This window comes from Thunnus thynnus, chromosome 7, assembly GCF_963924715.1.
Source record: "Thunnus thynnus chromosome 7, fThuThy2.1, whole genome shotgun sequence".
NCBI lineage: Eukaryota > Metazoa > Chordata > Actinopteri > Scombriformes > Scombridae > Thunnus > Thunnus thynnus.
Genome location: NC_089523.1, coordinates 28,686,020 through 28,799,569, shown reverse-complemented (window position 1 = coordinate 28,799,569; position 113,550 = coordinate 28,686,020). Strand labels below are relative to the sequence as shown.

The following is a 113,550-nucleotide window of genomic DNA, read 5'->3' as shown; positions in this document are numbered from 1 at the left end:
TACACCACTTAATATTATCTAATACTGTTTCCTTACAGTATCTGCATTGTACATATTGTTATCTTAAAGTAAATAAATCAAATACATGCATATAAAATATGTCCTTCTGCACATTTGTGGAGGAACAGGTCAGTCAAAAAAACCAGCATGGGACAAATAATCAAACAGAAAATATCTCAAGCTGACAAGCATCTGTAAACGGATTTAAATGTATGTTACATATGCAAACTAATGCTGACTGCAACAATAGTCTCACTAGCTTAAACACACGCACACATGCACAGACATTTGCCTGTAGAAACCTGAGCCTAAACCTAATTCTAACCCTAAAACCAAGTCTTATTTTTAAAAAATCCCTTGAGAAAGTGAGGGCCAGACAAAATGTTCTCATTTTCCAAATATGTCCTCACACTCAAGGTCTAAAACTGGTCCTCAAATAGGTAGAACAAGTAAAGCATTCACAGACACACAGACACACACACACACACACAGAGACAGTGAGAGCAAACAGCAGCTTGCATGTAAATGAGGACACATAATCCAGTGCTCCTTAAAATAATCTGTTTATTCTGTATTGAAACACAGGGTTCAGTCATAGGACACTCAGTCAGGTGGAAAGTAGTGATCTCCATTCAGCTCCATAACATCCAACCGCCTCTGTGCTGACCACAGAGGCAAACGCACACTTCAGAGTCCTCAGCAAACAAAGTACTGCTCTGCCTCTGACACAGCGAGTCATAACATTAAATACAAGATGGAGAGTTCGTGGGTTTGTGTGTGTGTGTGTGTGTGTGTGTGTGTAAAGGACGTACTGTTCTGAAAGAGGCATAGTGAGACAGAACTGTCTGAGATCAATGCATCACACATGACTTTCTTGATTGAGAAAAATAACTGATATGCTGGACTCCTAAAAATAGCTATCATAAAAACCTAACTAGCAAAAACAAAAGCTAATTTTCTCTTCTGACTGCAAACCCGGGCGTTTACTTCGACGTGACCAATCCTCTTCATCGGTGTGGATTTCACAACAGGACACATGACACGTTCATGTCCGACAAAGTAGCATGGATTGTTTAAATTCTTCAAAGCCCTAAAGAAAAATAAATATATGTATCTATGATTTATGTAAAATATGTATTTTCATCAAAAGGCCTCTAAGCAGCAGCCTAGTCATTACTCAGTTATACAGATGACGCGTCGGCCAAAATGTATACATTAAATACATTCATTACTTATTTTAATGCACTGACAAAAACTTATTGTGCATAAAGTGTCATAAAACAGACTGTTGGCCTGAAATACAGACGGGCTAAAACGGTCGTCTTCAGAGGATTTGACCTGCATATAAACAATAAATAAATAACCTTGGCATCCTCCTATATTGTATGTGTGTGTACATCATCACTATCTTATATGGCACAGAGACACCAGTGGAGATAGGGGACCACATACATCCAGGGACGCATCGTAAGACTTCAGAGTGCAAACTGGGTTTGTCTATACAGCTGATTCACACCAGTATGTGTCACGTACGCAGATGATACTGTTTTTTTATTTTCTTGGCAAGTTAGTTTTCCACAAGAGAGTTCCCTTACATGATCTCTTAGGTTGAAGACACGTTTCTGAGTCTTGAAAGAGGAAGAAAAGGAGCGAGAGGGGGCCCGAAAAATGTTCACTGCTCCCTCAAGGACCTTGAAGATGCGACTGTGAGTTGCTCTCTTTCAAAACTGTCTCATTGAAACACCAGAAATCATACATGAAATATCAGATGGCAGCAGCCACATACAAAAAAAAAAAAATTCCAACCTTACTAACAATGTAAATAAAACATATTCACTCTAATCTCAAATAAAAGTTTTAAAACAAAGAACTATCTGATAGCCAAAGCAGTGACGTTGCTATAGGCACTATAACACAGTGTCTACACAGCCTGCGTAGCGAAAGCAGCACATTAGCAGAGCAGCAGCAGCAGCTGCTTCAGTCCTCTGTCTGTATCTACACAGGATGCGTTCAGGCACAGAATTAAGTGTAGGTCACCCGAGTTTTGGCAGCTATCAGAAACCCCACACACGATCATTGTAGCATTAGACGGACGACAGAAAAACACGGCTGAAACTCTTTCTATGTAGACAAGCTGTAATGTTACAACAGTAGCGACTGTAAGAGCCCGTTGTGTGTAGACACAATTGATATGCAAGGCAATCTATGTATAATTTACACAAAAAAAAGGCCATGTAGTGTATTCATAGTGGAATAAAAAGGCCCCTGGCTTCTTGTGTCTGTTTATGCCTCTGTGATATTATTACTCTGCTTTTCTCAAATCTGATCTGTCAACATTCTGCTGCAGGTGGAACTTGAGTGCAGTCAAAGTGTGCATAGCTTCAACAGAGGAGAGAAATGTGCAGACAAAAGGCAAAACTAAGACGTAGACATGTTCGATTTTTCTAAATTTCTAATCTCTCCTCTCTCTCTCTCTCTCTCTGAATTTCACTCCCCTTCTCTCTCCTCTCTTTCTCCCTCAGACGCACGTTCACAATGCGGGACGTTATCCGAGCTGATCCTCATACTGCTTCCTGAAGCAGTCTCCGGCAGGGAAGAAGTCCCAGCATCGTTCCTGGTACATCTTCCACACGTATGACTCCTGAAAGACACACAAGCAAAAAATGTCACAACATGAGACAGAATTGGAAATAACGGATGATTTTAAGACATTGTATTATTTACTGACCTGTCCTGTGTGTTCTGTTTCATCTTTATTGATGAGATACATCAGGAAGAACCTGAAAGATAAAAGGGGAAATACAAAGAACAAGGTTATCCACTCATTAAAAACTATTATTTCTAAAAAAAATCAAGGATTTCAAGGCCGTCTGGAAGCTTGGAAGTAAAGATAATTAATCTAAAAATAAAAAAGAAACACATTTAAAGCAGTGCAATTGTCACATCTGCACTCTGAAAGGTAACTCACATGTAGTTGGCTAAGTTATGTTCTTCTAAGGTGTGCGTCTCGAAGCCATGCGGCGTCGTGTCAAAGTAGTCGCTTCCTATTCCACAGATGAAACACTTCGTCTGGAGGGGAGAAAGGACAGTTTAGATTAAACACGTCCCCGTTTTGTAACTGAAGGAGAATTGAAGGTGGATTAAATAAAGTGACCAATTAAATCCCAGTGAGACTCATTATCTTACCTCCATGTCCTCTCTAACCTGCTCCTGCTGGTCTCTCAGCTCTCCAAAGGCATCAATGATCAGACCTGACAGAGAGACAGAAAGACTTCTCGCTAAAGACACAGTCGAGAGGGTTTTCTTTTTGACAAACCTTCCCAGCAGGTCTAAGTCAGGACTCCTTATTGTCACATCATGACAGAAAGGCAGGAAAACTGGATAACATCTTGTCTCTATCAGATCTTGATGATCAACTTCAAGCTGTGTATAAAAGGTCAATGAGCAACTTTCAAATTATTCTGATGGTTTCTGTTTTGTAGAAAAATGAGACAATCCTCGGTATCTTCAGTGTCCCTGGGTCAGATCCGAGGGGGATGGAAGTACCAGTGTGCATTGTTGTCAGCCACAGCGTCTGATTGGATACTACCACTAAGGCACTGTATGGATAGTGACTATCAAATAAATGTATTAATTGTTTTAGTGTGAATATAACAGCATTTAAACTTTCTCTTCCAAACTCTTCTTCTATTTCTGTCACAAATAGATTGAATTCCAATACCGTACTTTAAATTATGAGCAGTTTGCTCAGTTCTGACTTGTATTTACATCCATTTTTACACAATGCGAGAGCAGCATGATGGTTGGAAGCACTGGAAACAAACTGGAGACAGGACTGTTCATACCCTGAATGATAGCCAACAGGATGACAATGACGAAGAAGAAGAAGGTGATGTCAAAGACCACTCGGTAGAGCTCGTATTCGTCTCCAGCCGGGTCCTCAATTTCATCTCCTATACCACCACCAGCACGCACGCCGACATACATGTGGAACAGGTAACACTGTAGGGGGGAGTAAGGGTGTAAGAGGTCAGCTTAGCAACCCCAAAGAAAAGTTGACCTCTTCTAAATCATGCTTCATAATTGCACTAATCTGTCCTATAACTCACAGTCATCATGTCGTCGCACTTCATGTCCGGTTCATCTTCATCCTCACTCTTGTTGTAAAATTTGCGGAAGAAGTTGAAGGCCACCACAGTGTAGAGGTACACCACCACAGCCAGCAAACCCACTGTCATCACCAGCTGCAAAGAAAAGACAGATGTGTCATTTAGTACGAGGAAAGAGAGAAAGCCTCGTGATGCGTCATTACAGTGGAAATGTGCAGACCTGTTTGCCATTGTGAGTGACGGAGGACAGAATGGTGCGCAGGGTTTTGACACCCATGGCGATGTCCAGAAGATGGCAAGCAAAGAAGAAGTTGTTGTAGTGTCCGAGCAGAGACATTAACAGGTACCAACACAGGTAGAGGAAAGTCTAAAAGGTGAAAGAAAAGATGTCAGTAACACCATACTCAAGATTTTCTCATTATACATTATACTATGAACTGTTTCCTTAACTCACATTGTCAGTGAACACAACACCAAACTTCCAGATCTGGTACTTGATGTCAATAGATGTAATCCTGCAGAGAGAAAGACATGTTTGGTCTGTGTTGTTTTCTACTATAAACCTGTTGAAGAACTTGTTTATGTAAATATAGCACAGTACATACCAGGCGAACATTGAGGTGTCAGGTTCAGGCTTCTTTTCATGCATCATGGCACTGACGTCTAGAGAAGCCAAGTCCATACCGAGCAACTCTGCAATCCTCTCTCTGCCGTAGATGTCACCGTATTTATCCAGCACCTAGATCACACACTCACTGTCATTTATCTGCAAGGTACAGTATATCTCTAAAAAACACAGTTTGAACCAAAGCTGTTGGATAAAAACTCACCTTTCTTTTCACAAACTTGTCCCAGTAATTGTTGGGGAAAGTGCTGCATGTAAAGAGAAACATCATAAAATGTTCAGAGACAGTTAATTTCTAATTCTGTATATTAGAGGTCTGCAGTTCAAGCCTAATGTCAGGCATATTTTCAAAGGAATACTGCTGGTTCGGGTCAGGTTCTGATGGTATATTAGTAGAGCCCGACTGATGTATTGGTCAGCTGATCAGATATATCGGTATCGACATACATGTTGTCCAATATGTGCCAATATATATAATTTTTTTTTAAGTTATATAGGCAGCTTTTTACATGTATTTGATATTTTTCTTAATTTAAGTTTAATATATATGTACTTGTTTTTTTTGTTGTGTTTTGCTGTGTTTTTTATTTATAGTTATTTTATAATTATTAAATGCCCAGTGAAGTTTACTGCTTCAGTGCACTGATGTCATTTTATACAATAAAGTTCACTGTGAAACTGTAAAATATCATGCCACCATTACATATCTTTGTCAAGTGTTTGATAACCACAATTGAGGGACTATTGCAAAAAACATGTATTTATGTATATATCCTGTATATACAAGATTATCCGCTGATATATAGATAATATAATATCAGCATCGGCCCCAATAATCCAGTATCAGTCGTGCCCTATATATTATTGCTATTAAATATCAAATATTACCATCAAGCATTACTTTCAATGTTAAAACTTAATATAATGAATACTGAGGACTTTGTTCTTGTGTCAGTTTAACACAAACGCCATTCTGACAGATCATAACTTGCCAGATAGAAATAGTTATTCTCTTGGCTGCGTTAGATGATTATTCAATGAGAGTATTAAGATGTAAATATATATTGAAGAACTTTCAAGAGTCACCAATTTGTCAGGTTTTGTGAATTTAGCAAGTGTGTGACAATTTGGAGAAAGTTTGTGAAATTGCTCAGGCATGTCTTACGGAGTGTTGAGCACCAGTCTGTCCCACTGGCCCTTGATGTCATCGTCCTCGGGCTGCTCAGTGACGTAGAGACCATCAAACTCCAGCTTTCTGGCCAGCTCCTTCTCTCTCTTGAAGATAACCAGAGGGACCTGGGGGAGAAACACAAGACAACTGTATGAAACTTACGAGTAGACAAAGAAAACATCGGTGCAAAGAGGAGTAAACATCACGCACCTTGAGACAGTTGTAGCCGATGATGCAGAGGAAGGAGATTATGGTGTGGACGATACTTAAAAAGGCTAAAGCAGGTTCCATGTAGCCTGTGCTCTCCTCCAAGAAGTAATACAGGGGACCTTCATCATCTTCATCTTCTCCTCCCTCATCTAATCCAGAACCTTCCTCCTCAGCACCAGAGCCTTCAAACAAGCCAGAGCCCTCAAATAGACCAGAACCCTCAAAGTCCTCCTCACCTGGAGGACTGTCAGACACCTGGAGAGGTCAGACAGAAGATGAGTCCCGGAAGACTTGCTGAGTCTTGGGAGTACATTTTATATCTGCGGCATGACATCAAATTCTTTCTACTTTAAATAAGTTGTATCCGGGATCAGGTCAGAGGTTATAGTAGTTAGTTAAAAAAAGCACAGACCTTGTAGAAGAGCAGGATGAAATTGAGAGCGAAGGCGATGAACAGAGCCAAGAATCTCAGGTTGTAGAAGTTACGAGAAAGGTAGTTCTGGGAGGGAATAAAGACGTGAGTGAGACTTGAGTATAGTCTCAGCAAAGCACAAAAGCAACATTTTACTGCATAAATATTTGAACGTGGATATATGCAACAACATGATAGTGGTTGCCAAATATTTACCAGGCAAGCATACTGGGATAAGGCTGTCATGAAAAATTCTATCCCAAGAAAACAATGTGTCGACTCCCTAAATACCAAACAACTAACCAGTCCAAAACAATCAAAATCTCTCACAAACTGAATGAACCTATCAGGCTCCATGTCTAGCATCTACATTCCTTAAAATACAGTACAAATATGTTGAAGCACAAGTCAAACTGTGCTAAGCTAACCAAGAGTGGCTCACCATGAATTTAACCCTCTGAATCTCCAGCTCATTCCACAGCTCGAAGCCCTCCTCGACAGGTTTCTTATCCTTCTTTGACTTGGCCTTCACCGTCTTCTCCTCTTCCTCCTCAGGCTCTTCCTCCTTTACCTCAGGTTCAGGCTCTGCCTTCTCTGCCTTCTCTGCCTTCTCACCATTCTCAGTGCTGGAGAGGACATGAAGAGTGAAATGTACACTGAAAAAAAAAACCTTTTTGGGACTGAAAGAATGTCACTGTTTTAATATTTAATAAACTTGGATGACACAGCTATGTGATAATGTGAACAGACACATTTACATTGCACAGTGAATTACATCTATTTTTAATTCATAATAACTTACACATTATATCAAGCTGAGAGTGATTCAATTAGCATGAGCGCATATTATCTTTAGCAGAAGCTGCTCAGTTTAAAGTTAATCCCGACAAGCAGACCACTTACTCTGCTTTTTCAGTCTCTTGAGCAGCCTCTTCTTCAGGTTCAGCCTTTTCTCCTTCTTCTCCTTCTTGTCCTCCCTCTGCGGTAGTCAACTGTTTTAATGGTAGTTGGCAGTTAATTAACTGATTAATGGGGAAGAGTACAGGTTACACGACAGTAAATCAGAGAAAAACGCCTCACCAATTTTCTCTTCAGCAGCGGCGTGCCCTCCGGAGTCGGAGGCTCTTCTGGTGTCGTCTCACCAAAGTCGCCGAGTCCTCCAGGAGTATTGAAACCAGGCAGGCGTCCACCTTCCCTATCCTCACCATCCTCCTCTTCTTCCTCTCCTACCACTGCATCTAAGAGATCTGCCACTCCGTCTGTATCTTGGACCTCTCTAGCCCCTGGGTCAGGTGGTAGGTCCCCGTGAACTTCGTCCTGCGTTGGATCTGGCATACTGGCAAGGATCTCAGTCACTGTCATCTTCTTGGCGCCCTCCACTAAGCCTCCACCAAACAGCACCTTCCATATGAGTGTGAAGAAGCCCTTACATACACTATAGACAAACATCAAGATACCCATCAGAATAGTGTAGAAGAACGTAACCAGGCCGATCACCAACTCCTTCACCGTCATTTTTCTTAGTTTGCGGTACCGACGCCGCAGGTTACGGAAGGTGAACATGTTGAAGAAGTTAATCACACTTGTCAGGAAGTCTGCAAAGGCTGAGGTTGACTCTGCAGGTCCACCTTCTCCATTGCCATCCTCTCCGTCTCCGGAGTCGCCTTCATCTCCTCCGCCCTCCTCTTCTTCATCATCATCTTCCTCTTCTGCACCCTCTCCTTCGGGCTCAGAGATAGATGCAGCAATGTTCATCTCAAAGATGGTGTCCTCGCAGAAGTTCACAAAGAGCTCCATTTTCTCACTTTCACCGCCCTCATTGACCACGTCGAAGATGAACTGTCGTTTGGACTCTCTGACTTGCGGCATCTCCCACTGGTTGCGGTTCGCCTCACTGATTTCAAAGTAAATGCGCTCGATCTTCCTGCTGTATCCCATGATCTCGATGCGGCCGAGGAAAGGGCGGAAGTAGTTGAGCACGCTCTCCGCCTGCTCCAGGAAGTTCTGAAGGCGAGCGTCGTGGGGTACGTGCTCTGACAGGTTTGTGAGCAGGACAGCAATATTAAACCCGATGTCTTTGGCTGGTTCCTGGAAACGATCAGCAAATTCCTCGAAATTGATCATCTCGTTCTCATCGGCCTCTGAGCAAGAGAGGAGGAACTGGATTTCTGAAGGAGAGTACTGCTTCTGGCTGTCCATGGCCTTGGAGAAGTCCTTCTTGGAGATTAGCCCACGGGGATCAGTCACATAGTCGCGGAAAGCGTCAGATGCCACTATGTCCTTGAGCTTGAGGAACATGTCGAAGAATTTAAGGATCATCTCCACGTTGCTGGAGGACTCCACCAGCATGTCAACCATCTGCTTGGCAATGGTACCATTTACGACATTGCCTAAGAGCGACACAAAGGTGAGAGGAGATGAGGAAAATATAGAACATTTGATGGTATGCGACAGAAAGGAGAGGTCATCACTAGACTGGGAAGGACTTACCCTCAAGTAGGGACAAAAGCATCACTACCATGTCCTTCTGAAGATCCAACAGTTCCTTTAACAGTCCAATTTGACTGGAGTCCTGCAAACAAAGCCAAAACACACGGCAAAAAAAACAAACAAACAGTGGAGAAAACAATGTTCTTAACATGAGCAGTGACTGAAAATTCTCATTTTAATGATATATCACAGTTTGATCTGAGAGGATATGTGCTCCTTTCTGGTAGGATTCAGCTGTTAAAAAGTTAATTGCACAACTACACACATTATGAGAGATAAAATGGTGAGAGACGCTACCTCAGAGTGTGCTCTACTCCAAAAATGATCCTGGGTTTGCATTTTTAAATAAAGAATATGCATTTTTAACATCACAAATAATACACTCAGTGTGGCGGAAAGCCAGACAAACACTGGAAACACAGGCAGGTATAAGAAGAGGGACAAAAAGCCCTCTGCCAGACATCACTGCCTTTCCCCTTTATCTGAAAAAGTGGCGGATGCATGAGAGCAAAGAAGACATACGCAAATCTGCAGACGCTGATCTTAGCAATCCTGAAGACCTGCACCAGATGATAACAACAGCCACTAATCATTTAGACAGTGGTCTACAGTAGTTGTCAGGCTGGTGGAGATCTGGAGGAAAAGGATGTCAGGATGGGCAAGCATCAACTGCCAACTGGTACCTTTTCATACCACAGAAACAACTAAATACACAAAACAACAAAACACGCGAAGCAAGACGTTTAGATGCTTTAGGGAACATAAATGAAATAAATCTCATAAATTAGGAGGCAATCAATAGTGTTTCACGTGAAAGCCTTTTCAGAATCTGAAGCAAAGAGCAAAGTCTAGAAACTAAACTAATTGAAATCTGTAATACACACTTTTGTCTTTGCAGCAGACTACTAATATATTTGGTGTGGAATAAAAATGGCATCAAAGTTTCTATTTAGTTTTTAACCTTTACGAATGGAATAAGATCTTCCAAAATACAGCTAAACTGTCAGAAATTATCTATGCAATTTAGTCCTTAATGTAGATTCAGTACTGATTTTCCTAATGAGCGTTTATTCTTACAGTCTCTGAATCGACAGTCAGTGTCTATTCTAGTTATAATCCGTCTCCGTAGTCAGGGACAATGTCTGATGGCTAAAAAAAAACAACCCCAAACTATAATACTGGTAAATGCAAAAGAAAAACATGGCTTGTGGTAGAGAAAACACACCAAGAAGGAAATGTAAATGATGGAGGTGTTAAGCTGCGTAATAAAGAATGTGATGAAGCATGAGATATTCAAAGAAGCATGAAGAGCCTGTAAATGAGATGGCATTGGCGGAGAGACACAGATTCTTACGCCATTTCGTTGTCCAGGATCAGGGTGCATCTAACAAGGGTTACACATGAAAATAAAAATGTTATCCATCAACATTTTTACTACATTTTTGTATTTGTCTAAGCCTGCATGTTATTTTATGTTATTATTTAATTAATATTATGTTAATATTTTAATCCACAGGCCGACATCTCATTTATGTAAAAATCTTTTTTTTGGAACTTTTTAAATTTCAGTGTTAATTGATCCGCACAGATCAGCTTCCTTGTCCAATACAAAAACATGAGATATGACAGATAGATCACATCCCTACACTTGTAAAAGCAAAACTTACGTGAGCACAAAGTTTCTGAAAGTCTAAAAATGACCACAACTCCTCTGCAAGTACTTATGCAAAGGCTGTTTTTTTTTTTTCTTTAAACAAAACCTAACATTGGAAAGATACTCAAGATATAAAAACACAAAAATGCATTTTAAACAGTAGCATCAGTAGACAATCAACACTGTCACACAATTAGACTGAGTAGGAAACACTGCAGCTCCTTGTTAGGTCAAAAAGGTTAAAGACTGCAGACACAAACTATCAAAAGCAAACACACATTTGTCCAAAGCACAACCAAACCAACACTAAACTCTGGTCAGTATTAAATAAATAATTTCTTAAATTAGGGGAGGTGGATTAACAGTATCAGAAAATGTAAAGTGAGAGAGAATTTAAGTAAAAGAGAGAAAGAGAAACGTTTTTTTTCCTCAAATTGCCTCTGCCATCTTCACTTGAATTTATGTTGTCGACAATCTGAATCAGGTGAACGGATCGGTTTATTTAGGACACGGTGACGGTGATCAGAGGAGGAGTGTAATTCAACAGCAGAATGGTGAATGGATACAACTAGCCAAAAAAAATAAACAACAACTCTAAAATCAAATGAGACTGTGTCAAACCAATTACATCAATTAACACAGCTAATACATGTTGTAATTGATATACAAGATTAGTAGGAACTAACTAATGTTTAATAACAGCTTGTTGTGTAAATCTCTTTGAATGTATAAATGTATGAATATCAATAAAATACTGTATAATTGTATTAACAAATCATTAATAGAATAGCTTCAGAGTAGAAAATACACTGCGTGTAAATGTGAATTACAGAGGAATATAACCCGAGGACATCCTGTAAAATTTCTGTTTTTATTAATTTATAATATTTATAACATGCTATCATCAACTCTATTTAACATAAAATGGTTCAGTAAAGAGGCAGAAACAATCTGACGCAGAAAAGAGGAGGGGAAAGCCAGTTAAAATTAAAAACCAGTTCATTAAACGAAAGAATAATCAAATAAATACATACTTTACTCTGGAGGAACCATGAGAGAGACAGTTCACAAAATTAGTATTCTCAAAATAGACGAGTGATTTAAAAAACTATATAAATTCTTTTTAATTGTTTTTTTTTCATGGTCAACTGTAATACGACAAATACTAAAACATTATTGGATGATTCAAAGTGTTGAATTTTCACGTTTCTGGGAAATAAATACTCAATATGGCTAGAAAAGGGTTAAAAAATGTGATGTAATCATTAGGATGTATCTTACCTGAGCAAGTTTCATCATCATGTGAGCAAAGACGTGCAGGAAACCCACCACAGCGTCCCACAACCTACTGTGGGCCAGAGACTGCTGGTTACCAGTACAGGGACCCTGATAGACACAGAGACAGAAAGTGGAAAATGTGGAAAATCCAACATAAAATATTATAATATTCCAGTGCTTTTATCATGTTAGGAGATATATTTTAACATTTTCCTATGTTTCAAAGGAAATATAATCAAAATCTGTCTATATACTGGACCATATATCAAAAAGGGAGGAAGGCTTCACTGTTCAGCCACAGCAGTTTAAAATTGAGCATTATTTTGTTTCATTTCATTGGCTTTAGTGTCTTGTTTTGGTTTGTTTGATGTTTTTTTTTAGCTTGATTGGGTTATGATTTAGAGAAGGTATATCTTAACATATGCTGTATATGAAGAAATGCATTTATTCTGTTATTTAGGAAGAAAAAACTTGGAATTCCTGTATTTTAATTGCGTTTTTCCAATCTTTAATGGCCGATTCCCTTGTAAAAGTGTTCCTTTGTCACTGCTAACTAAGACATACACAGAGTCGGTGTCTCCTGGAAATCCTGTCTTGTATCAGCTCTTGTGATGTCCGATCAATAATCCTACATGATTTCTTCTGTTGATCATTCATACAGCGGCTTTCTTACCTGGATGTACTCAGTCAAGCTGTTGAACACCTGCTTGGCCACAGTCATTGCTTTGGAGAAATTCCTCTTACCAGGATCATCAATGATGTCTTTTCCTGAGTAGTACCAGTAGAAGTCGCTGATGGACTCCTGCATACAGGAAGGAGGAGGAAGAACAAGGGATTGTTGTATATTTATATCACAGTATTATAATGTATGTTTTATTCTACTTTATGTAATGTGAAAGTACACATTTAGTTTGGCATAAAAGATAAACAAAAGACTCATCCAGACATGGCAAAAATCCATGAAATGTACAGAAAGACATGGCTGTTTTGCCTGATATTTTAGTTTTAAGACTATTTTCATTGTGACTGATTTGGACGTTTTTCACAGTGATAAATGTTTTAATGACAATCAACCACACAAAGTGGGATTTAGTAATATCTATACATTGCAAGGTTTCCCAAAAGAGTCTTAAAGAGCAACTTATCACAATTGGATGTTAAATGACCCTTTAGTAAGACTTTCAATGAGAGAAAGATCTAAGTATCAGTGTATTATAAAGACCTGTAGTCGAAGCAGGTAGTCCACAGTGCAGATGATGATATTGATGGTAGTGGTGCTGCCTGTTTGAGTCCTCAGGTAGTTCTGGAAATCTGAAAATGGACAACAAAAACAAAATCCACTTTAAAATGACATTTCCAACTATTGAAATACTATAAATTCTTAAGTAGTCAAATAATAACTGGGGTTAATAACTCTCAGTAAGAAAGGAAATAGCAGAAATATCCCAACATGTCGAAGTTTACCTTTAACAATCCAGGTAGAGGGTAATTTATCAGGCGCATGTGTAGTACAGTACAACCACAACACTTTTAACTGGAACAGCTTAAAATTAGTGAAGAAACAGAGGTTTGTCGTCTCTGACAGTGCATCATAAGGAAGCCAGCGATCACCTCTCCATGCTGGAACGTCACTTTAAGCCAAGAAACGGGTCTGTTCTTCACTGACTCACCGTTATTATGGCCCTCACAAAGGAGTTGCAGGAAGCGGAAGAGGTCACATGTAAACTCATCGTCAGCCATCACTTTCTCATCTGGACGGAGGAAAATGAAATCCAAATTAATCTGTGCACGAGAAAGTTTCAACAGTCCCAGTACAGAGTGTATATGTGAAGTCTGTAATTTTGCTGTGTTATTCTATTAGAATACACAGAAGACACCAGCGATTAGATGTGTTAAAAGGAAAATACCAGTGTGTGTACTTTTTTTAAGCTCAATTCTTTATTTGACATTTAATTTTTCCTTCATCACTCAAAGTATCCTCTTAAAGTCATGTAAGATATCAATCATATTGCCTTGCAGAAGAAGTACATAGTAAAAAAAAAAACACATTTCTATCAAATAATTCTACTTTACTGTCCTTATAGATGGCACTTTTCTTAGGTTCTCAACACAAAACAATACACTGGCAACAATTTCCATCTTAACAAGTCATTTGATCTATTTTGATCTCTTAAATTCAGATTTTTGGACAACAAGCAAAATAATTCTGCCTATTAGGCAAGATTATTTCACCAATAATAAACAAGATTTGTTAAGACAGATGGTTTATGTGGATTTTATAGTATTCAGATTAGACTTTTGGATTAATTTTGGATTACAGCTTTTTAGAATCAGCACAGAGAGACAGATGCAGCACATTTTTATGTGGGTAGTTCAGTATTTTCCTTCATTAGCAAGATAACTAAAGCACAGAGTGCACAGAGTGCACAGAGTGATGTGTGTGTGTGATGACATTGAGGCCGTGTTTAGTGCACTTGTGCTGTATGTTTGCATGTTTGTATGAGCGTCTGAGCAAAAATGGTAAAAATGTCAGTACCATCACCTCACACCACTCCCCTGCTTTCATTAGAATCATTAGAATATGTTAGTAAAAAACCACAAAGACCTCTGAGTCCCCGTCCATTTGTCAGCAGGAAAAGGAGGCTGAAGCTTCCATACTGACTCCACTTTTGGCTTTTCTTTCCTCCTGTTCCCTCCCACAAACTGTACCTTTGTCTACAGTAGCTTCTGTAGCTACATAACAGGCTACAGAAAACATCTATTCAACAAAACTCAAACAGACAGCATATCAAACACTGGTCACATCACATTGAAATGGACATGGAATACACAGAGAAATGAGGACAGAGCACCAGAGAATAACAGATATACTGTACACACACACACACACACACACATATAAATATATATATATATATATACAGGCTCACAACACTCATGAGTCGTGACACAAATGTTGACAGTGAACACAGAAATACAGATAACTTCAAGGCACACTGTCATGCAGGACAGATCTACTGAACTCTGCAAACTCTAGTAAGCTATGAGTATGGGACAAATATCAGTACACACTGACTCCAGTCACAATCAGAAGTTGTGAGTTAATCACAGTTTTGACTTAAATATTTGCACTTCATTACATTTTAAACCCCATCCATTACAAACTACACATTTTATAGCTCTCTATTAGCATGCTATCAGAAACTGGCTATTTGAAAAATTGCGTCTTTGTCAAAAATGCACAAGCATGCTCAGATTTAACTATGACGGTACATAAACAAACAAAACAAAACTGCGGCGGTGATGTCGGGTTTCACGTTTTTTTTTTCCACAACAACAAACATTTACAAAGTGCCAGGGGAGGAGTCTGTAATTATAGTAAGCGAGTAATGTCACTTACTATAACAGATACTGAAATATATATACAGTATCTGTAAGTAAAGGGCTGGAATCACATACAACAAGTAATGAATACATACAGTATTAAATCATTACAGGATACATAATTCAGCAGTAGTTAGTGCTTAAACTTTTTTGTGATTTTATTACTCCTGCATTATTCTGTCTGTTACAGCATTACAGTATTTTTTGAAAGGCTAATAGAGATCTAGACTTTTCTTCTTAACATTTTATATTAACACTTAATTTTTCAGTCTATCCCTCTGTTTCCTGTATGAACCACCCTTTGCCACTCATTAAACTCAGATGACCACCTGCTCAGACTGTTGGTAGCTGTGTGTAATTGTCCTGAGAGGACAAAGGATTGGTGGAGAGAGAACTAACTGTCTTGCCAAACATTATGCAGGATCAACAACAAGCCTTTTGGTTGTTGCACTTGTAATTGCACTTAATGCACCCTGTTACTTAGAATATTGTCTTGTTGAATAATTCCTAAAACAATGAGGTCACAATTAAATGTTGTGACCTGATACGCTGTGATGATAAAACGGGGAAAATAAAAAATGATGTGAAGTCAGTGGGCATTTTAGGGAACGCGAGGATTTATATGCAATGGTTTTACGCAGATGGTCAAGCCGTGTGGGTCTATTACCACATGATGGACGGACCAACTAATAATAAATGATGGGATTAAAAGGGAGATACAGGGTTTAGAGAGCCCCTGTTGCTGCTGCAATTCATTTCAGAGTTTCTAGGACATCAGGTCAGTGCAGTTCTCCATGATCTACTTGAGAGAACTAAGTGGGAGAGGAAAGAATGAGGTTACTGCCTTTCCTTCCCATCAGGGACAATTCCCAGTGGCCTGCCTGATTCGTCTGCTGATTGGCCCGGGTTGTCAAAATACAAAATTATTGAGGTAAATTAAAGCAAAAACAACACGGGACAGCCACATTCATTCAGATCTGTAGGCATGCAGTCCCCCCTCCCTTTGGTTCAGTGAACGTAGCCTCCTACATCAACAACAACATCGCCTGGAAACGTTCCAGTCTGTTCGCAAAATAAAGTAATGCAGGGTTTTCCCTACCATTATAACACTTAGGTACAGTGTTTTTTATAGCACCTAAACAGACAAAAACTACGTTGAGAGTTCTCTACCACGTTTTGGTGTCATTTATGATTGCGCTACCTTCTCTGTCCTCTCCTCTGCTCTCTGTGTTTGACTGAGGGCGGGGCTCACACAAAGACACACAGAGCAGCACAGAGTGGACAGCAGAGAGGCCGGTGGAAACAGTGAACCAGGTGAAATGAAGATAACGTTTTACTCAAGTTAATGACAACTACATTAAGCGCAATAAAACGTTTGCAAGTAAAAAGTCAAGAAGTAATTTATCAAACTATCTGCAAGCGATATTTTCAACTGCTTTGACGGCAGTGGCCCATGCACCGCCGGTATGTTTTACACAACTACAGCGCGCTGGTTAAGCTAACAGCTAATTGTTACGAACAAGCTAAAAGCTGTCTGTATGTAGCCTAACTGTTTAGCTTAGTTTGTAAGGTAGCATTATATTAAAATTTGGCAAATTCTTGTAAACGTATATAAAATATACGTTTATAAATATATATATATTATATATATATATATATATTATATATATATATATTTTATAAATATTGTAATAATAGTCAAAAATGATGATAGTTTTTAGTCAAATAACATCAAATTTTCTTTTTTTTCTGCCTGTTCTCACTGTCTTGCTGACTCAACTATTATTCTGCTTAATATGATGAAATAAGAGCACCTTTGTGATGCGGTTTGAAGATTTGGCTGTGTAAAAGTAGCCTACATATGTGGAAGATAAATAATAATAATAATGCAGATTTATGTCTCGGTCTAGATTCATTTGTGTTTGGGTCCGGAGTCTGCCTATTGAGTACCCCTGGTCTATGAGGTGGTCTAGGTAGGTGTGAGATTCCCGGCCTGAATTTTTGTCCCAGTCCGGCCCAGTGCTTCCCATTGATGAGTCATAAGACTGACAGTGTCGGAGTTACAGTAGATCTGTGATAAAACACTCAAGGATGAAAGTGTAACTTTACAATCACTTCAAAAGGGAAAAAGGCGGAGATACAATGCATAAGTACAGCTGTAGTATCATGTGCATCATTGTGAGGTTTCCATTACAATGTAACAGTGAGCAAGTAATTGTAAAGCTATATTTCACTGGGTCCTTGAGTGCGAAATGAAATGCACATTAAGTTCACAGCAAGGAAAAGACTAGTCAGGTGAAGAGCTAAAAGAGACAGAGAGGACAGGAAGGAAGGAAGAAAAAAAAGGGAAAATATATGAGAGCAAAGATTCATTTACCACGTTCTAGCTTCTTATCTGAGAAATGTGAGAGCAGCAAATTGACAGGTGGGAAAGACATGGGCATGAGGGGTAAAGGGGTTGAAATGGGCAAAGTGAACGTAATGTGGGAGAGAGAAAGACAAAGAGAGACGCAGTGAGTCCAGAAATCTCATGGCTTGTCAGCGGGTGAACAGTTTCATACATGAACGGTCAAAATGCTATGATCGACACTCTAACACACTTACATGAAAATATACCTGCAACTAGACATCCATAAACAGGCACACTCAGACAAACACAAATGCACACAACAATAGACTATACAATAGACACACTAGAACTACAAATATGTCACATTATATCACAAACCAATGCAAAATGAGAACAACAATGTGGCAGTGCATGTTTGTGCGTGTGTGTTTGTGTAGCAGTCTGTAGGACACTATGTTAAGATATAAGACGCAGTAGACGATACTCACTAGTGCCTTCCTCTGAAACCATCCCAAGTCCCTCAGCCTTGTTCTGCCTCTCAAAAGCATTCAGGTCCAAAACGCTGTCAACATCAAATACTCAGTAAGTTTAACAAGTTAGCCAGTTAGCCTAGAGTACATGTGTCTTACAAACGTCAACAATCAAGAATAAGAAAAGTTGACAACAAAAAACGTCACATGAATTTTTTACAAACCTGCAGGTCTGCATCAGAGACTGCACGCTAAGGAAGAATCCCACATCCTTTTTATCCTTCAGATAGTCCAGCATTCTCTGCACACAGACAAAAAGATCGATAAAACATTTTCTTAGCAACAGCAATGAAGATGTTAAGATTGTAGTTAAAACTGTTGGTAGACAGCAACATATAATTGTCTAAAATCTATGACAAACTCCTACAGGCTCTATTTACCTGCTGTACATCACTGTTGCCTCCATTGAGGATGGAGATTCCCAGTTTGAGTGTGGAAGAAACCATGGCTCCAGGTTCGCCTGAAACATGACAATTTTTGACCCAATAAAAAGTCAACTTAGAGATAGAAAAGCTCTGCCGACGCATTATTTCAGATATAATTGATCTTGTTTTCAATTCAATTCACTTTAATGACCAAATAGCTAAACTGGTGGAATTTGGTTCCTGTACAGTGTGTAACAGCACAGTCCCATCAACATCATCACAAAACTCACAGAACTTAAGGAAACTGTGCATTGTGTTGCTCTGTGCTGGCATTTTAAAAACTGAACTGCCTTACAACATTACAGCATTTATTTACGTTGCATTCACTCACTGAGTCATTTGCCTTGGTCATCATTTGTTAGATTTTCTGTGTGTCGTTTAATATCTTAAACTCCACTGATCTGATTTTGATAAAACCTGAGAAAGTGGTGTTTCTCATTTCTGCATCTTAATATTCAGTGTTACATTGACTGAACTGTGGGGGGAAATGACATATTTGTCACAGATTAGCAATGATGAGTAACTTACATAGCAGATGGCTAAGGCTATGATAGCTAAAAGGTAAATTATTTAAGTCAGTATAATATCCTCACAAGTGACAAAAACATGTGTATGTGTGTGCATATGTGTGAGTAGGTGGCTTTAGGGAGGGTATAGCAGCTACCTTTACAGGCACTGATCATCTGCAGTACCATCTCTGCAGCCCCACGGTCGTGTAGACGGGACTGCTGGTACAGAAGCCTCTGTTTCTCCATCTCCTTTTCCTGTGGAGCAGAGCAGGAGGGACACAGCTGTAACCCTGCCAACACTGACTGCACTGCCCCCCGCACTCACTCGCACACAAACACACTTTGTATCCACATCCTTGTAATGTAATTCTAACCTAATTAAGACTATTAGACTAATTTCTCTTGTTAATTTTAATCTTTTTTTTCTCAGATGTAACCTGAAAAGTAATCTTGTAGCTCATGAAAGACATTTCTAATATAGCTCAAGCTATGAACAAAAACATGATTATTCATCAAGAAACAGCTTCAACTACTAAAAACACAATTTCTAATTTTTAAACTTTAATTTCTACTCAAATTAAATAAACAATATTTAGTTTGTAAACACTTATGACAGAGCTAGTTAGCTCTACCTGGATTTTATGCTAAGCTAGGTTAACCAGAACCTCTTGTTAAATTAGTCGGACAGAGATGAAGCTAATAAAAATCTTTTCGTCTGTGACTGTCACCAAGATGGCAAACAAGTATATTTCTGAAATTAACCAAATTTTTAAAATATATTTTCTTGATGGTAGAAATACTGTAAGATTTCAGGTCAGAAGCTGGCTGCAGCACTAGCCTTTTATTCACAGAAAAGCCAAATCAAAGCCACATAAAAGTCTTAAACACGCACATACACACACACACACACACACACACACATACATATTCTCTTCCATTGTACACAGTGTGTATTAGTGACGGAGGTCGTTATTCCAGCTCGTCATCTTCCAGAGGCAGCAAACATTCGATGGCAGCAAACATTTACCTCCCAGAGCATAACACACGCTTCACACACTCTTACGAGGAAGCAACAGCAGTTGTCTGAGTAACACTGACAGCATGCCATTCCTGCTACCAACAGCACAACCAAGTGTCTTCTATCTTACAGTTTCAACTATTTCAACCAAATAAAATTATATTATTAATGTTTAATTGCATGCATTTGCAAATCTAAGCTATTTGTTAATGTTACACATATAATATAGAAAATATATCATTTAGACCTGCTGTCCAAAGTTTAGAAATCATTAAATAAAGTATATTATATACACTGTTCATGCAACACTTTATGTTTACTTTATGCTGCTACATAATACAGTACATACTAAAGTACATTGCTCCCTTTGTAGAAAATGACACAGTATAGCTGCTGTAAACCATCCTGTTGACAAAAGAGGTTAGACTTGACCCACCCACTGCACACCATGCATACAGCCCCACCCAAAACACCCAGACCTGTATCTACCCCTCCCTCCACCCCCCCTCCCATAAGCCTGACCATGTATTAAAAAATATGGAGAGATTTTTTTCTAGGTTTTGCTCTTCTTTCGAGCCAAACTATGTGTCTGTTATACTTTGTGACGGGTGAAAAGAGACCGTATGTGATAGTGAGCGTGCGTGTCTGAACGTGTGTGTGCGAGTGTTTTCAGTGTGTGTGTTTTGGGTTTTTGCGACAGTGTATGTACGGCTGACTGTGCAGGCTTTTACTGTAGTCCTTAGTGAGCACAGAGAGGGAGACTTTGTCCAATTCAAAGTAAAGACAAACAAAATCAAACAAAAAAAAAAAAGGGGATTACTCGGGAGTTGTTAGATCTCAAACTACAGTTATCAAGTGAATCACTTTTGGGTGAACACCAGTCCAATTAGCAGGTGAGTACGGGAAGGTGTGAGTCAGGGAAAAGGTGGTGCGAGTCCAGGAGAGACTGACCACAGACACGCAAGACCAGGACAAGCAAACCGGTTCTACTGTTAGCAAACCTGTTGCAGGACTTGGCTTAATAATTGTTATCGCAGCTTCCAAAAGTAGCTGCTCAGTAAAGTCTTGGATGGCAACATCACATTTCTGATATCAGGTGCTAAAAAAGAAGTAAATAATGATGTTCAAATGACTGTGGGTGAGAGTCAACATTGAACTCATTAAAGAGACCCTTACAGTTATCTAAGGAATTTGCAGTGTAAATGGGTGTAATGCGACCTTCCAGGAAAAGCCATAAATCTCTATGACTACAACATCACAGTGTCCAAACCTGGCTTTGAGCAAATCAGTGAGATATCCATTAAGTTATTAGTCATATTAAAGGGTTGATTTACTAGGATTTATTAAGGATTTGTTTTTAGGTGCCGATGAGCATGTATTTCTTATATAAATAACAGTTAAGTGCTACTACTAAAAACTGCCCGTTTGACTGTTAGAATCTCTTTACTTTCCTTAACTAATAACAATAATCTGGCAAAAAAGCCCACAAAATCTGGCTTTCAAATACACAAAAAAGAATTTTATTTTTTAAACCTTTAGGAATCTCCCGTATTGCTTTTTTTTAATTGACATTTTTTTTGTCTTATATTTGCATTTCGAGCTCAGCAGCACAGATTTTACACTAGTTTTTGTGCTTCCTTGTTTTGATGCAGGTGGCAGTGCATTTAGATGTGTTTAACTGCAGCTTTACTCATTTACATAAGCAATCAGTAGATATATTGAACCATGCTTGGATGTGATTTGCGGCAGACTTAAATCAACCCCTAAAAACTTTTGGTGCACGTCAGGCTTGGAAACTGTGATTCTGAAATTAATCAGCTAGCAAAGGCTCAGTGGTTCGTTTCGAACTGGGTTTTTTCGTTTTGTTGTCTTTAGCTGCACCATCTCTCTGCACTCAAGTGCATGCAAGGAACGGAAGTAAAACAATTGAGTCCGCAACACTGATCTGACTGCTGGGCAGAGGCCAGCAAAGGCATGCACAGGTCAGTCCACCATAGCAGGAAATAGGCAAGTGGTGTGAGTGAAACGTGAGAAAAGACAGGAAGAGAAAAAAAAAATACGAATAGTGTAACAGGGGTCAGGTGTGGGGGGGGTGTGCCGAGTGTGATGACGAAGTGTGGTCACTTGTGGGGAGTTGCTTCTCCGCTGACTCCCCTGTCTCCCTTCCCCTGGTCCCCCCATACCATCTCTGTCTGTCGCACCTCAAAGGATGGCTCCTCCCCCTCCTGTTCTCCCCCTTCGTCCTCCTCACCAATGTGGCAGCTCTGGAGAGAGATGAAGGCAAATCAGCAACTGAGTACAAGGTCACATCAGATTAAGCAGAAGTAATTAACAAAATGAGCAATAAATATGAATAACAAATTGTGATGGCCTGTTAGTAGCTGATACAGCTTAGTAGTTAAAGCCTCAGACTTACAACATATACTTTTACCAGTACTACCTGTGCCGTGACACAAATCCACACTTTGTACATTTTGTTGATGAGGTGCCATTTTCACACGATCATCATGCACAAAGAGTATTTCACATTAAGGCAAGTAAACCACACTTAGTTTAGGGTTAAAGTAAATGAAGCTTTAGTTACAGTTCAGGTTAGGTAACTGAAACTATTTGTTAAAGTTAAGTTCAGATTTTGGTTAAATGACAAAAAGGGTTAAAGTTAAGATTTGGGTAGAAAATTACATTGGAAATCAACCCGAGCAGTTGGTGTTAAAGGCAAATGCACTTCATACAACCGTAGCCAACCCCCAAATTAACACCATACTTTCTGCTGTGCAATTATCCAGATAATATTCCAGGCAATACTGTGTTAAGAAAATACATTTCATTTTTTTCATATCATTTTCCATGTGCAGAGGATGATATGTTGTCATGACACAAAATTTTATGAGATGATGCTGCTGACGAGTGACTCTCTGGACATCGTACCTTTGCCATAATATCAGCATATGACATATAGAGATGGTCAACATCTAGCTTGCTGTAATGAGACAAAAAAAACAAAACAAGAATCAATTGCATCTCAGTGAGAAACAGAACTCAAAAAGGTGAGCTGAAGAAGAGGTTAAGACGCTCTTACGTCTTTTCTGTGAGAGCTGTGCGGCTGAAATGAAGAATCAGCTGATGAAGGGGGTCAGGCTTTGTCTCGGTCTCCTCTTCCTCTTCCTCCTCTTCCTCCATGGCTTTCTAATTATTTGCGAGAACACAAATCGTGACAATAACAAACACATACACAGCCGTACATCTCGGATTTAAGTGGAGGATAACTTACCGATAAGTCGTCAATCATCTTGTCCTCAAATGAGTAACCTTCGGTCTCTAACCAGTTGCGCTTGTATGCATCCAAGAACATGTTGGTTGCCCTGTGCCTGTGAGAGGAGGTCATTGAGACTTTATTTAGGAGGGTTTTAATAGTTCATAGAAAGGTTTTTGAGGTCTTTATAGATTGGTTTGTTATTAAGTATAAAGAGAATAATTACGTGGGGATGTTGTACAGGGGCGTCATCCTGAAGCAGGCGACCACAGCCCTGCGACGCTGTTTGGACAGAAGCTTGTGCCACACCATTTTCTTTGACTTGAAGGGATGCTCCGTCTGAAGCAAGAAAAACTTTTAATGAACAAATCCTTCCTGGGTATATTTCCCTGTTTTATATGCAACAGCCGCCTTTGCAGGGATACAGCTTCCTGTTGCTGCCTATGCAGGAGAAAATCTATAATGTAATCTACAACGTGGCAGCCCTAATTTGTGATTTTTGTCGATAAAATATGTGTACTTTGCCTAATGCAGCTGTGCAGCTTTCCTCAGGGCTGCTGCTGCTGCAAAAGAAGACTGATTTCTTTTCAATTATTCATACTTTGCTAAACCGTCAGATTCAACCCAATGATTTTAGAGTTACATGCCTACTTTTCTTAAAATTAGGCTGTGACTGGCCACCAAATAATATCTGCACCTTGTATGAAGTCATATGTGTTTGCTTGAGCTTGTGCTACTCACCACCTCAATGTGGTAAAGGACAGCGGACACCTCTTGTACTCTTTTCACCACCTTCTCAGGGTCCTCGGCATCTTCAGCCTTTCCAGACATCTCCTTATAAAGAGACATCTGCCACCGCATAGCCGGGTCCTCCACCTGAAACAAAGGGTCAAATATTTATAATAGATGTAAAGATATTTACAAGGGAATAGGCATATTTATTTTCTTCTTTAATATGTAAAAACAATTAAAAAGGTTCACTCACTTTGCCTTGCAGATGCAGATTGTTGTGCAAGAACTCCCTCACCTCTTCGTCTGTGTCTTTCTACAAGGGGAGAAGCCAAGACTCAGAGGACATTCATCATTTATTTAATCATTCAAGACAATCACAAATATCCTAAAGTTTAGTAAAGAGCAAAATACTGACATGTATTTCTGCCTCTATACAAATTCTTAAGTATGTTGGGACAGAATACAGTCAATGAGTTGGCTTCAAACACATCACAGTACCAGTGAGTATCTGATCTTGGCAAGATTGATGAGCTCCTGGTCTGCAGGAGAGCACATATTGAGGCCAATGGGGAGCATCTTCTTTAAAGCTGCTACGATAAGGGAGGTCTGCACAGAGTAGCGATCCCCCCGCCGCTTCTTCTTGGTACGCTCCTGCTCTGAGCCTCCAGACTAAAGAAGAGAAAGAGACATTAAGGCTGATCCATCACTGTCCGGCTTACAACCCCCGTACACACAACACACCAAAAAAAAATATTTTTCCGAAAATATTTTTGTGACATGAAAGGCTCTTGAGAATATCCGACAAAGTGATGAAGTAAAACTACGCCTTCGACCAAATGAAACAGGACAACAGAACCAACTGCCGAGAAATATCCTCCGCAATATCAACATGCTGAAAAACTGAATCGACAAGAAAATAATTATTCATCAGCTGAAATCAGACAGACCGACAACTACAGTTTCTTGTAAACAACAGGCTCCTGGTGAGGTTTCAGGTGCTTCGTTGCTGCATCAGCTACAGTCGTTACACACAATGCAGCCTCACTGTTAGTAGTGCCCGACAGAGGAAATCCTGTCCACCGGACAGCACACAGAACAGCACAAGACTCTGGGGTCAGCTCCATCGCCCTGGAGCTCTTCTCACACGCTCCTGTCCAGAGGCTACCGATGCTCATTACTGACTGTTGTCTGGCCCCACAGCGCCCTCCCTGCCCTTAAACGGCATGGTGTGTATGTGGGTCAAAAGTGCTCTTTGGGCAGAGAGAGGCATTGTAATGATCAGGTAACAGGCGCTCACTACAGTAATGCTCATCTGATCGCCAAGGAGAGGAGGTTTTCTCGTTTGTCCTACAGCAACCATGAAAAACATGAAACAGTGATTCAATGATTTAATATTTTAATGGTGTCAATGAATTAGACATGGAGGGACTAGTCCAGTTAGTATATATGATGAGAGCTACCTGGTGTTGTCAAGCTAGCTCCAGTTCCCCCCCTGACAAACCCAGCTAGCTATGCTACTGATAGGGCAAGTGAATCAATGGTGATAGCATAAGGATGGTATGGCTTTTTGGTGTGAACAGGTAGTGAACAAAAAGCCAATAATGTATACAATACTGAAAGGAGAAGAGTCCCCCAGCGCAGGAATTTTTATTACAGAAGCTGAAAGAAATCCAAGCGACAACAACAAATTTTAAAACATCACAAAATGGCACAGTAACACAGGCCCCACAACTGTACGCCACAGGGGGAAAAAATCTGAAGGCAAACTGTTTATCAATCAAACAAAAACAGGGGTGATGGCGCTCGGCCGCAGAAGTGCACACTTCAAATTAGATACACGACTGCTAAACCGAGCACCATAAAACCTCTCAGGCTACTAAAATCTACGGCAAAGAGCTTTCATCAAGCCACTCCGGACCCCTACCCACACATAAACAAACACACACACACACACACACACACACACCACTAACACACTCATACTCACACGCAATATTACTCAATCATACATATGTCCCACTCACAGAAAACATTTCAACTGAATCTACATTACACAGTGTATCATTTCACCCATTATCATAACATTGCTATCACTAAATGACTGGTGAGTTATTATCTAATGGTATCTATGTGTTTACAACTCTTTTTTTTGTGTGTATGCATGTGTGTGAACATCAGGGTCTGTGTGTAAGAAGTGTGGTAGTCCATGGCAGAGCTTGATGAAATGCCTTCCCAAACTCAGGTTGCCATGCGATCAGCACAGCGCTCGTGCACAAACACAGTCTAACCTCTCCATCTCCGGCCTAGTGGCCCAGCGTCCAACCCCCGACACAGGATATAAGGAGAAAACACAGTTAGCGACACTTCCTACTTCTGCACTACAAACTGCCTCTTACAACGTCCTGGAAATGGATAAGAAGTCATGTAATAGCCTGTAATATTCTTACATTACTAGAATCTGGTTATTATCTATAGAATAATCATTTATTATAAACTGATTATTATGTATAAAATAATCATTTACCTGACCTTCATATCCACAATATCTTAAAGGAAAGAAAGGAAATAACAGCTGATAATAGATCTAAATTGTTCCTTGCTTAAAATGGGAGTTGTTAGTGCATTATGAATTATTAGAGTTTAGTTCCTTGATGTGTTACAGCTCAAGATATGAAGTGATTGGACGTCTTAATAAATGACAGGCTTTGTTTTGTTCAGCGACTTGTCCGCTCGTCCGCTCTCACCTTGCTCATCTTGCTCTTACTGTCAGCAGTGAGGAAGGACATGTTGTTGATTTCATTCATCACCACAAAGTTCTGCTCCTCTCTCTTAAAGTTCTGCCAGAAATAACACAAACACAAAAAAAGGTGTTGCAGGACAAAATAGAAAAAAATCAGAAAAGACCACAAAACAGAAAGCAGAAGAGATGAGGAAGACAGGTGACTCACGTGGGATTTGGACCAGAAAATAAACACTTCTCCCACCATCCTGAAGAGTTCCTCAGCATCTGGGTCTGGACAGGTCAACCATCTTGCCCTGCAGACAAACACAGCAATGACAAAAATGGATTAACTCCACTGCTTAAATAAAGGTCTGTGAGTCCTAGCCAAGAGCTGATAAAAGACCTTATTTCATTACAACTAACCAAACTGGGTTATTTTTTTGCAAATGTCAGACACTTTCTCTGCATCATTCGGTTTTGCAGACAACATAGTCAAGTGGCATAATAGCGTCCTTAGATGCTGAAAAGGCTTTTAGCGGATGGCAGTTGGATTAACCTTTCAGCTAATTAATACATTTGCACCACCAGCTGCAGTACAAACACTTTAATAAACTTCCATCTTCCACTTTCATAAATGCATATGCTAGTGTTGCATTGGGCAGGTTCCATTATCACATATTTTATTTGCTCTTGCTATTAAACATTTGTAAGAAATAATTTGATTGCATCCAGAATGACCACTCTCTGCTTTGGTAGATTTTTCTGGATTTTTATTTTTCTGGCTATAAAGTTAATTTAAAGAAATATAAAGCTTTGCCACCTATAAAAATAAACATTGACCGGGTTTCTTTCTGACTAGTAAAGGTTTTGCTTTAGAATCCACATCAAATACAGCTATAGTCTGTGCATCATAATGTTCTTAAAGAAGAATGTAAATAGTAATACTAACGATATACAGTATTAATGCAACAGCAATAACGTGTCCTCCATATTATTAATAAAGTCATCAGTACATTCAGCTACCTGTTATTGTCCACGTAGCGGATGAGCAAGGGGTAGAGAGCGTACAGGTCCCGACACAGCACGGCGAACTCATCTCGGATGGTCCCGTTTTCGCTGTCCACCTCCGTCTTGCCCTCCATGCGCAGATGATCCTCCTCGGCCACCACCTTCCCTGAGCGTTTCTTTAGCTTTTCCATGGTGGGGATGAAGTGGGATTTAAGCATCTCCGGTTTAGCCCTGCTGACAATGGGCTGGGCAAACACTGGACAAGCGGGTACAAAAGGAATCAAGGATCATCAGCAGTAGTAAGAATGTACGTATTTTTCTCCAAATATGAGATGCACAAAATGTGAAAATGAAGTTGTCTAGACTCTATAATACATTTACTGCTGCTTGCATGAAAGGTAAATATCACTATAAAAGCATATTTTAGTAGTTTGCAAACACAAGATCTATCTAAACAACATTTATGATTCACAAATCAATTTAATACAGGATTATGGACACACTTTTCTTGCAAAAAAAAAAAAAAAAGTACCAGTTTAACTATGAAAACTGAAGAGCCCTCCCACTGATACTTTGCAGTTGCCAAACGATTCACCAGGTAACCACGGCTGGCGCAATCAGAAGATGTCACCTGGAAGCCTTTTGACTTATTGAGATTTATTAAGCTCACTGACCTGCCAATCTCTTCATCCAGGAGGCTTCATCTATACCCAGGTTGTTCACCACAATCTTCATGATGCTACCCAAGAGCTGGTTGAGTTGCTCGGAGGTGACAGCGGTGCAGAGCTGGCCCTCCAGGTCTGGGAAATTCTCCAGGCCCCGCTCCCACCAGCGAGGGAGGTAGTTACACAGCATGGGCAGGGTAATCTCAATCACATGGGGCATTTCTGTGTAGCGGGCCCCGGACTCAGCCAGATCATGGATCTCCTTCATCAGGATATCCAGCTCTGGGATGTCAGGGCACAGCTCCTCCACTTGGTTGGGAAGACCCAGAACTGAGGGAGGAAAGAGCAGAGAGGTCCAAATAAAAGATAAAGAAACAATTATTTATCAGCTCTTTCTTATAATTTGCAAAATAAAATGTGAGGGTGATGTGCTGGGATGGGGAAGAAAATGCTAAAACCCACTGGATCTCTCTCTGGGAGTCTTGGTGGTGTAAACAGAGAATGTGTTGAACTCATTCAGCGCTGGCTCAAGGAAAGCCACCGGCATCGCAGCTGCTAAGTGGGCCAAACACTCGCCGAGAGCTGGTCGCTGTCTGGACAGGTGAAAAATACCACAGAGTCATAATATTAGATTGTATACGTTGACCATTTTTCCTGTTGATGGTTTTTTGTTAAGTTTTTCCTCTGAATCAGAGGTCTTTAGCGATTTTGGGCTAAATCAATGAAATTTACAATTAAATCCCATGTAAATCTTTCATCTTAAATCTTTCCTTGAGTGCTTTTACAGCAGACCTCATCATTAAATCATGGTTTTTTTTTGCATACCAACTTGACTGAATAAACAAATAAACCAACAATCAACAGCAAAAACTACACTATTCTCTTTCAAATTAATTCCTTAGATCAACAGAGGTCTCTACTCACTTCTCTACATGTGGAGTCTTCACAGTGCCCAAAGAGTAGATGCTGCACATTGTACGATAGCAGGATATTTGCAAGTCGTCCACTGAGGATGCAGGGAAGAGAGGAAAAGCGTTAGTTTTGTGTCAGTCCTTTCCATCACCGAGTCAAGAGCCATAAAATTGTTAAGCGTTAATTCACTCACACATGACGTCATCTCCAAACTGGTGCTGAGCGATGTGGTCAAACAGTGAAGTGAGGACTGGCAGCAGGGCTGTGGTGGTGTAGTTGATGTTTTGGGCCACACCCTTTACCTATAGGACACACACGACATACAAATATCAGCTTACGAGAGGAACGAACAAGAGTGTAAAAACAGCCCGGCGTGGTGCTTTGTCTGACCTGGTTTCGACTGGACACTTTGCCCAGTTTCAGATTCTCAACCATCTTCTCAATGTCATCGGCAGCACTCTCAAAGAACTGACGCAGGCCAGCCTTCACGATCTCAGGCCCTGATTTCATGACAGTCCTTGAAAAGAAGGACACAAGAAATAGTCATAAAAAAAACATATATAATCTCAGTCAGTTTGTTTCTATTTTCTTTCTGTGTGCTGAGGGTGCAATGTGATAGATTGTGAGTTACCTGGCATCCAGCGATCTTGACAAGATGTGCAGACAGTTTACCACTGCACCTGAATCCGTTCCTACAAACGGCACATCAAAGATGCGTTGTCAGAGTGTATTAATCCACTATTTGCAAGAGCTTTTTAGTAGAGCGTGTTAGAAAACATTCACCAAAACCAGAATTACATTAAAACCCTTCATTTTTATCCCCATCACAGATACAATATATTCATAACTAAGAAAATGCAAACAGTTAATTATGAAACAGTCCTTTAAAATGTAACATAATTGATACCATGTGCTATATTCTCTGTGAATATACTGACTTCTTAACTGCAGTACCTCCATTTTGTAGTTTGACTTGGGTACATTTCAAGTGGCAGATCAGTTAAAGTGTTTAACTATCATGGCCACATGCTACTGGTGAGCCAAGCTGAGGGAAACAAGATCAGTGGGAAGCATTTGCTAGTGTCTAATGACCACTGGTAACATAAGAGTGACTGACTGTTAAAGACACATGGTGGTGAAGGGGGAGGACAATGAGGATAAAGCATATACTGCCTCATATAAGCCAGGATGAGAACACATCACGGAGCTGCATTATACTCGGGTTGTTGAAACCTGCTACCACAACAGACAATCATGCTCAAATCACTCTCAGTTCGTGAGTGCCAGTCTGAGTCTGAGGCCTTAAAAGCAGAAAAGACAACTCTGAAAAAACACCAGGCTGCAGAAAAACATCAAAGCCAAGCAGAAGATGAGTTAAAGAGAGAGAAGCATTAGAGGAGGAGATCCAGACGAGTGAGCGTGGGAGGTTGATTAGTATGTAAAAGAAAAAAAATATGACGGAGGAAGAAGTGGAAAAAGATCTGGAGAAATAAAAACAAATAAGACAGGAAGACAGATACAGAGGGACAGATATGGTGACAGGGCATAATGCCACCATGCAGATTCCTTACCAAAAAGAGATACTCTGTGCCTCACCAAAGCAGCCAACTTACAGAAGATACTGAGGTAGGAGGAGAAAATAGGAAAAGGAAGGGAGAAGGAGGGAGGACGATGAGGGGAAATAGGGCAGAAAAGATGTTTGAAGTGACACAGAAAGCAAAAAGGGAGGTCAAGGAAATAAAGGATATTGCACAACAGGAGAGAAATAGAGAGACACGAAAGAAGGAGATGACATACACTATCATAGAAAAGCACTGTACCAAAGGAAAAGCAAATGGTAAAGAGTTCAAGTAATTCAGAGAATAAACCAGTCTTTTTTAAATAGAACCTTTTTGTAAGATTTTACTGAACCTACCTGGCAATCATTTCCTTCTCCTTATTGGAGGAATGCCCTCCACTACCCAAGACTTTAGCAGGAGTGGAGAGGAAGTAGAGGCAGTGATTCTTGAAGTACTGATTGATCAGCGGCAAGAGAATCTGTAAAAAAACAACAAAAGATTATATAAATATTATTTGCAGAAATTTTGCACAGTTGATCTGTCTCCAAACCATCAGTTTTGGCAAGAATTGTCTATGTTGAAGTAAGTTTCAGCAAGAGCCCAACCCCTACCTCCTCTACATGTGACCCTTGACCTCCTTGTATTAGCAGAAAAACAACAAGAGAACTCACTAAAGCATGGAATAGCTCACCTTGGCAAAGAATTTGATCTCTTGTTCATGCGGTGATTTCTCCACTCTACCGCTGCTAACCACAGCCTCTGTTAAAAAAAACAAAATTAAAAAAAAAAATGTTGGCCTTTAATCAAAAGGGAAATGTTGAAACTAGAAAAGACCACACTATAAAAGTTCTACGTCCATGGGAAGCCTTTGTCTTTGTCTCTCAAACTACAGTACCAAGATGAGCGATGAACTCCTGGGCGATGTCCATCCATTTGAGAAGCTTCTGGAGGAAGCCGTAGGCAAAACGCTTCTCAATGGAGGAAATGTCCTGCTCCATGTCCTTTAGACCCCTGCGCATGGAGAAAAGAGTGAGTAAAAAGGAAAGAAATAGAGAAATTGAGCACACACACCCAAAAGTTCCTATGTATACCAGTGCAAGTGATGAAAAACTGTTGTTTGACAGAGTATGGACAGAGCTGGCTAGTGGAAACACTAACTAATCCTAAGCTGCAATGGTGAGAATGTCCTGCCTACCTCGTCACAGCATATCCATTCAGTTGGAGGAACTTGAGCAGGTCCTGGGCCTTTTCTCTGTCCCTGGCCTTCTCCTTAGCCGTCAGGGTGTCATAAGGCACGAGCAAAGGATGGGTACCACCGCCTAAAAGGAGCACAAGAAGAAGATTTTTGGAATCAAAAGGGCTACGAACCAGCTATGTGTAATGGTGTGTAATAGAAATCCGTTTTACCTTTGGCCTGTAGCTCCATCTTCTTCTTCCTGCCCCAGGTGTTGTGATAGTTTTCAGCCAGCTGCTCAGCCATAGACTGCATGGAGATAGTGAGTGAATTAATCTGTAAAGCTCCTGGCAAATGTCCAACCAAAATATGAGACCTATTAGTGCTATGGAAAAAAAAACACATACCTGCAGCTCTCTAGACAGGGCCATTGCTGTGATGTCTATTGGCTGAGGGTTGTAGCCTTGACTGGGATCATAAGTGGCCTGAAGACAGAAAAAAAACATTATATAGAGCAGTGTCTCTCCATGGGAGGTTTCGGGACCTCTGGAGGATTCAAAGAGGTTCCCAAAAAAAGGAGATTGCTTTAAGTTCAACATAAGTTCACCCATTAATTTAAGCCCAAGTGGAAAATGTATAGGAATGCTGATATTAATAGGTCAACAAGTATGTACAGTGCTTTTAACAGGTAGGTCTCACCCTCTTTTTTATTCCCAGAATATAGAAGTCAAGATAAAGGAACCATAAATGAAAAATAAAAGAGTCACTCTAGAGCTCCAGATCATCATCATTGCTTTTGTGTGAGATGCCACACAGCAAGCATAAAAAAATCCTCCAGAATACTGATTGTTTCTTCAGTCGTCTGACTCGTACCTGAGCAGTTTGGGAGATTTTTCTTGTGGCAGCCTTCTTCTCGACTTCTATCTCCCCATCCCTGGCTTTCTCCACGGTCCACTCCCATGCCAGCATGGCTTTGATGGATTCTTTAATGGGCCAGCGGTAGATCTCCTTGTCCTGAGAAAGAGAGATAAGAGGGCTAAGAAAATTAACAAGGAACCTGTAAATGACATATTTAGAATCTGTGAAGATCTCAAAATTAGAAATGAAAAGTTCATGGTTCAGGATTACTAGTTTAGCCTATGTGCATATTATCAGGAAGACAGAAAGTGACGAACCTTTTCAGAAAACGTTTTGTATGGCCGGAGCATTGGGTGCGTCTTAGCGTTGTCGTCTAACGCCTCTCCGTAGGTCCAGTTGTTCTGAATCTGAAAATTGATTTAACCATTGAGACAGTCATTAAAACTTTAAAAAGTGTTTCAAATGAACAAACACAGACTTGATTTATAACTGGTGATTTTAACTTTTTACAACTGACCTTTTCAAAGGCCCATTTGTCATGAGTGTGCTCTGCATACTTGTTGATGAAGCCATCAAGCCTCTCAGGGATTATTGTGCTGTGAAAAGAAATAACTCACATTTAATACTGCGCAGGTTATGAACTAAACTTAACTTTGAAACGCCTTTATTAGCTGGTAATAACTTTGAATTTATGTATTGAAAATTTAGTGTGGTTCTCTGTCCTCTGTACAGCTCCTACATTTTTAAAATTGGAAATTAGATACTGAAGTACATTCATGACAGCTTTTAAAAAAACAAGTTAAAATATCTAATTACAAGTACTCATTATGGACACACTGGTCATTATGCATTAACACACATATAACACCAAATCAAGAGTTCAAATTAAATGTTTGTATTAATGATTTGCTGTTGTATGTTTAAAGTAACGTTGTGCATTAAAAACATTATGTGTTTTAACTGTATTGTTGCGTATTTACAGTATTTCTGTAAGCCACTGTGAACTATTTTTGTTAAATCTATTTTTTCCTCCCAGTGCTCACTTGGTGGTCTCCACTGGTTTGGGATCAAAGTTGCCTTCAGCATCCACAGAGGCCTTCTTCTCAGTGTGAGAGGAGTAGCTGGCATCCACATAGTCAGGAGGGATGGCTCCTGCTATAGCACAGAGGCAGGGCATGGTGATCTTGAAGAGCTCTGCATCAAATTTCTAAAGTAAAACCCAGGAAACCCAAGTTAATAATGACATAAGCTTAAACCCTGTGTAACTGTACAGTAGAAACACTGTAGGAAGACAAAAAGAGGTTCATCTCTCACCTTGTGTGCCAAAGATTCAAAGATTCCCCAAAAGAGTTTACGAGAAAGATGCAGCTCCTCCTCTGAGGTCACCCCGAAGTTAGCCCATCCGTTAGGCAAGCAGTAATACTTCCAGCAGCGCTCGTAGTGATTGGTCAACAGCTGAAACAATCAAATCATGGAGGGAGGTCATTGGCGGGCATAACAACTGTTAAATGCACAAAACCACTGTAATGTAATCTGTGTTGGTAATGCATACTCTCCACCCATGACACAGTCTACTCAATCTGTGTTTATAATGACTTTAGCTATAAAATAAAATAAGACCAAACAAATACAATGAAATTAAACAGCAGCCAAACCTTGAGAGGCATCTTTGCATATTCATTGAGGATGGGCACATCGAATACCAGCCTTCTGAGCAGATGCTGTAGCATGGAGGGTCGAAGGTACCTGTGAATATCATCAAAATGTTTCATGAGGAATGTAACTCTTTAAAATAGGCAAGGATATTGTTTCTTTCACATTTTTTCTAAATTGAGAGATTCGGATTAGTACTGACTTGCAGAGCGACATGAGGCACTCCTCAATGACGTCCCGCTGAGCCTTGGTAAGGGCTCGGCCACGGGACAGACGGTAGATGGTGTGGAGCATGGAGTCGATCATGATGGCCCGATGGTCCGTCCCAGCAAACAAGGGGGCGCACTTGGTGAGCAGCGGCAGAACAGCTGAACACAAGTAGCGGTTCAGTGCCAAAGCCATTTCAGTCGTACTGAATGCCACCTATAACCAGAGAGGAAGACAGAAAAACCAATGATTGCACATAAACATACAGATTTCTAGAGTTGACAGAAGGGAAATGAGTCTTGTCCTACTCACAGTGTCCAGAGAGGCTGAAGCCCTCATGTCTGGCAGGAAGCCGACCTCCAGAACATGCAGCAGGAAGTCTTGGTTATCAATACCATACACTCTATCAAGGAACAGCACCATGGAGGCCTTGTGATCTGGCACAAAACTGGCAGACATCTTGGGCTCAATAATCTGACCATCTGTGGTTTAGAGAGAAGTCGTCATACATGAAGGAGGATGCCAAAATATGCCAAAATGTTATACATTTACACAGTACACTCAGATTCAAATTTTGTATCTAACCTTTGCCATAGGCAGGGATCTGCACAGGCAAGCTGATGACTCCCACCAGGTCCTCTATGGGCACCAGAGACCTCAGGATGGCCCTGATTCTTAGAGCTTCACCCTTGCCTGCTTGGATCAGCTATAGATAGGAACATTTAGGAATTACTATACGTGACTAACCACAGCTCATCAAATACCAACTGGTCCACTGTGCCTGGAGGTCTGAGAGAAATCAGTGTTGTGAAAAGCCTTCCTACTCACATGCATCTCAGGGGCGCAGCGGCCCAGCAGATCGATGAGCGCTGAGTAGAAAGACATGATGGCATTTCCCAGATGCACACGGTTCTCCTCCTGCTGTTCCTCACCACCAAACCTGCCAGTCAAGAAAATGAGCAGCGAATATATCTATTGTATCTATTCAATTAATTTTATTTGGGGATCTTTAAGATACAACAAAATATGAGGGATAAAGTAAGAATACTCATTTCTAACATCATCTTATGATCATGTAAAAAAATTCTAAGCACAGCTGCGATCTTTCAAAAACTACATCAATATATATATCGCAGGAATGTGGATGATGATGATGTTTTGAAAAGTCGTAGCTGTGCTTAACTAAGATTTTGGGAGTATTAATGTGCTGTCCAGACATCTTTTTCTATAACTGCTTTATGCCAACAAACCTGGTACATATTGGGATGTGCAAACACTACAATGCAGCATAGTTTTAGAACAATACACAACACAGTCCATTAATTGTCGAAGTTGTTATGTAGAGTCAAACAGTGCACTATCATATCTATTGTGCCCTCACTTACATGAAGCGTCTGTCTTTTTTGACAGTGGGTCCATCCCTCGCTGGATCCTCTGAGATCTTGATGGCCTCCTCCATAGCAGCCAGCAGACCGTTGCCACCCTCTCCTCTCAGGGCCGGGCCGAAACACTCGGGACGACGGATGAGCAGACGCACCACAACGTTGGCGTTCTCCTCCACGCTCTCTCCTGTGTGCAGCAGGTGTGCTAACGTTAGCGACAGTTACACGCAACTCAAAACCACAAATGTAATGATAGTGATATGAAGTTGCTGACCATTAACAAAGACTGCAAAGCGGAGGAAATCCAAGTATCTCTCTCCTCCACAGGGGTTCCAGCCGATGTCAGGGTAGCCCTTAGACAGGAGCATTGGACACATCTGCAGCCCGCAGCCCGCCAAGTATGTCACCACCTACATCATCATGCATGTGGGAGAGACACCAAGAGAGCTAAGCTATAAGTTAACAAGTCCACTGTAACATTTCTTGTATTTTTCTTTCTTGTCTTTCGTATTTAATTTCTCAAACCATGTCCAAGTCCTGCTCCTGCAGAGCCAAGGCCAGCTCGTTGTTGTCAATGCAGGAGGCAGCAGCCACATCCAGAGGGGTGGACCCACGCATGCCTGCAAATGGGAAAATGGCACACACAGTGAGTCTCTATTTGTTAATTTTTCTAGGTTTTTACCAATTTTTGATGAAAAAAAGAAATCAAAAGGTATAGATGGTTTTAAACAAATTGTATCTAGGTTTTTCTTGCATCCCAGGCATCAAAATGAGTTTTATTTTCTGCTGTGAGAGGAAACATTTCACACAACAGTGAACAGGATCTTCTCACTGCTCAGTTTAGAATAAGATCTTCACGTCTTCAGATATTCAATATAAATCCATTTTTTAAAATAAAGATGTACAGTACAGCAAACAGTGTGATAGGTGACCGACACTGACCCAAGCCGATGCCGCTGTTCTGTAGCAGGTAGGTCAGATGGTCAAACATGGAGCGCTGGTTCTGTCTGCTGATACGACAGAAGTAACACAGGAAACGGCAGCAGTTGGTCACCATTTGGGGGAATCGAATCTCCTGGAGAGAAAAAGTAACGTGCTGTTACATTATATCTACTGTAGATTATGGCGATAAAGTCCAAAGAGCATCTAAATTACACTGGTTAGAATGAATAAGATAAAGATAAAATAAACTAGACAAAGTGACAAACATCACAGTTACCTTTGAGTCTCCTCCTCCACCCAGTACATTGACCATCACCTCCATGACAGTCTCATGCATACCAAGAGCTCTCATCAAATTGGGGTGTTGGTAGAACACTTTGTTGTTCATGATATTCCTGGAAAAATTAAAAAATACCAAAGTCCAAATCAGATTTTACTTTAACTTTTGAAACATTCTACTGTGTATTGGTAAATGGCTTTAGTAATTTGTACAGGTTAAGTTCTGCTAACACACTGACACTTTAGGGCAGAAAGCCACAGAGTCAAATCTAAAAAAACACATTCATTTTTCAACTTTATCTCTACTACAGATATCATCACTCCCACACTGACCCGATGCTCTGGATCATGAGCCGCTCCTCCTCCGGGCCCATCTGGACGATGAGAAGTGAGCGGATCTGTCCCAAACACTCCAGTAGGTCCATGGTGTCCTGATAAGACACTGCGTTGATGGCGTAAGCTTTGGGCAGCGCTCGGGTCAGCTCGCCGAGTCCGTCGTACTGCCGGTGGAGCAGGCTGAACATCAGACGCACCAGCTCAGGGTTCTGGATGAACGACTCCTGGGCCCAGTGAATCATGGTGTGGGAGATCAGCTCCTGAAGAGTGCCTTGGCGAAGTGGACACAGAGAGGTACAGTATGTTTGTTGTGTAATATCTCTGATTGTGTTAGACTGCTGTGCACTGAGTGGCGTATTTTGATACTTTTGGTCTGGAACTGATGTTCTGTACAATCATTAAATACCTTTTAATTTTAGCATAACCGTTTTCCATTTTCGAAATAACTCATAATTGGTTTCCCCATGAGTTTTACTTGTCAACAGCATTTTGACACCACTAAAATTCCAGTCAAAACCAAAGTAATTAAACTCATTTTCACATGAAATGTAAGCACCTGCCATTATTTTCGACCCTATATAAAATAAATAAAAGTTAACTTTATGAAACAAATGTTATTTATGAAAAATGTCGATCCAGTCATTCAAATATAAGTATTTTGGCTGTTAATCTTACTGGGTTTTGGGTCCTCCTCGACCTCTGGCTCCTCCTTTTCCTTCTTCGCGCGTATGTTCTTTACTTTGTCTACCAGACTGAGGAGTCTGCCCCTCAGTGAGGTGTCCACCTCCTCCTCCTCTGCCTCCTCCTCAATATGTATGCCTGTGCGTAAAATGGGAATTCAGCATTAAGAGCGTAAAATACTTAACATAAAAAGGCATGCACACCTGCAGAGTAAAATATACAAAGGATCTTTTAAGAAGTCTGTACCGCAATGAAGTAAGAGGTCATTGTGGAACTCTCCCAGAGTGTCCCGCACATCCTCAGGCACTGGACATTCCTCATCCTCTGGAAAGTGCTTGAAATTTGTCAGCATAAGAACCTTGAAGAAGAACACAGTAAGACAATCCCATCAGCGTTTGTTGTTTGTTGTTTTCCATGAGGCGTTTTTATAAATCTCTTGGGGTTTCTTCGGATCTTTCACAAAAAAAAGAATGCTTATATTTGTTCTTGTCTTCTCTATGACATGTTTGACATTTGGCGCCTGATGCACATTTCTTGATACTACTCATAACAATTAAAAAACCAACCCCTACTCCAGTGAATGCTCACTCAAAAATCATTGTGAGAATGACTCAATCCAAAATACATCCAAATGTTTAGTACAGTGTCTGTGATCTTAAATAGCCAGACTTCCACCTCCTCAAGCTCATGGACTGTAGACACTGGGCCATTGTTATCCTTCAAACCAATAAAATGACAAAATGAAGAACTTGTTTGTATCCAACTAAAAAACATCTGTCTCCAAAGGTGTGCATTTTTAGACTCAAAGCCAACCAAAAGCTATTGAAGGATTTCAAAAGGTGTTATTATCCCAATTATTTGACAAAATGTTTTCCAGACCTTTGTGGACATAATGCTACAGAGTTATGAATGAGTGACACTACACAGCTAAGCCAGTCACTTTCATCAAGAAATTAGCTGTCAAAATATAACTTCAAGGAGGAATATTCTCCAAATATTTAAAACCCCATAACTTGTATTTGGTGAGTCTTAGGAAGGTTTCTGTAAAAGAAAAACCAGTACCTGGTCCAGTGGCGGTGAGCGGAACTCGCGAGTCTTGCGTGCAGTCTCAGCAGCCGACATGGTGAAGGCTCTCATTAACTGGTTGTAACGAACTCGTTGGTTTTTCTGAATACCGTGGACAAACTGGTCTGAATAGGCCACAATCGCTTCCACTCTGTGTCGCAGCTCACAGTCGCAGAAGTACTGAAGAAGTGTGCACATCTGAGAGAGGAAGATAAGAGAGGAACAAGAGTTTGAGTTTGTGTAATTTGCAAAAATATAAAATAACATGTATTTGAATATTTCACAGCTGTCTACATGTGGATGGCAGACAGTGTTTCAATATCAGAATGACCTGCAGTTTGACAGACTCTGGCAGCTTCATCTGGAGTAATCCCTCCTCCAGACCCGCCTCTTCTTCTTTCAATTCTGCCTCGATGGCCTCTGCCTCCTTCTCCTCCTCCGCCTTTTCTCCATCCACTTTTCCTCCTTTGGCTTCTCCCTCCTTCTCCTCCTTCTCCTCCTCCTTCTCCTCCTCTTCTCCTTCCTCCTTAGGCTCAGCCTCTTCCTCCTCCTCCTCAGGCTCTCCTTCCTCTAGATCTTTCAGTTCCTCCTCATCCTCGTCACCAACCCCTTCGTCCTCGAGCTCCTCAGCTGTTTCCTCCGTTTCCTCTTCCTTTACTTCTGCTTTTTCCCCTTCAGGAGCTGCAACCTCCTCAGGTTTCTCTGCCTCCTCCTCCTCATCATCATCCTTTCCACTGAAAACATTGGGATCAATCATCTTGAGGATGTGCTTAGTGTCGTCATCATTGAAGATGCCCATAATGAGGAGCGTACTGATGAGCTTCAGGATTGGGACAAAGTGGAACTCCACGCTGCCACCTACTGGATCCCGCATAGCCTGGCTACCATCCAGCACAGCCTCTGTTAACATGCTAATCGCCTTGGTCTTCAGCTCCTGTGGGGGAAAGATAGAAAATAAGCAAAAGGCAACTGAAATTTCATTACATGTTTGCACCAATGCAACCTGCCTCTTACCTGCAGAGGGAAGACAGGACTAAGGGTGTACAGATCAGGGTCCGTGCCGACAAAATTGATAGCTGAGAAATGCAGTTTGGGTCGTAAGCAGGTGGTGAGACCCACACCGGGGAGAGAGTGGGCCTTCTTTGCATCAGGATAGAGATGGATGCTGAGAGTCTCGTCAGTCATGGGGACAATAAACTCCCTGTTGGTGCCCAGGCGTGCCCGCTTGGCAGACTCTAGGTGGATGCTGATGAGCAGGTCGTAGTAGCCGCTGCGGAGAGGTCCGGGCAAGTAGGTGTTCTCGATGGCGTAGAAAAGCTGGGATTCATCCACGTGGCTGCACAGGGCGTGAGCCACTCGGTTGTTGCCGAGTGCACACACAGCGCAGTAGAGCATGAGGGTGTGGAAGTGGAACTTCATGAGATCCTGGCGCTCCGATAGCTCCAGGATGTCAATACACCTGAGGAACAAACACATACTCAAATATCAATACTGATGAGGTAACCATATCATAATCATAAAGTAAAAAAAATACATAATACAAAGTGAACACATACATATATATGATCTCCCCTTAATCACACTTTCATATTTTAAACATGCATTATGTTGTAGTTCCACATTTGGCAAATAAATTGCTCATTTTGATTCTTGTTCTTTTGTTTGTGAGACTGATTCAAACATCAGACAGAAAAAATTAAAAGCAGAGCCAAAATATCAGAACTTCCACTCCTGAAACCTGTCGGGCACCGTTACTGTCTCTGACCTGTTCTCCTCCGGGATGTGCAGGGCCATCATGATGAGAGGTTCAGTGCACTCTACCATCCAGCCCAGCCTCTCGCTCACTCTGCCCACCTCCGGGTCGAGGAAGTGATTAGGCATACGACTCCAGATAACTGGTGTCAGCATCTGGACATCCAGCCTGGGAGGGCATTGGGGGACTGCGTTATTACGCTCGCTGCGGAACATAGCTGCCGAGATGGGCATGATGTTCTGATAAGAGAGATGAAGACAAGAGTAGAGGAGGTTTAGACAATCACAGAAAGAAAAAAAGGAAGTAGACAAGGAGGTTCCAACCCATGTTCAATCCATGCACATATTCACATAAGATTTAAGTCACAGTTACATTGAAACAGACAGCAAAACCCACAGAAACAATCATAATGCGATTATGTTACAACCAAAGAGGCTGCTGCGCTATTAACCTTATGAACAGTACTGATGTCTGTTTTGTCCTGATTTCGCTGGAGGGAATGTTATGTCATCCATACACTGATGTCAGAGATGCAGCTCTCAGTTGAGTAAAGCAGGGTCAGGTCATCAGGATCAACAGCTACTTAGAGCTGGTTGTCATCTGCATATCAGTGAAAATCAGTACTGGGCTTACAAATGATGAACCCTGGTGGTAAACATAGGTGGTAACTGAAAAGCAGTGGACCCAGGACATAACCCTATCAATTGAACAATTATTGAGAATAACAATCAAAAGTTGTTTCAATTTCTGTTGTTTTGTTGTACACTGCAAGAGTGTCTACGTGAATTTACGGTCTGGTTTTGCTCCACTTATGTTCTTTTCTGGGTGGTGTAAGAAGCTGAGTAAGAAGAGAAAAAAATGACTTTCAGACAAAAACATACACTGCAATATCTGAGCAAAGTAATTTCTGACCTTAAGTTTGCCCAGCTCCAGCTGCAACATGTTCTGACTGGAGGGCTGAACGAAGACAGCAGGGAACAGCTTGGTGTTGGGCTCCACCTGAAACAAAACACTTGTGGTTTTACTTCTCCACAGCGTCTCATAGCTCCTCCAGACTAAATGAAAGTTGAGTCTGAGAAACACAAACATGAATACACATGCAACCTACACAGTTTAGACTCTCCTTACCTGGTAGAAGGTGTTAATCTCCTTTCCATTGGCTGTAAAAGTCATTAGACCTGTTGCCAGGTCGACCAGGCAGCCAATCACCATGTCCTCCTGGCTGAAGCGGGTCTGCTGAGTGCTGACCAGGTCACCTCCCCACACCATGTAACAGTTACTGTGCTTCATACTGCAAGGAAACAGCAAACGCACTCCTATGTTAAAAACTAATCTCAGTTTAACACATTTTTCTGTTTTTTTAGTTTTTGCTCATTAAGCTAGCTTTGTGCCATCACAGATTTATTTTCCTATAGGTGTGGTGAGCATATAAATGTAGAAAAGAAGGGGACCAAGTATTAAACCTTGGGGGACACCACCAGAAATAAAAGACAGAATCAAGTTCCTTATTTCTTCACTACCACTGTTACTTAGTTTGATAGTCAGGAGTAGGCAGCTTTAAGAGACAGATTAGGGACAAAGTACAGTTTAAAACACTGACATTCTATTAAAAATGTAATGTAAGTAAGAATTTTTCTCCTCTTCTTCAAAAACTGAGATGCCACTGAAGCTCAGTTATCCATATCTAGATATTTATCATTAGAACAATGTGTCTTTGTCATTTCTCTCTCTCTTTGTCCATACATCCACCAGTGTGTCAATAAAATGGCCAACCTAAAACACACTACTTACAATTTAAATCAATATATAATAAATACATTGACATTTAGAACAATTTGGCATGACTTAAGTACCACTTATACATGTAGGAAAGACTAACCTGTCGTGTACGTTGCCTCTGTCATCTCCCACAGTAACAGTGACACTGCGCACTTTGGAGAGGTCAAAGTTTGGATCATACTGGTGGTAGTCTGGGGTGACCCAGCCGACCCACACAAAGGAGGGCTCCTGCCCAGCAAAGATCCTCACGGAATAGTAATACTGGAAATAGAGAAAGAAAATAAGATAGAAAATAACACTAATACAAGGAAGAAGACAACTATGAGCAGTAATATTGGATTATCTATAGATATTATATTAACTTAAGTAATATGATGCAAACCAATGTAAATCATTCCAGTCTGATCCATGGATAATGTTAAACTTACAGTGGTGGTATTTAGGATGATCTCAGGGTCATCTCTGTCATCCGGGACCACATCTTCCACCAAACGTGGCACCGTTGGAGGGGCAGGAGGAGGGGCAAGAGGTGTCATGGCAGCCTTCCTGGCCTTGGAGAAGAATCTGTGTGCATAGAGGATAACCTATTTTTGCATTTTTGCATTATTCTATTTAAAAAACTAAACACTTGCAACTCTTTCGCAATTCCACTGGCTATAAATCACTGATATGTAAATGTTGGAGAACTGAGCTGAACAGAAACCATTTAATTCTGTCAATCAAATGCCATGTAACACACACATATTTACAAAACCAAAGGAAAGGAAAACAAAAGAACAAAATAGGAAATGTGTGTTGTTGAGATGAGTCTAGCTGTTGCTGGAGGGAAGACTCATGCAATGCTGTTCAGGAGACAGGTTTGAATTGTCAATCATAACTGTCAGAAAATTGAGAAACTCTGCAGGGTCTCAATCACTGAGGATGGGTGCTTTTCTTTGACTCATGTTTTGATTTATTCTGAGAAGATGGATGTAGTCTGCTCCTGTAACACCAATGACATAACCTGCCAAACTTACCCTCTTTTCTTTCCCTTTTCTGACATAGTGTCCTTCTCATTTTCCAGAGAGACCTCCTTAGGTACCGATGACTCCTTCTTTTCCTCGTCCTGCTCCTTACGGCTGGCAGACTTCTTAAGAACCTCAAACTCTGAGTCGGGCTCCACCACCATCACCTCCTCCTCGGGTATGGTGAGGACACCGGTGAGTGGCGTGGTGCCTGCCGGGACCTTGAAAATCTCATGGAACTGGACTGGCATGCTGAGTCTGAGGAACATCATATCTGTATTGGCGTTCTGTGACCCAAAGGTCTTATGGGTCAGCTTCAGACAGGGGGCGCTGTCCACCGTCCCATCCACACGGGACACCTGGGAGAGAGCAGATTTAAAGATAAATAAATTATCTCGTTTTCTAGCTAGCTTCATTAAACATTAGAAGTGTCACTGAATAGTTACCTCAACGTGATGGTGATCAGCGGGTACAGGCACAAACTGGGGCAAACTTTTACTGAACCACATGGTAATGTCTCGCTTCATATTGATGGCAAAGGGTTCAAATCCTTCCTGCAGGCCGCAGATAGCAAAGTAGCGCAGACTGCTGACATTTTGACCAAGATTAATCCTTCCAATCTGAGACAGGCCCAGGGCACACACTGGGATAAAACCTGAGGGATAAAACACAGTAAATTAATTAGTAAAAAATATTTTCTAATTTCTGTTCAGGAGCAGTTGTCCTGCTTTTTTATATAGATTGTTAAGTAAGGGTATATGCCAAACAGGATTTTTGTCCAGAGATACCTCTTTTTTGTTATTTCTACCAATTCTGATCAAATAAGATAAAAGGAACATGTAACTCTTACCTTCCCCAATTTCAATGTCTTTGAAAGCCATCTCCGAGCCTGAGTCGCTGATCAACATTTCTCCATTGAGTGTGAACATGATGTTCATCTCAGTCAGGTCAATCATACAACCAACTACATCACCAGACTGCCACTGGCGACCAAAAGGATCATTGCCAATATGCCATCTTTGAGCCTGAAAAGGGTTATACATGAATAAATTATCTGTAAAGTACAATTTCAAATTTCCATTCAAAAAATAAAAATAAAGACATCAATGTCAAGCTGTAGGACATTCTAGGAATCTTTTCTGACTTTCAGAATAAATGTTGACTTTTTCCTAGTTATCTAAAAAACAAACTAAAGCATGATATCACTGAAATTTGGTTTATTTTCAAGCCCTTCGTGCAATTTAAGAGATTTTGCCTTTCAAAGTGTCCTCAAAAACTGTTTTTTTAGTTTTAAAAGTAAAGAAAAGAGCAGATTTACTGGATTGTATTCCCATCTCATCTGTTCATATTAAAAAACAAGTTTTGAAAAAACTTGCCTATTTAAAAACTTGCCAGTTTATTGCCTATTTAAACCTTTATAAGCACTTGATTTGCCTCCCAACTTTACTGAATTGGTCTTGGAGGCACTCTGATTCAACTAAGGTGACCCTGAAAATGTGGACTGACCTTATTGCCATTAAAGACGTAGGCTAGTTCATCTGCTCCCAGTTCGGTATCAGAGCGGACATTAGGACGGGCCCAGCCCACTCTCATCTCCCCCGTGGTCACCGCCTCAAACTCAAAGTACCACTTTCCTTGGGTGACAGCGTATGACTTCTCTGCCCTGAAGATTCGTACCTTGTCACCACGGATGTTCTCAAGGCCATGGCCAGCTGCAGGTTGATAGGGGAAAGATGACAGATAAGATTAAGGAAGATGAAGGTCAAATTTTGAAATGACATGATGATGATTCTGCATTCCTTTGATGCATACTGAGAAGATAATATTGACCAATGTAAGGTACGCAGACTTACTGCTCTCCTGATCTGGAGGCTCAATGTTGTAGCCATAGCCAATGAGGGTGCGGACAGCGTTGTTAACACTGTCTCGGTTGGTTTTCTTAGTTCTCTCGTCCAGCAAGTTGTAAGGTACCAGACGAGGGTTTCGCTTATTCAAGATGTCCTGAGAGGGGTGACAGAATACAGCTTGATACAATATTCAAAGGAAAAATATCCAAAAGGTAACAGTTTGTAAAGCTTATTTACAAAGAAAAAACTTAACCTCAGTTGAATTATACCTGCATAAATGGACATAGAATATCCATGTGTCTCCTGTCTAAATAATCCCACAAAGTTAAATGTGTAAAATTTTGTTAAATTTGTGTCTGAATCACCAGTAGTTTGGACCAATCAGCGTCCTATGAGGATTCTCTCATGATCTTGTGAATCCAGCTGCCTCGCAAGGTAAGACGATGATAGACAGACGGTTCATCCAATTATCTGTCAAGCATTTTTTGAAAGTGCCTTCCCTTTTCCAAACAGTTTCCAAGGACGACATCTCAGATGATTCTGTCTAACAAACCGTCTGGTGCATCAGGGTAGAGGAGTAAAGGTTACCTGCACAATACTGTAGGTCCATCCTTGCCGTACCCGGTCCCTTGCCCAAACGTTATGCCCATTTTCTGCCAGTTTTTCCACAAGCTGGTTCTGGTTGGGTGTCAGTCTGACATGGTTGAGGTCAAGGGGGGCAGGCTTGTATCCATTGGTCATCACATAGCTAGAGAAGAGACAAATCCATATTCAGATATATATAAGAGAGAATGTAGAAAGTTAGTTTATACTTCCAAATAAATATTTGTCACCATACGTCTTGGGCAGCTTGATCTTCTTGAGATTCTCTTCCGCTTTCTCATCACCCATACCAACGTGGCAACCCAGCGCCAGGAGAGTCCTGCAGGATGACAAGGAGGCAGGCATCATCAGCAGTATCCATGACATAAAATTCCTCCTCTGACCCTCACATCTCTTAAACTGAAACCTCTTCAGGACCTCAATCGCAAACTCACTTGAGAGTCTCTCCAGACATCTGCAGGTTATAGTTCCTCTCTGGTTCAGGGAGACTCTGGAAGTCCACCAAGCAGGGATGAAGTTTTTTGTTGTCATCTCTGAACTGTGGAGGATGATGATTGTAGGTTAAACATTAGCAAAAAATAAAAATCACAAAAACTATCTTTTTGTTCAGAAAAACATTACTTAATACTTTGTTTGTTTTAATGGACACTATGTTCCAGTTACACTACATGCACGATATTCACTGGATTTCCATGGTCAAGGTTAATTTTAGCCTATAAAGAGGCATAAGTTTAGAGGTGTTAAGCTCCAACTACAGCCCTCCATTTTCACTTGAGATATTTGATATAACTGACATTAATCAATGATAAATTTTGGTGAAATTTAAAGTTGAAATACATGACTCACTGCTCAGGTCACCATTACTTCACTATATCCTTATAGTTGTTTGCCGACATCCAGTGAGACTCAATGTAATTTATTGGAACTTTAAGGAATAGTTGATTTTTTTTTTTTTTTTTGAGAAACAATAACACTGAGTTAAATACTGGGCTCCTATATTATATAATGAATTTCAATCAGTGATTTATTTTTTTGTAAAGTGAATACATAGCGATTTGAAATATTGCTCTCACATTACTCTGGAGATCCAAATCATATAAATCTGAGGCAGTGAAATCAATATTCCTACACATTTGCTTCTGTACTGCAGTGTTAAGTCCATACTCACAGTCCCATAGGTCCAGCCCTGCTCAATACGGGTGACAGCCCACAGCTCGTGAATATTCTCCGCCAGCTTCTCTCGAATACGCTCCAAGTGTGGTGGCAACACAATCTATACAGAAAGCAAACAAAAAAATAATATAGCACATCATTTTTTTGACATAACCAAAGCCTGCTTTTAGGTTCTTTGGCTTTTTCAGAGGGTTTTACCTGAACAGTGTCTACGGGGCAGGGGGTGAACGAGGTGTGGGTGAGGGACATGGTGGGACCCAGCAGGTTGCGCACACCGTCAAAGTCATGCTTGTACTCCTTGATGGGTTCAATGCGCATCCTCTCTCTAGGCAGTAGAGCCTCATAGCATGGGGCATAGCCAGGTGGGGGCATGAACTTGAAGTCTCCATGACGACCACCGAGGAGGAACCGAGCTCTGAGGTGACAGAAACAATCAATCTTTTACCTATTTTACAAATATATCCTTAAATACTGCAAAAGACCTGTATGTCTACAGTAGCTTGATTTTTATAAGGCTCATAACAAAATTTTATTTAATTTCTGCACCAATTCTCTTTGTGTTTCCGTCTCTGCCTGCATCAATAAATTCATTATTGGCCGCATCACTGTGAGGGACCATTACGACCATTACAAGGTTTACTGGGGAGGTTTGGGGAGATTGAGAGATAATCTAAAGGATTTGAAGGAATTTAAATTTTGTTTGAAAAATAGTTTGGGAATTAATTTGCTGTTCCTTATGTGTATTCCAACAACGATAGGGCGCAAATAAATCAGCCTCTATGTCTGCATCATTGCATTGAATTATTATTTGCTACATTAATTTGCAGTTTTACCAGTTAAATAGAGAAATTAAGGTGAATCAATAAAATTAATCAGCAGAAAATGAGGGAAAAATTGTGTGAATAAACTTTATTTTTATTTTGAACTTACTTGACTCCAGCAGAGAAACTGATCACAGGGAAAAAGAGGCCGTCCACATTGAAGTTCTCAAACATGCCCTGAACCGGGTGACCATTAATACGGAAGGAGATACTGGGCACGCTCAGATCGAGACAACAGCTGACAACATCATCAGCAGCCAGAGTGTGTGCGTTGGGTGAAGCCACCTGGCGCGGTACGGTACCTGGAGGACGAAGCACGGAGTGAAGAAGTCATAAAAACAGAACATACAGTATCATAGAAATAAATAAGTTAGGGGGAATCATCTTACCTGACCACAAGTGCAGTCCATCAAAGCCGTAGGAGTAGAGATCGTCTCCCACACCGTTGCCTCCCCAGCCTTCTCCTCCTCCAGGGTAGGGGCTGTAGCCCTCGGTCATAGCCCAGCCCACACGCAGGTGAGAAGACTGCGCTGTTACAAAGGGTTCCACATAGTCTACCATCATCTCATAGTACCACTTCTTATACTGCGTGGACCCTTCACATGTACCCAGGAAGATGTTGGGCCTTACACTGAGCACAGAAGAAAAAAGAAATCAAGACTAACTTTCACAGACAACAGCTATTCGTCACAGTGACTAATGACTTCCAAAAACATATGTTCCAGATATTACTACAAGACAACAACCTTGAAATCTAACAGTTTGTACCTTTTTTAGTGTCAAAAAAACTTAGCAGCAACTGTTCAAGTACCTGGTCGCATAATTTACAATGTTGGTCTGTAGCAAGAGGTCACGACCCGGAAGCAGGTTTTCAGTGATGAGGTTCTGATTGGACCTCACAGCGACACCATTACACACACAAAGAGAGCGCAAGACATCCAAGACCTAAAGGAAGGACGGAGACAGAAGAACAACACTTTCACCTCAATGTTTCAATGTGGCCAAGCAGACAATTCAAGTCATCGACTGGCTACAACTGCAACTGGAGCTCCAAAATATTCATGTACAAAGAAGTAGACAACCCTACCACCTGAAGCCAAATTTTAATTAGCTGCTGGCTAACATTACATCCCCACCCTCTCTCTGGCTAAGATAAAAACAAACAAACCTTGTGGTTCCTTCCATGCTTGTCGAGGAGAGAGATGATGGATTTGATGTGATTCTCCTGGATGATGTTTAGAACCTCAGGACTTTCAATTAGCACACAGTACAGCACCTCAAGAATACCTAAATGTATAGAGAAGAGGAATATAATGAATTCTTAGCATGTTTTAAAATAGTTACTGCATTCATACAAGAAAGTAAGTAATTGTATATATATATAAAAAATCAGAATATTGTTCAAAATAAATAAAATGATGTAAAAAACAACTGCATAAAATCAAAACAGTCTACAGACAATCAGAAATTTGTGCCTGAATATATAGAGTAGACAGAGCCGATCCTTAAAGCAATTAGATATTTCTAAAGATCAACTCTAATTCATGGTGAATAGTGAATGTATTAGTGAATAAGTGAGGCACATCTGATACCTGAGGAGGCCTCCAGACGGTCCAGCTTGCTGACCAGCCAGTCCAGGTTGTCACAGAACAAAGCGCAATTTGAGCGATTCCCTCTGATCAAAGAAGCTTTTCAGTGGAGACACACAAAGAGAGAGAAATAATGTTACTTTATTCAATACAGACAGCATTTAATTTGTGTTTTAATTAGTTGATAGTGATTATTCTACCCAGCAGTTCATAAAGGAGGTTGACAATCTCCTTCCAGGACTCTGCAGCTTCCTCCCCAGCAAATTCAGAGAAGTGGGCAGCAGTGTTGTACACATTCAGGCGGTCGATGCACTCCAGCACAATGGTGATCATTCCCTGAGAAAGAAAACAGAAACAAGGAGGACCAGAAGGGTCATTATTATGTTGTTTTTGGGTTTTTTCTTTGTTAGTATTGGTGGCAGTGTTATGGTTTGGTTTTGTTACAAATTATTGTTGTTATTATTAGTGTGACACAGCTCTCACACTACTGTTATCTTTGCTCTTTATTTTTTTTATTTTGGTGTTTTTTGGCATTTATCTCCTTCTGCAGCGTTTGTCTTAGAAACATTTGAAAGTCAAAACGTGCGTCTTCTTCAGGAGATGTATGCTAATACTTTTCTTTTTTCTAACAAATTCCAGTGATTTTATATAATGTTTTAAAATATTAAAAATGTATAATGACAGTCTATGGGAGGAATGATCCACCTCAGTTTAAAAGTTGACAATCTCAACAACTACAAGCACTAAAGTATTTATACTTTACGGACAGGTGTCCAATGTGGAAATGCTTAACATATTAAAACATGGGACCAATAGCACCACCATGTGGTCAGTTATTACATGTTTTACGTTTTGGCTAATAACTCAGGAATCATGAAAAACTATTTGCAGAGTGTGTTCGTTGGCTGATGCCGATTCGACTGATACAGGCCACGCCCATTTACACCTGGAAAAACATTTACGCCATTTTCGATTTTTTGGTGAAGACATTTTTTGCCTCTGTTGGCACATATTTCATCTAATCTTCACCAAACTAGCTACAATATTTAGATGACCCCAAATAAACTTATGAATTTGTTTGTGGGTATCACTTACAGTTTGTCTGTAATTGGTTACCAAAATTTTGAAGGCGTGACCTCATGCACTTAACGGGTCATAACTCCTCAAAAATAATAAATTCAAATTCAACCAAATTTGGGAATGTTGTACATACAGCCACTGCACAAGTGTGTAACATTTCATACAATTCAACACACAGGGGGCCCTACTGTAATATTATGATATTTCTACAATTGTGCTGTCTTTAATAAAATACTTGTTAAAAAAAGTTCGGATGAGAATGTGCACGACATTTTGAAGCATGGCACCAACAGCCCCACCTTGTGGCCATTAGCGAAACACCACCATACTACAGTACTTATTTACTGCCATATCTCTTAAATGTAATATTCCATGGCAACCAAATTCAGCAAAGTTGTACAGATGCGAATGCTGAATAAGTTTGTAGCATTTGATACAATTTAACCTGCAGGTGGCGCTACAAGATTTTAAAAAAATCTCTGCAGCACCCAAATGAACAAAAGTGCAGCTCAGCTTCCAATTCTGCCAGTTTTACATTTCAGCTTCTTGGTTTTTTCAGCAGTGCAGTTTTCAGCTTTTTCAAGCAAAATTCATTTCAGATTTCTGCATTTTCAGCAACGCTTTGGGATTTATTTCAGCTGTCAGCATTCACACGCATTTTCCGCAGGAAATGCATTTCTAGTTAGATAATATTTCTCTGCGATCTAAGTTCAATGCAGCATTCACCCTAAAGGAAGTTTGAGCTTTAATTCAGGCAATTGCTAATGAAAAATCACCTGACCATGATGGGTTTCCCATTGAGTTTTATAAAAGTTTTTGGCCTGTAATATGTCCAACCTTAATGCCAGTACTTAATGATATTTTGACAGGCACAATACCAGATTCATGGAAGCTGGCCTGTCTGAGGGTCGCTTTGCCATCACTCAGAAATGCCTGCATTTCCATGGCTGGGGCATTCGCAAGCACCCGTTGCCTTCAAGGGCAATCACACTTTTGTCCTCCTCGCTTTATCTACTTCTTCTTATTCCACATTTCGTACATTTTTCTGGACCTTTTCAACTGCTGCTAGAAAAACCATTAAAATGTCAAACTGTGCAGCTCATTTAGTAGATGTGTGCTATTACTTTTCTGTTTTGTAGCATATTCCAGCGATTTCATATTAATTTTTAAACATCAAAATTCATAATAGCAGTCTATGGGAGGAATGATCCAACCAAGTTGGAACTTTTGTCACTTTGAAACTCAAGTCGGACATCCCTTATCCTACAGACCCCATTCAAACTTCAAAACATTCACAAAACTTTGAATTTCCAGTTGTGTTGTGTATTCTGTGTTGTGATATCTTTTGTATTTTTGTCAATTAAGTAATTTTTATGCAATTGAAAGTCTTAATATGAAAATCTGATCTTGCCTACTGTTTGCTTTGTCACATGTTGGCTCATTGCAAAGCATTGCTGTCTTACAAACATGAGGTCGTTTATTTGATCCCACCTGCAGGCAACGTTAGTCTCAGTAGAACTGCAATACTATTCTGCTTCCAGCAATGCAACACAATCAAATTAAGATTTCAGCCATCATACTCAATTTCTTCTGAAATTGCACTTTCTAGTTAGTATTAATACCTCACATTGTGGCGACAACCACATATTAATACAAACACATTACGTGGTCTCACCTTTTATCTGGGAACAAAAAGTTGATCCCCACAAGGTTAACCTTTTTTTTTAATTGTTAAGACTTGGAACTTAAAGACTTGGAACTTAAAGTTTTTACAGTTATAGGTTAAAGTTTAGGTAAATGTCACATTTACATGTAGGTTAGGGTAAGCTGTGGTTATGGTTATGGCAAACCTCCAGAGACTAAATGTAAGTTACCATGTCTTCACAAATGATAAAAATAAGTATATGTGTATAAAAAGATGAAGATACCCCGTGCACAGCAGTGTCTCTCTCCTGGGTACCGGCTGATGCAGGGCAAATTACAGAAAGTCAAAAAATAATCCAGCCCACACCGAGATACTAGAATAGACACTGTCGAGCAAATCTGATGAAGCAACGAAATGCATAGTTCGCTCCTTTTGTTTTTTAATGTAATCCACCAATAAAATAGTGTCTATCCTAGTATCCTGGTGTGCGATGGAATACTTTTTCGACTTTAAGTATATGTGTATGTTTTGTATGTGTGTGACGTTACAGTAATTAAAAAAAGAAATGAGTTAACAAAAGTGCTGGAAGGTATAAAAGTCCTCAATGCTGTCAAAGCACAAGTTTCCCTTTGCATAACATATTTATTTTAGTTATAGGAACTTAATAGAAATGGTGAGTCTGAAGGTGTGTGATGTTGTGCAGGCAGCATGCAGATCACCTCCTCTTGGAAGAGGTTCTGCCGGTTGCGGAGGGAGCGGAGCTTGGTCTGCTTCTCCTCGTGCTCCAGTTCCTCCTCGGGAGGACGAAAGTAGAAGATGAGATCCTGAAGAGAGAGGATCACTCCCTCCAGAGGAAGTGACACAGGACCTGGTGACTTGCTCTTCCCACTCAGAGAGTCCAAACCCCTGAAACAACACAAAAAAAATCAATTCCATAAACAAATTAGAATGCATATTGAAAATGACAGGCTTTCTAGCTCTAGCTAAAGAGGTTTTTCTACTCATCCCCCCTCAGTTGTTTTTATACTTTTGAGTATTTATATACTTACTTGATGAACTGCCTGAAGAGGCCCATAGTGCTGTAAATCATACGAGCAGCCTGAGACTCTTCAGTCTGGGAGCGCGACACGGTTAGAGCGTCATCCATATGACCCTCCTGATGCAGAATGACCTGGAGACATGGACAACAATATTATTGCAGATTACATTCCCCAGTTCTCTCTGTCCTTCTCCCACAAGGCCTGTTTCTGATGGCTGTATCATGTAATAGCTTTACAAGTACATTTATCTTTATTTAGCCATTTCTACTTTTGCCATATCCAATTTCCAAAGCATCAGATGTTATCTTGAGTAAGAATATCCACTCACACTAATACAAATTCATTTCCAGATTCAGAGAAATGCTCCACTCCAGCAGCGGAGGACGGTCACCACTTCAACACCCTGCTCTTTTTACTCCCGGACAGCATACTCCGCGCTCAGAGACAGAGCTGAGCAGCCATTTGTTTACTGACAGTTTATTCATATTAAATGTGTGCCGCGTATCCAAGCACGCCCTGTGAAAATACTTTTCTCTGACTCTCTGTACAGCTCTGATCTCATGCCATGCAATCACAGAGCCCTGAAGCCCTGCCCCACTGCTGCAAGGCTGAGCGGCTCGCTGTTTGCTTGTTTATTCAAAGTTTATTAATATTCAGTGAGCATGTCCAAATTGCACCAAATTCGACTATGTACATCCTTTGGTCCCCAGCAATACAGCTGCCAAGTGTTAAGTAGATTGGATGAACAGTTTTCGAGATATGCAAAAGACATACATACAGACAGACAGACAGACAGAGAGCCTTTGCTTTATAGTTAGATTATTTTGATCCCCAGAGAAGATCCTTACCTTCCTCTTCATCATTCCCAGACGAGCAGCTTTGGCATCTAGTGCGGCATATGTGAGCCACAGGCCTGTGGACACATGCTGGACGAAGCACATGGACTCTCCATACTTTATCTCTGGAATGCCCATCCCCTCAACGTCACGCTTATGAGCCACATCCACCTTCTCCTGCTCGGGAGAACCAGGAGGAAAGAAGAAGTGGGAGAAGATAACAAAGAGGTGAATGAGAGAAGAAATCATAGCATAATAAAAGATAGACATAAACCAAAGGACAGAGTCTAAAGAAACTCAAAATGTTGATTTCTGGGGTCTACTGGCTCAGACAAATACCGCATAACATCCATGGCTTGATTCTGTGGGCCTTTGTTGCATGTCTTACTGTCTCTACTCCTGTTCCTGTCTCTCTGCTCTGTCAAAAAGTCAAAAATGATGGAAAATAATCTTGAAAAAAAGTTTGTTAAATTAATTCTGACCTTTGACACGCGGAAGCAGAAAGCAGACAGTTTGGTGTTGGCCCTCTCTGGGTCAACCACCAACAGACCCTTCTCCTCATCCAGACACAGGTACCGGCCTGTGGTGATGTGGCGAATGCGGAAAGACTGCCCCCACTTAAGGTGGCTACCGCTCCAACTGCAGGACGAAAGAAAAAACATATTTTAATGGCGGAAATATTCTTGTCATCACACAGGATTTCTACACCTTAGATTTATCACTATTTACTATGACTGAAGGGGACAATCACCTGATTCTCAGCGGCTCTAGCCTCCACAGGGATCGAGCCTGACTGCAAACAGCACCGCCTTCATAGTGAGCCATCCTGTAAGAGAGTCAAGGCAGACACACATATGGTCATATGGTATCAGGATAAGAGGGCATTATGCTCAAAATAGCTCCGTTTCCTTTTCTTTTTACCTGCGCTTTTCCTCTCCTTCCTCTGGTGTAGAGATGGCCAGACACTCGTCCATATGGCCGTGGAACAGCCTGAGAACGTGACCTCCTGTCAGAAACCCTGAGAAGAGGAACACACGCTACAGTAAGTGTGCATGCTGTGTGGACATGTGTGTAAATTTGAGTCTGTGCGTAAATTTCTATTTATGTATATGTTAAGGGTACACCTCCTGATTTCTGATAGCACCAAATATCACCCCTCAAACTATTTTCTAAAATAAAACTTAAACGTGTAGATCATTTACATATATCAATGTGTACATGTGTGTGTGTATGAACTGTTTGCTGAATGGTCTCTCTAAAGCAAGTTTTGTACCCTCAGCTAGTTCACATCCTGAACTAATTGGGTTCATATTCCACAGAGTCTGCATGAAGGAGGCATCCACCATCAGATCTCCACTGGCATATGACAGGTGCTGAGGACGAAGGATAAGAAAAAGAGGGGAAAAGGGGGAGTTTAGCACAGCATATACATAAATCCTCCATCATGTAACATTAAAGTGGATGGAGTTTGAGGGATCTTACCAGGTATCTCTCAGAGGACACGCTGACAAGGATGAGGTCATCACCCACCCTGACCTTTTCACCTTCTGACCTTTGCTTAGAGGCTGGATGAATGGTCCACCAACATGCCTCACCTGCAAGTAGAAGAATAACAAACAACTACCTAAATGTCTTTAAACTATTTGGATAACACAAAAGCAGAGCAGCAAATTTCCCCATGCAATTAAATTTAGTACAATTTGTAACTTAGAATTAACTTACATCTGTTATGTTCACTTGAAGTATCATTAAGAAAAACACAAAACCAGTTCACTTACAACATCCCGCTTCCTCAGAGTAATATAATAACAGTGTTTATATTTATCAGCTAAACTGCAAAGTGACAGTAAATAAATTGCAATAGATAGAATAAATATGCACTGCTGACTCCAGTAATGACAATAGCTTGTGAAGACAAACTGCGAAAGTTAAAAACCATACACTCACAAAAAAAAAAAAATGAAACAATACCACTAAAGAAAAATGAGTTCCAGATGAAGTTCAGATAAATGCAGGCTTAGGAAAGAGTGCTCTGTCGTATTGTGAAAAATGATTTCCAAGTTTGGTTTTACCAGTGGAATCTTCTTGTAAGCCCACGTCGAAGGCCAGCTTGTCTGTGAGTGACCGAGATGTCGTCAAACAGCTCAGGTACTAGGGAGAAGGTTTTGATTCAGGACATGACCAGAACTTTGCCAAAGTGCGGGTTAAAAAAAAGAAGACTTTAAAACTGGAATTAAACCAACTCTGTGAAGCGATTTGATATGAAATAGCCAGTCTTACCATGCTTGAGTGGTTGTGTCTCAGAAGGATGGCATGACCGTACAGTAAGGTACGATGGCCTCCACCTTGGGACGACTGGAAGGAAAGAAGATAAAGAGAAATATTCAACAATTCAGCCTCGAACAACTGACAATAAACTTCAAATAAACCTTGATCAGACAGGGAGGAAAACAAGGCTATATTTTAGCAAGGCCAGAGCTCAGAAGAACACATTATTTAGAGTTCAAATAACTGTGTAATGAATGGATCACAACATACAATTATCAACTTCCGCTGATACTATTTTGTTTGTTGAGACGGTACTTTATAAATGTGTGTTATATGTGGCTTGTTAAGGCTGCATATGATGTGAGAGCACAGGTTGTTCACTGCCTCCTTTGGGGAGCAATAAAACTGTGGTTGTACGCTATTCTCATTTTTATCTTAGTAAGAGATCAAATAAAGATTAGAATGACATGATGAATATATCATTTAGGCAGTGAAGTGAAGGTAAACAATTGTGGCAATTTACAAGCTGTCTGTGTTTTGAAGGTTTAGCATTGTATTAAAACACATTCCTGCAAAGAATAAAGAATTACAATACAGCAGAAGTCATTTGTGCACAAACATTATTATTATTACCCAATAATGATTAACAGTCCCACAACACTGAACAATGACTTTTCCCCAAAACACACAAAACATTTTGGGACTGATAACAACAAGAACCACATAAAATACAAATAACAAAGCAGTGTAGAGGTACCGCTCAAACTAAGACAATATTATGCGATGAATCATAATCTTTAGAAAGGATATTACAATGATGTGACTGACAGAGTTTGACATAATGCAAAACAAACTTCCAATCCAGTCACCACGAATAACAATCGTCCACAAAGGCAAACACGACATTAAACCATCCTAACTTCTCTCAACATTCAGCGAGGATGACAACAAAAAAGCGCAATTACTGCAGCAGTGAAAGGTAGATAAGCTAACAACTATTTATCCCAACCAACAGGAATATAACGCTAAGCCTTTATATAGGGTTAAGCACCCATAATCCACTGGGATGAGTAAGGGGTACGTATGTTAAGTGGTAGCACCACACCATTAACCCTGGTCCACATTAGCGCTAAACTCAGTTAGGACAGGTGGTGTTGGTGTGTGTGTTTTCCCAAGTGTGTGTATGTGTGTTTGTGTACATTAAGAGGGAGATGGGCCTGTCCAGAGCTCTGGGGGTGTCCCGTTTCTTTATCTACCGCTGACAGAGGTGGGGGCGACTCTCCGCTGGGCTGCATGCCATGCTATTCTCATCCTCCCGCTCACCATTAGAAAGGCCTTCCTCATCCACATCTACCGGCTCCTGCGAGGCCAGAATCTTCCCAAACTAGCCATGATAATGCAACTAATAAAATGCTGCAAATATAGAGCCGCTCTTCAAGCTGGAGCTAAAGTTATATTTGCCTCAGCGTGATAGGAATTCTTTCATCTGTCTCTCAAACAAAGCTGAAATATGATACTGGGGTTTCCTGTCCATATTCTATTCTATGCTACTGTACATCTTACCCCTGATCACGTTTTGATGGCTATAGCTGTTGCCTATGACTAAGACTCATGGGAGGATATTTCTTGGTTTTTACAACAATTGTCTGTTAGACTGGTACACAAAGTTAGCTCAGACTATGGACAAAAACTGCATTACTGTGTTTCAGCTGTTCAAGCATCCGCTATTGAAAGATATGTTGAGAACTGAAAGCTAGTGGAACAGAAGTTAGCTTAGAAGTGAGTTCAGCTTTCCACATCCTGGGAATGTATTGTCACTGATCACCAAAACACTACCTTATTGATCTGTTACTGTAGACTAATTATTAACTACTTATATTTCATCAAATTGTGGTATATCGATACTACTGGGTGCATCCACTTTCTCTTGCTTCAAATATGTTTTCAGTTTGTGGTTTCCCACATTTCCCAGAATGCCTTTTGACCACCCCAGAAGAAAGGCATCAAATATTTGCTCTCAACTATTAATGGCAACAGTTATAATAATAATTTAATAAATTATAACATAATAAGAGCAACAGGGTTTCTTAGAAAAGTGAGAGTTACACTGAAAACAACAACAACAATTAGTCTTGTGCCTGCATTATACTCAGGTTATTTGAGGGTGCTGTTGGTAAATTAGTGAGTTGATTATTATCTTAAACCTCTGACATGGATTTCTCACTTGATGATTGCTAGATGCAAAATTTTTAGCCTGTAAAAGCTTTCTTGTTGATTCAGAGGAACTAACATCTAAATCTAGGTTTCTTTACATGCTCTGTATAAAAAAAGGGAACAGAAATTAGCTTGACATGATCAAGAACTAACAAAAAACAATGTGCTGAAACATAAGGAACAACATCAAGCAACATAAGGTAATGAGGTAAAGTGCTGGTGATATTTCTGCATGAAATGCAAATGATTGATGCATTGTGACACCTTGTTAGATATGGTAATGTAAGTAACAGATACATGTGTAACTATTCGAGAAAAGTGCATGTATGAACTGCACATTACAGCCTTTACACCAGCTTTCATACTGCATGTTCAGACAATTTTAGTCAAATTAATCTAATGTTTCAATAAAGCTTCATTTCATTTGATCTTACCACTAACTATCAGCTCGTAGATGATGAGCAGCTCAGCATATCTGAGATATCAGACTTGTTTACTCGGTCCCATAAGTTACTGTGGCTAAAAATTAGTGACAAGCGTATAAAGTAATCGCCACCTCGGGGTGAGAGCTAAACGGATATGGATCGAGATGTGAGAATGATACAGCACAATTTCATTCAATAGGACATCCAGTGGGAAACAGGACAGGAACGCGGACAGTTGCCACGTTAGTTGGGACACACGTTACAGGAAATAAGACATGTTAACAGACATACCCATTTGTCCAAATCGACTGCCTGCTAGGCAGAGAGCAAGAAGGGGAGGGGAGGGGGTGTCAGATAACAAGTTAAAATAAAATCATAATAAAAATAAATGTAAAGAATAAGTCCATCGATGGTGCTCACATAGACTGGAGGATCATAATGTACAGTATGGTGAACTTCAAAGCCAAACAGCCATATTTACATGAATGTTTAAATTTGTGAATCATATGTAAAAAAAAAAAAAAAAGTCCCACCAAAGAAAAAAACAGAAAAACACATGACAACCACATGAAACCTGAAATAAAATCCAAATACATTAAGAGATATTTTACGACATGGTCTAACACTAGACTGGTGATTAATATTTTTGGTGCTGTGACTGGTTAACATCAATACTGTTCAATCATAAACACAGGCGCATATTTTTAACTATAATCAGTTGAGACACACATTAAACCTTTATTTATCATCTGTAAGGCAAAATCTTCAATTATATCTACAAATGTAATTACGTTATATGTAATAAAGAGGGGATAGTTCATTACTGCATTGCAAATATGAGTAAGCAGTGTCTGATAGAAGAAAAATTATCTTCAAGGAACACTGTGACATTTTCGGAGATAAGCTTGGTTGCCCTATTGCGCACAGTCAGATAAGAAGATCAAAAGCAAATGTATCCCTGTGCCCAAAACAGAGAAAGGTCCAGGAACTGTTTAGCATAAACTGGATGCAGAAGAAAACAACAAGCCTTTGAAACAATATATCTTCAAATAACTCCAAAACTGTCTTATTTACATGTTATATCTTTTCAGGCTGCAAGCTAGTCAAAGGGTTTTTTGCTCCACATCTGCCAACCTAACAATGAGGACAGTATTTCTGCAATGCAGCTGTTGTTGTCAGTCATAGCTTCAAAGTGTAAGCTAGGTGTGTTAAATGTTATTTAACACAAGATACAGCATGTAGAAAAAGGACAGTTTTTGGAATTGTTGGAAGGCAAACAGTTTCTCCATGTTTCCAGTTTTTGTGCTAAGCTAGGCTAAACACCTCTGTAACATACTGGACACAGATTAACTTGCTGTTAATTTTCTTATGTAACTCTGAATAAGACACCAAACATCTGTTGCAGTGTTCATTTCAGTAAAAAGTATTGAGGAATTGTGAACAATACGAAAATGTAAGTCAAATCTGTCTACATGTGACAGGGGATGGTAGTGGTAGATTACATTGTAAAGACAAAAGAACAGATATATTTCTAATCAGTCAAAAAGGAAAGAGGAAATCGCTCCGCCAAAGTCTGTGTCTACACTATTCGCCGTTCACATTCCACTGAAGCACCTACGCAATCTTTCACTTCCTCTCTAAAAAAAAACATTAAGTCTGCATTCACAGTACACATATTTCTCTCTCTATGACCCATTTCTTTATGTCTGTTTCTGACTCCTACCTCGGTCATCTCCACTGTGTTGGCCAGCATCTCCTGCAGAGCGCGGACCGACAGGGACTGCTCCAGAATAAAGGTGCATATGGCCAAGTCCGGGGGCACATTCTGCAAACACACATACACAGGACTGTAGTAGAGATAGACAGCTAGGTAGACAGATAACTTTATTAATCCCCAGTGGGCAAAAAAAGTAGTTTGCATGCCCATGCATGGGTCAAAAGTCATGTTGATTAAAATAAGGTTACAGAGGAAGGTTATCAGCATCTTACCTGGGCATTGGACGTGGTTTCGAGGAAGCAAAGACGGTTCCCGAAGCCCTCACAGGACAGACAAAGCTTAATCTGCTGCTCTTTCAGGATGGAGGCAGTGCACTGCAGAACGACCTGGTCATCCTATACACCCAATACAAAAAACAAGCAGTTAGGGACACATTTATTCACTGCCCATTCACTTTTTGGGACATGTTGCTTTATGCTCCTGCTACTAATTTGAGTTTTCAACCACACACTTATTTCTCTTACATCAATTTTTTTCCTGCTGCTTGTCCCTGCTCTGCCTGCATTTTCACATTTTTAGTACACATTGTTTTTATATGTTTAAAAGCACTTCTTGAACAAAACTGGGTTGACATGACATTTGGTGTCGGCATTATTGTCTACAATACTGACCTTTTATTGACTATATGTTTCGTAAGGAGTGCAGAAGAAGGAAAACTTGCCTACAGCACATTTTAAAAAAGGAACTTACTGTACAGTACACTATAACTAAAAATATGGTATTGATGTGCAACCAGGAGACTATCTGACCTAAAGAACAATAAGTAAAAAAAGTGATTTTGTATGTTTTATCCCTCTTACTGCAAATCATTAATATTTCCATTGTTGCTGGCTGTTTTGCAAATCATGCAGTTTTAGCTGTTGTAGATATTTGAATCAAACAGCAGCAGCATTACAGCAATAACATATAAACAATTTGTGGTTAAGGAGGAAAAACTGTCAAAAAAAAACAAATGGCCAGTTGAGAATGCATCAAACAGTTCCTCTCAGTAAGGGGCGGCACAATACATAAACACAACTTAATTTCACAAGCAGAATCCTAACAGACAGTAATTTGTTGCTCCTCGTCAATGCCAGGACCCTCCGGAGAGTGGTGTAAATACAGCGATAAACACCCCCACCCCTGTGAAACCCACACCTGACACTTGGCATTCTCAGCTGTTCCTTCCACTCCGTCATTATGCAAGTAGATCCATCACTTCAAGGACCAGCGTGTAGGATTTAATGGCATCTAGCGGTGAGGCTGCAGACTGCAACCAACTGAATAATCCTCCCCCTCCTTTTCCAAGCATGTAGGAAAATCTACGATTGCTGTTAAAAATGCGAAAGCCCCTCTCTCTTTGATTTGTTCATTCTGGGCTACTGTAGAAAACATGGCAGCCTCTGTGGAAGAGGGCCCACTCTCTATGTAGATATAAAGGGATCATTTTAAGCTAACAAAAACGCAACAATTCTTATTTTCATCGGATTGTACACGAATTAAAACATACCAAGTCTTTGCGCTAGATATCACAAAATCTTACACACTGGTCCTTTAACCTGACTAATATTTCTCTCTCTCTCATTTCTGGACAGATTCCTGACTTCTCTCTCCTCTCATCTAACAACTAATGAATCATGTCTTCATGTTCTTGACCCACTAGCTGTCTTTCCCTCGCACCGCCGATGTGTCATGACTTAGTGTTTTGGATAATAGGCATGCACTTTAAAGCGAGGCCGGGGGGCAGCACACAGCAGTTTGCATGTCTGTGTTTATGGCACAGAGTAGGAGAATGGAAAGTGATGCCTATCAGTGACCTCATAACACATCCTCCTCTCTTATACCCAGAGGCCTCTAGTGTTTCTTTGGCTGAAGACTGTCCCCTCTTCCTTTGGCTGGGCTATCATTTATCTCCCCTCAGCCTAGAAATGTCTCCTCTGTCCTGTCCTCGCGTTCCCTGCTTTGCACTCCGGAAAGTGGAGCAACGTGCCCTCTCTCCTTCACTGCAGACGTGAGCAACACCACTCGATACACAACTCAAGCGTTACTAAAACTGTACATGGAACATACAAACATGCCTTTTAGCAAAATTAGTCAAGTTCTCAATAATGTTCCCAACTCTTTCACACAACAACACTCACACCCCTTCAAAGCTGAGGTTCAGAGCGATAACTATTCTACATGCACTACAATGACATGAATCTTTGTTTTTCAGGACTGAATATAGATTAACACACTTCTGAAACCAGACTTCACCGCAGAGAAGTCACACGGTCACAGCTGAACTGGGCTGAGCAGGAGTAACATTGACTGAACTGGCCATGTTTTGAGGACAGTGCATACAGACTCAGACTGCAGTCCCCATTAAGGTTACGGGACTGAGCCTGCGGGTGTCTAAAAGCAGACTGAAGTAACCAAGTGACTCATTGCTCCGGGACAAGATGTGTGATCAGATGACCACTGTAGACGATCTATGCTCCAAACGTTATACAGCAGTCCTACCCTGTGGCTTCCATCTATTTTACAGCCATAGTCTCACATGGCAGAGTCGTTACTCTGCTTCGATCACTCTGCAGTCAACATCAAAAAGGCAGAGAGGACCTACAGGAAGACTGTGAGAGCTCAAGGCTTCAGGTCTCAAAGTTGCAGAGAATATTTTATCTTATATCTGTAAAGCACTTTATAAACATATTCTTGAAATACTATATAAATAAGGACTACTATTATTTTAGAAATATATATCATTTGGATTTTGATGAACTGCAGAACATATAGCAAATTTACATGGTAAGTAACTATGGAAACTTTTATGGGAAGCCATGACTATAGTGAAATTGGATATTTTATGTCTCTAATTATTGCACAAGTAAGGAGGACCCACTTTTTTCATCCTACAAATTCACTTAGCCTGACAGGTATGATATTAAGCACGTGACAGAATCAGGACAGAAAAGCTCTGGTTACCTGCCAAACTGGCTGACTGATGGTGCAGACCATTGACTGTACATAAATATGGACGACGTGTCTCCACTTCCTACCACTGTGAAAAAGTGAAGCCGAAATATCTCCTTTCCAGGAGCTGCCATCTTGTTTGTGTGACATCATTCGGAGCCATAGTCTACGCTGTAGACACGCCCCCTCAAAAATCCCGCAGCCTGATGGAGGTTTAAGAGTGGCTGTCACAGCTGTCAATCATGACGTCACACCCCCCTTTTATATCGTCAAATAACTAATTAAAAACAAGCTTATCAGAAAAATGAGCACTTGCAAAAACATCAGTGTGATAAGAACTACCTAAAATGAAAAAAAAACATCTTTGGGAAAAATTTATTTGACGTGTACTTTGGCTCACGTCCCATCCATCAACATGGAGGGAGCGGGATTTATGACCTATACTGCAGCCAGCCACCAGGGGGCGATCGAGATGTTTTGGCTTCACTTTTGACGAGCTGTCATGACGTCGATATTTATATAGAGTCAACAGTGCAGACAAACATATAAGCCTCACCACATTTACCAGCACTGGTGTTATGTTACACTGTCACAGTTTCATTTAGCAGACGCTTTTATCCAAAGCAACGTACATCTGAAAGTTAATATAACACAAGCCAGGAGAGAACAACACAGGTAAGTGACATAAAGCTAAGTTCAAGTCCGATAGGATGTAGATGCCAACAGGCGGTGCACAGAGGCAATGCATAGAAGTGGAATTTCTTCTTCTTCTTTTTTTCAGTCCATCCGGTGCAGAGGTGTTTGCAAAAGTTGTTGATGGTCATCAATCATGACACCCAAGCTTCGGGCAGACTTTGTGGGCATGAGTTGGGTCGATTCTAGTTGAATTGGCTAGGATGACACAGAGCTAAGTCTTAGAGAGGTTAAGCTGAAGGTGGCATTCTTTCATTTACGCCAAGATATCGGCAAGGCATGACGAGATCTGTGCCAGGACTGCGAGGTCTTCCAGTGGGAATGAAAGGAAGAGCTGGGTATCGTCAGCATAGCAATGGCATGAGAAACCATGGGAGTGGATGATGATGATGGTGATGATGTTGATGTTATTCCACCCTGAAGAGTACTCTGTCAAGTACATCAGCAGCTATAGAGCTTTGTCCTTCCAAGAGTCACACTGTGAGAATCACTTCCAACTTGACCACGTGAAAAGCTGACTTGGAGACCACACAAACCCTCCGGCTTAACTCACCGTTTTATTAATAGAGGAAGGCGTTCAGGATTTGAAGGATGCATCTGACACCTTATTGTAAACCAACCTCAACTCCTGATTATTTGTTAATCTCACATGACCATATTCAACGGAGCCAAGACATATACTGAGTGAAAGTCAGAATGTGCTTGTTATCACCAATCTGACCCATTGAACTTGTACTTTGCAACGAGCGAATATTTGTTCATATAACACATTCAATGCCCCATCAACAGGGTAGGTGTAGAGTTACAGCCAAACCACGTTTGGACTTGGCGGCTGAAGAATCTGGACTATGTGGAAGTTCGGGGTCAGAAGGAGAGGTAGAGACAATTGGATGTAAACTGACAGACAGTTACACAAACACACTAGTGTGCGCAAATAGAGGTGTGTAATGCGGCATAGATTTACAACCAGAGGCACAGACAGTGCCTGAAAGCAGACACCTTTGTATATTCTCTAGGGCCGTCTGATAGTGCGCTTGCAGACAGAGGGTAGCCAGGGTTCCCCAGACAAGCAGGCATGCTGCCCACCCTAAACAGGAAGCAAAACAGATGCAAAATGGTGAGATCCTATATCCACTCCCTCAGATCCTCCCGTGCTCTCCTAAAATTATCTGTAGGATAGGCAAGGAGGTGTTAATCTACATCTGTGAACACAGCTTATACAGTTCTTGCTGAGGGCAGAGAGTGTTTTGAATTGTTTGGCTTAATGTGTGTACAGTGACACTTCTGATTATGAGGGATCTTCAAGTTCATGTGGGACAACAGAGCCTTGAATATACAGTAAGTCTACCAGAGACCAGTTTATTTGGTGTTTTGTGGGACATTTTTACACTGTCTCAGCTAATTCTGCTATGATGGGAAATGAACACCAGCATCCAGCCAAGTGCTGATATATGTTTAAGTATATATTTTTGGAAGGATTGTCTTCTCCATTAGCCAGTAATCATTGTGTTTGTTGTCTGTTCAAAGCCAAAATTACATTCAAAACTGAGAAACTGGGGCTTATTATCCTTTCGCCACTCTGGCACAGTGTTCAAAAAGTTAATTTCCTGGCTTAACTTTCAACAGTATATTGGTATAATAAACAAACTTTTAAAATGCTGTTTCATGATGTTTTAACAGTTTGACTAAGACTTTTAATCTGTATTTCAATTCATGCTTTTTAAACATTTTCAACTCAGTCTTGATTTACTGTTTAAGCCTTTCATACCTCACACTAAACCTCCAGTTTGACAAAGTGCCACATCCGTGCCCTCTAAAAACTGTCCTGTAATCAAATCATTCTTATCAAATATATTCATTCTCTCATTCTACTTCTGCCCGATGTCCTGATAAAAGTGTGCTGATTCAGACCCTCCCAAGACATCGATTATATTCCTGCAGACATAAAAAGAGTGAGGGATAGCACATTGTATACGGTATGTGGGTGGAGGAGAGAACAGTTCAATAAGGCAGAGGGGAGACTGGTGATGGAATACAGGCAGTGGGGGTTTCCCTTTGAAAACTGGGAGAGACCATGCGGGTGCACTATCAGCATCCTCCGTCACAGACTGCAGTCTAAAGGCCCTTGTAGCACTCTAACTCTCCTAAATTATGCACTCTCACTCGTGTTTTCTTCTCTACTTGCCAACATACTGTATCTTTAAGAAGAAGAAAAAATCTACCAAACGACCTTCCACTTTTCTCTTATTTTTATTCAAATCACTTCTGTCTTGTAAGATCAGCCTCAAAGAAGATTGTAAGGGCACATTTTAAATAAATGAATGCATGTGCAAATATAAAGGTCTTCACACAGTACACACCAGTCCCTCACACCATCTATTACCTGTCACCTCTAAAACAGCCGAACCATCCCCTTAACTCAGTTCCATCTTTCCTTGCAGGTAACTACTGCTGCCGTTTCAGGAGACTTTTACATTTTGCTGTCTTCTCAGGCATTATAAGGTGCAAGGAGAGATTGTTTAGAGAGACCGCAGACTTGCTCTCTGCTTTATTTGTGTTTTCTTTTGTGGAAATTGTTACTGTGCAGCCACAACCAGTAATCCATCCAAGCCAGCACTGAGGTTTCTGTGGTGAATATATATTTTTGGAAGTAGTTACAGACAGCCTCTCTCTCTCTCTCTTTCTCTCTCTCTTTCTCCTACTGCTCTTCTTAACAATGTGTGTATTTCCAAACCTCTGTCAATTAGTCATATAATATTATGATGGTAGTATTTCCCATATTCCATACATTAAATAATAAGCAATTTGTAATTTACCTTTTTATCTTGTTATTTTACTGGAGTTAAGGGCCCACAGTGTGATAACCCTACAGCCCATTAAATCTACTCAAACCTTAGAAAAATGAAAAATGTTGCCAACTATCACATACTGAGAAACACATTTTCAGTACAGAAAAGGAGAAGCTTCTTGCCTTCTGCTTTGGCATCACAGCACCACAGACTGAATTAATTCTAATTAGTCAAAATCAGTTCTCTCCGAACACCGTGAAAATGCATTTTTAAGTTTCTATCTTATTATTATTAAGTGTTTATCAAATATTTATCCTGTTTCCACCTTCAGGCTGCTGATTTTTGTAGCTGCAATGCCAGAATGGGACAACAAAACAATTATTATTTTATCTATTAGTATATAAAAGATTAAACACGGGCTGTACGCTCATGAAAACAATCATGAGATGATATTGATGCATTAATGCAGGAGTCGTTTCAGCCCCGTGAGTGTGTCTGAGTGTGACTCTCCTCTGAGTTAATTCAGTATAGATGACTGAGTTTTACACATAACTTATAAAGTACAAAAGTTATAAGTGGCTCGAGACGGAAAAGTTATTGTGCTGTGCTGAATCACTGCTGATAAATCTTTCAACCGCACACAGACGAGAACAGCAGCGTTGAGGACATTTAAAGCTTGGTCGTTTTCACATTCTTCTTCTGCTGCTGTCTCTCTCTCTCTCTCTCTCTTTCTTTCTCTTCATCGTGGTCACTCCCTGTCTGTCACTCCACACTATTAATTTCTATCCGTTCTCCTCGTCCGTAGCCACTCTCTGTACTTTTATTATTTCATTGCTTTCCTCTTTTATCTACCCCTTCTCTCCATTACCTCTACCACTCAGCTCTGGGCCTTTCCCCTTCCACTCCTCCTCTATTTTAGGTGGCTGCACCTGTCACTATCACATTCCCTCCTTCTGCTGACCAGCAGATACTTCGAGGTCTCACTTGAGAGAGAGAGAGAGAGACAGCCAACGGCAACTCTCTTGCACATAGGAACAGTACTGAGCTCAAGAAAACTAGCTGATAGGTCCGACTACTGATGAGCAATAAGCAAAAGTAAAATCAACCAATCACTGCACAAATTAGATTACCAAAGTAGAAAATTAAACGACAGCTCATCACTTAGACTGCTTCCAGTATATTTATGTATGTATCACAGCAGAATACAGATGTTTAGATAACACACTGCAGTAGATTTAAACCATTAGGGATCTGGAAGATATTTGGGAGTTACTGTGTGCATGTTAGTGTTTATGAGTGGCATCCTTAACATTTTAATTTCTTTATCTCTCTCTCTCTCTCTCTCTGTTTCTCGTTCTGTCTTTCAGCAGCCACCATCAGCGGCGATTCAATTATTTAATAGACTCTGAGGCAGAAGTTCATGCTCATATAATCTGTTTTAGCTAGAAGGTATGATGATTCAGTTATTCAAATATCCGAATATAACCATTCTGCTCTCTCTTAAAGCTAAGTGGTTTATTCATATCAGTCTTCTCAAAGGCCACAGATGGGAAACATCCAAACAATCCTGGTATTGTAGGTTAATAAGAAATATATCTACTGGACTTGGCTTTAGAGTTTAGATGATTGTGTCGCCATATTTCATGATCTCCTGGCATCATCAACGAGACAGCTAAGATACCAGATACTGCAGGCTATGTTCAAACTGTGATCATTCACAAGTTGGATCCTAACAAACACTTAAGTTGGATTTTAGTGACACGTTGTGATCTGACAGCCTACAAACACTGGCGTCATTCCCCTCCAGCTCAGTTAAACATCCAACAAACTACCAAACATCAAACATTAAACAGCCTCCGCCATTTAGAAAGACGATAAGTCTGGCAGACAGCAGCGATTCAGAGGAAAACACTGTTATAAATAAATTATTTTAGCTGGCTAGAATCCATGGTGCATTCCTCCAGAAAAGTCTATTTGCCTTAAGAGTAAGCAAAGTACTTTCCTGACCAGCAGGCCTGTATAAAACAGATGTGTGATCCAAAAATTGAACACAGGAGAGAGGCACACAGAGAGATTTATTGCGCAAGAGAAGCAACATCCCCCGGTGCAAATGAAAATACAGCCAAATAGCCTGGAATATGAAATATTCCAATAAACAGCACACTGGCCCGGATACAGAAAACACTTCCAGACTACTCAAGAAAATCACAAAACCTCACATTCAGACCTACAGACATTTTAAAGGATGCATCCTCACATCCTCAAACCTCCTCTTGAAGTTACTCTCCATAGTTTCATCACAGCCTTCTCTCAGATTTCTTTACTTTCCACGACCTTATTCCTACAGCTCTGAAAAACACTATTTCCCCAGAAAAGTGCCTCAAGCCAAACTGCACTGTGCTGCAATGTGGATCCAGAAAAGTCTAATATTTATCTTATCATCTCCAACATTTTCCTCTCAGACAAAACTCCAGCTGCACACACATTCTGGAGGATTTTAGGATCTTGGAACAAAGTGTTGTCAGTGACAGACATGACAAAGTAAATATTGGGGGTCTGGACTTGTTTAGCTATAAAACATTTTATGCTGTACAAGCTTTGTGCTTTGCATGTTTAAGACTTCTTACTACAAATTACATCTACTTTACATCATTGCAAACCATTTTGCTAACTAGAAAGTTGAATGTAGCCTCCGTGCACACACACACACACACACACACACACACACACACACACACAGCGGTTTGCATAACAGTTGTGTAACTTTGCAAAACATATCTTCTGCAGGATCCCTCTCTCTCTCTCTCTCTTTTCGTTTCTGTCTTGTGCGTGGAAGAGCAGACCAGACCAGACCACCTGTTCATTGTGTAAACTAGCGTGACCAAAGCAAGCAGACTAACTAACAGGTGCTGTATGTATGTGTGTGTGTGTGTGTGTGTGTTGTTGTCCCACTGTGGACGTGTTCATCTCCTGGGCTCAGCACTTCTAAAGCCCAGCTTCGCTCGCACCCTCCCCGCCTCCCTTTACCCCCCTCCCCGTCCCTCATCTGCCACCGTCCTAAAATCTGCTGCTACTGTGGCACAGCTTGACACTGTGAGACAGGATGAAGAAGACAGCTGGGATGAGAAATGGGCAAATGAATAGAAATGCAACCAAATAAAATCATAATTTTGGGTTCTCTCATTTCAAATTGAAAGAAATGGAAATTAGCGACCGGAGCAATCCAGACGTGATAGAATTACACTCCAGAGGGGAAACAGAAATGTTGTGTTAAAGAACTCAAGTGAGTGAGGAGTGAGGTTAATCTGTCAGGACAGTGATGTAGAGGGCGATGTTTGTCCGAGCTGCCTTCTGAACTATGTTGTCTGTGTTTTTTCTTTTGTTGTTGTTGTTGTTGATGAAGACAGGTTTGAATTTGAGCCAGTACTGAATTAATCATCGAATCAAAATCCTTTTGAATCCCTTATCAAAACTATTTAGGTCTAATTTCAAGCAATTTTAAGTGATTAAAGTAATAAATACATAAAGACAAACACTAAAAGAATTTAAACTCAAGTTTTGTCAGAGAGATTACACATCTGTAATACAGAAAAAGTGACTAACAAAATGTTTCCTCTGTGCTAATTAAACAAAGGGAGGTGAGATAATAGACCTTAACAAATGTGTGTGCTGCCTAAAAACATATGACACCCAACAATCCACATTTACCCAGTAAGCATCATGTGCAGGTCCAAAAACATCCAGATGCCTGCATAAAATATGTAAACTTAAAGATAAAATGAGACAAATTTCAACTGCATTTCAAATACTTTATTTCAACGTGTAGCAGGACCTGTTTGACATTGAACTATAGTTGTTTAAAAGCTGTTAAAGCATAAGTAACCTTGACATTATCTGTTTATAACCTGGACATGTAGTCACCTTCTGACAAAAGTAACTATGGAGTGTGCAGGCCTGCATGGACAGCAAAACACCCCAAACTGACTGTTACAACAATAAACAAGATCTCACACACCCACATCTACACATACACATACACCACGTCTCCCAAAGGATGCTGGCAAGTAGGACACTCACTCCTCTGGTTTCTCCCTCCAGAGTGTGCGCGCCTATAGTGGCACACTATAAAAAGAAACTGCTGTAAGAGACTGGAACTCGAATACCCCTTCAAACCCACTCGCCTTTTTGTGATTCACAACGCAAATGTGACATTGTGAAACAGTGACACAGCTTTTACTGTCATCGGTAGAGAAACGGCACCGTTATACCTTGACGTATTCATATGTGTTTATAGCGTAGTGAGACATTTCGGCTGTCTAACTGTTGTTGCAGGCTTTTCTAAAAAAAGTAAAAGAAAGACTTCTGGCTATTACAAGCCCATCTATGACAGCGCTATGTGGGGGCTGAAGTGCTTGCAGAGAGGCGAGGATGGTGAATACTAGATACCTGCAGGTCGACAGGGGGGCATTCACTTCATTTGAGTGGAGAGAGAATTTAACCTGCTACAGTACAGCAGGTGACACGACGAAGCCCACCAGCGAGTGTAGACTATACAACTATTCAAGCCACACCGCTCTCACTCAGCATCGTACAGTATGACTCACAGGCCTGCGCCGTATTATAATAACACAATACAACCCAGAATAGAATAGAGCAGCACTGCTGAGTAATCTGTGTGTGTATTTTTTTTTTATTTTTTTTTTTGCGGTGTGAAAATTGGGGGATGTGTTGAAGATGCCAAATATGCATCAGAATCTCCTGTGTTCCCCATCTGTCACACCCAACAGGATTTAGCATTAAAGGATCTAATCTCCTCTTCCTCTCCTCTGTTACATTCAAATGAATGCCCATAGGAAAAAAAAAACACACACACAGTAAATACAGTAACACTGCACTGCTTTACTCCCAAATTCATACACCCACAGCTTTCCTTCTTATTTGGAGGAGGATTCCCAGTAGAGGTGAAAAAGAAGCAGAGTGATAGAGAAAAGTGACAGGATTTAAAATTCAGCTCCTTCCTCAAATATTCAACAATAGGTTCACCAGACTGCAGGAACACCATATGCTCTCATGTTGATAGGGGTGGAGAGCAGCATGAATAACCTGCTGTAGTGCTTATATACATGTGCTCCATTATCACACTAAAGATCCTGGTGATGGACTTTTTTCAATATTTTTAAAAACTGACTGCACAGTGTGTCTTATTATTCATTGCTCAGCTCATAAGTGTGACAAGTTCAGCCTTGTAAAATCATGATACAAGAGAGCAAATAATGATCAGCTGAAGATGAAGTGAAGGGCATTATGAAAGGAATCATGCAGTTATATTACAACATCATAAAAGGTTGTTAATGTCACTCCAAAAGAATTTAAGATGGCATCACTAGTCAATTCCTGTAAAGCCGGTTTATTTTAGTCTTATTTTTTGGTCTTACACCATGCAAAGGCTTTCATTTCATTTACAAAAGCTTTAGTTTTCCATAAACACAACTTTAGTAAGCTCAGAGCCAACGCAGATGATGTCAACTAAACACTTATGCATACGGTTGGGCAATATATCGATATTATATCGCTATCATGATATGGGACTAGATGTAAGTGTTGTCTTCTCCTGGTTTTAAAGGAGTAAAGTGATGTAATTTTCTGAACTCACCAGACTGTTCTGGCTTTTATCTACTTAGTCATTATATCCACATTACTCATGATTATTCATCAAAAATCTCATTTTCACAATATCGATATCAAGGTCAAAAACGTTGTAATATTTGATTTTGTCCATATTGCCCAGCCCTACTTATGCACACAGACAAGCTGCTTCTCAGAGTTTGCTAATGTAGTACAACAATAAAAAGTGTATGAGCGACACTTGAACGCCAGATCAGAAGCACATTTTAGATTATGTGCTTTTTTTTGTGTAAATTAATCTTCTTTAAACATCATTCTTCATTCCTAATTGCTCAGGGATTTGACTGTCAATAACTGGTAAACTAGCAGTATCTCTGAGCTGCCAAAGGCTACATTTTGGGAAAACAAACGACTTTTTGGAACACAGTTTTGGACATGACAGAATTTAGATTTTTGAGATTTTATATTTGTTAATTTTGTTAGGGCTGAACTTTAAAATGGAGCTATTATTAAACCAAATTGGGCTCACAACTAACACACATTTTCATCCTAAACAAAACACATCGGTGTGATAAAATTAGCACTTCTTTAAACTCAAAGGGCTGAATTTCATTCTGATTTCATGAAATTGTTGATATTATTTATAGAAAACAATTTCTGAAGAGCCGAGGTTGACCTCCAGCTGAAAAGTGAGCCTTGACACACGGGGCTATGAACCGTCATGACAGGTTATGTAACTGTAAAAAAAAGACCATATCAGGTTAATATATGACAACAGTCTGCTGCTCCAGGTGGGGTAAGAACTCCTCTGTGCTCCCACTTCCCACTCATCACACCTCCTCCAATACAACCCAAGGTAAAACCCCAGCAGAGAAAAACAGCTGACTCACACAACGCCTCCCATCACCGGCCTCTAATTAAAAGACCCAAGATAACACAGACCATTTGGTGGATGCTTTAATCTAAAGAGCAATACAGCACCGAGAAACACATTTTTATCCCTGTACGCCCGGTGGGGAGCGAACCTCTGACCCCTACAGCGTCAGTGTCACAGATAAACCCATTGAAGTACACAAGACATTAATAATTCACATATAGCTGCATTGTTTTCTCTTTTGAAGTATCGGCGTTTAATAGTTTCATCCTCTCGAATTAAACGGCAAACCCTCCGAAGGCATTCGAAGTGCCCGGCCGATGAATCTCGCAATTAATTTGCCAGTTTCTAAACAGAAGAAATGTTCATGGTTTAGTAATAGAAGCAACAGCTGTGTTGCTCTGCAATGCCGTCTTGTGGATATTGTGAGCTGACTTCACAAGCTTGAGAGGAATCCTGTCCATTAATATAATTTGCTGGTGGTCTTGCTGCAGGCCGTTGCTGGGCTCTTTTGTACTTGAACTATTATTATTACACAGCTAATTAAATTAGAAGTACCAGTTAGGTAAACATGGCAGCAACAGTAAAAGGTCTCACATGATTGTTAATAGAAATAGAGGCTGGCAATGATTCAGTAATTATCGTTTATTGGCTTTCCGTGGAATCATGTTGCGTTATTTTTTTAACATTTTTGTCATAATTGATATCCTATTAATGTGCTTATTGATATCTGAAACTTATTCTATTCATTTCATCTCTAGATGGAAACACTGACTTTTGCAGTAACTGGAATTAATCCTCCAGGTGAGTAATAAACAAATAATCAAGGGTTTCTCAACCTTTTCTAGCCCCTGATCCCATTTCTCAGCCCACTTGATTGATCGATTAGTTGATAAGTACAGAAAATGAAACTATTTTCACAGTCGATCAATCATTGAAGTCGAGCAAGGAAGCCAAACGTGTTGCTTTCAGCTTCTCAGATAGGAGGATTGTCTTATTTTCCTTGTCTTACATCATAGAAATTCAAACATGTTTTGGACTGTTGCCGGGACAAAACAGCGACATTTGATACCGTCGCCATGAGCTCTAGAAATGTTTCCACTGGCGTTCACACGCATTTTCAGACCAAACATCTAATTGAGAAAATAATGTGCAGATTAATAAATAATGGAAATAATTGTTGGTTGCTATTCAGATACATAGAAACATCACCAAATGGAATAAATAGCCAAGATATTCAGACCAACTTAATACAGTATTTTTGTCAGACGCTACATCCATCTCTGTATCTCCGTCTCTTTAGCTTTGGAAACACCAACTCAGCTGTTTTGGGTCTTTTTTGGGGGGGTCTTCCCCCACCGAGACCGTTGACTGTGAAGAAGATACCTCCACACTGTGACTGTGTGTTAACTTCTCCGTAAAGAAGACGTGCAGCCTTTGGCCAGCTGTCCCCTGCAGGCTCTGGGTAGCTTGTTGCACTGCCTCCTCACCCCACACTGACAGGCTCTACTTTCCTCAGATAAAAATAGATAACGATGCTAACAGATGCACCAGCCCCTGTCTATCTATCTGCGCTCGCACACATATGCACACATACACTGTTACCCACCTATTCTTAAACCCAGAACATTCTGGAAGTCGTATAAAAAGAGATTAGGTGAGACAATGAGCGGCGCATTCTGAAAAGATCAAAATATGATCATGTAATGTAGGTTAACAACCGGAGATTCCTGCGCTCACAAGAGATTAAAGAAATCAATTACCAAGTTTAAAGAGAGCAACTATTAAGCGGGTCATGGCACATTCGGGGCGGCGCAAAAATAGTCAACTATATACAGAAGCGAGGCTTGGCTCTGAGATCTGCAACTACAGATTTGTCTTAAATATCCAGCGCCAGAAAAGCAAACGTGTTGAAGTGAAGAAACAGTGAAACCGAGTCGACACTCGAGCAATGAACTTGATGCTGAAACATCAGGAGTGGATTTCAGGCCAAGAGCTTAATCACCTAGGACATACTGTGTTTCTTTCCAGTTAAAAAAAAAATATATTATAATCCTTTCTCGCTGTTCTCATCACTCCTTATCTCAAAACTCCTCTCCAGCAGTCAGTGCAGGTTAGCCTTTCCCGAAAAGGAAAGTAAGCAGGACTCACCGTCCGCAGGAACTGAATCTCCTCCTCTCCCTCTCCCCCTTCTGCCATCCTTCGCCGAGGGTTATTCGCAGCTCCTCGGGAGAAAAGAGAAAATCCTTTAGTTTTCTCTCTTCAGGATACGGATTTTTGTTTTTATCTCCTTTGCCTTGTCCTTCCCTCTCTGCCGTCTCCCCGTTGCACCTCTCTTCTTCCTTCTATGTTGCTGTACCCCCTCTCTCTCTCTCTCTCTCTCTCCTCTCTCTCTCTCTCCTCTCTCTCTCTCTCTCAGTGTCTCTCGCTCTCAGTGCTAGTGTGTGTGGGTGTGCTGGAGGACAGCATGAGTCCTGTGGCTCTCACGGTGTTGTGAGAGAGAGTGACGGGAGGTGAGACTCTCCCCGGCTGCATCCCCCCCCCCTCCACCCCCCCCCCACCCGACCGCAGAAGGGGAAGGGGAGGGAGGGATGTTGGATGAGTGAGGGAGGAGCAGGCACCTTGTTATACATTTACAACGCTCCCATCCCACCGTGCCACCATGTTTGTAGAAGTGGGCCACTCCTTCACACAGGCTGCTGTCCCCCACCCCCCCTCCTTCCACCACACACACACACACACACACACACACACACACACACACACACACACACACACACACACACACACCTCCCTCCCCTCCTTCCACATGTCTGAGGCTATAAAAGGAATGGGGGGTGAGGACTCAGTAGCCTTTAGGGAGTGAGCAGGAGCAGATGCACACACACAAACACACACCTTAACTCTTCAAAGTGAATAAGTCAACTGCACTGAACAAAAAACCTGCTTCTGAATCAGGTGTATCATCCGCTCTGCATCTAAAGGGAGCTATTTGGAAAATCCAGATGTCTGTATCAATCAGTTGTATCAGTTTATGTTATGATATGTATTAACAGATGTACAGCATGTGAGAAAGGAAGAATGTGTGGGTGCGGTTTGATCTAATTTGACTGATCCTGTCAAAAACTATCATCAGATTCAGGTTCCGCTACGATTAAACTCTGATTGGTCAGTGTATGGAAATACTTGACTTCACCTTTTTCCAACACAACACCACTTTAAACACGTTGTAAACCAGTGAGGCAAAGCATGAATGCAGGAATCTTGAAACTTTGGCAAACAGGAACGTGTTGAACATGCAGGACTCCATCAAAAGCTTCTTAAGAAAATTGAGTTGACAGGGCCTTTAATAGATGTTTCATTCAGTAACATGTCAGAAAATAATCCCAAATATCCACCTCAGGTTTCCAGAGCCAAAAGTTATGTTTTGAGATTGTTTATGTTGTCTGAGCAGCACTTTTAAAACCTACTGGGATTCACATATGATACAGAGAAAAGCTGCAAAACTTGACATTTAAAAGCAGGAACCAGCGAATGTTCTGGATTTTTACTTGATATAGAATTTAAAAGATAAATCTTTTAAAATGTGTTGTTGTGTAAATGAATAATAACTAATAACAGGAATAGTTTACAATGATCATTTCATCGTTTTTCAGCGATCTAGATCCTATAACCACAAAAACATGCAGTTGTAAATGAAATAATTCATGTTCTTCCTTAATCAATCTAATAATATTGGAGAAACTTAAAATCTGTTGGATCAAAGCAGACCGCAAAATACTGCTTGGCACATTCAGTGATGTGGATACTATTTATGCTTTCTTACGGTCCGATCAATAACATGATTAGAGGCTTTGCACAGACATTATGTCAGGCTTTTAATTAGCTCATTGCACTTTCACACTTTCCCGTAATATTTCAGATTTTATGCTTCATTTTATGCGTGTTCAAAAGGTCTGAGGTGCACTAAGAACAGTAATTAATATGTTTTAACATCACCATCAATTAAGTGTGGCATGTATCCCTATTAAAAAACCCCAGACATTTCTGTGCAGCCTCTGTAGTGGCAAAAACAAAAAATCTGTGTAGTGATTTAAGGGACGAACCTCTCCTGTGTCTTGCTGACTGGGCGTGAATCCAAAAGGGCCATCAGCTTCACCAAAAGGAAATTATCCATGTGATTATTTTTATGTTACAATGGCAGCAGCATCAATCTTTCCTTCCTTTTCATTCTTTCTCTCTTTTTGGGACTAATTAACAGAAAATTGATTTTTTTTTTTTTTTTTGATAAATGAGTGATTTAATGATTAATGATTAAGCATGAGGATTTGCGGTTTTTCTCTGTTTTGGTTGTATATGAAATGTATTTGTGTACTGGACTGTTGGTTGGCTGTAACAAGCTATATGAAGACGTCTCCTTTGGCTCTGGGGTATTGTGATGTTTTAGCATTTTCCCTCATTTTAGAGATTAATTGCAGCCTCGGTTGTAAACATCCATTTTAATTTAACAGAATACTGAGTGGTGTCCATTCAGCTTCCCTGACAACCTCCTTACAACTTGAATAAAATCCCTTTAAGTCTTCTTTTAGCTCTCAAGAGATATTTTACTAAAAATGTCCAACACATTATGGATACACAATGTACCAGAAAATATTTTTGCAAGACTCCTAACTCGCCTAATCACAGGCCTAAAATGTTATCACCTCATAATTATCATTAACAGCTCTTGCAGACTGATGCATTCCTGAAGGAAACGTTGGATCTGCATGAGTGTCAGTGGCACACCCCTCCTGGACATAGCAGAGATGCACCAGACAGAAAAGCTGGAAGTCCAAGCGGAAAAAAAGCGCATCATACACACACTCACGGTGAGACAGTGTGACACATACACATATCCTTACCTCCTCAGTCTCCATCTGGCATCCCTCAGCATGCTCTTCTTCTCGCCCATCTCCCACTGCAGCAGCAGCTGGCGGCGGAATAAGATGTTTTGGGACGCTGCTCTCCGGGATATAACTCCTCCGTCCAGCGAATAAAACGGAGGAGAGGTAGAGGAGGAGGAGGAGGTGGTGGTGGTGGTGGTGGTGGATGATGAGGAGGTGATACGCCACTGAAGCAGAAATAATATGAATTCTGGGAGTATGAGTCCTGATTCAGAAGTGACCTGCTGTTGCTGTTTTTTTTTCTTCTTCTTTTTTTTTTTTTTGCCAAATCATGAATCCGCCTCTGCTTATATGCAGTTGCGGCGCCGAGCCTGAAGGTGGCGACATTGTACAGAGATTTGGACTCAAATAGACTCATCAAGAGTCTGCAACAGCTTTTGAAACGCTCACTGAAGAATCCCAAATAACAAAGGTAAGCCTGGATTGAAGCTGGAATGCTGTTTAATCTGCTGATTCCTTCAAACATACTTAAAATAAAAGGAGGAAAAAATAAAAAAAATAAGCTCCAGAAGACGATTGTAACTTAAAGGGCCAGTATGTAAGATTTAGGGGGATTTACTGGCAGACATATTGGCAGAAATGGAATATAAGTTAATATTCATAAGTAGGTTTTAATTAGCGTATTATCACCTGAAAATGAGAATAATTGCATTTTCGTTACCTTAGAATGCGCCCTTTATGTCTACGTAGGGAGCGAGGCCACCGCCACGGAGCCTGCCATCTTGCACAGCTATGTTGCTACAGTAGCCCACAAGGGACAAATACTGGCTCTAGGGAGGGCCTTCCGTGTTTTTCGCGAGTTTCGCGGCCACCGTAGGTTCTCCTGCAAACATGGAAGGGGAGGGGAAGGGGAGTGTCTGTTGCAATCTACAACCCCACAGCTAGATGCCACTAAATCCTACGCACTGGTCGCTAATGTTAGTTACATTAGCGTTACTTTGCTGACAACACAAGTTATCAAACAAACTTGTCACGTAAAAAAATAATTCATATTTCTTATAAACATATGAGTAAGTTTATCACACTTTAAACTCCCCCGTTCAGTCTTAATTTAACACAAAACCTGTAAGATAAGCTATGAATTACCGCTTGTATTCATTTCGTTACTGTTATTGTAACTAAAGTGACGTCAATACAGACAATTTGAATCACTTCAATCCTTAACCAGAAATTAGAAAATATTTAAAACAAAAATGAAATTAACACACTTGACACATATTAGTCACAAAACTAAGCACGTATAGGGGGGTGTCATTAAGACCACAGTGGCGATGCAGCAGCTGTAGTGTTGAATAATAATTTTCTTTTTTTTAAAAAAAAAGGCGGCTGGCTGTTCTATTTTTTTAGTGTGCGTCCTCAGATTTACCAGCAGAGTTGACTGCAATTCTTCCTGTTTTGAAGAGCTATTGCTTAAGATTACAGTAAGATTACAACATTGCCAGGAAATAGCATTAAATACTTTTTGTCCTCTGTGACATCTCCATGTACCCTCTTCAATGAGCCACTTTCTAATGCAAATCAAAATGCATTTTTAGGTGTTTTGGACTTGGCATGCAAGGACTGCAGGAGCCCTGCTCTGTGTGTCTTTCCCTGCTATTGAATGCCATATCGCCCACTCTCTCTGCCAGCCAGTCAGCTTCCTGCAGCAAAGAAGCCACCTCTGCAGACTTCGGGCACATTAATGTCCTCTGTTTGGTCGCCTCTTCCTCTTGGTGTGTTCAAACAGGGATGCCTTTGAGTCTCTCTGTCCAGCTGCACAGCTACATTCACAAGCACAAACACTACCTCCCTGTGTAATCACTTGCCACCCTGAGAAATGACAGAGGGAGTAAAAAAAAAAAAAAAAGAAAAAAAAGAAAAGAAAAGGAAGAAATCAGGATGATAGACTTGATTTGGGGGACCCTGGAGACCCTGGACCAACAAATCTAGACGGGAGACACGAGTCAGGATTTAACAATGTTATCAGACAGCTGATGAATTCTTTTCGGGAACTGATTCTTTTGCCAAGTTCAGGCGATGTCCCTGAAAACTGCATGAAGATTTGACGTTAGGTGTGGCCTATTTTTTTTTCTCTATGTTGATGTTCTGAAAACCCACATGTCGCTTCCTGGAGTACTGATGGTGCTCAGATGATTGCTCATCACTATCTCCAACTCTCCTCCTCCTTCCTCTATTGGTACTGTGTTCATTATTCTGTCTGTCTCTCTCTCTCTCTCTCTCTCTCTCTCTCTCTCTCTCTCTCTCTCTCTTTCACTGTCTCTATCCTCACCCCTCCCCCTTGGTGCGTGCACACACACACACACACACATACACACAGAAACTAATGTGAGTTCCCCTATCTGTCAGACCCAGTTCCTCCATTTAAGATGCTGACTTGTTTATGTCGAAGGGGCAAGTGAATGACTTTTGTTAGGCTTGCATTGTACTTTGAAGCGTCTGTTGCGGATTTTTTCTCTTTTTAACATGCCTGCTTTATAGCAGGTGGAGGGGCATGAAGTCTGTTTTGTTGCTGATTTGTGGTTGATAGACATCTTCAAATAGCAGAGAGAGAGAGAGGGAGAGAGAGAGAGAGAGGCAGGTTGACACGCAGAGCGGTTAGATAAGCAGCGTTTAGGCGTTAAGTCTAGGAGTTTAGTCTAGTCGATGACTAGTAAGTGGGTAGCCCTCACCCCCAGCAGCTCTCTGTCCTGTGCCCGCTCTTGCTGTCCTGGGTGCAGACACACATAGAGGACACACAGAGGAGGAGAAGGAGGAGGAGGAGGAGGAGCAGGGTCAACCATGGAGCTGTAGAGACACGCTCAGATGCCCGTGGGAACACCAGTGGAGGAGGAGAGCCGCCGCGGAGAAGAGCTCTGCAATGAACAAGACCAAGAGGTAATTAAAAAAAAAAGAAAAAAGAAGAGGGTGCATCAAAACTGAGAGTCTGCTGCTGCTCAGACACACTTGCAGTTCAGTTTCTCAGCAAGTGTAGGTCTAAGTATGTGTCAGCAGCAGGCGTTCGGCTGCAGAGAGATGTGTGAACCTTGAGGTTATATCTGAAATGCAGTGTGGTTTGTGTGAAAGCTCTTGACGAAGAGGAATGAGGGCATTTAGTTTTATTTTCCGCTCAGCGCGTGTGTGTGTGTGTCTGTGTATGTGTGCGTTTTCTGCTGTTTATTTAAATCAAGGCACTGCGCATTGGAGACAGAGAGTATGTGTGTTAAAGGACAGGTAGAAGACGAACACACACCAGTCACACACTCGCACACGGTCACAGCTAATGTGTTTGACCTGCATATCAGCGAAGAATATCAACTTCTCAAATTATTTGTGTGTACTGCACACAAGCAAGCCCTGACATTCAACAGTTGTGCGTGCCTGTTGAGTTCTGCCTGCTCACCTTTCCATGGATATCTGTTCCGCTTTTGCATTCTGTCCAGTTAATCTCTATTTACATGTCAGTTCATTGATATATTTTTTTTTGCATTAGATCTTAGATACTGTTTTAGAAACAAGCCTTAGTAACCTTCATTGGTACTGTTTTACTGCTGTAGTTGTGACCACAGCTCTTATCAGATTGCCTGGAATGAAAGAGTTATGTTGAATGTTATAAGTCAGAGATGACGTGTGATTAAGCCACCTGAGTTTAAGGTGGGCTGAGGTGGATGAAGTGGTCTCGTTACTGTACATCCCCTTCAGTGGGTAGAATTAAGATATGAGTTGAGGAAAAGGTTTTGTTAAAAATAAATACAAGGAAATAATAAACACACTTTGTCAAAATGAAACTTAAACATCTTCGTGGAGCAAAAGAAAATGAAATGTATCTATCATCAGTCAGAAACAAAAAAAAGAAGAGGTATGTGTTCAGGTATAGTTTCATTATCTTTTGATTTATGGCTGCATTTCAAACAGTTTATACATCTTCTTCCTTACAAAACAGATGAAGAGGTTTGCTGCAATTTCTCTAAACTACAATGGTTGGTACAGTGGCTTCATGTCGGACCAAACGGATGAATGGCTCATTGCAGTAGATGCATCCCCCTTGATGCAGCGGGGAACAAGAACGCAGGTTGTGAGAGGGAAGAGAGCGAGAGAAAAAGAGCAGCACACAAACAAGGCCTTCAAAGGGCCCTGGCTTCAATTAATCAATTAAGGAAAGAAAGAGAGGAATTTGCATATCCCCCCGCCAGTGTGAGAGCGAGAGAGGGAGAAGAGGGAGGTTGGAGAGGGGGTTGGAGGTGGGGGGGGGGGGGGGGGGGGGGGACTGGATCTGTAGCCAGGAGTCTTGACATGGATGGGAAAGCGAGTGAGAGGGGGATTTCCAAAGAGTAAAAAAAAAAAGGAGAAGCTGTTTCCTGAATGGCTTGAATAGAGCAAGGATGAAGAAAGAGGAAAAAAGTGGGTGAAGCAGACGGAGGTGTGGAAGAACTTCCTAAAACGAAATCAGTGATATGATAGACTCAGGGCCAAGTTCATTAATATTTAAAAATCTGACTGCTTATTAGGGCTTTTTGCTCACTGTCGTGTACATGAGGGTTTACTTTTTCACCATCATGTTTTAGCAGTCGTGTGTTGTCATGTATCCGCTGTTTAATATAGAGGAATACGTTTACCCGAGTTGTGTATATGACTCTTAGGAAAAGTTGAATGCAAATGCCCCAACAGTGTCCGATTGTGTTCGGATTTGCATGAAAGTCCACCACACTCTGATTCTATTTACCAACAGCGCTCAGGTCTCTTCAGCTTGCCAGGCTCATTATACAGTTAAAAAAAAAAAAAAAAAAAGAGATCATTGGCTGCTGTGCTGTGCATTTACCTGCTCAGCTCATTCAGGGGGGGAAATTCCCTGACAGACGTCATGACATCAATAACATTTCCCCATCAGCACTTCTGTTTGTAGTAGCGAGTGTGTCTCCTCATATGAGCGACGGCTCTGACAGGCAGAGCTGGATTCACTCTGAGTCAAAGGCAGAGATGACAAGTTGTAAAGGGCACTGAGATAAGAAAACCGAATAAAGTAAACAGTTACAATGATGTTGAAATGATTCGTTTAATAGTTGAGATTAAATGGACATAGAATTGATCATTTAAGCTTTTTTTTATTTTAGTTTATTTACGACTTAATATTTACTAACTCATTAGTTTCACATTATAAAATACAAAAATGTAAAAATAAATATGCATATATGATGCATGGATGAAGATATTTACATACTGTATATGTATTACAGGACAAAATTTAAACGATGAAAATGGGAAAAGTCATTCATTGAGCAAAAGTGGAAAGCACCTGTTTCAGCTTCTCTAATCAGAGGATTTGCTGCTTTATTCTGTTTATATCGTTGCAAAAAAATAATTATTTGGGGTTTGTTGGTCACACAAAACAAATGCAAACACACAATTTATTTGCATTTTATATTTTAACCATTTAATAGTGGAAATATTCATTAGCTGAAGACTTAGAGTCATATATTAATTTGTACAAAGGCAGATTTGAAGGAGTCCAGTGAGGCCTAATGGTAGTTTATACTTTATCATCAAAAAAAGTGAAATTGCTAGGTTTAAGTTAAATGTCATATTACTGTTGTCAGATATTTTTTATTGTTTTGATATTATTGAAAGGTTTCTGAAATGAGGGTAGGATCATTTTATGGACTCACAGAGAGGTCGAGTCAGGCTCCTCACCGTAGAATAGCTCACGAAGGTACGTCGTGTGCTGTTTAGTGTTAGTGTTTGGGATGCAGTAGCCAGCTGGTGTAATGAGGCAACGGCACAATCTGAATCCAGTCATGGCTGAGGGAGAAATGTTGCGGCGTGATAACTGTGATGTCTGGATGGAACAGCACGTCCAGGCAAGAGAGCAGCTGGTGGTATAAATACACCGGTGAATGTCACCCCGTTCACCTGTATGAAAGTGTGCATCCATGAGTGTCCGTTCATGTGTTGTACATAAAGCAAACCCGACGTTCTTGTGTGCGACTGGAGTGTGGATGCATGTGTATGTTGAGCAATGCATTGTGCGTGCGTGTTTGTGTGTGTGTGTGTCTGTGTGTGTGTGTGTGTTGAGAATGAGAGTGGGCTGGGGAAATGAGCCACGCACACAAACACAGGTTAAGAGAAGGGGATGTAGGTCTGGTCATTCAGGGAACTTGTCGCCAGTTCTCTGAACTCACACAGTTTCCTGGTAATGTCGTCATATTAGCTGAAATATAGCGACCGACAAAGTTTCACAGCATTTCATGCTGCACACTGTTTCTACAGATTCAATAGGAGTCCAGGACAAAACCTGACATTCTCTCTCTTAAAAGGAAGTAGATGCACTGATTGGGTTTTATTTAAACGTTTATTTCAACCTTGGTGTCATTTAAAATTTGGCAGTAAGACTATGGCTCAAACTCTGTCCTTCAACTCCTCTGCAAAACTGAAGCCAAGCAAAAGAAGCCAGTTTAAATCTAAAAAGTATGAGAAGAGTCAGTTACTGGTTATTGTGAAATACCATCAGACATTGCTAAACTGAGCCCCTGATCTGAAGAGGAAGCATTGATCGCATCATGAAACAAAGGAGTCCCCTTCGTCTGTTATTTTTAAACGCATTAAAATACACTTTAAAGCTAACCGCACATTAAGACTTAAAAGCTTGTTTCCATCTGACTTTCAATGGCTCAAAGTTCTTTCGCATTTCCAACAAGAGCCAAATCAACACAGCTTCACTGTTGGGTGTGGCCAAAGGTGTGAGAACTACTGTCAACACTTTTTAGCACAGATTCCTTTTGAAAGCCAAAGGAAACATAATCAGCATCCTCCTCCTCCTCCTCCTCCTCCTCCTCCTCTTCGCATGTTGCATACGCTGTATCTATGAGCTGTGAGGAGTTCACTGAAACCATAGAAACCTTATAAGAAAGAAAACAAAGATTAAGAGAGATTAAATGTTTAGCAAAGGCAGAACTGTTTCTTCTTTCCTCTTTGCAGGCCTCAGTGTTCAGTTTGTCATTTGACTGCGAGAGGTAAACACAGGGTGCGTTCACAGCTTTCATACATTTATAGATTTTTCTGTCAACAGCGAGTGAAAAAAAAAAAAAAACAACAACAGCTTGCAACATGTCGCCCAGTTTTTACATGCTGTCATACATTTGTTTTGTGTAGCAAACACAAGGGTGTTTGCAAGCAAGGTGTCACATGGCAAGGTGAACACATATCAGGAGCTGAAAGGAATTTTCTTTCTGAGGTAATACAACGGCTTGCACTTTAGGATTAGATGTGTGACGTATCGTTGTACTGACCTCATCCAAAGGTGATGTAATATTGCATTTTAATGAAAAGTAAAAGCAAGATTTTCAGCCTGATCTTCACGGTGCAATATAGCTTCTCCTTAAAGACATGAAGTAATATGACAAAGGCAATGACTAACAGAAATTTTGTCACTCTCATAATGATCGTCCACAGAGCAAAACCACTTAATATAGACAGCAGTTTGTAAAACTCATGCAATGAGTTATAGCGGCCATTATGATTATAGTTAGCATTTTAACTAATTGCATATTAGTCTTTTCTCTACTGGCTATTGTAGCACTAAAATGAGTTTAAAACTACAAAGGCAGGAAGGGATGTTGGCACTCGTAACCAAAGCTGAGAACGAATGTGCGTCAGAACCTTTGAAAGCACAGAGAAGTAAAAATACAGAACACCTGTCTCTAGCTGGGCCAATTTTCCCTTCTCCTCATCCTCAGGGGGTCATTGTAACCACCTCAATAATCCAAATCTGTGACCTATTTGACAAATAATGAACATTTTTTGAGACATTTTCTGGACTGTTCTACCATTATCTGTGTGCCTGGTGGCGTCAGTGTTAGTAACGCAGAAAGCAGCGCATTGGTTTGCAGTTCCTCTGTCTGTGCACGATGGTTCAGACAGCTGCAGCGTTGTAGCACAGCTTATCAGATGTGGAGAGCTGCGTTTCCTCAGAGGTTGACCTGCACTACCTCACCACACACTGCTCTACTTATTTCTAGGCTACTTATAGTCTCTCTTTGTGTGTGTCTATCTGCTTCTCAGGAAACCCAATGTGGAGAGCTCTGGTGTGCTAAAGAGCAGGAAGCTGGTCCAGCGGAGGAGGAATACATGTCCCAGTCCTCAGGACATCAGCCGGGCCCTGCAGAGCCCCAGCTCTGCTCCCAGCGCCAGCGCTGCCAGCCTGGATGAGCTCATACATCGCTGCCTAAACTGTTTTGGTCAGTCTCTGTCCCTACGTGTTTGCATGTGTTCCCAAAGTTTGTCATGTGTCTTTACTGCAACCAGGTTATATAAAAGAGGGATGAGGGAGAGTGAAGGGGGAATCCAGGGTGAGAGAGACAGACAGGGAGGGAGGGAGACAAAGGGCAGTCTTATACAATCAAGCTTTGTTCTGTTGGGCTGTAGAGACCAGCCAGCTATTCCCATGCACTGTTCAACCATACAAATATCTCTCCTCTCTGTCTCTCTCTCAGTGGCCTCCCTCTCTTCATCGGTCAGTCCACCTAAATCACAAAAAAAACATGCCTGGATACCACTAGTGGTACACAGCATGTTGATAGTTTATGTTTTATTGGCCAGTATTTTGAGATATTCAATTGTGAGAGTCCAGTTAGAGACATTTACCAAGACCGAATAGCACTTTTTATGTCCCATTATGATATAATGTACGATGAAGAAAGATCGATCATATACCAAGTAAATTAGCAGGCTACAGCTGACTATTACCTACTATAACTCATACAGGAAGGAAAAGGTTAGCTGTCATTTCAATCTTAAAACCCACCTGAGCTGCATATCTTTGAGTTTGACAGTAGAAAACAAACATGAAAATATAAACCTCCACTCATGCAGAATGACTGAAACGTACTGAACTGCTCGATCACTGACTCACGGTGCAGCCCACAGTTGTTTTTTTTTTTTGTTATTGTTGTTTTTAACCACATTAATCCTCCTTGTGCTTGCAGATTTAGAGGGGAAGCATTCCAGCCCCAGAGGGTCCCAGCTGGTCCACATGACCCTGATGATGCACAGTTGGGTCGTGCCATCTCAGACGTTCGCCCAGAAACTTCTCACCCTATATCCTCCACTGTCGCTCAGTGCGTTACTCCGGTCCCACCGGTACACTGCTCCCAATCACATGTCCAAACTCATTAATCAGATCAGGAAACAGGCATGGCTTTGTTTTTTGTTTTTTTTTTTCATTCCTTGTCAGCAAAGCAGATTTGAAGTATATACCCCTGCTGGTGTTTAGTGTAACGTTGGGCCATATCTGCACAGTGTGTTCAGATCCTTGACTCTTTCTCTCACCTATAAGGATTGTCCCTCCGACAAAAGAGGGCTGAGGCGGGCACAGATCTGCCACCTTGTCAGGTGAGTAAGGGCAACAGGCGCATGAGCGTATTGTATGACGGAGTGTGACAGAACTGGTTATCCTGCTTTATTTGCGGGTAGTAAACATATGTTCTGTCCTGCTTCGTGGCAAGGCAGTGGATCAGCCAGTTCCCAGCGGTATTTGAGGCAGACCCCCTTCTCGAGCAGACCATGGGGGACCTGTGGGCGCTGGTACGGTCAGACGGAGAGGAGGCGCACTCGCAGCTCATTGACACCTCCTGCCTGTGAGCCATGTTTTCATATAATTCACCATCATACCCTGGAGGAACTATAGTTTGCATACTTGAACTAAGACACAGACATGTTTTTTTCTATAAATAGAAAATTGACTTTTCTATTTCTGTCGCTTGGCTTTTTTTTTTTTTTTTCCCCTAGAAGCCCTCATGCAAATGTATCTCAGGCACCCTCGCCGTCTGTGAAGAAGAGGAAGGTGTCTTTGATCTTCGACCACATGGAGCCTGATGAGATGGCTGAGCACCTCAGCTACCTGGAGTTCAAGAACTTCTGTAGCGTTTCGGTGAGTTCAGTGAGCAGCAAACACTCAGTAGGCGAAATTGCATAACATGAATATGTAATAACACGCTTAAGTGGCCGATTGCCAAATATATTGCTGATGGCTGATGAAGATAGATGATACTGTATCAACAACTTATAGATAAAACATTATATCACAGCTAAAACAGAAACTAAAGTAACCCTTTTATCTCCAAGTTTATTTGAAAAGTGTACAAAACCTGAGGTTAAAAACTGTAAAGCGCTGTCAGTTTTGAGTATCTTAGTGTTTCATGCAACACAGAGACAGTTTTGAATGAGTCAGTACGAAAGAACAGGCGTGTGACAGTACTAAACAGACTTCAGTGGTGTCACGCAGACTTTAAGGGCCACGCCATCCAATGACTTCAGTCTTTTTAATCTTTGGTATTACTAATAAGCCATTTTTAATAACTGAGTTTGGATTGCCAGATTATGGAAAATCCCTTTGATTAGTGTATAATATCAACTGAAGCAGAACTTAACTCTTAGCAAGTTCAAGCATTTCATCAGAAAGATTTTACTTATTAACGTTTACATGGTCAGGGTCTCATGTTGTTGAGTCTGTGGTAATAATAATAGTAGATGTTGGAGAAATGTTGTCTATTCCAGTAGAAAAGCAAGAGAAACAGTTAGGGGTTACAAAATTTTAAGAGCAGCGCTAAACTGCAGCCACCTGTTGACCGCTGCTGTCTGATCTGTCAGTTCTTGGACTACCGCATCTACGTGGTACGAGGCTCGGTGAGGGACAACCCTGCTCTGGAGCGGTCGGTCATGATGTGTAACGGAGTCTCCCAGTGGGTCCAGCTGATGATCCTCAGCAGACACACAGCCCAGCAGAGAGCGCAGGTCTTCACCAAGTTCATTCACGTGGCTCAGGTAAACTGGATGAAGGATCACAAAAAAACTGGTTTTTATTTAGCTGTCAAGAGCTCTACTTGTTTGGGGGTTGTTGTTTTTTTTTGGGAAATGACTTCACGTGCTCCTTCATTACTCACAGTCAGGGACTCTGCTTGTTCCTCCGTAGAAACTTCGAGCTCTGCAAAACTTTAACACTCTAATGGCAGTAACTGGAGGCCTCTGTCACAGCTCAATCTCCCGCCTCAAAGACACAGCTAACCTGCTGCCACCTGACATCACTAAGGTACGTTCAAAGTTATATATATAACTATGAGTCAGCCTCTTCATGACTACCTCACCACGAAGTTATGATGATTAAACGTTTCTTTCTTGAATCATCTTCCTTCCTGAACTTTGACATTTATGGCCTCTGTCAAATTCATTATCTTCATATCATGTTTGATCTTTTTTTCCCTCTTTTCCTCTTTAACCCAGATAGTTATGATTTTGTTAGTTTCACCTGTCTGTCAAGATATATCTCAGTTTAGTGGTATTTAATGGCAAATTTTAGCTGTAACAACGAAACTAACAGACATCCTGCCATGTGTGCAGGTCGCAGATATCAATTTAACTTAATTTATTCTTGTATTCGTTCTCTCATTTTAGTTTCTTTTAGAATTAAATTAGACTTAAACAAAAATAACACTCTTCCCTCCTTAAAATAAATAATTTAACACATAATTTCATGAAAGGCCATCAGTCAGTGAATGACATCCACTACTGTGTTCTTAAAACACTGAGATTTGTATAAAATTTGAGCATAATTCAAAGGCACAAACAAGAAACACCTAGTTATGTTGTCTCAAAATGATGAAACAAGACCATGTTGTTATTAATTATATATATGCTGGCAGAAATGTATTTTATATGGAATATTGTTTAGACCAAATGGTCTTATTTGATGACTCAAATTTGTTTATCATATTCTTTTATGGTTACATTAAAGGCCCTGAGTGAGATGACAGAGCTGCTCTCCTCGCGGAGCAACTACAGCAACTACCGGCGGGTTTACAACGAGTGCAGCGGCTTCAAGGTGCCCATCCTCGGTGTCCACCTGAAGGATCTGATCTCGCTGAACGAGGCCCTGCCGGACTACTTAGACGAGGAAAAGATCAATCTGAGCAAGCTGCAGCACCTGTACAGCAACATCAACGACCTGCTGGCCATTCACAGCTGCACGCCGCCCTTCGAGGCCAACAAAGACCTTCTGCATCTGCTCACGGTATGAGACAGAAACAAGGACATGAGTTTTAAGGATTCAGATAAGAAGATTCAACGAGGAACATCTTAAATTATGTTCTTTTAATGCTCCAGCTCTCTCTAGATCTATACTACACCGAGGATGAGATTTATGAACTTTCATACACCAAGGAACCCAAGAACCCCAAGATTCAGGTCAGCCTTGCACTCATTTTAACCTTTTTTTTCACAAGGGGAGGTATGTTTGTGTATTTTCTGTGGGTGTAACATGTCAAAAACAAAAGCACAACTACATCAAAGTTATCCACATCAAAGTAATGTACGTTAGGGAAACGTGTCATGTGGTGGGTGTGCTCTTTTTTTCTCCTTGTTTCTCACATATGCAGTGTGTGCATTTCTTGGTTCCGCAGCCTGTAGCTCCAGTTAAATCACCGGTGGTGGCCGAGTGGGGCTCAGGGGTCACCCCTCGGCTCGACCCTGACACCATATCAAAACACGTCAAACAGATGGTGGATGTGAGTACTCAACAACCTCCTGTCTTTCACTTCCTTAATTACTTAACCAAAGCAGAACTAACAAACTGCTCCTTAAACAAGTGAATTTCTGTTCTGCTCTGTTGCCCCCTGCAGTCCATAATGAAAAACTACGACCAGAACCAGGACGGCTACATTTCACTAGAGGACTTTGAGAAAATAGCAGCCAACTTCCCCTTCTCCTTCTGCACTCACGAAACTGACAGGTGAGGAAGCTGCAGACATGCACAAAGGCTTCTCATCATGACGTGGCTGCACAACAGAGAGAAAAAAAAACACGAAACAACATGAATTGTCGAACTGTTTGTACAAACGTCAACTCTTACTCATTTTTTTTTGTGTGTTGCGCTTTGGAAAATTTTTCCTGCACAGGCAGGGACAAATCAGCCGTGAAGAAATCACCTCTTACTTCATGAGGGGAATGTCTATATGTGCTAAGCTGGGCTACAACTTCAATGACGCGCATAACTTCCATGAAACCACATACAAACGGCCAACGTTCTGTGATATTTGTGGAGGCTTTGTAAGTATCCGTTGTTTCCTTTTTTTGGCTATATATAACCACATCAAACTGTGATATCACGTATATATAATATCTGCCCTCTTGTAGCTGTGGGGAGTCATCAAACAGGGCTACCACTGTAAAGGTAAGATCATAAAAACAAACATTCACCTCTTGCTTTGTCTAACAGAGTATACATATTCATGAGCAAGTTCCATATAAAATCAAAAGTTAAAGGGTCAGTTCAGCCAAATTACAAAAAAACCCCATGTTTTCTCACTAACCCCCAGTGGTATTTAGACATCCAGATAATTATCTCTGAGATTTCTGCTGCCACTGAGGTGAAGGTTATCTGGTTTATGGTGCTCAAAGCATTGAAATATTAGATCTGAAAGTCAACTGATCCTTTAAATAGTAATGCTGACGTTTTAAGTTTCAACATTTTCTCTCTTTTCTATCTCTAAGACTGTGGGATAAACTGTCACAGACACTGCAGAGATCTGGTGGGAATGGAGTGTGTGAAAAAGCATAAAAACACAACCGGATCCTGCCCATGCACCCCCGCGCCTGACTCAAGAACGAAGGGCAACAGCTGGAGTACGTCGTCTCTCTGTTATATACAGTAAACACACAAAATTCCCTGTCTGTAAAACAACAGTGAACCCAATATACTTATGTCTTATGTTCCCTGTCAGGTTCAGAGGAGGAGACTTTCGTTTTCCCCCAAAGTAACGAGACAGAACACAACAAGGGCGCCCCTCTTTGGAAAATTAACACCAGTGATTCAACGCAATTGGACCGCTCCACTCAGACAGATCCTGGCATATGGACACCTGAGAAAAGGGACAGGAGGGGATTCAACCACAACTCTCTCGTACACGCGTCCCCAGAAAGAAGGGTGAGACGCAGCATGACTACTTACGAGGTGATCATACAGAAAGACAGAGTTTGTTTACCTTGTCTACCCTATGATCCTATTTTTAGGGCACAAAATGCTCAGTTAGTTGTAAATTTGTCTAAATCTCCTGATTGACTCAATGGGAGATCCCGTTCCAAAGGTAAAGAAACTATACAGTAAGGGTTTCAAGCAGTTGCACCTGCTGCTACGGGAGCTAATAAATAATCAAGTCAATCACCAATATTATACACCAGGAGTATAAGCTCACTACTTCGGCCTGTCCTTGCTATAATGTAGTATTTTCACATGGTTGTTGAGGACACACTAAAATCTGTAGTTCACATTTCCCTGATGTACTAAAGGCAAGATTCAACTTGTAGACACTTTTGCCGTTACAGCCCAACCACTTAAAGCCACTATGTGTGTAATCTTTTTATCATTGAGGCGTCTTTCAAGTTATTCTTGTTGTCAGATTTTTGCCTGTCAGGAATTGTCAGGAATCATAACTATTTTATATTATTACAACTGTGTTTATTATCTGTTTATACATCACCCTCCACTTCTGGGTGCCCACAGGAGGAGTTATAAACACTTATATCTTGCTTATAACTACATTATAATGTACGCATATTGTGCAACAAATTCTTAAAGTACCTTATCTGTATATAAAACTAACTTTACATCTCAGTTCAAGTGGTGAGATTATATCTTTGGTGATTTAGGTGAAACAAGCCTTTATGAAAGCTTTCGTATTAGAAACTGAAAGGGGGGGGTTGGGGGGGGGGGGGGGTTTCCCACAGTAAAATACAGCTTCTAACTAAGTGGTAGAGCGGTTTTCTTGATGATAAATGTGCGGTAGAGCGGTTTTCTTGATGATAAATGTGTCTCCCGTGTTACAGGTCAGAACGCTGCCACAGAGGACTCGGGGCTGCTCCATGCCTGTTTCCTTCCTGCAGGAGAAGATGGAAGAGCTGCATCTCTACAAAGACAAGAGCAGAGAGCCGGACTGACCACGTCTTCTAACGCCCTCCCCCCCTCTCCCCCCTCCCCACACACACACACACACACACGGACAAATAGAGAAGACACCGCCATGTCTCTGTGACTGGTGTTGATCTGAACTGAACTGATGAACTGAGAGTGTACCAGCAATGATAAATGGACTGGATATATGGCTAATGGTTTTGCCATGTTTTTAATTTTTATTTTTGTCAACCTGATTAGATTGACATATTGTTTTAGGTTTCGAACATCTGATTTCTGATTTTTGTAATTTATGAACACCTCATCTGTTTCTAGAACAAGTGCCTTGGTTCTCTGGTGCTAAGATTCCTCTCAACCTCAAACCATGTTGTTTATGACAACCTACAGACAGACAAAAGGGTTTCATGAAATCCTACATATATATATATATATATATATATATATATATATATATACGCATAATAAATCCAGGGTAGGAAATTAACACTAACCACCTCCAACAGATTATTAATAATAACTTTGGCAGCTATATTTGAAAACCCTGCTCACAAGTTTGGAAAGTAAGCCAGCACAGAATCCTAAAAGCACAATTAGTTTGACTTAGGAACAGGTGATATGATGATTTATATAGTATATATATATACCAATTTCCAACAAGTAGATATTACTATACAGTTTATAAGGGATCTATGCCTTTAGTATCTTGTTGTATTAGGCAATGACAATGTTGCAAAACACTGAGCAGGGCCTCTTTGTGGCAATATTGGATTTACTGAATTTCTCCATGTATGTGATGAGTTACCTTACATTGTCAGGAATTTAATTCACTGGATTAATTAGGCATTTTTAATTTCCAGAAAGTTATTCAGCATTATTTATATTACTACCACTCATCCAACCTCTTCTTTGGCTTTGTCAATAGTTTAAAAAGGAGCTTGTGAAGTCAAAACTCATGATCCACTGTGACTACCAGTAGAAACAGTTTATTTCCTGCCCTGACGACATTTTTGACTTGCAAATGTTTTCAAAAGTTCATTCAAGGTTCAGCAGGACTGCACTGGAACTATGCGTACGCTCCAAAATCAGCAATTACTTTTAGAGATTTGTTTTTATGTTTTTGTTCCTTATCCACGATTTCAATCTAGTTCAAAATGAGAGAAATACACCAAGAATGACAAATCATTGAGTATGTGTTTGTGTTTGACTTTCTCAGTGGGAGAAGAAGAAGAAGAAGAAGAAAAAAAAAAGACAATATTAACATCTCCAGGCGTATACAATTGCATTTATTGTATAAAGACAAGAATACAGACAGCTTGGGTAACTGGTCATAATCAGATTTTTCATTTTTAGGTAGAAAAAATGGGTTTGACAGAACAGGATTTAAACTACTGGACTTAATGAACGGCAATCACAAGGGGATAAAAAAAACAACCCTGCACATACAACTACTCAACAAGAGTGGCAAAATATTCTGCTCAATCAATCAAAGACTGGATCAACGCTTAAATACTACAGTATCAACATCTATAAAAAAAAAAAAAAAAAGTTCCATAATGTTTTGAATTCTATTGGGAGTAAATAAAATGTGCTCACTTGGTAACTGAAAAATGACGAGCAAGACAGAGGAAACGGGTAATGAAAGTAAAAAGCATGCATTTTGTTCTTTGTTAAGCTTTTCAAAAACAAGCAAACTTATTTCAGGCTTTGCTGTAGTTTTCTGCCCTGTCACTTTTTTCACGCTATGCATCCTAGAAATATACAATGAACCTCTTCAACCTGTAGGAAATGTGGAGCTTGCAGTTCAACAGACATCCACATTCAATGCATAATAGATAACATTCATTAATGTTTAGATACCTATCATCTACCACCTCACTGTCACTGCTTAAAGTAAGACTTCATTCAGTAAAAAAAAGAAAAAAAATGACAAGACATCAAACTGTATACAGGTTATGTGTACATTGATTGGTGAGGAATGAAGGCTACTGTGTTAAAACCAGACAGAGACAGTTGTGGTGGGTGACTCGTGGAACTGTACAAAAGTAATTCTCTGCAGAGGTCAGAAGGGGTTTAGGACACAGGTGGGTGCAGGTGCAGGTGCAGGTGCAGGGCAAAGCTACTGGGAACCTGAAGATGAGCCCTGGCTGCCCTGTCCAGGGTAGCTGCCATACTGGCTGTAATACTGGTTCCACTGGTTCTGGTTCTGGTAGTACTGCTGCCACTGCTGAGCGTACTAGAGGGGAGAAACAAAACAAGCAGAGAGAGTGTTTACATTTTTACAAGTTTTTTTTTTCTTCTCAAACTGCCCCCACATTTTCTTTTTTTAGCATATCCCCAAAGCACAGTGGATAACTTTCAGAAGAAATACTCCACCCATAATAAGTCTTTTCCACAACAGGAACCTAGTGACCCGTAACTTAAGGTGTAGCCACTGTCACGGGTGTTGCTTTTGTCTCCACTGTACTCCCCCCGCGCTTCAGGGTCGACTTCTTGAACCCAAATTTGAGGAATGGAACACAACTCGAACGCACAAACATCAATTAACCATGTGTTGAGATAAGCACTGCAATATATAGGTAATATTCCAAATTCAGCATAAAAATTATAACGTTTGTCTGGCATCTCCCTGGTGTCTGGCGTCGCCTGTTTCATTTCATTACATATATCGAAAAAAATGTTCTGGTTTGTAAAACAAGTTGAAGTAATGGCTATACTTCTGTCAAACATTACACAGCCCCTGAAGACTTTAAAGGCACCTTCAAAAGTTTGTGACTGTGTTAACTTGTATTTCTGTCTGTGCATTTGTCTTGTTACCATTGCAGACGGTTGATTGTGCTGCCAATCAGTTAGGTGTGTTTTTAGCCACAGTTTAGCAAAAATATATGTGTATGGTTTTTTAAAAACTTTTTATACCGCGAAAACTTGTTACCACTGTGAAACTGGGCCAACATAGGCATCTATTACAACTGCAATGAATTCATGCTGACCACAGCCCCTGGTGTCTCTGAAGGTATGCATTACTGTCTGACACATTATTGTAAATACTACCCAAAACTGGCAGGTTCATCTCTCTGTCACTGTCCATAGTGTTAGCGAGCCAACTTGGGGTTTTCCGGTTTTGTTCAGACTGCAGTCAAATCAAATTTGTTTCTCAAATCAGATCTTTAAGACGGACTTTATGTTATTTTCAACTGATCAGATCAGATTGGTGTCCAGACATCACCAACCTATCTGCATGGGTTGCTGTGGTAACGACGTAGGCGTCAGTAACTATGTACGCTGGTGACGCAGCTTTCCGAAACGAAAGCATGAGAAATGGAGATCCATCATCCCCCCCAAAGTGCCAGCAGACAATTTATTTCAGCGTCTGTCCATAGACACTGAAATAAATGGACAGTGGACAGTGACAGAGAGATGAACCTGCCAGTTTTGGGTAGTATTTAAAATAATGTGTCAGACAGTAATGCGTACCTTCATAGACAACAGGGGCTGTGGTCAACATGAATTCATTGCAGTTGTAATAGATGTCTATGTTGGCCCAGTTTCACAGCGGTAACGAGTTTTCGTGGTAGAGAAAGTTTTAAAAACCATACACCTTCCTGCTTTCCATCCTGCACGTTGAGTAAAATAAATATTTTTGCTAAAACTGTAGCTAAAAACACACCTAATGGATTTGGTAGCACAATCAGCTGTTGCTCTCTGTGTCGTCCTCCGTACTGCTCTGCTAGTAGCAGCATGGATTCTGCTCAGCTGCTTTGATGCACTTCCCACACACTGGATTTGATGTTGCTGTATGTCGTGTTGCGAGTGACGCAAAAGACATTTTGATATCTGATTCCGGGCTGAGACACATCTGTAGAAATCCGATTGCAATCTCATTTCAAACCACCTCCAAATGTGGCTTGAATCTGACTTGCAAAAATGACATTTCATGTGTTTTTTTTTTTGCTGTCTAGACTTTCTAAAATCAATCTGGATACTATCTGGATATGCCAGAAAACAGATTTGGGCTGGCAGTCTGAACATGGCCTTAGTGACCTAGCCCTGCCTTGCACAGATCCATGCCCTTTGACAGCCCCCTTAATCCCCCGCCCCCCCAACCCATTTACGATTGATTTTCAAATGTACATAAAAGGTTAAAGTCTTAAAATACCTGCTGGTATTGCTGGTTGTAGCTCTGTTGTTGTTGCTGCGGCTGCGGCTGTTGCTGCTGCTGTGGCTGTTGCTGGTGGTGGTTGTACGTCTGTGCAGTGGTAGGTGTCTGGCTGTAACTCTGGCTGTATCCTGGGTACTGACTGTAGTTGCTGTAGTAGTTCTGGTTGTAGCCGCTGCCCTGGTTGTACCCCCCTTGATTGTAGCCCTGGCTATAGCCCTGGAAATGAAGCAAAAAAGTTCAAGAGAATAGATTAATTTACTATGAAGTTTAGCTTGTTTTAATAATAATAATAATAAAAAAATCTCAAATTTCATACATGAAGGTCATCATTAAGTACCTGGTTGTATCCTCCCTTGCTGTAAGGAGCCGGGCGATTGTAGCTCGCTGACTGCTGGCTGCGGTTATATCCACCGCGTGCGTCAGAGCCTCCATCACGGTAGCTGCTGCCCCAACGGTTTTGGTTATAGCTGCCACGATTGTAGCCTGCCGAATAAACAATGTTAGAATAGCAATATACACTTTACTGTATTAAGACACTAACCTCAGGTTGTGCCTCTCATGTATTATTGTATTAAAATCACATAGCTAAGCATGTGGCGATCTTTTTAAATCAACAGTAAGTATTATTCAACAATATTCTCACTTTTGAAAGATGATTGGGAACTTATCTTTCAGGGGAAACATGCTTGACTTGAAGGGCTTTAAATGATGAATAGAAATATATAACATATGATTGTCAACTGCTCCGCTCACCTCCTCTGTATCCACTGCCTCCGTCTCCACTGCGGTTCTGGTAACCACCGCGGGAACCATCACGGTTGTCGTACCGCTGGAAGCTACCACCGCCGCGGCCACGGAACCCGCCCTGCCTGTTGTCAAAGCGTTTCTCTGGCGGCGGGCCAGCCTTGCGGCCCTCCTCATTGTACTGCTTCAACAGCTTTTCAGCCTCGTCGCGCTGCAGCTCAATGTACGTCACCGCCTCCAGGAAGTCGCAAGCCTCAGGGAGAGTAAAGTTGGCTTGGAGAGTGACAGAGGTGACCACAGGAGGAGGAGAAGAGAGAGACAGCCCATCCAGCAAGAGACGGATGGACAGGCAGAGAGAAAGAGAGGGGTAGGGGGGGGGGGTTGTAGTGAAGACCAGAGCAGCCACACCACCGGAAGACAAAATGAAAAATAATTACTAACGTACAGGGGCAGTGTAAATCATAGAGAAACTAAGAGCAGATAGATGAAAGCAGATGGCAGGATACAGGGAACAAACATTACCTCCAGGGAAACATGGAGGAAACATTTGTTTAAGCTGACACGGGAGAGGGAGGAGACTTCAGTAGAGGTGGGGAGGGGGACAAAAAGGACAACTAGAAGGTTGGTGAGAAGAGGAAATAGCACTGCAAACCAAGGACTCCTGATGTAATGCGGTTACAAATCAACTTCCAACAACGTCAGTGCGTGACTGCTTGTAAATTTCCATTAGGAAAGATCATTTTCATGGAGGCCAATTGTGCAATATTAGCTTTACTATATGATGACCTCAACCAGGCCCATGTCTCAGTTTGCAGTGCATTATAGGTAAGCTGAATGGCAAGTGGCAGATAGAGGGCAAAAATAATAAAGAATCAAAATTCATGTGGACTGTTTAAAAAAATGTCCAGGTCTGATATCTGGCCAAAGGCTATGATGGGGGGAAGGGGGGAGGGGGCATCTTCCAAGTTTGATTTTAGAGACAACACATAGAAAAAAGTAAAAAGTAGATCTGGTGTTTTATTTGTTGTTTCCACAGCATTCCTACCTTTCATTTCTAAAACAGCATGATCGGGCACATCCTTCCCCTGCTCATTGGTTTGCTTTAATGTTCGTTCTTTTAAATCCTCGTCCGTGGGACAAATTACAATAGCCTTGCGTTGAAAACCTTCAAAAGGACGCATTTTTCGTCTCCTTGCTGATCCATATACATTTGTCTAGCAATGGTGACAAGAAAGAAGTAGAAGCTTGTTTGTTATTGTTTACTTGTACTGGCTTTCCACTGGAAGGAAGCTGGAACCCTGCAATAATGAAGTGAGAGAGGTTTGGCTTGGATGTCAGTCTACGTTTTTACTCAGGTACTAATGGCCTCTCGTCACTCCACAGACTTACCTCGGTTTGTGCGTCCAGGGTGTCCGGTGCCTGCTGATGAATGTTAATTATGGACATAGAGGGGGACCCACAAATATCTAAAACTGACTGTCTGTGTTTGCTGATTTACCCAGCAACATAAAAATATGAGTTTCAGATCAATCAATAATGAGAATATATATGTAAGAAGTTATTGTGTGTATTCAGTGATGATTTCATGAGAATGTGCTGCATGTTAAGGTTTAAAATTTTAACTATTACTGGATTCTACTTTCAGCAACTGTGTGCATTTTATCTACGGTCTGTATCACCATTCATTATCTATGTATGTTTTTGCAGAGCAGTACAAATATCCTAAATGCAGAGTGAGGCTAATACTACATGGTAATGTGTGATGTCACTGTAATGTTTTCCAAAAGTGCCCTGCTTGTCAAACGGTTGAACCCCGCTCCCCCCCCTCCTCCCCCTCCCCACCGTTACGATTGGTTGGCTGTGCAGAGGTGAGAAAAGAATCTGCGTTTGAACTATTTCAGTGTGTGAAAATGTGCGTCCCACATTTAAACAATATCACACCTTCACCCTCCCTTTTCTGTAACAGTTGACTATTTACAGCATCTTCAAGATGTGGCTGATTGGAACGACTATGAACACTTTCCCACGCGGTCAGGCCACACCTTGTACCCACTAGTCCTGATCGAGCATAAACAATCCTTTTGATTTTCCGTTTCGGGTTCTGCTTATTGATTCTGGTTCTTACAGAATCCAGGTGCAGATTTTTTTTCTTCTTTGATTAAAAACAACATTTAAAAATGGTCTAAGCAAAAAAAACAACATGCAAATACAGGCCATCAACTATTATTTGTCATAAATTATGAGGTGCTGCACGGTTCTTATTGGTTACGTTGAAACTAAGTATAAATATTTTAAATATTCTGCCATGCCACACTTGAGTTAGTCACACTGGTATCAGCCGTTTCTGGAGCATTATGATAACTGGAACATCAATAATGATGCATTCTTAATCAAATTAGAGAGCATTTCTGCATCAAATTGTATAAAATGCTATTTATGCAAAAATATATATATATATTTAACCCCCCACGTCCAATCAAAATTGGGTTTTGCTTTTTGTTTGACGTTCACTGCTCAGAATGATGTACATGCAGAGTTTGACACCAGAAGGCTGTTCATTCATTCATCTGCGCATTCATCTTTTTCTGTGCTCACCTTAGATCTGAATTAATGGCGTGTACATACAAGCATTAATTGTGCTCACTAGCTTGGAGCAAATCGAGATCCAGCATGCAACTTGCAAGTGTGATGTTGAAACTTGAAGCCTCCAGTGCACAAACACTGAGAATGGGTGGATTTTAATGAGGTTAAAATCTTAGCAGACACACATTTTTATAGTCCTTATATGTAAGGAGCGAATCTTTAAAGGTTCTATATGTAGGAATCAGAAATTCCTTCTCATTAGTGACATCTGTGGCCATTAAATGAGCTGCAGTCAACATCCTGGTGCTCGCGCTTGCATGCTCGTGCTTGTGGTGTGAGACTTTTCCTTTTTCCTCGCTCACACTTCTCATAATTACATAAAAGATCTCTAACGTTATGTTTTGCATTGTGTTTCAGCAAAGCATCTCTCACTCCCAGTTAGTTGTGTGGTTATGCTAGTTGTTTGTTGACATTAGCAGGACAGGCAAAGCACTTGGGAACGCGCAAAAACGCCACTTCCGTTTGATTTTCGCAGAAAATCCAGCCTGGGTCGTTCACATAGAAATCAGTCCTTTAAATTTACATTATTGTGATTACACTACTACTGGTCATTTGTGAAGCTTAGCCACACTAGCTGCACCATCTCTGGTCTGCTATATTGTAAGGGCTTAAGATGTTCATTGATGCAACTCGTTCTGATTCATTCAATAAATTAGGCTCAGCTACAAGTTACACTCAGAATTCAAACTGCCAAAACTCAACAAAGTACCAATGCAATCAAACAACATCCCTGTTCAATCAACAGTAACCAGTAGTTTCTACCTGTTCACTCGACAGTAACCAGTAGTTTCTATCTTGATCAACAGATAATCAACACAAAATGACACAACACTATGTCCAAAACGCACTACAGTTCAAACATTTCTGTAAATTAATGTCAGACTAAAGCCCCTTTCACACATGCACTGCAAGGCTGAAATGTTCTTGACATTACCCGGAGGAGCTGTATGTGTGAACGCAAATGTGTGAATCAGTCAGACTGAACATTCAACTGACTTCACCGATGCCAGTGGTCCATTGTGAAACTAGTACTAACAGGAGAGGGGACTTCCTGTGACGTTCTTTCTGCATCATGTCCTGCCTCCTGCACGCTCTACCCAGGCACCACCCCTCGCCTTAACCAAACGCAGTATTTCCAGTAGGTGAGAACGCGTCTGACAAAAACAATCTCCTGCTGTGTGATACATACGCGACAATGTCTGGATCTGATTCTACAGATGTTGTCCAGAGTTCATTTGTGAAAATGGCTTAATATTTATAATCAAAACAACAATTAGTATATAGAATAATTATTAAAAGTACCATGAACCATTTCTGTATGTGATGCAAAATAACAGTTTCACTAATTTAGTAACTACTGTGATTTGATAGTGAAACAGTTAAGGGTTTACACAGAACAACTCAGCTTTTAGAGGTGTTTTCACTGTTTAACACCTTCAATGTTTTCCAAAATTACCGATAACTCAGGGGAAAAAATTATTCCGCTTGTAACCTAACATTTCCATTAATAACTATCTACAAATCACACACCTCTTGCACAATCGTCATTATTTTAACGGTAAATTCGATGTGCAGTAAACACTGTTATAGCACAATCGATCTGATACACTTACCATCTACAAGAGCATGCTACATCCAAAACAAAACAAAAAGCCTACTCTGACAGGTCCCCCCATACTTACCTTGACTTACCTCATCTTCATACGGACTCTAGTCCCATTCAAGACAACAACAGACAGATATAACCCACCTGCAAATACTCACAGTATCCACGGAAAAGCCCAGTTTCACCATCAGACCCACCTACCTTTCGTCACATTTGCTGATCACAAGGTTCTGAAAATCTAAAAACTGTTAGTCATTACTTACCTTCAGGGTCAATTTATTAAAAAACACACTCAAAAGTTCCATGTATCTCACTTAAAAATAGCTTTTAAAAAAGCTATCAACTCTGTCTTATGAAATTAGCAACAGAAGGTGTTTTTCTTACTCACCAGTCAGAGCTTACTTGTTTCTCAACATCTTTACATAGTCATGGTTTACTTGTACATTGTTGAAATTCACAAGACAAACAATACTGTATTATGACAAGAAATAGCAAGTGCAAATATACTGAGGGATGAAAACATGAAATATTCTGTCACTTATGAGAGCCATTAATCATTTTCTGTTACAATACATGACAAGCAAGTGACAAGAGAGTGATCAATGCTTCTTCTACTCTATAATACACAGAGCCCCCCTGAAAGATAAATAAATAGTCAATTAGAGAGTGATCATCAGGGCACATTGACTGACTGTGGTGAGAATCAGCAAAGTGTGGGTGGGAGGGCAGTACCTGATCCAGGATGTAGTTGCGCCTCTTGCGTGCAGCGATCTCAATCAGCCTGTTCAGACACTGGGTGGCCTGCTGTATCAGAACATCCCATCGGCCGGAATAGTTCTTCTGGCGACGCAGACCCATCACCTGCGGAATAAATAGTAAAATGAGGCAATGATGGACTGTGTGACTGTTTGTGAATGTTTTTTTGTTTGTTTGTTTTTTGTTTGTTTGAGGGTGGTGGCCCAAACCAACCTTCATCTTGTCCATAATGGCGTTGGTGCCCAGGATGTTGTATTTCTTCTCAGGGTTAGTCTCCGCATGCTTTATAGCCCAAGTAGTCTTTCCACAGGCAGGCAAGCCAACCATCATCAAGATCTGAAAGTGAACAAAGTCAATTGGTTAATTCTGAACGAGCATTTTTACTTGATAACTGTACTGGTCAATCAAATATTTTCCCTTAGTCCAGTTCTCATAAAAAGACATGACTTCAGTTGATTCATTTATTTGATCTGCATGTAATTCCTCTGTAAATTTAAGAACTTTTTCTGTTGATCAGTTTTTTAAAACTGAAATTGAAGAAGTCCGTTTTAGAGGCACTTTAACTCACTTTTATGTGTATTTAGGTGCATCACAACTCAGTTTTTGTTTTATAATTTCACTGCTTTCCTACCTCGCATTCAGATTTGCTGGCAGGTCCCTTAGTGCCTCTGATCTTGTCATCCATCTCAATATTGTGGATGTAGGTGTATCCCTCTGGCGGGGGGAAGTAAGGCTCCCGCTTCTGTCCAAAGTTGAACTCAACAGCGCAATTCTTCACCAGGACATGAGGGAAAAGGGCACGGCCTGCCAACGCTTCCTTGGTTGTCCGGAAAGCTACGCCCAACCACACTCCATTCTTGGAAAAGCCCATTTCCACCTCGTTACCAGTGTCAAAGTCCTGAAAAAAGCATCATGAGCTTTACTCATTAATACTGAACGGTCAACTACTTGTACAAATAAAAAGACTTATGAGAAATTATTTCAATAAATCTTTTGAAAAACAGAAAATCAGTTATGAAATAATTAAGCTGATGTCAATTCCACTTAGTTGCTTTGCAATATAAAGAAAAATTTAAATCGTTGGTAATTAAAAGATTAAACTTTTTTTTTCTTCTTCTTCTTTCTTTGTGAAATGTACATTTTTGATCAGCAATTTAGACAAAGGTCATGTGTATCAATACTTCATCTCCTAATAATCCATATGTGATGCTGTTAAAAGATAAATCAGTTGAATTACTGTTACCGTTACTTACAATGTAACAGCCGATGACATCATTCTCACCAAACTTCTCGCCAAAGTCTGCAAATTTACAGTCAGAGGATTTCTTTCCTGTTCCTCCATATCCAAAGGAAAAGGGCTCCTCACCTAAAACATGACAATCAAATGCATTGTTTTTATTTAAGAATAGAGTATCTGGTTACAGCAAAGACCAATTCACGCTTAACATCATTTTGACCATTCGGATAATTGATCCTCTCACCGAGCTGAGTGCTGCAGTGGTTGATGGACCATCCGATTCTGACCACATGGGGATCTGGCTCACTACTGGGCAGGTGCTTCACAGGAATTTCCTCATTGATCTGAAAAACAGAAGACGTGTCAGGTCAAAAACAAACCTAGAGAGGATTCAGAGTATTCAGTGCTGCATAAAAAAGGAGGAAGCTATTGTTAAAGATGGAATGTAAAAACAAATGACTTCAATGTCATTGTGTATTATTTTGACATGTACAACTTCCTAAGTTCTGCGAAATAACAGGGTGTTATGATTGTGTTTGTGATGTTATCTCCAGTCCTCATTTGTATGAGGATGACTTGCCTAGATTGTTTTGAAATCTTTTATTTTATGTGTAAAGATGGTTACATCTTCTTACCGCGGGTTGTTTACATTGACATCAGAGTACTGTACAAAAGTACTGTAATGCTTATATGTAAAGATAGTGTATGTTCATAAGAGAAACAAAGAGCTTCTCATCCGCTGTTTCAAAAATAATAAATACATACAGCCTGTCTCATGTGTCAGGGACCATTATGTCATCCGTGGACACAGTATACACAAAAAGTATATTTACAGACGCTCCATGTTTCACCAGATGAAAGCCCTACCTCTTTCACAGAAGTCAGCACAGACAATTTATTGCCTGTGTGTGTGAAACATACGTCTGTCATTAAGATTGATATAATCATGTGTAAATTACCTTCATCTCATAGCACACACGACCCTGGGTGACACCATGTGTAGCTCGTGCTCCAGCCCACAGGTAAGCAAAGCCTTCGATAGTCAGTGGATAGCCGCTGTAGCGATCTCGGGACACTTTGAAGTGCAGATCACAGTTGTCTGAAAAGATAGCAAAACAGATATTAATGTATTTGTATTTCTTTGTAAAAAAAAAATCTTATCACAGATGATGCTGGGACAAGGCTCTGGTTAGTCGTCACTGGCTCCATGCACAATGCTCAACTTACTGAGACGTTTCACTATACAGATCAATATATTGAACAGACAGTGTCCACGGACCAAGACAACCAACCATAGAGAATGTTAGTATGGATAAAAATATGAAAAACAATGCAAACTGTGATTGTAGAGAAAGTCAGAGATAAAAAGGAGAAAAAAAACACTAAGATACAATTCAACACATAGGGGTTGTACAGCAGCAAGTTAAGAAATACTTATATTTCAATGTCTAAGTAAAATTGCTTCAGCACTGTATTGACTGGGTGTACTTGCAATTTCATCCTGAACCAACTAAACTATTGTGAGACATTATAGTTTCACTCCATTACAATGCAAGTAAACTACACTTCTTTACTGCACTTACTAGTTACTTTGCAGATTTAGATTCAAAATCCGAAAGCGTATATGATGATTAATTGTGGCATTGTTCTAATCTAAACTGCACAACTGTATGGGGGAAGCAGATTAAGTGTCACTTGAAACGGCTTTGATCAAAGACTTCTTGTGCAGTAAAATCGGAGCAGCGGCCTCTCTGAACCATGGTCAGTGAATAACTTAGCGTTTGCTCTGCGATCACAACTCCTCCAAATCTGTCTTCATCAACCACCACCACAGACAGTTTATGTTGTAACCAAAAATATCTTATAGTTATGTACCTGAAAATATAACTATTGTATTCACACATTTAACTATCATGACACACCAGTAACTGAAATGTAATCTAAAGAACTGAAATGAAAGGAGGGAGAGGCTCATGGAGAATGCTTAAAGAATAAAGTCCAGTTGGCTTACAGTCAGAGGGCGGAGCTTTGATCTTTTTACTCACACGTATCAATTGTAACAAGGGTGTCATCAATGTTCTCTTCCTCATCTTCCGCAGGGGGCTGTGGTGTGCGGGATCTGAACAATATCAACAGAGTATGAAGTTAACAGCCATTACAGACACTTTCATTAACAAAATTCCTACTAAAAACAGACCAGTCAATGAATATACATTTCATCTATTCTACTACTGGTGTATTGTACTTTTGTGCTGATTTAAAGCATCAGCTAAAACCAACCTAAAATGCTTCCAATTCCATGATCAACATACCTCTTGTCCTCACGGTGCTCATAGTAGCCGTAGCCCCTGCTCTCCTCATATGGTCTCTTGCGGCCGTATTGTCCACCTTTATCAGCTTCCACTTTGACTTGCTCGGCCTGACCAGCTCCATCTTGCCCACGCTGCTGTTCTGTCCCACGAATATCCTGCTCGCTGTCTCCAGCTGCCTCAGAGTTATCTTCCAATTTGACCTCCACTTTAATGTCTAAAACGATAAACGATGACAGGGAGGCACATGTTCAGTCTTACGATCGAACAATCAACTGCTATCAAATAGAGCAACCTTGCAATAAATCATATCTTCTAATGTTTCATATGTACAGTTTTTGTTGAGAATGTAAGCATGTTTGGTATTGCATCGTAAGCTGAGAAAAACTGCAGAAAAGAAAAAAAAATCACCTTCTTGGGTCACAACTTTCTGCACTGGCTCTGGCTCTGGTTCTGGTTCTGGCTCTGGCTCAGGGACAGTCTTCGTCTCTTCCTCTGACATCTCCTCGGATTTGTGTATATCGACGTCTGCCGTGAAATCAGGCATGCTGTGACCTGAGTCTGAGGCTGGTTGACTTTCATAAGGCTCACCTTCTGCCTCCTCTTCCTCATAGTAACCACCTGAATCTCTACCCTCATCATCTTCTTGAGGCACATCACCTTCGCCATCACCATCACCGGAGTCCTCAGCTGCTTCTACACAAAAGAGAAATCCAAAAAATGTAACAGAAAATATAAACTCAATGCACTCTTGTAGTACTTGCACAATTTTTTTTGATAATTTACTTATTTTATCATATGCATGTTGACTTTGACCTATTTGAATTAGGTCAGAATAAGGGGCAATATTATATAATAAATCTGTTAAGGGCACCATGTAATTCAAAGGTGGAGTCAAAACCCAATGATCTTATGCAATTTTTTTTTTTTAAAAAGTGGTCTTTAAACTTTGTGTCAAATGAATAAGATAGGTATGAATGTGTAATTTAAACTTACTTAAGGCATAAAATGCTGAGCAACTTACTGTTTTACTAATGGCCCATTTAAAAACTGTACTGCAACTTAAGAGTCACACATCTATGGGTGCGCAAAATATCACTTTAGAGAAATTTCATCAATAAGGCTCACCTTGTTGCTCTTGGGCATCCTCGGCGTCCTCTCCGTCTTCGTTTTCATCGTTGTCTTCGTTGTCTTGGTAGTCCTGGCAGTAGTCATCGTCCTGCTCCCCTTGCTCCCCCGGCTCTGAGGCATCAGCCTGAGCTTCAGCCTCCAGAGCGGCTTTCAGTCTCTCCACCAGGTCCGCCTTCAGGCCTCTGGTGTCCAGGCCACGGCGCTGGAGCTCCTCTTTTAATTCGTTGACTTTCAGTTTCTTTACGTCAACACTCATTGTGTTTCTGTTGAGTGTGTGTGTGTATGTGTTTATATGTTTGCTATAAAAACGGAAAGGAATAGAAAAGACGGTCAAGTACAGCTTACAACATAGCGTCTAACTTTCAAATCGATATCTGTAGCGCGGCAGTGTGTCGTCAGCCCAATCGGCTACTTTAGCTGGTTAGCTTGACTAGCAGCGTTGGATGAATACTGTGCATGTATCCCTTGTTTCACTACGAGACTATAAGCATGTAATCATGTACTTATAACTACCCCGGCCAACACTATAATTGCTTACAAAACGGAATTATCACTGGAGCATTTGTTAATGTTGTTATTAGCTTCAAGTTGTCGCTACGTGGCTAACGCTGGTAACCTTCTTAGCAGTTAGCTAACATACCGACAACCGTTGCAGGACAAGTAACTTTAGCTTTGCGAATTTGCAAGCAGTGCGTGTTACTCTAACTTAGTATGCAAGTTCTGTAGTCAATGCATGGTTTGTTGTTGTTATAATATAGTTAGAATGCAAATTAAGAAAACAAATAACGTTGAGGCCTACCTCCTCTTAAGCGGTTTGCGCGGGTCAGCCTCGATAGAAGATGTGTAACGCCGCCTAGCGACGGACACCGCCGTGACCTCATACCGGAAGTTAACCAGACTTGCGCGCCCACACACACATACACGTTTACGACAGCTTCTATATACACTGGGGTGCACGTATGCATCTATTTAACATGGCATTAATTTGTACTGCTAATTATTTTTTGATAGCCGGATTTGAAGGAAAAACAACATAATTATTCTGCTAGTTTGTATGTTCTACGTTGCGCACTTGCTGTGAACACGCCAAATTAGGAAGTGACACAGTGTTTACATTGAATGCATGCTGGGTAGTGTAGTGTATAACCTAACAGACTAATCACTATGGCCAGCTGCCACCATACTTAAGAATAGTTTGTACTGTGTTTACATGAAGAGATGCACAGTGTAATTAAAACATCTATTAAGTCTGGAGTGAACCACAGTATGTTGGGGATGATTTGTCTCAATTCTTTATTTTCAGTGCGATTTTTATTCTCTATAATAGTGTGTACAAAAACTCACTATTCACAGACTGCATACCATTTTCTTTATTTTACACCATCCTTTTACAGTTGTCATCACATCCAATGTACATGGACCAGCAAAGGAATTCACAGTGTAAATACAACATGTCCATTAAACTGCTGAAGAGGGCAGACACCAAATAATCCAGTGATGTGTCCCAATGTTATAGTTTTGTTGTCATTTTTGGCCTTCAATGGAGTGCATGGATTGTATCTCATTTCTGAGTGGCGTTAGATATTATAATCTAGTGTCAGTCATAATTGAAGTCTCTCCTAAGGGCTCCAAGAGGATCAGTGAAATTACTATGTTCAGTGATTCCTCTTAGATCACTGAAATTAGATTAGAGAATGTCAGTGAAAGTAATATCCTGGAGCTGTTATCAAATATATTAACTTTGAGATCACCATTGCCTTGTACTGTAAATCTTTACATAGTCAACGTTATAATGAACATGCAAGATCAACCATAGAAATACACTATGAATATCATAGCAATCCCCCTTTACAACTAGTTGCTCAAAACATGAGCTAATTATAAACACCCAAATCCACAGCGCACTGATATGCTTATGTCCACGTTTTAGACCCAGCTTTATGGTCAGAGGACAGTGTATGAAGCAGGGCTGTTATCAGGCTGTACATATGGCAGTACTATGTTGGTAGACTCTTGTTCCCCACACTCATTGACCAACAAAGAGTACCACGATATAGCAAAGAACACATTTAATCACTTTTGAGTGGGAACAGGAAAGGACAACAGTTGCCTGTTGATCTCTCTCAGCTGAGCATCCATAGTCTCTGTAGTTAGTGTTAGTTCTGCTAGTTCAGTTCGTAGGCTTGTGATGGTTTCATTCAGCTCCTCCTCTTTACGGCGAGAGTTAGCAGCCTGCCTGCTGTACTCCAGCACCATACATCCGCCACCGATGAGGAAGATGATTGCCTCTCCAAGCAACTCTGCTCCGAGCTCTGCAGCCGCCTCCTCGTTCAGTGGCTTAATGGTGGAACCCCGAAAACCCATGATCCTCATCTTTGTTCTCATCTCAATCCAGTGATAAACTGTGAAGAGCCAACAGCACACAAGCCAGTTAGGTTTTCAATATCTTTGCACTAATGCATCAGAAGTGAGAACATCACAAGTGAACAGTTCTAAATACATGGTCAGAGGTGGATGTGTACACATACAGAGTGTATTGTGAATATGAATGCACCCAAAACTGCAATCTTGGACTGCCAAGACAAGTTTGTACTAAGCGTATAGTACAATGAACCTCTCTAGCACAGCTTGTTTTCCTAACTTAAATCAATCAGGAAACATTTTGCAGTCTGTATCTGACGCCAAGCCCTAAGCAGCACTCACCAGCTGTGAACCACAATCTGTTTAAGCTGGAACTAAAAGCATCTGGACACATTTAAATACTACAGTAAGTCTTAATAATCAGTGCCTTGGAGGGGTTTGACTGCCATTGTCCAGATTTTCATGTTATTGTCGTTTTTATTGCATTGTTTGAGCACTAGTGAAACATTCAGTCAACCTAGAGCGAGACATTTCTTGGAATCAACACAACAATTTCCTTTTCCTTAATGATGTCACTAAGGCTTGGCAAGATATTCTCCCTAACCTTATTTGGTGTGTTATTTTGTCTCACTCTTTAGTTTGTTCTGTGTTGTGTTCATTGTGTGAATGCTGTATTTTATCACTGGATCATTTTTACCTGGAATAATTTCAGACAAGTTTTCTGGTAGAGCACATACAGTTTAAATAACATGGTATTAGACTCAGAGAGAAAATCAGAGGAAAATCAGACTGAGAGCCCCCAGAACCAGGACTACCTGCCACCTTCCACAGCTTCTTTCCTGAGGCAGTAGCCATCTTTAACATGGACAGCAAGTCTGTAAACGTGCCAACTTCACTTCACCTCCGTATCGCATTGAAATTCATATGGCATATACTGTATCTTTGTCTGTCCTGCACTGTGTAGATGTATATAGATTTGTTTTAATTGTTAACGGTGCTGTACAGTTAACTAAAGACCAAGAGTTTAGTTTACATTATTTCTAATTGACATTGTGGGTGTATGTGATGTGCTGTATGTAGCTTTGTATTTTGTATGGTGTGTTCTGTGTGGGTTTTTTTTGTTTGTTTGTTTGTAGTTGGGGGTTTTTTGGGAGGGGCGGGGGGGGGGTGTACTTTTTACGGTTTGTTGTTGTGCTGTTGTATGTTTTTTGTCGGGGACTACAGATGCAAATTAGCTTTAAGCTAACTCTGGTGCAGTGCATCTTTAATGTTTCAAACTGCACTGCATTCAAACTGCATTCAATAAATAAATAAGAATAAGAACATATATATCCTGTTAATACATACATAGTTCATTTACACTCAAATATATATTTATATCTACATTGGTATTTATACTTCTATTTATATTCTGCTTTTTTACACACACAGTTTTTATCATATCAATGTGGAACCACATAGTACACCCCCACTACACAGACATGTAAATTACTGTCCCTTTTTTACACTGTTATGTTTGTGTTTATTATTGTAATTTTCATGTTTAGTGCTTTTTCTGTTGACATCTGGACCACATAGAATTCCTTGTACTTGCTACTTGCTACAGACCACAATCGCTGGTTAAATATTTCCTGTCTATTGTCACATTCTGGATAGTATGTTGGGGTAAAAGGTTAAAAGGCATTCAGACTGCTATCCCCGTACACTAGCAAAAGCTCTATACAACCTGTTCAATGACAGACACGACCCGCCCTCTTCGACCTTGCCAGGCTGCTATTGGTTAACCGGATAAACCAATGGAAATGATTGGATAAGCGGTTTTGACAAATACAATCCCATTGGCTGTTGCAACCGTCCTCGCTATTGCTATCGTCCGGGGTGTCCGACCATGAAATGTAGCGGTCATTGAAAGCCGTTAGTTCGGTTACTCACGCTGCGCCGGCGGCAGACAGACGTAATTCTTGAAGAATTCGCTTCTCCGGGCTCCCGCTTTTATCCGGTTCGCTACAGGCTTGCTCATCTGCCTCACTCCGAGGTAGAGGAGCTTGGCGATAGGGAAGGCACCGACAACCATCTTGGCGGAAACACCTTCACTACAGTGGGGCGGAGCACGTTGAAGTTACGCGATGACGTTATACGATCGGCATAGCCGTAGAAAAGGAGACGTGAAGTCAGTAACCTGGCGCGATACTTATTTTCCTAGGATGGCGAAGTCATGACCCGCCCTACTCTGCCTCTGATTGGCTTAGCCTGATATTCTTACCCTAACTCTAACCAATCTCACTACTCATGCCTAAACCTAGCCAACCCATCCGACGACGGCAACGAGTACTAGCCAATCACAGACAGTGTAGGGTGGGTCACGACTTCTCCATC

The 113,550-nt window shown here is 40.7% G+C and overlaps 4 protein-coding genes across 12 annotated transcripts; 1 reads left to right on the top strand and 3 right to left on the bottom strand.

Annotated features, from left to right (window-relative positions):
* Nucleotides 1–547: 547 nt before the first annotated feature.
* Nucleotides 548–76,866, bottom strand: ryr1b (ryanodine receptor 1b (skeletal)). 7 transcript variants are annotated; one of them, XM_067595343.1, is made up of 106 exons: nt 76,511–76,866; nt 61,660–61,782; nt 61,394–61,495; nt 57,044–57,118; nt 56,836–56,914; nt 56,246–56,358; nt 56,037–56,136; nt 55,685–55,781; nt 55,515–55,589; nt 55,246–55,402; nt 54,776–54,940; nt 53,937–54,058; nt 53,607–53,793; nt 50,363–50,498; nt 50,166–50,261; nt 49,742–49,860; nt 49,385–49,518; nt 48,963–49,204; nt 48,683–48,875; nt 47,951–48,167; nt 47,748–47,852; nt 47,014–47,117; nt 46,815–46,898; nt 46,565–46,724; nt 45,983–46,130; nt 45,636–45,841; nt 44,980–45,154; nt 44,576–44,784; nt 44,142–44,488; nt 43,554–43,689; nt 43,226–43,386; nt 42,475–42,637; nt 42,259–42,345; nt 41,359–41,585; nt 40,608–41,052; nt 39,925–40,527; nt 39,591–39,791; nt 38,775–38,886; nt 38,523–38,666; nt 37,845–38,118; nt 37,510–37,627; nt 37,233–37,365; nt 36,816–36,910; nt 36,565–36,700; nt 36,294–36,477; nt 35,737–35,848; nt 35,494–35,614; nt 35,221–35,390; nt 34,904–35,124; nt 34,704–34,794; nt 34,363–34,503; nt 34,092–34,255; nt 33,566–33,644; nt 33,366–33,455; nt 33,064–33,204; nt 32,598–32,675; nt 32,424–32,499; nt 32,212–32,335; nt 31,912–32,027; nt 31,708–31,775; nt 31,373–31,494; nt 31,029–31,078; nt 30,089–30,149; nt 29,848–29,974; nt 29,651–29,759; nt 29,470–29,551; nt 29,008–29,138; nt 28,555–28,875; nt 27,896–28,136; nt 27,099–27,186; nt 26,895–26,987; nt 26,439–26,453; nt 24,649–24,819; nt 24,404–24,463; nt 24,160–24,294; nt 23,645–23,757; nt 23,437–23,533; nt 23,245–23,351; nt 23,094–23,145; nt 22,349–22,429; nt 19,303–19,402; nt 18,594–18,673; nt 18,378–18,454; nt 18,172–18,245; nt 17,711–17,728; nt 13,620–13,700; nt 13,172–13,260; nt 12,623–12,751; nt 11,953–12,057; nt 9,018–9,099; nt 7,608–8,917; nt 7,431–7,519; nt 6,970–7,153; nt 6,528–6,614; nt 6,116–6,370; nt 5,900–6,030; nt 4,940–4,982; nt 4,715–4,848; nt 4,564–4,624; nt 4,330–4,476; nt 4,110–4,244; nt 3,846–4,002; nt 3,187–3,251; nt 2,969–3,069; nt 2,729–2,780; nt 548–2,641 (listed from the first exon to the last, which is right to left on the bottom strand). In XM_067595343.1, the coding sequence occupies exons 1-106, from the start codon at nt 76,556–76,558 to the stop codon at nt 2,546–2,548; spliced, it is 15,267 nt and encodes a 5,088-aa protein (XP_067451444.1). In that variant the 5' UTR covers nt 76,559–76,866; the 3' UTR covers nt 548–2,545. The 7 variants fall into 7 exon arrangements, with proteins under 7 accessions (XP_067451444.1, XP_067451447.1, XP_067451446.1 ...); XM_067595346.1 differs by having other exon boundaries at nt 22,367–22,429; XM_067595345.1 differs by lacking the exon at nt 17,711–17,728.
* Nucleotides 76,867–81,543: 4,677 nt separating this feature from the next.
* rasgrp4 (RAS guanyl releasing protein 4) lies at nt 81,544–95,815 on the top strand. Of its 3 annotated transcripts, none has more exons than XM_067595340.1 (17): nt 81,544–82,176; nt 87,334–87,509; nt 88,257–88,368; nt 88,600–88,662; nt 88,776–88,907; nt 89,059–89,200; nt 89,920–90,093; nt 90,242–90,358; nt 91,061–91,336; nt 91,429–91,509; nt 91,725–91,829; nt 91,944–92,053; nt 92,220–92,370; nt 92,458–92,494; nt 92,815–92,946; nt 93,045–93,247; nt 94,147–95,815. In XM_067595340.1, the coding sequence occupies exons 1-17, from the start codon at nt 82,160–82,162 to the stop codon at nt 94,255–94,257; spliced, it is 2,139 nt and encodes a 712-aa protein (XP_067451441.1). In that variant the 5' UTR covers nt 81,544–82,159; the 3' UTR covers nt 94,258–95,815. The 3 variants fall into 3 exon arrangements, with proteins under 3 accessions (XP_067451441.1, XP_067451440.1, XP_067451442.1); XM_067595339.1 differs by having other exon boundaries at nt 81,554–82,176; nt 93,045–93,274; XM_067595341.1 differs by lacking the exons at nt 81,544–82,176; nt 87,334–87,509 and having other exon boundaries at nt 88,291–88,368; nt 88,780–88,907; nt 93,045–93,274.
* Nucleotides 95,494–109,714, bottom strand: hnrnpul1 (heterogeneous nuclear ribonucleoprotein U-like 1). Its single transcript, XM_067595338.1, has 16 exons — nt 109,613–109,714; nt 108,811–109,112; nt 108,094–108,378; nt 107,686–107,899; nt 107,419–107,492; nt 106,333–106,472; nt 105,618–105,717; nt 105,390–105,502; nt 104,768–105,034; nt 104,350–104,472; nt 104,113–104,241; nt 100,177–100,345; nt 99,141–99,404; nt 98,725–98,870; nt 98,385–98,603; nt 95,494–96,464 (listed from the first exon to the last, which is right to left on the bottom strand). The coding sequence occupies exons 2-16, from the start codon at nt 109,067–109,069 to the stop codon at nt 96,348–96,350; spliced, it is 2,619 nt and encodes an 872-aa protein (XP_067451439.1). The 5' UTR covers nt 109,070–109,112; nt 109,613–109,714; the 3' UTR covers nt 95,494–96,347.
* Nucleotides 109,715–110,159: 445 nt separating this feature from the next.
* opa3 (outer mitochondrial membrane lipid metabolism regulator OPA3) lies at nt 110,160–113,295 on the bottom strand. Its single transcript, XM_067595337.1, has 2 exons — nt 113,107–113,295; nt 110,160–111,215 (listed from the first exon to the last, which is right to left on the bottom strand). Exons 1-2 carry the CDS (start codon nt 113,246–113,248, stop codon nt 110,887–110,889), a joined length of 471 nt encoding a protein of 156 aa, XP_067451438.1. The 5' UTR covers nt 113,249–113,295; the 3' UTR covers nt 110,160–110,886.
* Nucleotides 113,296–113,550: the final 255 nt, after the last annotated feature.

Excerpts from the sequence above, each read along its gene's own strand:
- ryr1b (XM_067595343.1), bottom strand. The coding sequence starts at position 76,558 with ATGGCAGAAGGGGGAGAGGGAGAGGAGGAGATTCAGTTCCTGCGGACG. Across the intron at positions 45,842-45,982 it reads GCCTCCAGATCAGGAGAGCA|CTGGCCATGGCCTTGAGAAC; the intron begins GTAAGTCTGCGT and ends ATCAACCTGCAG. Across the intron at positions 34,256-34,362 it reads TTGAATCTTTGGCACACAAG|AAATTTGATGCAGAGCTCTT; the intron begins GTGAGAGATGAA and ends GTTTTACTTTAG.
- rasgrp4 (XM_067595339.1), top strand. Across the intron at positions 89,201-89,919 it reads AGAACTTCTGTAGCGTTTCG|TTCTTGGACTACCGCATCTA; the intron begins GTGAGTTCAGTG and ends CTGATCTGTCAG. Across the intron at positions 91,830-91,943 it reads ACGTCAAACAGATGGTGGAT|TCCATAATGAAAAACTACGA; the intron begins GTGAGTACTCAA and ends TGCCCCCTGCAG.
- hnrnpul1 (XM_067595338.1), bottom strand. The coding sequence starts at position 109,069 with ATGAGTGTTGACGTAAAGAAACTGAAAGTCAACGAATTAAAAGAGGAG. Across the intron at positions 99,405-100,176 it reads TGCTGTTTTAGAAATGAAAG|CCAACTTTACTCTCCCTGAG; the intron begins GTAGGAATGCTG and ends TCACTCTCCAAG. Across the intron at positions 96,465-98,384 it reads ACAACCAGCAATACCAGCAG|TACGCTCAGCAGTGGCAGCA; the intron begins GTATTTTAAGAC and ends TCTCCCCTCTAG.
- opa3 (XM_067595337.1), bottom strand. The coding sequence starts at position 113,248 with ATGGTTGTCGGTGCCTTCCCTATCGCCAAGCTCCTCTACCTCGGAGTG. Across the intron at positions 111,216-113,106 it reads CTGTCTGCCGCCGGCGCAGC|TTTATCACTGGATTGAGATG; the intron begins GTGAGTAACCGA and ends GGCTCTTCACAG.